This window comes from Oncorhynchus keta, chromosome 32 (assembly GCF_023373465.1).
Source record: "Oncorhynchus keta strain PuntledgeMale-10-30-2019 chromosome 32, Oket_V2, whole genome shotgun sequence".
Lineage (NCBI taxonomy): Eukaryota > Metazoa > Chordata > Actinopteri > Salmoniformes > Salmonidae > Oncorhynchus > Oncorhynchus keta.
Genome location: NC_068452.1, coordinates 15,778,460 through 15,903,164, shown reverse-complemented (window position 1 = coordinate 15,903,164; position 124,705 = coordinate 15,778,460). Strand labels below are relative to the sequence as shown.

The window sequence follows — 124,705 nt, the reverse complement described above, 5'->3', positions numbered from 1 at the left end:
TCTCTCTTACATGTTGTACTTTTATTCACTCATCTGGTTGCTTGCCAGCCACCAGCACATACAGTATTACATCAGAGATGCTCTGTCATACCACCACCACCCCACTCCCTCATGCATGCTCTCTTTCTCACACATATATGCGCGTGCGTGCACACACGGCTTTCTGAAGAGGCCAGCTGTTAAAACCGCAGGACTTTTCCAGGACAGCCCTCACGCTACCTCCTACATTTACATTACATTTAAGTCATTTAGCAGACGCTCTTATCCAGAGCGACTTACAAATTGGTGCATTCACCTTATGACATCCAGTGGAACAGCCACTTTACAATAGTGCATCTAAATCTAAATCTCCTCACATGCCTAATGCTGGATGGGGTTGCCTGTGGTGGGGAATACACAAACACATACACACACACCACAAGTGGAGTCAGGGCGGTGTACAGATCTTTCAGTGGGCAGGTGCTCAAACTGACATTGGAAAAAGAGGGAGGGCTATCAGCTGATCGTTGATGATTGATGTAAATTTGCTTGTTAACTAGCTGGATTTTTATGTTGCTGATTTGTGTTGCTGATTTGTGATTTAGCTATCTTAAATGCTCTTAAAGATAATTTCATAATATAATATTTATAATCTTCTAACTCTAGATATATGGTGTCTTGTGTGGATATTTTACTACAGGGTGGTTAGCTAGTCTAGACTACCTGGGTTGCTGCTGACGACTGAGGAAGGGATGGAGTTGGGTCGGAGCGAGGGTCATTGATGCAGCTGATCCTCTCCTGTCTTTCTGCCTTTCTCTGCTGCCTGTATCAGCCAACCAGACCAAACATTAATAATTATGTTAATCAAGTGTTAATTTAATGTTGTGCTGCTGAGGCAGCACTGTTGATATTTAAACTAGTCGACTTGCTACACACACTCGACCGGTAACATGTTTGGATATCGGGCGTGTGCAATCTCCGTACAGGGCAGACCATCGGGTGCAACCAACAGACGGGTTTGGCGAACTTGACAACGTCACAACGACTTGCGGGCAATGGGTTCAGAACAATAACGACAAAACCTTATACATAAAATAATAGTTATAGCACCACGCAAACGGGCACTTGTCGAATGGGAGTTCAAAGGGGCATATGCTGGGCCTGAGCGCAATAGATGCAGTAGTATACACAAGTCCCCTATCATCCCATTTCATCATCAACAAAACGAACATCAACCCTGGCCTGAACATGGATCAAAGCAGTTGAGATGTACTCCAGTATACGAGTCATTTTTCTAATGTATGTGAATTAGTAGAAGTTTTTAATGCTGCTATAATGCTAGATGGTTTTATGATGTAGTTACTGCCATTGGTGCAAGATGGGCCGGTTTTGACTTTGCTTACTGTTTCACATGATGTGTCATTAGGATCTTCCTTCATCTACACTTGTGTCAGATCAGGTACTGCCATACATGTATCTGAATGTCGACAACTGGGTGAAAATGGGACTGTGCATTTGTAGGTTCTGGATTAATTTTACCCCAAAGTGTGATGACATGATCATGTTGTGACTTCTCTGCATGACGTCATACATTACTACAGTGTATTCAGACCCCTTGACTTTATCCACATTTTGTTATGTTGCAGCCTTGTTCTAAAATTGATGAAATGAAATAAAAATAGTCAATCTACACACAATACCCTATAATGACAAAGAGAAAACAGAAATACCTTATTTACGTAAGTATTCAGACCCTTTGCTATGAGGCTTGAAATTGAGCATCCTGTTACCATTGATCATCCTTGAGATGTTTCTACAACTTGATTGGAGCCTACCTGTGGTAATTCAATTGATTGGACATTGTTTGGAAAGGCACACACCTCTCTATATAAGGTTCCACAGTTGACAGTGCATGTCAGAGCAAAAACCAAGACATGAGGTCAAAGGAATTATCCGGATTGTGTCGAGGCACAGATCTGGGGAAGGGTACCAAAAAATGTCTGCAGCATTGACGGTCCCCAAGAACACAGTGGCCTTCATTCTTAAATGGAAGAAGTTTGGAACTACTCTTCCTAGAGCTGACCGCCTGGACAAACTGAGTAATCGGGAGACAAGGGCTTTGGTCAGGGAGGTGACCTCTGAGGATATGAGGATATGGGAGAACTATCTCTGCAGCACTCTACCGATCAGGCCTTTATGGTAGAGTGTCCAGACGGAAGCCACTCCTCAGTAAAAGGCACGTGACTGCCTGATGGGAGTTTACCAAAAGGCATCTGAAAGGACTCTCAGATCATAAAAACAAGATTCTCTGGTCTGAAACCAATATTGAATTAATTTAGTCTGAATGCCAAGTGTCACATCTGCAGGAAACCTGGCACCATCCCTACGGTGAAGTATGGTGGTGGCAGCATCCTGCTGTGGGGAAGTTTTTCAGCGGCAGGGACTGGGAGACTAGTCAGGATCGAGGGAGAGCTGAACGGAGTAAAGTACAGAGATCCTTGATGAAAACCTGCTCCTGAGCGCTCAGGACCTCCGACTTGGGCGAAGGTTCACCTTCCAACAAGGCAACGACCCGAAGCACACAGCCAGACAATGCACGAGTGGTGTCGGGACAAGTTTCTGAATGTTCTTGAGTTGTCATTATGGGGTATTGTGTGTAAATTGATGAGGATTTTTTTGTTTACATTTTAGTACAAGACTGTAACGTAACAAAACATGGAAAAAGTCAAGGGGTCTGAATAATGTCATGACTTTCCCTCCTGGGTGAGGATCAAAGAGAGCTCCCCCTCTCTCTCTCCTACCAGATATTAAGTGGGGCTGGTTCTAGGACTTTGACGACTGGTCGTAAACTTCCTGTCTTGTGCACTGCAGTATGGAGAAGTCAAAAATTCTTTGTGTGTAGAGACTCTGCCCCAAAAAATTTTACATCAAAAGGTTGGACATTTAAAACAATATTTCTAATGCAAATAATGTGGGAAATGATTGTTAGGGCTCCAAACAATAATCATGTCAAATCAGTTGTTGTTTTGTGATTTCGGTGTAACAAAATAACAGTAACAGGTTGTAAAATGTTGTTAAACTTATGATTAAATATGAAACTGTTTGTGGGAAGATGAAATGTGATTTTAGCCTTCTAAATGATAATTTTTTTCCTACCTAAACTGTTGCCAGTCAATAACCACACCAACATGAGCACAGACATTATGCCAAAAGGATGGAACGGCCCTTTTTCCAGAGTACTTCTAAAGGACTCCGAATTAAATTTACATTAGACCAGACAGCGTGGAGCGGTGGCTACATAGCTACATTGCCTGGTTGCTACTGACATGTAAAATGGTTTAAAACTACTAGACCAGTATATGGGCAGCGCGAGCTGAATATGTGACAAATGGTCTAAAACTACAAGACCCTCCTGTGACTCGACGTGTGTGTTGTAGATCAGCAGTTGCCAACTGTCCTCCTGGAGCTACTGATTTTGCAGGCTTTTGCTCCTATGCATTTCTCCTTTTCTCCCTACTCTACCCTCTCTCCTCAATCAACTTCTTTCTCACACCCTCCCTCTCTTCTTCCCCCAGCTCTTCTCCATCGTGATCTTTGGCTGTATAGCCAACGAGGGCTATGTGAACCGGCCTGACGAGATTGAGGAGTTCTGCATCTTCAACAGGAACCAGAATGCCTGTAACTACGCAGTGGGGATGGGAACCCTGGCTTTCCTAAGCTGTGCTGCCTTCCTGGTCCTGGACGTCTACTTCCCCCAGATCAGCAGCGTCAAGGACCGCAAGAAGGCTGTGCTTGCTGACATTGGAGTGTCTGGTAAGCTCTGGGGTGTAGTTTCTCCTAGGCACCAGTCTAGGAACAGCTTTTCCTCCCCCAATTTGAACCTTAACCATTACTGGGGGAAATTCAAAACTGACCACTGATCAGCGTCTACGGACAACTTCACCCCAGGAAGGATGTTGTTTTGGCTTGTTGGTGTGAGTTTAACTGGGAGATGCGGGAGGTGATTGTGTTAACAGCAAAGAAAGGGGTTGTTTTTGTTGAGAAGTTGGTCATGCTATGAGTTTGGAGTGTGTTTGGAGGCACGGTTTATCTGGGTGCTCTGTGAAAATTCGGTTCAGGGGTGGGGAGGTGGATGTGGCCTTTGTCTTTAGCCTTTCTAAACTCTTAGGAAACACGGATCAATACATGGACATTGATAAAAGTCTTGTTTCTTCAATAGCCATTAGGGGTACTGGGCCCTGTCTGTATACTCTTAAAATGTATAATCCCTCCTTTCCTTGACGTAATCACTCCAACGTGACTGGATTGGCATAGAAGCAAGCTTTTCACTGCATTGCTCTCACCAATTATATTATATCAGATGGGTGATTACTTCAAGGAAATGATTAAAGAAGGATGCATATTAATAGTATTGGAACAGAGCTCTGGAATTTGAATCCCAGCTCTGGGACATTGCGGACTTGAGTACTGTAGGAGCCATTTTGTATGTGCACAGGTGCCCCCCTCTGGTTAGCTGTGGTGTGGCTGATAAACCCTAACATACTCGTTATGACCTTTGAGGCTCCGCTTTGATTACTGTGAGGCTATTGAGGCTTGTAAAAATGGTTGCAAAATATGTTGTGTATCAGTAGTTGATATGTTTTTTTTTATATTGTTGCATGACCTTTGTGGTTGCTCATAATGCACAGACATACTCATGTCAGTCTGTTATTGGCATGACCTTTGTAATGTGGTATTACGGAGTATGATATTACATTTCAAGAACAGATTTTTTCTTTAGTTTTACCACCCATAGTATTAATGGTTTCCTTTTATAATTCTCCCTCTCCCTTTTTTTTCTCTCTCCCCATCCTTCCTGTAGCATTCTGGTCGTTTGTCTGGTTTGTGGGGTTCTGTTTCCTGGCCAACCAGTGGCAGGTTGCCAAGGAGGAGGACAACCCTCTAAGGGAGGGCGCGGACGCAGCCCGAGCCGCCATTACCTTTGCTTTCTTCTCCATCTTCACCTGGGTACGTACAGTACAACAGCCCTCCATTTCATCAACCTTTCTGTCTGGCGTAATGGCCATTTGTGCATCTACAAAATAGAAATTATGTATCTTGCGCAAAATGTATTCATATCACATTTTTCCATCAGTGCCCCTTCAATTAAATTGATTTACATATCACCTCTGCCTTCTTCATCAGGCTCTAATTCTGCTCCGTCTGAAGCTGGATCATAACATTCTGCTTCTCTTTGTCAGTCTTTAACTTAGCTCTGTTTAACACTGCTTTTTCTTCATATTTAGAAGTGTCTTCTTTTTTTCTGCAGTTTTGTAACCTGGATCTGAGCTTTCTCTCCTAATTCTATCTTCTCTGGGTCTGTTTAGAGTCCTAATTTTCTCAATTTTAATCTTTGTCTATGCTGTATTTTTGTATACAATGATGCTTAATCTCTGTTTTAGTTAGTTCAGATCTAAGTTTCTACCTCTTCGCCAATTTAATCTTTGCTTCCGTCTCAACCTTAAGCTTTTTCTAGACTATGATACATAACTTTATGGAAGGATTGTATCTGGTGACCACCCTCACCACCCATACTCACCACCCTTTCTATCCCATAACTGTCCCTGACCTGTTTGTCTCTCTCTAGGGTGCTTTGACACTGCTGTCCCTGGAGAGGATAAAGAGAGTGTCGTTCGAAGAAGAGTACAACAAACTGTTCGTTCCGTAGCCCACACCACCACTAGCCTAATGATAGATATCCTAACCCTCACATTATTTCGCTCACACCAACTTCCCGTCCAGGCTGTCTCAATGATGTCCTCCTTAGATGGCCAAACATATTGAAGGAGTACCTTGTATTTGTTTACTATGATTGGCTAGTGTTTACAGCTAGGATCTGATTGCTAGATTCAGATTGCCCTTCCAAAGTGCCTTGATATCAAACCATTGCCAAAAATGAGTGTCTTTGTGGGGTTAAAACGGTGGTACTCTACTGTTGACATATCAGGTTCTCCATTGCCTGGCATAGTAATCCACCATTCTAGCTATGTTCACCTTTGCTGGTTGTCTCAATTCATTTTTATGTATTAAGTATTATTTTGCTAAAATAATTTGATTCCATGGTACCATTCAATTTAGATTGATCTCAACCATGCAAAGTGGCTCTACAGAAAATGTTCAATCAGGAAATTATTAGAAAGTGATAGAAATGTACAGAGTTCATACCAATTTGATCCCAAACCTTGTTAGATTGTATCTTAGATATGTAGTAATTGTTCACATTTTATTTCAATGCCAAAACTACAAATCGGTGAAGGAAAAGCTATGAGCTCTTTTCACCACCCCTAATCTAGCCTTATGCTTCCCCATACACACATGCCACAGCTGTAGCTAACTACTACAGCTTAATGACATGTGTTTAGTGTTACCAGGTCCAGCTGGCTGCAACCACTATGTGAATCTGTCTGTTATTTTGTATTATGAGTTTTCTTTTCATTTGGATATGTTTGCTTTGTATAGACTGGGATGATTTGAGAATGTTTATTATTCATGATAAATTGTTACTATTGTATTAAAAATAAATAAGTCAAAGACGGTGCCTGATCAGGTGAAAGGTTCCTCATGTCACTCCAGGACCACTGACTGTATCGGTTTTGACACTCCCCGCTTAAAACCGACTAACAGGCTTAATCCTCCTCCTTTCTCCCTCTCTCTTTTTCTCTTGTTGTCCCACCCTTGTTTAACTACCATACATCCTCCTAACCTTACTTCATACCTTTTTTTAATCACTGGCATGTTACCTGATATACCCCCCCCCCCGCCCCACTATCATTGGTTGCGTCTATCGTGTCATCTCATTCTGCCCATCTGTCATATTCAAATCCCACCCACACAACCCCATGTCTCCACTTCTCTTGTTTGTCCCCCTCGCCCACAACATGTTTTTTTGCTATTGCTTTCATGATGTTGCCCATCCCCTTTCCAATCGCTCGCTGACCCCTATGGTCTGGGGCTCCCTCTTCCCTTCTCCACGCATACATTGTTTTGCTATCGCCTCTATATTATTGCCCATTCCCTTTTCAATTGTTTGCCTGCCGCATAACACCCTCTCTACTCCGAAGGCGGTGCAGGCCTTCCTGGGCTTTCAGAAGTACAAGCTGGGGGCTGACTCGGCCCTCTTCTCCCAGGAGTACGTTGACCCCACCGCCGACCCCAACGCTGCGTCCCCCATGGGCACTGACTACACGAGCTATGCCACCGACATTGACACCGCGGCCAGCACAGAGCCAGCCTTTGATGGCTCTGCTGGCTACCAGGGCCAGGAGTACTGAGCCAGAGAGCCAACGGAGGAAGAGAAGGACCAGGAATGGGCTTACTCGGCATCAGGGGTGGTTTAAGGGGACATTTTTGTGGTTTATGGGGACATGGGGTGTCTTAAAGGTAGCCAAATCCCAGATCTGTTTGTGTTAGCTGTGATGATGAAATATACAGGGCCTTCAGAAAGTATTCAAACCCTTTGACTTTTTCCACATTTTGTTGTTACAGCCTGAATTTCAAATGGATTAAATGTAGATGTGTCACTGGCCTACACACAATAGCCCATAATGTCAAAGTGGAATTTTGTTTTTAGAAATGTTTACATATTTATAAAAAATGAAAAGCTGAAATGAGTATTCAACCCTATTTTCTTTTTATGGCAAGCCTAAATAAGTTCAGGAGTAAAAATGTGCTTAGTTTGAGCATGGTGAAGTTAATTGGGTGTATTGATACAACCTGCAAAGCCTAGTCACTACAAAGATGCAGGTATTCTAACTAACTCAAGGAAACCGCTCTGAGATTTCACCACGAGGCCAAAGGTGACTAAAACATTTACAGAGTTTAATGGCTGTGATGGGGAAAACTGAGAATGGATGAACAACATTATAGGCACTCCACAAGACTAACCTAAATGATAGAGTAAACAGAAGGAGGCCTGTACAGAATAAAATAATTCCTGTTTGCAATAAGGCATTAAAGTAAAACTGCAAAAAATGTGGCAAAGCAATTAACTATGTCCTGTATACAAAGTGTTATGTTTGGGCCAAATCCAACACAAAACCTCACTGACCACCACATTTTTCATATTTTCAAGCATGGTGGTGTCTGCATCATGTAATGGGTATGCTTGTCTTTGGCAAGACTAGGGACTTTTTTTTAGGATAAAAAGAAATGGAATAGAGCTAAACACAGGCAAAATATTAGAGAAGAACCTGGTTCAGACACTGGGTGACAAATTCACCTTTCAGCAGGACAATAACATAAATCACAAGGGCAAATACACACTGGAGTTGCTTACCAAGACGCCATTGAATGTTCCTGAATGGCCTAGATACAATTTTGACTTAAATCAACTTCGAAATCTATGGCAAGACTTAAATTCTGTCTAGCAATGATCAACAACCAGCTGGACAGAGCTTGAAGAATTTAAAAAAGAATAATGTGCAAATATTGTCCAATTCAGGCATGGTACCATTCAATTGATACAACATGTGGGCATTATCTTTTAATCTCCCTTATTATTTTTGTGTTAACGTGTGTATGTTGAAAGCCTTTGGTTTTGTCAGCCAATGTTGACCATGGTCTTAAATGTTGACACATCAAAGAAACACATCTTTCCCCAGAAAGAAACATAGCTGTAATCGCTGCCAAAGGAGATTCTAACATGTATTGACTCAGGGGTGTGAATACTTATGTAATTAAATATTTATGGATTTTATGTTCAATACATTTGCAAAAAAAATTTAAAACATGTTTTCACTTTGTCCTTATTAGGTATTGTGTGTAGATAAAATACATGTAATCCATTTTGAATTCAGGCCGTAACACAGCAACATGTGGAATAATTTGAGCGCTATGAATACATTCTGAAGGCACCTGTAGGAGTTGGCAAGATAGCACTAACAGATCTGAGACTTGAATACCTGACAGGGACTTTGGGTGGCTAACAGGGTGGGACTGGACCAAGGGTTGGCAATCACTGTGTGTGTGAGTCAGAGTGCTACAACATTGCTGGGAAGGTGGAGGCAGGGTATGAAAGAGAGCGAGAGTCTTCTCAGAGACCATGGTCGGTGTGTGTCGGTGTCCAGAAGCGGTTTGCCTTTAGTTGGTTGGCCACCTCCATGGGATCAGACAGAGTTCTATCCAGAAGAGGGTTATTTTCTGCAGCCTTAATTCACCTATGTGTCCCAGTTGTCCACCCTTATCCCAAAGTGTGCACTTGCATACTCCCCATCATGGATAAAATGGGATTGGTGTAAGCATTGGCTGGAAGGAGTTTCCACCAAACCTTGATGGAGAGTGTGCAAGTGCACACTTTGGGAGAGAGGTTGGGAGTCGGGATGCAGTCTTGGAACTCATACACACCTATACTAGCACATATATCAACACAAATTAAAGAAGGAACGTTAGGAATGCACTTAGTGTGCAAACCTACTTTCTGGCAAACATAAAGGGACGAGATAGTCACCTGATGATATAGGTGATGGGACCTGAACAACGCAAGTCCTACGAAACACCACTGTGTTTTGTGGGCCTCAACACTATAGCCTGGTCATTGCACAATGACCTAGGACCTGCTTGCCATCCCTTTTCAGCCAGTTTAGCGTTCTTTGTTTGGCAAATGTAAAATGACACTGTTTGGTGTCTACTCTTGGCCATATCTATGCCAAATTAACACCCAAGCCAAACCCACTGTTAACGGTGCTAAATCTGAAAGGTTATCCCATCATACAGGACAAAGGACAGGGTATGACATACAGGAACCGAACAACTAACAATAAAGCACAACTATAGACGCGCCACATTAACACAAATTGAGCTGTTGCAGATGTGCTGCGTCATCACCAGCGCAAACTCCGATATTGTCCTCAAACTGTTCATAGCAGAAAATTCTCAAACTAGATAAATCGGTAAACATTTAATCAAATTCTTAAGCATTCCATCAGCAGACACCAAATTCTATATTGATGACGTGTAAGCACTAATTAAGAAGACCAATGTACATAACCAACTTAAAAGCCAAGTCCTTTTCCGCCAATAACCAACCCCCATGCACCAACGTTGACTGCCAACCAAAATGTGACCAACACTGGCTTGACATTGTGTATGTCCTTAAAATCAAAGTGAGTGTCAATTGCATACTCCTGTCCTCTCTCCTCACGTACATATCAAAAGAATTGGAGGAGAAAGTCAGAGGGGCGGGATCTCTGTTTTTTTCATCCAACGGTTTAAAGAGAAGGGGGTGAGAAGAGAGGACGCGAGGAGTATGCCATTGAGATTCTCCCAAAGTGGGCTCAGAAGCCTCTCATTTGACTTAGCACTAGAATACCAGCAGTTGATTTCAGACTGACCGGTGCTTGTTATCTCTTCTTTCATGCCAACAGCTGAAGACTTTAGTGATTTCTGTTTCCAAATGTTTGTAATGATCCATGTATATGTAACTGAGTGGGGTTTTTTCCAAGGCAAAACGTGCTCAAGAATTGTATATATATTCTACTATTTTTTGTATATATACAGTACCAGTCTGTTTGGACACAGCTACTCATTCAATAGTTTTTCTTTAATTTTACTATTTTCTACATTGTAGAATAACAGCAAAGACATCAAAACTATGAAATAACGCATGGAATCACGTAGTAACCAAAAAAGTTTTAACAAATCAAAATATATTTTACATTGAGATTCTTCAAAGTAGCCACCCTTTGCCTTGATGACAGCTTTGCACACTCATGGTATTCGCTCAACCAGCTTCACGAGGTAGTCAACTGGAATGCTTTTCCAACAGTCTTGAAGGAGTTCCCACATATGCTGAGCACCTGTGGCTGCTTTTCCTTCACTCTGTGGTCCAACTCGTCCCAGACCATCTGACTTGGGTTGAGGTTGGGTGACTGTGGAGGCCAGGTCATCTGATGCAGCACTCCATCACTCTCCTTCTTGGTCAAATAGCCCTTACACAGGCTGGAGGTTTGTTGGGTCATTTTTCTCTTGAAAACAAATGATCGTCCCACTAAGCGGGATGGGGTATTGCTGCAGAAAGCTGTGGTAGCCATGCTGGTTAAGTGTGCCTTGAATTCTAAATATATCATTGACAGTGTCACCAGCAAAGCAACCCCTCACCAGCACACCTCCTCCTCAATGCTTCACGGTGGGAACCACACATGCAGAGATCATCCGTTCACCTACTATGCGTCTCACAAATACACGGCGGTTGGAACCAGAAATCTCAAATTTGAACTTATCAGAACTTATGGTCAGTCGATTTCCACAGGTCTAATGTCCATTGCTTGTGTTTCTTGGCCCAAGCAAGTCTCTTTTTATTGGTGTCCTTTAGATGTGGTTTCTTTGCAGCAAATCGACCATAAATGCCTGTTTCAAGCAGTCTCCTCTGAACAGTTGATGTTAAGATGTGTCTGTTACTTGAACCCTTTGAAGCATTTACTTGGGCTGCAAGTTCTGAGGCTGGTAACTCTAATAAACATATCTTCTGCAGCAGAGGTAACCCTGGGTCTTCCTTTCCTGTGGAGGCCTTCATGAGAGCCAGTTCATCATATCGCTTGACGGTTTTTACGACTGCACTTGAAGAAACTTTCAAAGTTCTTGAAATGTTCCTGAATTGACTGACCCTTATGTCTTAAAGTAATGATGGACTGTCGTTTCTCTTTGCTTATTTGAGCTGTACTTGCCATAATATGGACTATCTTCTGTATATCACCCCTACCTTGTCACAACACAACTGATTGGCTCAAAGAAATTCCCCAAATTAACTTTTAACAAGTCAAACCTGTTAATTTAAATGCATTCCAGGTGACTACGTCATGAAGCTGGTTGAGAGAATGCCAAGTGTGTGCAAAGCTGTCATCAAGACAAAGGTTGGCTACTTTTTAACACTTTTTTGGTTACTACAGGACTGTGTTATTTTGTAGTTTTGATGTCTTCATTATTATTCTACAATGTAAACAACAATAAAAAATAAAGAAAAACCCTTGAATGAGTAAGTGTGTCCAAACTTTTGACTGGTGCTGTATATACTACATATATTATTTTTTTTAAACAGGATGTTTAAATTGTGGCATACATAACAAATGTGTAATTATGAACAACATGTTCAACATACATGTATGAAATAAAAAATGTAATACATTATTATTAACCAGATATTACTATGTTAAAAACAAAGATAATATATTGTACCTATTATTAAAATAGCATATGTCTGTATGTATTAATGCATTTAAAGTGTGTGTGTTTCAAAATAACTGACATCTTCGGCTGTCATTATATGCGGTACGGCATTGTTTTCTGATCAGGAAACATTTACTTTGTCATGTTTTACTGTTGCAAAACCTTCTGGGGCGAAACATTTAGGTAACACTTTATTTGGACAGTCCCAAGAAGATGGGTTGTAGATGGTCAGTCGATGTTCAAAAACTAACAAAAACATTTCAACTAACTATCCACTAACCTTAACCCTTATCCTAACACTGAACTTAAACCTTAGCCTAGCCCTAACCTTAACCCTAACCCTTATTCTAAACCTAATCATAAACGTAACCTTAGCAGACATTTGCTTATCAACAGCTACTTAGTTGATACTATCACCATCTGTAGTTCATCTATATGGGACTATACAAATAAAGTGTGGCCAACAATTATAAAGAGAAACTGGGATAATGGGACAAAACTACCAATTATATAGATATTGTGTAAGAATTATTTGGTCTTTGTGTGCTACTACAGAGTTGAAAAAAAAATAGTTGTAATGCTTTTGATGTGATGATTTTTGATTAAATTAATCAGTTAGGTAATTAAGGATACATAATTATTACCTGTGTGTTGCTTGTTTGTGAAAGATCTGATGTAGATGTGGCGGACTTTGTCGGGAGACGGTCAATAAAGGAAAAGCTGTGGTATGGTTGAACTTGAGTGCAATTATGTTTGTTTATTTTTTTCATGTGGGTTTTACTATTTAAACCCAGTGTTGAAATATGTCTGGTGTTAACCTTTGTGGCTGATATTATTCTCTACTGTCTGATCTACCACAGCATCCAAAAAAGAACCTGGCGAAGGCAGAGGACAAGCGGGAGCCAAAGGAGTGCTTCTTGTCTTTCTCTGTAGCAGCTGAAACTACAGTACAGATCAACAAGAGATCAGTACTCTGACAGGCCTGTAATAGCTGCTGTCACCTGTATTTAAATGGTACACAGCTTAACACATTTCACCACAATGGATTTAACTGATTTCCACACAAAATTCAAAGGTAACCTGTGACGTGAGCATTTGTGATGTTAGGAAAAATTACCAGGCAGGGGTGCCACTGAATTATTGAAGTTCTTTCCTTTACGAGGATTGGAAGATTTCTTCTGGCTTTTGTTCTGAAAGCTCGCTGTCTTTGATAGAGTTGAAGGCACCTTACGCTGCTGTTAACCGCAGACATCCACTTGTTTGCGATAATGTATTTCTCTAATCAATTAATTGAAATAAAGATACTTAATTTTAATCTATTTGAATGTTTAATTGTCTGTTAAATATAGTGATAAGAGTTTTGCTCTCTCAATGGGAGTCCCCTCAGCAGTCTGGCAGCAGGGGACGCAGCGCCAGCCTTTGTGACCTGCGCTGAGTCACAGCAATGTTCTGACGGTCAGCTGTTAATGCAGCATTGTTAGCAGAGCTCAGTTTTACCACCATCTCCAATGAGACCAGTGAGGAAGCATCTGATGAGGCATCTGCCTTGAAGGAAGCCTGGCTGGGAAATGACTGCCAGAAGGATGAGGTGCTGTGCTCTGTCTCGACTGAGTCCACTGATTCAGCTCTGCACTCATCCAGTTACCCTGTCATCCAAAGGGTGTCGGAGTTCTTCTCACAGCCAGTGACATCGCTATTGGTGGCCTCAGTTTCAAGAGAAGACGAAGTCTCTGACATCATGTCCGGCATCATGTATTTTGTGTCCTTATGTCATGTTGATACCATCAATAATCTATACATTGACTTATCTTAAAGAAATGTGACAGCTCTAAGGTTGTGCATCGTACAAATACCATGTTGCTAAAGTCCAATTTTTTTTCCAATACAGCCAATCTGACTTACTAATCATCTTAGCTTTGTATGGACTCATTATGGACAGACCTATGTTGATCAAACCAAATATGCTTGTACAGATATCTTACCATTGATTGAAGTACGTTCAACATCATCATCATCACCTCTGGCAGCAGTCTGTTCAACCTCGCCCACATCACAACCCTCTTCGAGAAGTTCTCCAACTCTGTCAATGAACATGTCAGATAGAAGAGCATTGATGTTTTTCCTAGAGCTGGGCTTGACCATGCCCACTTCACCTGACTGTTGTGTGATTGTGGAGTCATTATCACTCAGGGTGGGAGAGGCCAGACATACACTACTGCCATGAGAGAGAGTTGGGAGAGACCACCCAGTTCCTTTCTTCCATGCAGCTGTAATCCTCCATGAAGGATTCCACAGGATGGTTGTGTGGAACACTCAAGAAGGTCTCCAGAAGGTTTTTGACCACACCCTCCACAAAGCTGTAGAGGAGCTCAGTACAGCACTCTTGTGGACAGGTCAAGGACTCCACTTAGGTTGGCCACTGTTGTGTATGAGAAACACCTTTTCATAGACGTGGTCTTCGCCATTTTGGACTCCAAGATCAGTCGTGCAACGTGCCAGATCAGTTGCTCAGAGAAGTGGCGGAGGTTTGGGCTGCGAAGGAACCCCTCTAGGGCCTTGGAGTCCAGGAAGGCATGCCTGGGGCATGGATACTGAGAGCCCCCCCTGGAAGAGGTGGACCTTCTGTCCATTTTGGGATTCACCAGATTCAGGTGGCGGTGATGCTGGCCTCATAAGCCATGCCCTCATCTTGGAGGGAGATGTGGTTCTTATCCAGAGCTATGTCTGAGGAACACTGTCACGTTCTGACCTTAGTTCTTGTGTGTTTTCCTTGTTTTAGTGTTGGTCAGGACGTGAGCTGGGTGGGCATTCTATGTTGTGTGTCTAGTTGGTCTATTTCTATGTTTGGCCTGATATGGTTCTCAATCAGAGGCAGGTGTTAGTCATTGTCTCTGATTGGGAACCATATTTAGGTAGCCTGTTTTGTGTTGGGATTTGTGGGTGATTGTTTCCTGTCTGTGTTTTCTGCACCAGTTAGGACTGTTGCGGTTTTCACGTTTATTGTTTTGTAGTCTGTTTGTGTTGAGTTACCTTATTAAAATAACATGAACTCTAACCACGCTGCATTTTGGTCTGCCTCTCCTTGCCAGGAAGAAAGCCGTTACAAACACCCTGGAGGCTCCATGGTTCTGTCTGGGATCAGCTCTGAGGTCTCTGTTAGGAATTTCATGAATAATGACTAAACAATATCTACATTTTAAATAGAGCTATAACTAATTAAACGTATACTGTTTTATTATATCTGATTAATAATATTAGTTCATAAGGGATTGTGGAGCATGAAACAGGGGGTAATTAAATTAAATAAATACCATTCCAGCCAGGTTGGAGGGGACTGGAATTGTGGGTTTTGAAGTAAGCAGAAAGGGTTGTTAACCTATGGTTGAACCGACTCAACTTAGCTCTGGGGTGTTTATGTGACAGGTTAAAGGAAATATTCATAGCCTGTTATACATTAAAAAGTATTAGTAAATTCATAGTATGTGAGGATCTTAAAACATCTAAAAACAAATGCATTCAGTATTAGTTGATAGAGATTGATAACATTCATATTGTGTTAAAGTTAAAATCTGTCAACGGGTACGAATTGTGAGAGTAATGTGTAAACGTTATATTGATTACTTTATCTTGTGGTGCCTAAAAGTGTTAATCTGTGATCTACGAAATGCTCTTAATCTATGAGCCAGAGATCGATTGCTCTGGTCTCCACCCATATTCCTGGGGAAAATCGCGGTCTTTTCTCATTGAACTAAACGTTGAATTGAGAATACAACACAGTATCACTCTCGTGATTATTTCTCCCCTGTTTTCAGGTACTTTATTGATGATAAAAATAGTAATTTAAATGTTATAACTCGCTAACATGTCAAGAGTGTTTAAGGTGTGTCTTAGTAATGTCTTGAGGAAGTTAGAGTTAAGTTTGAAGAGAGTAATATTAGCCCTGCTCGGTTGAAGTGAAGAATAGCATCGTACTGAGAGTAGCTGCCATTTTATGTCGATTGTGAATGAACATGTGCGTTAAGATATTTTGCTGTGTTATTTGTATAATGGTTTTTCTGTTGTTTTGTAATGTATTTTTGTGAAATGATTGAACTAAAAGTTGAATTGAGAATACAACACCGTATCACTCTCGTGATTATTTCTCCCCTGTTTTCAGGGGCGTAACATTTTGATAAGGCAGAGAGTGTTTTCCTGGGTTTTCCATTATCTGAAACTGTCTTAATTAATAGGAATTATGAAATTTCAGTGACAGTCTCCATGGTTACAGCTGGGATCAGCTCTGAAGTCTTCGTGGTTATAATTGGGATCAGCTCTGAGATCTCCATGGTTCCATGTGGGATCTACTCTGAGGTCTTCGGGGTGGAGTTGTCCCCCTGCACCACAGGAACCTGGGCAGCCAGCATCAGCAGACTTTTCAGGGTCACCATCACAGAGTTGACCAGGCTTTGGCTGATAGCCTTTTCCAACTCTGGCCTTGCGACCTCTTCAGACAGAAATGCACCAATGGTGTCCTTTAGGCTGTGCAGAACAACAGACAAAATGTTGCTGGCTGCCAGGCTGGTAGTGGGAGTGGAGCAAACGAGAGCCTGGTGACGCAGCTCAGTGGATCCAGAGGCTTCATGCTCACCGCCCTCTGTGATGTGTCTGTTACTTGACCTCTGCAAAACATTTATTTGGTCTGCAATTTCTGAGGCTGGTAACGCTAATGAACTTATCCTCTGCAGCAGAGGTAACTCTGGGTCTTCCTTTCCTGTGGTGGTCCTCATGAGAGCCAGTTCATCATAGAGCTTGATGGTTTTTGCGACTGCACTTGAAGAAACTTTAAAAATTCTAGAAATTGTGCAGATTGACTGACATTTGTGTCTTAAAGTAATGATGGACTGTCGTTTCTCTTTGCTTATTTGAGCTGTTCGTGCCATAATATGGAACTGTTTTTTTTGCCAAACAGGGTTATCTTCTGTATTCCACCCCTTCTTTGTCACAACACAACTGATTTGCTCAAACGCATTAAGGAAATAAACTTAACTTTTAACATGGCACACCTGTTTATTGAAATGCATTCCAGGTGACTACCTATTGAAGCTGGTTGAGAGAATGCCAAGAGTGTACAAAGCTGTCATCAAGGCAAAGGGTGGCTACTTTGAACAATCTTCAAGTATATTTTGATTTGTTTAACACTTTTTTGGTTACTACATTATTTCATATGTGTTATTTCATAGTGTATGTCTTCACTTTTATTCTACAATTAAGAAAATAGTACAAATAAAGAAAAACTGTTGAATGAGTAGGTGTGTCCAAACTTATGACTGGTAATGTAGATACACTGTAACTGAACTTACTCCGCAGACAGTTTCTGTAGTACACTGAAGCCCTGTTGGGAGCGCTGTTTGCTGGGTTTCTGAAGACGCTGCTCTCCACTAACTCTGGATCCCGATGTCACTGCAGCCTGACTTGTCTCCCTACAGCCAGAGGAACTGGAGGTGAACTGCATCATCACTCAGGGTTGCATCCCAAATGGTAACCTATTCACTATATAGTGCACTATCTTTGACCAAACCTGTTCAAAAGTAGTCAGGCCCTAGTCAAAAGCAGTGTACAACATTTTTAGACAAACTGTGTGACTTTTTGCAGGGTATATAAGTTACATTTCTCAGTCCAGTCAAGTAACCCAACACCTACATTAATGGGCAACGGGTCAGAAAACTGTCAGTTGTATTTGAGTAAAGTGATGAGAGAGATCAAGTGCTGTCAATTACCTGATAGATTACAAAACTATCTGCTATTACAGCAATCAAACATTGTGGGCTACTTAGTAAGGGTTTGTATCCATCATACATGCACCTGGATTTAGAAAAAGAAAAGTAATTTGTGAGAAAAGCTAAAAACAAGAGATCATTCATCCTAATCTCATAATTTATAATTATTACTCATAATTTATCATTATTACTCATGATCTCTTGAATGTCTTACTTGCTGATGCAAGCACTTAAAAAGATGCTTTAAAGTATACGAATCCACAACAGCCTACAGATAACAAGATCTGTGTACGTGAGAAAAGCGATTGATAAACCTATTTTGGAAATCACTTCATGTCACTAGAACTTGAGTTATATTTCTATGGCAATTGCCTTTGTGACGCCGCTGTTCAAAACCCAAGTGGCTGTACCGTGTGTTCACATTGATGTTGTGAGTAGCTTGCTGTCCATAAAACGAAAAATACATTTTTATTGGTGTGAACCCATTAGGGAAATCAGTCATCTATCTTCAAGTCACAAAATGTTCAGTTTCTCAGTTTAGTTTCTCATGATTCACTACGCAAATATTCCCTTATCTCCACTAGATGGCGGCAAAGCTTTGAAGTGAATTTTTCCGTGGCGCACAGACTAGGTTTATATCACATGTTCTGTCTGATAACTGAATAATTACAGAATTCAGCGTAAAAAAAACGACTAAATACCAATACGGTAACACTTGTTGCAGTGTTATTACATGTAACAAGCATTGTAGTTAACTGTATCAACTCATAGATGTGAGAATGCTGTTCATCGACTACAGCTCGGCATTTAACACCATAGTACCCTCCAAACCTCACACTCAACATCAACAAAAATAAGGAGATGATTGTGGACTTCAGGAAACAGCAGAGGGAACACCCCCCTATCCACATCGATGAAACAGTAGTGGAGAGGGTAGGGAGTTTTAAGTTCCTCGGCATACACATCACAGACAAACTGAATTGGTCCACCCACACAGACAGCATCGTGAAGAAGGCGCAGCAGCGCCTCTTCAACCTCAGGAGTCTGAAGAAATTTGGCTTGTCACCAAAAGCACTCACAAACTTCTACAGATGCACAATCGAGAGCATCCTGGCGGGCTGTGTCACCGCCTGGAACGGCAACTGCTCCGCCCACAACCGTAAGGCTCTCCAGAGGGTAGTGAGGTCTGCACAACGCATTACCGGGGGCAAACTACCTGCCCTCCAAGACACCTACAGCACCCGACGTCACAGGAAGGCCAAATAAATCATCAAGGACAGTAACTACCCGAGCCACTGCCTATTCACCCCGCTATCATCCAGAAGGCGAGGTCAGTACAGGTAGGACAAAGCTAGGACTGAGAGACTAAAAAACAGCTTCTATTTAAAGGCCATCAGGCTGTTAAACAGCCATCACTAACATAGAGTGGCTGCTGCCAACATACAGACTCAAATCTCTGGCCACTTTAATTAATGTAATAAATGGATTTAATAAAGGTATCACTAGTCAGTTTAAATAATGTCACTTTAATAATGTCTACATATCCTCCATTACTCATCTCATATGTATATACTGTATTCTATACCATATACTGAATCTTGCTTCTGCCGCACGGCTATCGTTCATCCATATATTTTTTTTATATGTGCATACTCTTATTTACCCCTTTACATTTGTGTGTATAAGGTAGTCGTTGTGAATTTGCTAGATTACTTGTTAGATATTACTGCACTGTCGAACTAGAAGCACAAGCATTTCGCTACACTCGCATTATAATCTGCTAACCATGTGTTTGTGACCAATAAAATTTGATTTGAAGGGGCCTAGCCCAAACAAGGACAAACAGCCCCAAACCATTATTCCTCCTCAACCAATCTTTACAGTTGGCACTATGCATTGGTGAAGGTAGTGTTCTCCTGGCATCCGCCAAACCCAGATTCGACTGCCGGACTTCCAGATGGTGAAGCGTGATTCATCACTCCAGAGAATCCATTTCCACAGCTCCAGAGTCCAATGGCGGCGAGCCCCCTCCAGCCGACACTTTTCATTGCCATTGGTAATCTTTTGTGCGACTTTCGTGAAGCTCCTGACGAACAGTTATTGTGCTGACATTGCTTCCAGAGGCAGTTTGTAACTGGTAGTGAGGGTTGCAGCTGAGGACAGATGATTTTTACGCGTTACGTGCTTCAGCACTCGGCGCACTCCCATTCTGTGAGCTTGTGTGGCCTACCACTTTGCGGCTGAACCGTTGTTGCTCCTAAAGGTCCCACTTCAAAATAACAGTTCACCCGGGCAGATCTAGCAGGGCATAAATATGAGGAACTGACTTGTTGGAAAGGTGGCATCCTATGACGATGCCACGTTGAAAGTCACTGAGCTCATCAGTAAGGCAATTTTACTGACAGTGTTTGTCTATAATCAGTACACCGAGATTAACTGGCGACAAAAGAGCTGAGCACAGAACTCTAGGATATGCAGCAGGTAACTTCGATTGTAAACTACATCATTACATGCCTGTTCGCAAAACTATGTGGAGATATGGGATCAAAGCATGACAATGTTCTATTTCACACCGAGTCTTGGTGGTTATCGAGGAGGAGTGTTGGAAAGATTTTTTGAATTGGAGAGGGACTGTTGTTATTCGCAATGGATGTAAAACACTTTGTTGACTTTCTGTGTGAAAATGTGTTTCCTTGCCTATGTAGACTGACATATTTGGGAAACTGAACGAACTGAACGCAAGCATGAAGGGGAAATACATAACATTTATACAGATGAGTGAACAAATCAGCAAAATCCGTTTGACTGTGACCCTGGCTCAGCTGACATGCCCTTAAATGAAATCGAACAGCTGATCGAGCTGTCATGCGGCAGATAAGGCAGGTCACTATATGGAGGAGATTTGGTCCATGACTCAAAGGGAATACTGTGCCGTCTCCCTCGGAGCATTAAAACTCATGGTACTCTGATTCAGTGCTCTCATCTGTATTAGAAAGAAAAAAAATATCGATCCAGGCTGGATGTGACAGGAGAGATGAGGTGCGCATTGTCGACCACACCCCCTGACTTTAAGAAGCTCCGATGCGACATGGATCAAGTACACCCATCTAATTAGTGGTGGTGAGATAAGAGACATTATGAGATAAGAGACTAATTTAAAATTGACTGTCATAGCCCCACATTAAAAGCATATGATGGTGATTTGAGAACACAATCAGAAATACTGTTAGAATGTTTTACAATTAACTGCCATAGCCCCAAATAACAAAGTAAACATTGGCTGTTAATTACATGCATTTTTTTCACATGGTTGGGGTCGCAATCATTTTCAGATATTAAAATGTAGTCGTGGGCCAAAAAAGTTTGCTATAGTGGTGTCACACCCTGACCTTAGTATTCTTTGTTTTCTTTGTTATTTTGGGTAGGTCAGGGTGTGACATGGGTGATGTATGTGTGACCTTGTTTAGGGGTTTTGTATGTTTATGGGGTTTTTACCTATCTAGGTGTTTTTGTAAGTCTATGGTTGCCTAGATTGGTTCTCAATTAGCTGTCTATTGTTGTCTCTGATTGGGAACCATATTTAGGCAGCCATATTCTTTGGGTATTTTGTGGGTGATTGTTCCTGTTTCCAGTGTTCACGTTACGGGGCTGTTTCGTCTTTGTTGATTTTTGTTGGTTTATTGTTTTGTTTGTTGTTTAAGTATCCCATTTAAAATATGGATTATCATCACGCTGCATTTTGGTCCTCCTCTCTTTCACCCGAAGACAGTCGTTACAAGTGGTTTAATGAATACCCACATGAATAAGATGGGGGGGGGGAAACATCATCTGAAATATATCAGAGTCTGCTTAGCAACTGAATTATTACGTGTGTTACGCTGTTCAAGGACAGTAGGAAAAAGAGTGATTTTGGAGCAAGAGAAAACATACAGTATATTTGCATAGATGGGAGCAGGGAAGGTTTAAGAATGATGAACATGAGCACTCAACACCATAGTGCCCTCAAAGCTCATCACTAAGCTAAGGATCCTGGGACTAAACACCTCCCTCTGCAACTGGATCCTGGACTTCCTGACGGGCCGCAGCCAGGTGGTGAGGGTAGGTAGCAACACATCTGCCACACTGATCCTCAACACTGGAGCTCCCCAGGGGTGCATGCTCCCTTTCCTGTACTTCCTGTTCACTCATGACTGCATGGCCAGGCACGTCTCCAGCACAATCATTAAGTTTGTAGACGACAAAACAGTAGTCGGCCTGATCACCGAAAACCAGGTCAGATACCTGCCCGGGTGGTGCCAGAATAACAACCTATCCCTCAACGTAATCAAGACAAAGGAGATGATTGTGGACTACAGGAAAAAGAGGACCGATCACACCCCCATTCTCATCGACGGGGCTGCAGCAGAGCAGGTTGAGAGCTTCCAAGTTCCTTGGTGTCCACATCCCCAACAAACTGGAATGGTCCAAACACACCAAGGCAGTCGTGAAGAGGGCACGACAAAACCTATTCCCCCTCGAGACTGAAAAGATTTGGCATGGGTCCTCAGATCCTCAAAAGGTTCTACAGCGGCAACATCGAGAGCACCCTGACTAGCTGCATCAGTGCCTGCCACCGCAAGGCACTACAGAGGCTAGTGCGTACGGCCCAGTACATCACTGGGGCTAAGCTGCCTGCCATCCAGGACCTCTACACCAAGCGGTGTCAGAGGAAGGCCCAATAAATTGTCAAAGACCCCAGCCACACCAGTCATATGTAGACTGTTCTCTCTGCTATCGCATGGCAAGCGGTACCAGAGTGCCAAGTCTAGGACCAAAAGGCTTCTCAACAGCTTTTACCCCCAAGCAATAAGACTCCAGAACAGGTAATCAAATGGCTACCCTGACTATTTGCATTGTGTCCCGCCAACCCCCCCAACCCATCTTTTACACTGCTGCTACTCTCTTTTTATCATCTATGCATAGTCAATTTAACTATATATATATTGACATTGACTTCTCATTATATATATATATATATATAATTTATATTACCTCAATTAGCCCGACTAACCGGTGCCCCCGCACATTGAATACCCGGACTATTTGCATTGTGTCCCGCCACCCACCACCTGCCTCTTTTACGTTGCTGCTACTCTCTGTTTATCATCTATGCCTAGTCACTTTAACTATACATTCACGTACATACTACCTAAATTAGCCTAACTGACCGGTGCCCCCGCACATTGACTCTGTACCAGTACCACCTGTATTTAGCCTCGCTACTGTTATTTTCAGTCATTTTACTGTTTAATTTTTTGTATTTCTTTACTCATCTATTGTTAACCTAGTACCCATTTTTTACTTAAAAATTGCACTGTTGGTTAGGGCTTGTAAGTAAGCATTTCACTGTAATAAACTTTGATTTCACTTTGATTTGAGCTAGCTATGAACTATCCATGAGACAGCAACCACTGTTGTTGTCTGGAGCTTTGGTTCAAACCATGACCATCATTGATCATTTTCTATGATGCCAGCCTTATAGTCTCAGACAGACAGTCCAACACAGCTGTTATACTAAGGTGCCATTTTAGATCCATAGCTCATTGCAGTGACAGAACATAGGGCCACGGGTCCAATGAAAATCCACAGAAGAAACACTAGTGTGGCTCTCATCAACAATCCAAAAGTATAGCAATGCTGTAGCTTCTTCCATAATGTCCCTGAAATAAATGGCCATGATCTGCAGACATCTGAGTGATCTTGGTCTTTTTTGGGGATTGTCAAATCAAATCAAAGTTGATTGTCATATGCACGGGATGCAGCATAGTACTCTGTACAATGAAATGCTTAATCGTTGCAAAAAAATGTAAACCATTTAAACTTGTGAAGTGTACTGAGGTACAGTATCTTGATTGTTTTTTTTATTGTACAGGCCAGAGGTGTGGACTCGATTCACATGACTTGGACTGGAGTCAGACTCGAGTCCCAAATATGATGACTTGCAACTCGACTTTGACACCAATGGCTCGTTGTCACGTTCGTCATATAGAGGAAACCAAAGCGCAGCATGATTAGAATACATTCTTCTTATAATGAACACTTAACAAACTATACAAAACAAACGTGATGCTATAAACATCAAGTGCTGACACAGGCAACTATACATAGACAATAACCCAACAAAACCAAAATGGAAAATGGCAACCTAAATAGGCTCCCCAATCAGAGACAAAGATAAACAGCTGCCTCTGATTGGGAACCAATTCAGGCCACCATATAGACCTACATTACCTAGACAAACCAAAACCCCATAGATGTACAAAAAACCCTAGACAAGACTCATCACACATACCACCCTCGTCACACCCTGACCTAACCAAAATAATAAAGAAAACAAAGATAACTAAGGTCAGGGCGTGACACTCCTGACTTGACTTGGACTTGAGCCTTATGACTCGACCTGACTTGATACCTTCCCCAAGGCCAAATATTAAAAATTATGCTATTTTAAAAAGTGTGCGGCCATAAACTCTTCATTTAACAGTTTGAATCGGACAGCAACCAATGAAATTGTGCCAGCTGAGAAAAAGTTGTGCATGGCAGTGCAGAGGAACGTCGGCGGGTGAATTCAGATGGAGCCCTTGGAATGATGATATCCATAATGATTCTTTTCGGAGAGAAAGATGATGCTGTATCAACAAAAAACGGATTGCAACTTGCAAAACATGCGGGAAGAAAATTACAGATGGAGGCGCAACAATTTCTAACTTTGTTCGACATTTGAAGCTGCACAAAGAACAGTAAGTCGTGGCTAATATAGCTGGCAGATATATATTTTATTACTTTACTAGTGTATTATGTAGGCTAACGTAACGTTAAATCAATGAGCCTCCACACAGTCAGTCAGTGTGGGAATGTGATCATTGTACTCAAGATTGAGCTACAACTTGCTAAGCAGTTGGTAGCTTAAATCCTGCCCGATGTTACTGCTGTTCCTAAAACAAAGTTGGCCGATTGTGGTTGGGCAGGGCGATTGTGTACAAGCCTACATCGCCCGATTGCGCCCCATAGCGATCCTCGATAGTCGATCACTATTGGGGGGTGGGTCTTTCTCATGGCTACCCATGTATTTCCATCAAAATATAACGTTTATTTGGAAAGTAAGAAATATATAGATATTTTTTTTAAGAATTCATGATTTGCGTAAATGTAATATACTATTACTCTTGTTAAAAAATGAAATGGTATTACATTTGGCGAAGAGCACATTATGACTTGTTTAAGACGCAAAACTCAAAGTTTAGGACTTGAGTTTAGGACTTGAGTTTAGGACTTGAGTTGATAGTTGTGCCACCCAGTTCAATTTTACAGTTTAGAAGATGGACATTTGGACGCCATCCCAAATGGCACGGTATACCCTACATAGTGCAGTACTTTAGGCCCTGGTGAAAAAAAGTTGTGCTCCATGGGAAAATGGTGCCATTTGGGATTCACACTGAGTAGATCTCTAGAGCAAACATAATACAAAGGCTGACTTTATGAATCAGGATTAAACTGATCCAGTACACATTGTTTGAGTTAACATCCATACACTACAGCAAAGCTGGCCTACAGTCCTAGTCCTAGGTGATGGTAACACAAGCATGGTTAATCAAGTTTGACTTTGGCGTGTAGTAGCAGTGACATGGTACAGTGTGGGTTTAAAGCTATATGATCTGGTGGTGTGCTAGACTAGAAAACATGCAAAGAAAGCCAGTGGGATGCTGCGATAGACTAATCTGCATTTGATAAATCAAGTACATTAGCATTTTGGCGCAAGCTGCCCCATACGGAAAAGTAATGTGGCCTTACATACACTACATTACCAAAAGCATGTGGACACCTGCTCGTCAAACTTCTCATTCTAAAATCATGGGCATTAAGTTAAGATTTCCCTTCACTGAAACTAAGGGGCCAAACTAAGGTGCCTATTCCTCCTCCACCAAACTTTACAGTTGGCACTATGCATTGGGTTAGGAAGCGTTTGGCTTCCACCAAAACCAGATTCGTCCGTCGAACAGCCAGATGGTGAAGCGTGATTCATCACTCCAGAAAACGTGTGTTCTTAGGCTTGTGTGAGGCTGCTTGGCCATGGAAACCCATTTAAATGAAGCTTCTGACGAACGCTATTGTGCTGATGTTGCTTCCAGAGGCAGTTTGGAACTCAGTAGCGAGTGTTACAACCGAGGACAGACATTTTAAAAGCGCTACACGCTTCAGCACTCGGTGGTTCCGTTCTGTGAGCTTGTGTGGTTTTCAACTTCACGGCTGAGCCATGGTTGCTCCTAGACGTCCTGTTTCACAACAACAGCACTTGCAGTTGATCGGGCAGCTCTAGCAAGACAGATTTTTGACGAACTGGCTTGTTGGAAAGGTGGCACCTTACGACGGTGTCACGTTGAAAGTCACTGAGCTATGAAGATTGCATGACAGGTTTCATTAACAGGTGTGGCTGAAATAGCCGAAACCATTCATTTGAAGGGGTGTCCACACACATATTTTTGTGTATATAGTGTATCTTATTTTCAGTAAATGTGGGTGTCACACGCACTTTCATTATGTGGCAGTTGCTCTACACTATACTTTCTTGTTTTGTCACATAAACTGAAATTATGCAAACTATTAGAATTTTTGCAAACAGGAACTGGAGATTTCTGCATAGTTCATTTTTAAAGGATCAGTGTAGCCAAAAAAAGTTCACACTATGATGTTGGAATAATACTGTGAAATTTTGTTTGTCACTCTCACTCAGATATCATATTAGCATGACATGAGTTGTTGGCAAAATATGTAGAATTGCATGGAATTAGCTTTAAAACTGCAACAATGTATCCCCACCCCATGTCAAAATGTGTAGAATTACAGGGAATTCGCTGTAAATGTCATGCTAATATGATATCTGAGTGAGAGTGAAAAACACGACTCCTGGTGCGGCGCTGTTAAGAAGCAGTGCGGCTAGGTTGGGTTGTGTATCAGAGGACGCATGACTTTCAACCTTCGTCTCTCCCGAGCCTGTACGGGAGTTGTAGCGATGAGACAAGATAGTAGTTACTAAAACAATCGGATACCACGAAATTGGGGAGAAAAAAGGGCTAAAATTAAAATATATATATATATATATATATATATATTTTAAAAGACAGTGAAAAACAAAATCATTTGTTTTCAGGCGACGCCCATCAGTGAGGCATTACGTTTAATGTAGTCAAATGAAAGATGCTGGACTGCGTGATACATGCACTCTTGGAATTGTGCAGAGGCTACCGCAGAATGACAGTTAATGTGATTGATAGTAAAGCAGGCTTTAACTTACCTCTTGTAGAAGTCTCTGCAAGTCGTGTCGATCAGCTGAGGAGAGAGAGGGGAGAGGGGAGGGGAAGGGAGGGGAGGGGAGAATCCTGAGTCAGCCTCTCTCTCTCTCTAAAATTCTAATTCAATGTTGACAAAGCAAAGTGATATGAAATGTTGCCAAAGCAAAACTATGAAAACAACATCGTCAACAATAAGAATAGCTAGAAATACTAAATAAAAAAACTGGTAAAAAATATCTTCATTTGAGGGACAGTAACACACACTTGCCCATGTGCAGGCACACAGGCAAGCACACACACGCGCGCACGCACACACAGGTCCACTTTTAGCAGAGACAATATATGTTTGACTATTTATTGGGCCCAATAGTTTTTGTTAATTAGAATAGACACAGACACAGCACAGCCATGGTGGCACAACCGTCTACCTGCAGCAAACAGTGAGATTGAACAGGCCTATTTTTATTTACCCTCTGCACGGTTTTGGATGAGCTCTTATTGCCATTGCTGTGAGAGCCGAGAGCGGAAGTTGATTTCAAATTGGTTAACACGTGTAACAAAAGCACATCTGGAGCGCGCTACCGCCTAGGGGTCCAGGATTGAAGGAGACTCCACAGACGGTTATGTAATTATGTCATGGGTGTTCTTCTTCTTCTTTCATCTCTACGCCATTAACAGGCACATCTGACCCATATTTTATTGACTCTAATACGTCAACACTGACTGTCCTCCCTTGAACTACCAGTGTCAATAGTACCGGTTTGTGTATATCTATGAAGGGAGGAAGGGAGGGAGGAAATAAGGAAGGAAGGCTCATGCTTCACATGCTGTCTGTCTGTCTGTCTGTCGTCTGCGTCTCTTTCTTTCCCTCTCTTTCAATTTTGAAGTGCCAAGAAAACACATTATTTGTCGCTCCGTATGCTTTCATTCAGACTATTGATTCCTCTTTCAACTGCAAGCTACTCAACCATTTTCTCTTCCTCTGTACCTTTCTTTTCCCCCGATTGAAACGCTACTCCTAATGTTAATAGAGGAAACTGCAAAACGTCCAGAAACATTCAGCAGTGGAAACATAACTGTCCCACAAATGTAATGTGTTGAAGGAAGGGGAACTGATAAATCACATATCAAACTGTGTTTTAAACTACGTCAATATGCTTTTTGTTTCATTGACTATCCTTCAATTTATTCCAGGCCTACGTGAACAAATAATACAAAAACACCAATGTACAATAAATTATTTATATTTGGGGATATATTAATGGTGAGATTCCAAAATGAAATTCTCCAGCATGAGCCTCCTCAATCATATCATTGACATGAGCTCTTGACCTGTGACCTTTCCTACAAGTGGTCACATGTTTATACAGTTTGTTCTGACACACCTAGGCCTTAATCACTGACCCCTCATTGACTTCTCATTTTCTCCTCTCATTAAAACCTCCATAACCCTCTCTAGACTCGCTCCTTGTCTCTATTCAACTTAATTGCCCACCAATAACCAGAAGGTAGAGGCCGCATCCCAAATGTAGTGCACTATATATGGAATAGGGTGTCATTTGGGACATAGCCAGTGTTCCACCAGGCAGAACTCATTCTTTTTTTATGAGGTGGCAAACATTATTTGACCTTGTGTCCGTGTGTTTGTTCTTTGGAGTGTCTACCGAAACATGGACATCAATGCAGTAGTTCATATGGTTGTGGCATTCAACAAACTTGGGTAGGATTTTTGCTGAGATATAAAGATTTGTTTCTGTTTCAGATCTAGGACAATGGATTATGAATGTATGTTTACCTACGAGTAGCATTCTCTTGTCCAAGGTCCCCTGATATCCCAAATCAATCATAAAATGATGTTCATGCAAAGAGCAAACAACAGGCTGCAGAAGATCTCACTACTGCAATGGTCCATGGTCCAAAGTGGCTCAGTGACTCGTGTTTTAATTTAAATGTGAAAAAAACAACAGTCAGTATGTTCTTCACAAAGAGGGAAACTGATGCTACTCAGCCAGATGTCTGTGTCAGGGGAGAAGCTCCAGGTGGTATCCGTTTTTAAGTACCTTGGCATTATACTTGATTCCTACCTCTCTTTCAGAAATCAGCGGAAAGGGCCTCCAGAATGGCACAGTGGTCTAAGGCACTACAGATCCGGGTTTGATCCCGGGCTATGTCGTAGCCGGCCGCGACCGGGAGACCAATGAGGCGGCGCACAATTGGCCCAGCGTCGTCCAGGTTAGGGGAGGGTTTGGCCGGCTGGGATGTCCCTGCCCCGCTCTAGCAACTCTTTGTGGCTGCCAGGCGCATGCACACTGACTGCGGTCGCCAGCTGTACGGTGTCTCCTCTGACACATTGGTGCTTCTGGGTTAAGTGAGCAGTGTGTCAAGAAGCAGTGCGACTTGGCGGGGTCGTGTTTCGGAGGACGCATGGCTCTCGACCTTTGCCTCTCCCGAGTCTGTACAGGAGTTGCAGCGATGGGACCAGTCTGTTACAACCATTTGGATATCACGAAATTAGGGAGAAAAAGTCAAAGTACCTCCAAAAAAATAAATGCAGGTGAAAAGGTGAATTCGGTTATCCAAATTGAACCTAGTTAATTTCCAATACATATGACATTGTTTGACAACAGAGGCAGCAAAACAGTACTTCAATTCTATGATATTCCACTTACTTAACATACTGCTTGACTAGATGGGCAACATTAAAACCCATTCAGTCTGTCTACAAACGGGCACTCAACGTGCTTGATATAAAGCCCAATAGCCATCATCACTGTTACATCCTCAGAAAGCATGGGCTGTTGAGTTCTGAAAATCTAGTGCAATAAACTGATGCATGTCTTGTATTCAAGATCCTTAATGGCCTGACCCCCCCAATTAGTCAAAGACAAATAAATACATTAAAAATCCTAGGATGTGATTTTCTGGATTTTTTTTCTCATTTTGTCTGTCATAGTTGAAGTGTACCTATGATGAAAATTACAGGCCTCTCTAATCTTTTTAAGTGGGAGAACTTGCACAATTGGTGCACAATTGGTGGCTGACTAAATACTTTTTTGCCCCACTGTATGTTATCTGTAGCTTGCGTGTTGCTTTTATATATTTTGTTCTGTTTCTTTTTGTGCTATTTTTGTGCTATTTCTCTATTTCTCTGTCTGTGTGCTATGTGTTGCTTGTCATATGTTGCTCTGCATGTTCTCACTGCTCTTTGTTTGTCTGTATTGTTATTATAATTGTTTTTAATAACCTGCCCAGGTACTGCGATTTGAAAATTTGCCAGCTTTAAAACCGGTACTTTTACTGAAATGCCAGTTATGAGAAAGTATATGAGAAACATCACATTTTGTATGGCTTTTATTTCAAAAGGTCCACCACACCATCTGGAATGAATGGTAAATAAAGTGGATCTTCAGAACACGATCCACATTAATTTGTCCCTGGTTATCCCTATTGCCTCAAATAGAAGTGCTTCCATATGCTCCCTCCCTCTAATTTAGGCTAGTCTGTATATTGGTTACGATTACAGTGTCGTTGACACTTTCCTCCGGGCTCTGTTTCTAATCCACACAAATAAAGAGGACAGACACACTCGACTTGGCCCGACATCCTCAGATTCCAGGGTGGAACCATTCCAAGACAATCTCTGATTTTGTAGATTTACTGTATGCTAGTCATGATTTTTTTTTATTTCCCTCCCTCTCCCTCTGTCTCTCTCTCTCTCATTGTAGCTTCATCACCCATCACATGCTGAGGAGGAGGGCAACAGACAAACAGGCAGGGGATCCTCAAACAGAGACTCACATGAGACTAAATCAAGCAGGCGCCCCATACTCTGTGTAGATGGAGGTACCAGAGTCTTATACAGGTGAATATGGTGTACAGTAGTCTTGTATCTCTATTCGTTTAATCACTTGATACCGCCTCTTGTCTTATCATTTCTGTTTGTATACACTCATTCATCTTAGTTATAGAGAAGTTGTCGCATAATAAACGGGAGTATAAAAACTCTTTGTGAGCAGTTGAAGAGGCCAGGGAATCCACTGTGGATTTACCAGCAGTGTGAACTCTTCGAAGATGTCATACCGTATAGACTCTGTGAAGTTGGCCTGTCATAACAGCCTTACTGTTATCGTTATAAAACTAAAGGGCTCCTCCCATTCTAGTCTTTGGAGTTTAAAGGGGCAATATGCAGATCAAACGATAGCAAAGCGGTACACCCTGACAGTGTTTATGTAAATAGCTGAGGGATGGAGAAGTGCAAGTGTAACCAATGTGAAATGGCTAGCTAGTTAGCGGTGGTGGGCGCTAATAGCGTTTCAATCGGTGATGTCACTTGCTCTGAGACCTTGAAGTAGTGGTTCCCCTTGCTCTGCAAGGGCCGTGGCTTTTGTGGAGCGATGAGTAACGATGCTTCGTGGGTGTCAGTTGTCTGTGTGTGCAGAGGGTCCCTGGTTCGTGGGCGGGTAGGGGCGAGGGGACGGACTATAAAGTTATACTGTTACACAACCACTATAACATTCATAGACAGAGTTATGGATGCAAGGACTGACAATCCATGAGATCAAAATTATGGTTTTAACCATGTTCTGAGGCATACTCAGTGTTTCTTTACAATTACATTGTTAACAAACATTGGAGTAGAACAAGCTTATATTTGGGGTTTTGGTGGGGTAAGACAGTTGAACTAAGCTCATAACATATTGATAAGTTATATTTTTCAAGAATAAATGGGTATATATCATTAATCTGAAAGTATAAAAACGTATGTAACAACTGCAGATTGCCCTTTTAAGATCTGTTTTTTAGGTCTGTTATGTTTTCTTGGCTGCACATTACAAGGTAGAAGATTTATTCTGTGGTATTTATTCTATTGCCACCTGGTGGTAAGAAGCTGACCCCACACTAAACTGTTTAAAGGCCCAGTGCAGACAAAACAGCTGACAAAACGAACACTGTAAAAGTGTGAAAAAAAATGTATTAGTGTTATTTCCTGATAGTTGCTGATTGAAAATACAATCCGCACAGAGCCTTCTAATCAGCAGGTGTGCATGGGTGGGAGTTTTGGCTTTCCATGGTGATATCACCATGCAGTAAATTGGTTTGTAGAACACTAACAAACAGAGTTCCAAATGTCTCTGCCATTAACAGCTAGTTTTAAGTTTTCCACCCCTTACTCAGGCCACTATCAGACAATGCTAGCAAAATTCTTGTCAGGAAATGCAGCTCTGACTCGGGTTCTGCTGTGGGGAAGTGGTTCGACAGCCTTTCCTCTACACGGAGCCTGGTTTTCCTGTGTCTAGCCTTCTCAATGGTAAGGCTGTGCTCACTGAGCCTATACATTGTTTTTGTAACCATGCTTAAATAAAATTAGATTTGAATAGATTTGATTTGAATGGTTTGCCATGGTGTACTGTCGATTTAGGGCCAGATAGCATTACAGTTTACTTTGTGCATCTGTTTGTGTTTCCCCATAGGTAATGTAGTTTAGTTTTGTCTGTGTTGTAATTTGCTTTATTCTGACTAATTTGATGTTCAGGTCCTGAGGATTCAGTGTGTTAGTAGAACAGGTTTGTGAACTCAGGGGACTTTTCACTGCCGTAAAGTGCAATTGGTTCAATGACAAATTCAATTAGATTTAGCCACATTTGAATAGGTATTTAAAATGTGGTATTAGGTATTTCAATTTGAATTAGTTATTTAATGGTGTAGAATGCCCTGCATGCTTTTCTCTCAGTTAATTCACTGACCCCCACCCCCCACCCCAAGCTCAAATGCATTTTTCTTTTCATAACAAGTAAAACAACTTTTTCAAGAGAGCGAAAGTCAGCGGTGGGGACGTGGTGTCACAGTCAAATGTCAGACCACATACTAATACATGAACTCATTCACACACCTGACAGGACATGTTTACACACACAAACAGACCTAATTTCGCATCCTATCTTTCATAAGCCACAACCACCCTTAGATCGGCTACACAATTACACTCTCAAATCAGAAACCCTCCCCCACACAACTCACAGGCACACACATGCACACACAAACACGCACACATACTGTACATACACACCAGTGGAGGCTCATCAGAGGAGGAAGGGGAGGATAAGGAAAAGGGGAAAGGGGGATACCTAGTCAGTTGAAGACAACTGAAAATTGTCTTTCAAATTGAACCCAACCCCTTTGAATCAGAGAGGACCCTCCTCCTCAGTGAATTTCATTTATTTTAAATTGGTAAAACAATTCAAAAGCATTTTTTTAAATATAAAACCATAATAAATATATTTATGTCACCAAATAATTAAAACACACTGTGTTGCAATGAAGGTCTACAATAGCCTCAACAGCACTCTGTAGGGTAGCACCATGGTGTAGCTGGAGGACAGCTAGCTTCCGTCCTCCTCTGGGTAACAGTAGCTAACTCTGTTCCGTACAGATTTTGTGTACTGCGGCATTCAAACAAGGCTGCGATGAAAACTAATAGGACTGTAGTGACTGTGTTGGCATCAAAATCCGGGGTGTAAACTACCCTTCTATTCCAGCATTGATTGACATGGTAATAGACCAATAGTAAGCAAGAAAAGTTGATAAAGCGCTGTACAAGCATTGTGACATATCGTGAAGTATCGTACAGCATGCATTATGCAACACATTGTGTGCCGTACAGAGTCTTTCCAACAGGGGTAGCGAGAGGGACGGGCATACCTAGTCATTTGTACAACTGAATGCATTCATTTTTCACGTCATCTCTGCACGCCATCATGATTCTTAAAAGCCGCGAGACAGACGCAGTTTAATTACTGAAAATAACTTTAGCTCCACACTTAAAACCCTAAAAAACCTGCCGCCCTAAAAATAATGATACATTATATAACCTCTTTATCGAGTTTTATTAACATTTTTGAGAAATCGGTTGAAAAAAGCAGTTTCCCCATGCGACATCTCTCCCCCTTTCACAATTACTCAGTAGCCTTCTCTTCCCCAACCACAATTTTTTAAAAGGCCAGGTGGAGCTCCATTGCATTCTTCAATCATGCAGAGACGGACAGAAGGTCTTAAGGTTGATTTTGCTGGAAAGCGGAGAAATTGTGCTTTACAATGGTATTCATATTACAGTTGACCTGGAAGTATACATTTTTGGGGGCACTAAAACACTCTCAAGTATGGACGTTTGTTAGTTATCGTTACATTGACTTACAATACAAAACTTAGGAGGCTCATGGTCCTCACCCCCTTCCATAGACTTACACAGTAATTATGACAACTTCCGAAGGATGTCCTCCAACCTGTCAGAGCTCTTGCAGCATGAACTGACATGTTGTCCACCCAATCAAAGGATCAGAGAATGAATTTAGTACTGAAAGCATAAGCTACAGCTAGCTAGCACTGCAGTGGATAAAATGTGGTGAATAGTTGACTTGAAGAGAGAGAAAGACAATAGCTGAACAGTTTTGAACATATTAATTTATTCCAAAAAAAGGAGAAGCAAGAGAGAAATATAGAGATAGTTATTGTTTTTTCACTTTCAGTTTCACTTACTTAGCTAGCAGATGCAGCTAGCTAGTTTAGCCTACTCAAACACCCTGCTCAAACAGAGGGATGCTAGCTATGACTATCCAACACAACATTCGAACACTTCCAATTCAAGGTAAGCTTTTGGTTTTACAAATGTATTGCCACCAGGGCAAGTTCTAAACTGCTTACTAACTGTACACTGTAACACTACTGCATGATTGTAGGGTTACTAACACGTTAGCTAGTTCTATTAGTTATTACGTTACTTTCGCTAACACGGTGACAATATGTAGGCTGTGTGTAGCGGTTATGATATTGTTTTGCTTGGAAATGTTTTTTCACATGGTCACATACAGCTAATGTGTTGTGCAAAAAAAGTCCAAAAGCAAAGGGAAAAGGTGAGAGGAGGAGAGCGCATGGATGCAATAAGGAATACAACGTGGCTGCTATGAACTGTGAACTGTGTTTTCATGTGATCAAGGGTGCTATTCCTTCTACCGATTCTGTTCAAATGTTTCTTAAACGGAAGCAAACGGAACGAAACTGGGATAAAAAATACCTGAATTTGTACAATAGAAACTCTTATTTGCAACTGTTGTACTAATGACTACACCCTAGATCAGCTAGATGCAGACAAGAGTGTGCAAGGCGGGATTGAATGTGTCACTGTCTATCAATGTGTCACTGTCTGTCATCTTTAATTTTTCTCTCGACCTGTGTGCACCTACGTTGTGAACTTCTTAGACTAGGTTGTAACAACCTCATGATGGGTATAGGGAAATTTTAGTATCATGTAGTAGCCTAAACCTATCGCTGTTACATTGAACTGGGTGAATGGAATATGAATGACAGTCATCCAACATGCTGTAATAGAAATAACGCAATACTCATAACATTTTTTTTTAAATGGTCCTCCCTCATCTTTAACAGAACCGACTGCCACTGATACACGCAGGCAAACACACCAACACACATACACATACAGCAGGAACACTTGCACACTCTTTGCCACTTTAACTGCCCTACCAAGCAAAAAAGCAGTAACTGCTCATAGCGTGGAACTGAGAAAAATGGCTTTTATTTACCTTGGTTTCACAGTAACTTTATGTAGTTACTGCTAACATGACCCCCATTTTCTCAAAAACACAATACATTAGAGAAAGGATACTTGTCCACATGATTAAGCATGTATTTAATGTAGCAAAAAATTACTAACTCGTTTTCGACCAAATTAGCAATTACTGCCTTTTTGCTTTGTACTGTAGGGCAGACTACCTAAGCCCACAAACATAGGAAGTTAAAGGCTGACCCACTTCTCTTCTGCCAGAGGTTTAATTCAGGTCTTCATACAAACAAGTTGTCAGTGAACACATTTAAAGACAAAAACAACTAGCAGCACTAACTATCTGAGATAAAGTAACAATGCATTGGCAAACCAGCTGCCCTAATAGTAATACAAGTAATATACCAAATTTATATTAAATACAAATAAACTACATGGTATTTTATCATGTAAAATACCATGCAAAAAAATAATTTTGTACCTGCATTATCTGAGCCTTGTGTCATAGTTTGCACGAAGAATAAGTTCAACAGCTCAACTAAAATGTAAATTGAGTGAAAAATGGATTGTTCAAATAGACTTGTTGCTGTAGGTATTCTGCAGCTCATTAATGGTCAAATAGCCGCTACAACTGGGTTCCACTGTCATTGAGGAGGATCTGCCTAGAGCAGCTTCTACTGGCCAGGCATTGTAACTGCTGCTAGGCGCCATGGCAGAGTTAGTCTCAGGATTATGAAGGGGGAGTTGAGGGAGACTCAGGGGATGGTGAGGGCCTGGAGGGATCCCAGCAGGCAGGGAGACTGGTAGGACAAGAGGAGTGGGTGAATGATGGTCAACTAGAGCCACTTCCCTTTCCTTCTTACCCTTTCCTTCCTCCTCCACCTGGTCCTTCCCCTCTACGCTCTCCATGCCGAGACCAGAGTCTGGGCTCTGGGGCTCCCTCTGCAGCCGACCAAGAAGTTCCAAGAGCTCATAGGAGGAGGATGTGGTGGTGGCGTAGAGAGAGCTGTGGTCCCCCTGGTAGGTGAAGTAGATGGGGCAAGACTCGATGCGGAGGCCGCTGGGGTAGAAGTAGCCGATGTTGGAGAAGCAGGAGGACTGGCCGCTGCTGTTCCAGCCATCAGAGGGGGTGTTGGGGTCAGAGTGTAGAAGGAATGCTGCGGTGGTGGAGCTGGTGGAGTCGGTGACGTCCCAGACTTCTGTTCCAGACACCTCCACAGGGGAGATGTCCTCGCCAGGCTGGGCGGTGATGAAGCACTCTGGAGCAAACAAGGGGCTCAGCCATTTCTGCATGGGGAGGGCCAGAGACACACATCAGTATATGGAGCACTGTACAGTGTCACGGTCATGGGTGAAATTTAAAGTTATGCTGATACTTAAGCAAAATGACAAAGGACAAATATTTTACTGCATCTACACTGGCAAGTATCAAGTTTTGAAAGTTGCTGCAAGATCAGTGTGTGTCTGTATCCTTGTTTGTAATACGAGGTGCATACGTGAGTTTATTGGTGTGTGCGTGTGGTAGAGAGAGTGTGTCTATGTCTGTTAATGCGAGGAATTCAAACCAACAGAGAAACCATATCAAGGGGACTATGCTCATGACTAATGTTTTCTTTGGGTTTTTACTGTGGCTGCGAACTTTACTTTTACTGGCAACGAAAGAGACTGTTCCCAACTGTAAGCATCCAATGTAAGTAAGTAGTAAGTAAAGTTCAATAGGGACACAAATGCAGACATTTCCACTCAACCAGGTTCAAGATTATTATATTAGGCTGTCCACTAGGTTTTCGTATCAAGAAAACATTCACGCTAGTGAATAAAGCCACATAGACAGAATTGTATTGGTTCAACAGGTTTCAAGTTTAGCAGGAAGTTGGAGTATTTTCCAGGTACCTGAAAGTTTCCACCGTGGACAGAGTTAAGTGGCTGGAAGTACTTGGCGGGGTCAGGCACATACTGGTGTTTCCTGTAGAGCACCAAAACAACATGGGTTGTAAAATAAACCATCTTGGGTCTGTTCCAGAATTTATCTTGATACTACATAGCCAACCATTATGCAACCAATGATAAAAATCAAGCCCCCGTCATCAACATGGCACAAGACCAAATTAACTCACTGAGCCAAAGGTTGTGGGTCTCACTCCTGATCTGAGCCAACAAGACGCATATAAATCCACCTTTACGCATTACTCACCTATTGTTAATATGTGTTTTGTAGAAGACTAGCAACATGACAATGATGAGAGTGAAAAGCGCACCACTCAACACCAGCCACAAAGCCAGGTCCGGGGACTGCACTGAAACACAGAACGGAAGCATGGGTGGAATATATGTCTCAGAAATGCATCTGGATGCATTTAACATGGGTCGTTAACACAATTTTGTAGACCAGAAAATTAGTTTTATTCCTGTATGGGCCGCATGAACTTCACTATGCACCGACTGTCAGTTTCTCTGGATAGGATAGAGTGTTCTGCATGACCGAACGTACCAAAGGTTGGTGAGACCTCGCCCTCTGATGTCCAGGAGGCAGTCGGGCTCCACTCACTCCAGTGGCTAGAGGCGGGCTGGGTCGGCTTGACTCTCACCCTGATGTGATGAATCCCACTCTCCACCACACCCAGCTCCATCCACGGTTCCTGCTTTGGTCTGGTAAAATTCTTGGCCTCCTGACAGAGACAGACAGGTAGACAAAAATAAGCATAATCACTGCAAAGCTACAAGACTGTCTCAAACTATTCAGGCTGAAATCCTGATTTGAGACGAGTGTGTGTAACTCATAATCGTACTACACCGGCTCTGACGCTCGTCGGATGTGGCAGGGCTTGCAAACCATTACAGACTACAAAGGGAAGCACGGCCGAGAGCTGCCCAGTGACACGAGCCTACCAGACGATGCTCGCTATGCTCGCTTCTATGCTCGCTTCAAGGCAAATAACACTGAAACATGCATGAGAGCACCAGCTGTTCTGGAAGAATGTGTGATCACACTCTCTGCAGCCGATGTCAGTAAGACCTTTAAACAGGTCAACATTCACAAGGCTGCAGGGCCAGACGAATTACCAGGATGTATACTACGAGCATGCGCTGACAAACTAGCAAGTGTCTTCACTGACATTTTCTACTTCTCCCTGTCTGAGTCTGTAATGCCAACATGTTTTAAGTAGACCACCATAGTGCCTGTGCACAAGAACACTGAGGTAACCTTTCTAAATGACTACTGACCCGTAGCACTCACGCCTGTAACCATGAAGTGCTTTGAAAGGCTGGTCATGGCTCACATCAACACCATCATCCCAGAAAACCTAGACCCACTCCAATTTGCATACTGCCCCAACAGATCCACAGATGACGCAATATCCATTGCACTCCACACTTCCCTTTCCCACCTGGACAAAAGGAACACCTATGTGAGAATGCTATTCATTGACTAAGGCTCAGTGTTCAACACCATAGTACCCTCAAAGCTCATCACTAAGCTAAGGACCCTGGGACTAAACAACTGGATTCTGGACTTCCTGACGGGCCGCTCCCAGGTGGTAAGGGTAGGTAACAACACATCCACCACGCTGATCCTCAATACAGAGGCCCCTCAGGGGTGCGTGCTCAGTCCCATCCGTGTACTCCCTGGTCACTCATGGCTACACGGCCAGGCACGACTCCAAAACCATCATTCAATTTGCAGATGAAACAACAGTGGTAGGCCTGTTCACCGACAGCGACGAGACAGACTATATAGGGTAGGAGGTCAGAGACATGGCCGTGTGGTGCCAGGACAACAACCTCTCCCTCAACGTGATCAAGACAAAGGAAATGACTACAGGAAAAAAAGGCAACTCTTTTTAAATGAGGACCAGCTTGTGAAAAGGGAAAAGATTTCATTGCATATTCCTTGGCTGCATGCCCCATCCGCGGAGTTCTCATCGACGGGGCTGCAGTGGAGCATGATTTGTATGGTTGAGAGCTTCAAGGGTTTGACAACCGACGGAGCACCTCCTTGGTGTCCACATCACCAACAAACTAACATGGTCTAAGCACACCAAGATAGTTTGCCTTATCACACAGAGGTGCGATGGCTAAGAGGGGTGCTTCATGACAAAACCAGCAAAGGGAAAGCCTCAGGAAATGACTGAAATCTGGATTTGGCATGGGTTCTCAGATCATCAAACCAGGTTCTACAGCTGCACCAACTCGAGTTGAGCATCCATACTGGTTGCATCACTCCCTGGTATTTGGGCTGGCAACTGCTCGACCTCCGATGAACCACATCACACAGGCACTACAGGCTCACTGTAGTGCGTGTTTGAAAAGAACAACTGGGACACCATCACACAGCACCCTCAACCTCAAGCCTTACAAGTACATTACTGGGTTTTTACTCAGCAAGTTTAAAAGTTAAAGTTTAATATTTGTTTCAAGCTTCCCTGCCATTTTATTGTATTTCCAGGACCTTTGAAGTAAATTTAGCTATACTACAGGCAGTGTCAGAGGAAGGCCTGTTGAAAATTAAAGATTACTGAAAAGCCATTGTCAAAGAATATATTTGTTAGGTTTTCTCTAGCCCCCTACTCATAGAAATTTTTCTGTTCTCCGGCCCTCTGCTACAGCACAGCAAGCAGTAACGGAGTGCCAAGTCTAGGTCCAAGAGGCTTCTAAACAGTTTCTACCCCCAAGCCATAAGACTCCTGAACATCTAGTCAAATGGCTACCCAGACTATTTGCACCACTGCTACTCTCTGTTGTCATCAATGCAGAGCCAGTTTAATAACTCTACCTACATGTACATACTACCTCATTTAAGTGGTGCCCTGGCACATTGACTCTGTATCGGTACTCCCCTGTATATAGTCTCGCTGTTGTTATTTTACTGCTGCTCTTTAATTACTTGTTACTTTTAGCTCTTATTCTTATCCATATTTTTTTGAAATGGCATTGTTGGTAAGTAAGCATTTCACTGTAAGGTTTACACCTGTTGTATTCGGCGCATGTGACTAATAACATTTGATTTGATTAGATTTTGATCATGCTTTGATGTCTATGGAAGTGAAGAATCAGCCAAAAATCACAGCTAAATACTCAGGCACCGGTATTATGCATGACTACCCACTAATCAGATTCACTCTAACTCATTCAGCAGGAATACTGCATATACCACACTTTCACACCCACCCACACAATGGTTTTGTCTCACTCACCCCCCATAGCTGGTCTTCCCTCTTCACCTTCACCTGGAATTCATATGCAAAGATCTTCTTAGACAGCGGACTACCAGCTCTCCAGGTGGCATTTGTCCCATTGATGATGAGCGGGATACCAGGAGGATGCATCTTAACTGTGAGGAAACAGAGGAAGATGTCACAGTCATCTAATGCCATGAAGTGGAAATATAGAGGAGGCGGTTTGGTGAACTAAGACCAGGTGATGAGTAACCATGTCTTGAGACCTGAATACTTAATAATATTGTCATTTAGCAGATGCTTTCCAAAGCAACGTTTACATTGATAGTGGTACATACATTCCGTATTGAATATGTGAATATGGCCCATGCAAGAATCAAACTCTCAAATGAACCAGTGAAGAAGAACAGCTATTTATAGTGAGAGGCTACTCTCGAAGGTACACTAGATAAAAGAGAGCACTGAAAAAGTGGACACTCACTGTGTTCGATAGGTGTGTATTTTATGAGGTTTGCCGCCTCAGACCCGTTACACTCCACCTTAATGCTGGGGAGGTTCTCGTTTGAACTGAAATACTGTAGAGAAACACAGTCAGGAAACAGATTGCATGTTTAATAAAGTAAGAACTCCTTGCATCTGTTCTACATTCATGGAGAATAATTCCAAGGATTCTAACTGTATGTCATTCTCATTTTCACAAGTAGTTACTATAAAATACATTTCACATGATATATTTAGTTCACGTTTGAAAGATACAATAGAAATCAATATACATTGAAAACAATGAAAATTATATGGAAAATAACATATATGTACAATAACATATTGATGGAGAATAACATACTGTATATAATTCTGATTCTGATATCAGGAAAAACTTACATGGCCCTTAAAGACAAAACTGCAGCCTCCAAAAGAATGACCTTCCAAGGGTTTGAGATCACAACCACTCTGGCTATACAAAACAAAATAAATAAAATATTTCACAAGGATGCATTTATACCTCAAAACACAATACAGTCATTTTCTGTATTGCAGTAATAATAAAGACAGACAAAAAAAATATTCCTTACAAAAAATTGTTTTCATAGTCTTCTCTTGTACCGAGGAGCTGGCAGGCCACATCTGGATCTATTCCCGAGCTGTTCCACACACAGGCGATGTTGTTGATGTAGTCATTCACACAAAACAGTCCTTGGAGGGAAAGACAGCAAAGGCAAACCAAAAGGATTATTACTGTATATTAACACTTATCATTTTAAACTCACCAACTTCACAAACTCACCAACTTCACAAATCTGACTTACATTTGTTTTGTTTGTTTTTTTGGGGGGGGGGTGTAAATTCAATCAATAAATCGTGTTTCTCCACAAGGTGCAGGTACTGTTTGCTTTTTATCTGAATGAGTAGGCTGAGAGTAACATGAAGTCACTAGTTACCTTGGAGGTTGTGAGTGAAGCCTGGTGGGACAGACAGCAGGAACAGCAGGTGAAGCATGGACCACATCATTACCGCCCCTGTCTAACTGGAAAACAACAGATGGCATAGATGAAGAAAAGAAGACAAAGAACAATCACTCACAGAGTCTTGGCCATTGCCTCCACTGTTTAAATGTAAAACAAAGATGATGAAAACGTAAGATGAAGAGGCTGTTATAACAAAGCACTGGAACACCAGCAACATTTAGACAGTAAAAATCCTGAGTAACAGTTGCATAGAACAGGAGCAGACACGGCACTGATAAGGGACATCCTGAATTGATTCAGCCCAATACCATTATGACCCACTGTCATCACCTTTGACTGTAGTACATGAAGAGTTTTGGTAGGCACTTAAAGGCAGCAGCAGAAACTCCTCTAGAATCGATATCTATACAGAATACACATTCATCTGACTGATTAATACTGCATGACTTAATGTTGAACTCTCAATGAGAAAACCTTTTGTACCCTTGTCTCCCCAGATGTTGTAGTTTGACAGGTAAAAAACTAGACAGTCTAAACACTATCCTCTTGAGTGCTTGTTGGACAGATTCACCAGATTCACCAGGTTGGCCTGCTTTTCTTCAGCAGGGACAGGGAAGATGGTTAAAATTGATGGGAAGATGGATGGAGCCAAATACAGGACCATTCTGGAAGAAAACCTGATGGAGTCTGCAAAAGACCTGAGACTGGGACGGAGATTTGTCTTCCAACAAGACAATGATCCAAAACATAAAGCAAAATCTACAATGGAATGGTTCAAAAATAAACATATCCAGGTGTTAGAATGGCCAAGTCAAAGTCCAGACCTGAATCCAATCGAGAATCTGTGGAAAGAACTGAAAACTGCTGTTCACAAATGCTCTCCAGCCAACCTCACTGAGCTCGAGCTGTTTTGCAAGGAGGAATGGGAAAAAAATCAGTCTCTCGACGTGCAAAACTGAGAGAGACATACCCCAAGCGACGTACAGCTGTAATCGCAGCAAAAGGTGGCGCTACAAAGTATCAACTTAAGGGGGCTGAATAATTTTGCACGCCCAATTTTTCAGTTTTTGATTTGTTAAAAAAGTTTGAAATATCCAATAAATGTCGTTCCACTTCATGATTGTGTCCCACTTGTTGTTGATTCTTCACAAAAAAACTGTTTTATATCTTTATGTTTGAAGCCTGAAATGTGGCAAAAGGTCGCAAAAGTTCAAGGGGGCCGAATACTTTCGCAAGGCAATGTATATACAGTATGATGAAATGTCACATACGCTGGATAGGTGCAGTGAAATGTATTGTTTTACAGAGTCAGCCATAGTAATTAGGGTTAAGTATCTTGCACAATGGCACGTCAACAGATTTTGCACCTTGTTGGCTTGAGTATTCAAACCAGCGACCTTCATTGTGGCTCAACACTCTAACCGCTAGGCTACCTGCCGTCCTAAGGATTAGTTTTAAATTACTACATTCGGTGATGCGGATGACACCTTGATGATAACAAGAACGATACGGGGATAGACACTCAATGATAATTTGGCTTTATATATATATATATATATATATATATATATATATATATATATATATATATATATATATATATAAAAAAAAAAATTAGTCTAAGTTGAATCTTAGAGAGTAAGTGCTAATGCACATGTAAACAAATAGGTATTCAACCTCTTCAGACTTACCCTCTTAGTCAGGGTCGACGTGTCAGCACAGTCCTCATTCTGTTCTCCTACTTTCTTTGCTCTGTTTTGACTATTTGACTTGTGCAGATGCTCTCTCCTCTCTGTCTCCTTAGCCTCAGGTCTCTGTCTGTCTGTCTCTCCCTTTGTGACTGTCTCTCTTTGTGCCTCTAGCGCTCTCTCTCTGACTTTCTGTCTCTATCATTCTCTCCTGCTCCTTAACGCTTATCGCTCTCTTACTCTCTCTCTCCCTCCCTCTCGATTGAAGTGCCCAATGACATTTCATGGTGACACACGTAACCACAACCTCTCGCTAAGGCTGACATTTGCCTGTGTCTTGCAGGAAGCCACACAAAACACTGAAGATAAAAAAAAGTATAATTACCATTCTCTACAACAGTGTTTATCAACCTTGGTCCTGGGGACTCAAAGGCTTGCCCATTTTTGTTTTTGCCCTAGCACTCGCACACCTGTTTCAAATTAAAGGCATGAAGACGGGTTGATTACTTAAATTAAGTGCAATAGTGCTTAGTCCAAAACAAAGATGTGGTAGCCCTTCCTAGGACCAGGATTGAGAAACACTTCTCTACAACACATACTCTACAAGCAAAGCCATTAGGGCCCTGAGCCCCGTTATGTGTTAAGGTATAAATAGTGAATACACCGCATCCTGTTTCAGTCGAGCACCAGTAAAGTAGGCTAGAACAGAGACGCACGTTTACACTGACATTGCGTTGGAGAGGCAGTTGCAGCGCGTTCTGTGTGGTGCATACGTTGGATTGCACTTCTCGAGCGTATGCCTCAAACTGTATGCGTAGACAGCTTGACAGAAATGGTAGCATAAGGTGAATGTTGAACTTTTGTTGCACACATAACCAGATGATGTAACATCCGGGGTGTAGTGGGTGAGAAGTCAGGCGCAGGAAGCAGAGAGTTCAGCGTAGTGCTATACTTTTTAATGCACAAAAACGGTGACCGTAAGCCAACCCCACGAAACACAGGCCGCACACCAAAACAAATGCCCCAAACACGGGGGACTTAAACAGTCCAGCAAAACCCACGAAAATGGGAAAACCGTAACTCACAGACGTGCACACAAGTACACCAAACAATTCCAAACCAGGCCTGCTGGTAAATAAAGCCCGACTAATCTGCCTAAAACACAAACAGTTGAAACAAATAAACAGAAAGGGGAAAAGGGATCAGTGGCAGCTAGTAGGCCGGTGACGACGACCGCCGAGCGCCACCCGAACAGTAAGGGGAGCCACCTTCGGTAGGAGTCGTGACAGTACCCCCCCTGACGCGCGGCTCCTGCAGCGCGCTGACACTGGCCTCGAGGGCGACCCGGAGGGCGAGGTGCAGGTCGATCCGGATGGAGGTGATGGAAATCCCTCAACAGTAACGGGTCCAAGATGTCCCCCACCGGTACCCAGCACCTCTCTTCCGGACAATACCCCTCCCAGTCCACGAGGTACTGCAGACCCCTCACCCGGCGTCTCGAGTCCAGAATGGCCCGTATAGTGTACGCCGGGGACCCCTCGATGTCCAGACGGGGTGGAGGGACCTCCGGCACCTCACCGTCCTGCAGGGGACCAGCTACCACCGGCCTGAGGAGAGACACATGAAACGAGGGGTTAATATGATAATTGATAGGGAGTTGTAATCTATAAACACACCTCGTTTATCCTCCTCAGGACTTTGAAGGGCCCCACACACTGCGGTCCCAGCTTCCGGCAGCGCAAGCTGTGGGGTAGGTTTCGGGTCGAGAGCCAGACCCTGTCCCCCGGTACAAACACGGGGGCCTCACTGCGGTGGCGGTCAGCACTCCTCTTCTGCCATCCACTGGCTTGTTTGAGGGATTCCTGGACGGCTCTCCAGGTCTCATTGGAGAGCTGCACCCACTCCTCCACCGCAGGTGCCTCGGTCTGACTCGGATGCCAAGCTGCCAGGACCGGCTGGTAGTCCAACACACATTGAAATGGTGATAGGTTCGTTGAGGAGTGACGGAGTGAGTTCTGGGCCAACTCCACCCATGGGACGTACCTAGACCACTCCCCTGGCCGGTCCTGGCAATACGACCGCAGAAACCTACCCACCTCCTGGTTCACTCTCTCCACCTGCCCATTACTCTCGGGGTGATAACCGGAGGTCAGGCTGACCGAGACCCCCAGACGCTCCATAAACGCCCTCCATACCCGGGATGTGAACTGGGGACCCCGATCAGAGATGATGTCGTCCGGCACCCCCTAGTGCCGGAAGACGTGGGTAAATAGTGCCTCCGCAGTCTGTAGGGCTGTAGGGAGACGGCAGGACTTAGAAAACCGATCCACAACAACCAAGACCGTAGTGTTCCCCTGAGAAGGGGGGAGATCGGTCAGGAAATCCACTGATAAGTGAGATCATGGCCGTTGTGGAACGGGGAGGGGTTGTAACTTCCCTCTAGGAAGGTGCACACCGAACAGGAAGAGACATAAAACCTAACGTCCCTAGCCAAGGTGGACCACCAATACTTCCCCCTGAGGCCCCGCACTGTCCTCGCCACATCAGGATGACCCAAAGAGGGTAGTGTGTGAGCCCACCAAATCAGTTGGTCACGAACACCAAGCGGCACGTACTTACGACCAGCCGGACACTGAGGAGGTGCAGGTTCCGCCCGTAACGCCCGCTCGATGTCCGAGTCCACCTCCCATACCACTGGTGCCACCAGCCTTGACGCTGGAAGGATGGGAGTAGGCTCGCTGGACCGATCCTCTGTGTCATAGAGACGGGACAGCGTGTCGGCCTTCATGTTCAAGGAGCCTGGTCTATAAGCCAGAGTGAACCTGAATTGGGTGAAGAACATGGCCCACCTTGCCTGACGCGGATTCAGTCTCTTAGCTGCCCGGATATACTCCAGATTCTGGTGGTCGGTCCAGATGAGAAAAGGGTGCTTAGCCTCCTCAAGCCAGTGTCTCCACACCCTCAGGCCCTTTACCACTGCTAACAACTCCCGGTCCCCCACATCATAGTTACGCTCTGCCGGACTGAGCTTCCTCGAAAAGAAAGTGCAAGGGCGGAGTTTTGGTGGCGTACCCGAGCGGACACGTCCACCTCCACTATGAAAGCTAGAGAGGGGTTCGGGTGCGCCAACACGAGTGCATCTGTGAACAGCGCCTTCAACCTAATTGAAGGCTCTGTCAGCCTCTGCCGACCACCGCAAACGCACCGGCCAGTGAGGTAATGGGGGCCGCTACCTGGCCAAAACCCCGGATAAACCTCTGGTAGTAATTGGCAAGCCCTAAGAACCGCTGCACCTCCTTCACCGTGGTTGGAGTCGGCCAATTACGCACGGCCTTAATGCGGTCACATTCCATCACCACCCCCGAGGTGGAAATGCGATAACCCAGGAAGGAGACGGCTCGTTTGGAGAACACACACTTCTCAGCCTTGACGTATAGGTCATGCTCCAGCAGTCTACCAAGCACCTAGCGCACCAAAGACACATGCGCAGCGCGGGTGGAGGAATAGATCAGAATATCGTCGATATAGACAACCACGCCCTGCTCGTGCAGGTCCCTGAGAATCTCGTCTACAAAGGATTGAAATATGGCTGGAGCATTATTTAACCCATACGGCATGACGAGGTCCTCATAGTGGCCCGATATGGTACTAAACGCGGTTTTCCACTCATCTCCATCCCGAATACGCACCAGACTATACGCGCTCCTGAGGTCCAGTTTTGTGAAAAACTGTGCTCCGTGAAATGATTCCACTGCCGTAGCGATGAGAGGTATTGTCGATGAGGTGGTAATTTAGTCGCCCTCTTCTTACTGAAAGCGATAGCCAAATCAGCATATTCAGGGGGAATGCGCACAGTGGAAACCTGGTCTGGACTCTCCGCCGAAGTGGCACCGATGGAACCTCCCATACACCTCCTTGAACACTCCTCTGACCACCCCTGGAGAACCCCCCTGTCTCCATGAAATCCTAGGATTGTGACTAGCCAGCCAGGGAACCCCCAGCACCACTGGAAACGCAGGTGAATCGATAAGGAAGAGACTAATCCGCTCCTTATGATTCCCCTGCATCACCATGTCCAGTGGAACCGTGGCCTCCCTGACCAACCCTGACCCTAATGGCCGGCTATCTAGGGAGTGCACGGGGAAGGGTGAATCTATCGGCACTAGCGGAACACCCAGCTTGATGGCGAGTCCACGATCCATAAAATTCCCAGCTGTGCCTGAATCGACTAGTGCCTTATGCTGGGAAGAGGGAGAAAGGTTAAGAAACAAAATCAAGACAAACATGTGACAAATTCTGGGTGAGTTTGGTGCTGACCTGGGGTGACCGAGAAGTGTTCCGCCTGCACTCTCGACTCCCAGACGGGCCACCCCAGCACCGATCGGCCGTGTGTCCTCTCCGACCATTGCTGGTGCAGAAGGAGCCTCCTCCTCCAGTACCCCTCGGCACGGCCCCCCTAACTCCATAGGAATGAGAGCGGGAGTGCTAGGTGGTGGAACGGACAGGACCCTCTCCGAACGCCTGCGGGCAGCCAGCAGATTGTCCAGCCAGATAGACATGTCTATTAGTTCGTCAGGGGAGAGAGCGGCATCCCCGACGTGCTAGCTCCCTCGGGACTTCCTCCCGGAGACTACACAGGTAGTGGTCTATCAGGGCCCTGTCGTTCCACCCAGCCCCAGCGGCCAAGGTCCGGAAACCCAACAGCGAAATCCTGCGCGCTCCTCTTCTCCTGCCTAAGATGGAACAGTCGCTCATCTGGGTAGTGCTCCTTCGCAGAGTCTGGGCCATTCCAGACCGCGTTGGCCCACTCCAGAGCACGACCCGTCAGGCAGGAGACGAGGACACTCACACTCTCCTCCCCCGAGGGAGTTGGCCTCACGGTCGCCAGATACAGTTCAAGTTGGAGCAAAAACCCCTGACACCAGCAGCCGCTCCATCATAATCCCTCGGGAGCGCAAGACGGAGAGCGCCGGAGCCGGATGCGGAGGGAGGAGAAGGTGGATCCATCGACCAGAGGTGCAGAGAGGAGACCACTCCTCTCCCATCGGTCCATTCTCTCCATCATCTGATCCATCGCCGATCCTATCCGATGGAGGACGGTGGTATGATGGAGGACAAGTTCCTCCATCGATGGAAGGGGGTTGGCAGCTGCTCCTGCTGACTCCATCAGGTGGTGCGGCATTCTGTAACACCTGGGGTGTAGTGGGGGAGAAGTCAGACTCAGGAAGCAGAGTTCAGGGTAGTGCTATACTTTTTAATGCACAAAAACGGTGAACATAAGCCAAGCCCACGAAACACAGGGCGCACACCAAAACAAATGCCCCAAACATGGGGGACTTAAACAGTCCAGCAAAACCCACGAAAATGGGAAAACCGTAACTTACAGACGTGCACACAAGTACTCCAAACAATCCCAAACCAGGCCTGCTGGTAAATAAAGCCCGACTAATCAGCCTAAAACACAAACAGGTGAAACGAATAAACAGAAAGCGGAAAAGGGAATACACTACATTTAGACGTGTTAAAATAAATAATGGTTTTCCAATATACTGTATATCACTCATGAATGCAAGTCAGGTCACAAAAATGTTTCAATCAAGTAGTAAATGGATAATGGAGTCAAAAGATCCTTGTGAAAGTCAATAAAATGCAGAAGTAGAAATGGCAATAGAAAGATGAAGAAGATGAGTTAGTATTTTATGATGAGTTAGTATGACAAAGCAAAGGTCATTTTGTAGCCATAGAAAGACAGGCCTTTTCCTCATAGAAGGAGTATTTGTTTGTCTATGGTGTCATGCAGAAGGTCTTGGCAGGCACCTGTGACAGTGTCAGATCTCCAGCATGATACCCATTTCCTCCATTGTTGGATTTCTTTCACATACTTACATGTTATGCGACCTACAAAACAACATAAGCAATAGGTAGATAGCTATTTTATGTCACACGGTTACATGAAATGCTTTGTATCAATCAATGTAGTGGATTGAATTTGTTATGAAAATGAAAATCATCCATTCATCATAGTAACCGATGGAAACCTCTACTTGTTACAACATTACAAAAAGCATGCTGTAGTAGATGCTTAGCACATTGAGATGAACAGGTCCTGTGAAGTGTATCTGCACATCTCAACTCATGCTTTATCTTTTGGTACAGGAGTGCATTGTGAAACACTCTTTATGTGAACGGTGAGGAACAAAGCATTCAATAAACAAAGTGAAGTTCAGGCTTGTGTCGCAACAACTGCCTGTTTGTTCACAGAATGCAAGTTAATGCGTTGGTTTGGCCATGATGGCACTTTGACACCATCAGATATATGGGCTCTAGCTGAGTACTTTTCACTCTGCAGCATGGGTTAGGGAGGCTTGCAGAAGAGTGGTGGGGGGTGGGGTAGGTGACACACATGACGCTTGTTGAAAGGTCAGAGTCCGCTTTGTGACGGGAAGTTGGTGCGAGGCCTCAGTGTTATGTGCAGTTTGTGTAGAAGCAATAAGAAAAACAATCTCCATCTGTAGACCACAGGAGGGACAGGGGTACAGGGGCTGTGGTGTGTAAAGGGAGAAGGTGAGAATAATGTTTTGTAAAGTGAAGGTGTACCATCACAACACCTCTGACACTTTACTTACTTTTGATTTATTTTTCGACTATGTGTTTGTCCATGTATGTATCTGTTAATCAATGCATTTCTATGGGCTAATAGCAGTAAAGCCAAATTCAATGTTTGATCAAAAAAAAAAAAATTAATTGATAACTAGATACATAAAATTCGAAATCAAATAGCTAAATGATCATTGGTAAGACCATCTTAAAACAATTCCATGTTAGCTTAGTGGAACGTTTTTTGTAATTACTCTAAATGGGGCCTATCATTCTAATCAGATTGAAATCATATCCTAAGCTCCAAAATGAGTAATTTGGTGTTCAAACATTTCATTTTAGAAATGATATAATTGTATGACTAATTGGTTTCTATTCTTAGAATTGAGTGAAAAGTCACAGCTGGGCTTAAGCTTTTAATTCAAGGCCACATAATGAAAGTGTTTGTGACACCCATGCCCACAATTGCTGAAAATAAGATACACTATATATACACACAAAAGTATGTAGACACCTTTCAAATGAGTGGATATTTCAGCCACAGGTGTATAAAATCAAGCACACAGCCATGCAATCTCCATAGACAAACATTGGCAGTAGAATGGCCTTACTGAAGAGCTCAGTAACGTTCAACGTTGCACCGTCATAGGATGCCACCTCTCCAACAAGTCAGTTTGTAAAATGTCTGCCCTGCTCCGGTCAACTGTAAGTGTTGTTATTGTGAAGTGGGGCCCTGTCGTTCCACCCAGCCCCAGCGGCCAAGGTCCGGAAACCCAACGCGAAATCCTGCACGCTCCTCTTCTCCTGCCTAAGATGGAACAGTCGCTCATCTGGGTAGTGCTCCTACGGCTCAGCCGCGAAGTGGTAGTCTTACGTGGAGTGGAACAGGGGAACCCAAGAGCAGACTCAGACATGGAAACTGGGATGAAGTAACCAATGCGGGTTGCTGGAAAACTAGGGTTGCTGGAAACCATGTGCTGTTACGACAGATGAGTGAGGAGGTGTGGAGTCAGGCGCAGAGAGCAAAAAATGTGGGGGGAAAAACACGCTTTAATGTCTCGGATAAATAACATGAACAAAAGTAGGAAAACAAATGAACAGAAATATAAAACGGACAGCGTGAAACCCAAAATACACTCAAACAAAGAACAGATGAACAAGCCTGCACGAAACAGAAGCGGGCTGAACAAACTATATATAACCCTACCCTAACAACCAAACAAGAAACAGGTGCTACCAATCAGACAAAACCAAAGGAACACAGAACAACGGATCGGTGATAGCTAGTAGACCGGCGACGACGACCGCCGAGCGCCACCCGAACAAGAAGGGGAGTCACCTTCGGTAATATTTGTGACAGGTGCAGAGACCGAGACTGGAGCAAGAGGGGTTGAGACAGGGTAAGCAGGTCTGGAGGGGAATCCAAGGGAGTAGTAGAGTGGGGAATCCAGGACAGAGTAGCAGGATGATGAGACGTGGGTCTGGAGACAAGGACCAGAGTCAGAGCAGGCAGAACTGTAGCGGAGAGGAAAACAGCGTCAGGCAAGGAAAACAGGCACAACGGGATAACAGGATCTGAATAGTAACAAACGGCTAGAAAAGTAGACTGACTGAGCAGAGATTACTATCTGGCAGCGTGGAAATGGCAGGGCTGAGTATTTGTAGAGGTCTTGATTATGGAACAGGTTGCAGCTGGAGGGGATCTGCTCTGACTCTAGCACACCTGCCTCCGCCCACACAATCACACACACACACACAGAGAGGGAGAGGGAGAGAGTACCAGGGGAGTGGCGGCAGGTCAAGGAGACACAGGATGAGAGCAGTTGAGGGCGTTGCAGGAGCAGATGTGACAGGTAGGCCACACAAGCTCACAGAATGGGACCGCCGAGTGAGGAAGCACGTAAAAATAATTTGTTCTCAGTTGCCACACTCACTACCGAGTTCCAAACTACCTCTGGAAGCAACATCAGCACAATAACTGCTCATTGTGAGCTTCATGAAATTAGTTTACATAACCGAGCAGCCGCGCAGGCTAAGCCCCTTAGTTCCAGTGAAGGGAAATCTTAATGCTACAGCATACAATTACATTCTAGACAATTCTGTGATTCCAACTTTCCCCCAGTTTGGGGGAAGGCCCTTTCCTGTTTCAGCATGACAATGCCCCCGCCCACAAGCAAGGTCCTTACAGAAATGGTTTGTCGAGATCGGTGTGGAAGAAATTGACAGGCCTGCACAGAGCCTTGACCTCAACTCCATCGAACACCTTTGGGATGAATTGGAACACAGACTGTGAGCTAGGCCTAATCACCCAACATCAGTGCCCAACCTCACTAATGCTCTTGTGGCTGAATGGAAGCAAGTCCCTGCAGCAATGTTCCTACATCTAGTGGAAAGCCTTCCCAGAAGAGTGGAGTCTGTTATAGCAGCAAAGGGGGGACCAACTTCATATTAATGCCCATGAATTTGGAATGAGATGTTCAACGAGCAGGTGTCCACATACTTTTGGTCATGTAGTGTACTTTAAAAAAATATATTGTAAAGATTGTAGAGTGGTTTTGAACCAGCAACCTTGCCAGATATTGCATTTAGATTAATAAAAAATATGAATTATAATTTAATTATAATAGATATACAGTTCATCAAAAGCTAATTTCCCTAATTTGACACCACAGTCAAGAAATATGTAAGAGTAACATGACGCACAACCCCCCCCCCACACTAAATGTCAGAAGCAGAAAGGGGAACATGATCTGTTGAGATGTATTACTGACAATTACTGACATCTCAGGATTCCTTCCACTGGGCTCGGTATGACAGCTTATTTACTGTTGTTGAGTGAGTGAGGTGAGTCAGTATAAAAAAAAAACGCTTATCCTCTAAAGCCCCAGTATGAATCATCTCTATAGTCTCTAGACTGAACACAACAAATATAGAGATATGGTTGTGACAAAAAGACAGTTTCTGTGTTTTTTGTTGTTGAAACCACGTTAGTGATGCTGCCACTTTGCATTAGTCTGCTACTTGTTCACTGTAAAAAGACAGCCGAGACAAAAATCCCCTGCAACCATTATCATCTTTTGAGCTTTTTAATTTTTTTCCTGTTTCGTTCATTCCATCAGTTTCTTATTCTTATTCTTATTCGTAGTGGGTTCGATTCCCGGGACCACCCATACGTAGAATGTATGCACACATGACTGTAAGTCGCTTTGGATAAAAGTGTCTGCTAAATGGCATATCATTTAAGCAACTTCATTGATAATATGGTCAGGTGGATTATAGCTACTTGCATGTACATTTGAGACTTGAGCACAGATTAAGTAAAAATGTACTTCAATATTACTTCCAAATGTACTTGAAGAATACTACAAAGCCGCTACTACAACTTTCCAACCTTAAACAAAACCTTGGTTGATGTGGTAACCACCTAATTGTGGTTTATGTCATATTCTTTTGTTGGTAAAATTGAATTTCCATTTTACAGTTTTATCTGAATATTGATAGATGCTGGTTTAACCGACAATCACATTCAGTGGGTTTCAGTACTATGAGTAGATTTTTTGATGACAGCTATGAATCCCCTCAGAAGTGAGTTCTACAATACACAGAACATCAGGTAACTAAGTTGAGGGATGCTGTTCTACTTTTATTGCGGTAAAAGAGAGATCATGAACTCGTGTCTACATACAAATGTGTTGGAATGTGTTTAGAGGTCAGGAGATGGGTTGCTTTTGTAGTTTTGAGAGTTTGTGACAATGTTTGTGTGTGTATGCTTGTGCGTGTGTGTGTATGCTTGTGCATTGTGTGTGAATGTGAGACGGAACATACCAGAAAGGGTTTGTAAAGGCTTGCATGTAGATATATGAGTAAAAAGATATTTGAATAATGTGGAGGGTGCATGGGCGCTGCGGTGAGGGTGTGAAATGGCCACTGCACCCTGGCCTCATTTAGACCACTTGTTCTCTATTGCCTTTAGCGCCTTGTTCAACTTCTGGTTCACAATGTTTCTTTCTGTCCATTTCACTATGAAAGAACAAATAAAAGGAGGAAGAATGAAAACGGGGTTTGAGTATAAGTGGATGTAGCAAGGATAGAGCTATTTGTCATATCATTGGCAGTAGTTATCAAACGAGTGGTATTTATTATTAGCCTATTAGCTTATTATCAAGCTATTATCTAGCTTATTATCAAAGCATATTATGAATAATGTAGCACTATTTGTAGTACTACTAGGAGTGGTGGTAGTAGTAGTGGTAGTAATAGTTGCTGATATAGCAATAAGTGGCATTAGCAGCAGGTCACCCACCACTGTCATCAGTCCTGCGGCCGTACCAACGCTGGGCGTCTATAGGAGGGGCGGGCAAGGGGTGACCGATGTAGGAGTCTTTTATCAGGGACGTCCACACCGGAGGAGCTCCTGGGAAGAATAGAATAGAAACATGGACAGGAAAAGAAAAGAACATGAGCATTAGACAGAGGAACCGTAATCCTTGACTGTATATGTGCTCATAATTCACTTTGCAACACTGACCTGGAAAGATGTTGGTGCGCAGACAGTGTCCCAGGCTGTGGTAGGAGCAATGGGGAGGGACGAAGGCTGACCCTTTGTCAGTATAGTGAGGCAGCACGAGAAGAGGAACCTCCGGGCATGCTAAAACTCTCACCTCCAACACACACACAGTTGCAAAAACATAATTCAGAGCTCTGTAGTGCATAGGTTATGGTGGAATACCAAGTTTTGGGATAGAAACTGAATTATACCATCCCTCTCCAACGCTACTGACCTGCGGCTTGTCTCCAACTGTTGTCTCCGGCTGGCCAGTGGAGGTCATTGCCTTGACTAACAAACAAGAGGTGTCGAGGATTCTTGGTCATGTAAGCAGAGAACAGAACTAAAGAATGCACTGCCTGACCACAAGTATTCTTGTTGTTGGTACAGTCCTGTAGGTTTCCCATGTCAACATTCACTGCCCAGTGTTCCATCAAAAGATGCAGCATTATAAGCTCCTTCATAAAACATCTAAAACACAAACATTTGGGCAACCATGAGCCATAAACAAATCAACATATGCTAATGCTTAAATAGAGATAATACACTTTTCTCGACGTATAGTAATTGTTTGGCAGAGTATTGGCTTTCAATGGGACTATTAGGCACTGAAAAGGTTTAGTGTGAACTCAGAGAATTATACTGTGCTGCCCTCCCGCGAATAAGATTACTTTTGCAGTTGACAAGTGCGTCTACTTTCAAAATCGTCCATTTACAGAACACTGGGACGCTGAAGGTCTAGTCCTATTTATTATTTTACACAAGTGTCCGCATTAGCGTTCAAATTTCATCTTATTTTTCAAATGTCGTCTTACCCTCATTGGGATATAGCCTAAACCAAAACTCGAGCTGAACCAAACCAGAAAAATGTGACAACCTTATTTTCCTGGCATGAATTCGTTGTAGCTGGGTCAGGTGGGCTACAATAACCATCGTTGGCAAATTTAATTATCACATGTCAGGCGCATTGCATAGAATGTCTGTAAGTGCGAAATTATATTTTGGGAAAAGTACAGCCTAAATATACTTGCATCTCTGCTTCGATTCAGAGCCTCAGTCACTGTGTAGTTTTGCGATCCTGCGGCTAACCTTACCTCAATAAATTCGATTTTTCTGAACCCCACGCATCGTCCAATCAGGGTGAAGAGTAACACGTTATCTGGATAATGTTCTAATTATCCTTAGAAGGTAGTCACGTGAAGGGGGCTCCGATACAGCTTAGAGCGCATTACCTGACATTTGAACTCCATACTCAAGAGCTAAAGGTCACTCGGTTATCAAATATAACACCACCACAGGAAGTTTAAACCACAATCCCTCATAAAAGGTCAAATAAAACCTCCCCTACTAAATACTCATACCCTGTACATTTACCACACAGACAATAACAAATTCAACTATCAGCAAAGAAAGTAAAAAAGGAACAAGGGACACCTTTAGTATTTTACATTCAATTAACTTTATTTCACAATTCTTACATTATGTGTTTATTACTTTTAATACCACAGACAAATATCAACTTGCTAAAACAATAGAAAAGAACATAAGATCCATATGGACCTACATATTTATATTATATACATACACTCAAGTCTTTGGAGGTAAACCTCTTCAGCTCTCTATGCAGCACACTCTCAGCTCTGACATCCATCTTATTAAAGGGGCATCCCAATAAAAAATCTACAATTAAAATCAATGTGACCAGACATACAGAAAAATAAGGCTCACTTAACTTACGGGGGTAATTTATTTAAGTACAGATTCAGTTACAAAATGATGTATCAGACACTGCAATTTGAAATTATTTGTTATTAAACCTTATGAATATTTGATAAGACTAAATATAAGGCAAAGTAGCTTCCTGATTTATAGATCACAAATCCAAATGGAATCTTACTAAATTATAAGAAAGTGTTTTAGAAGTGAAAATGGCAACAAAAATTGTGGACAAATGATTTTCTTGTTTTGTTTTAAAATGGCTCTCATGTAGGCTACATGACACTTTTCTCATGTAAAGAAGAACATATCAAATTGTAGATTGATCATTGGATTGGTCCTCTAAGTGCTGCTTGCTGTTCAGTACCCAGGTGTTGTATCAGGCTTCTCAGGCAGATGTTCAGCTGAGCTTTATGTGGGGGCAAACTTCTTGGCCTGCGCCCTCACTCTCTTCTCATAGTCCATTCTGTTCTGACTAAAAGAGACAACAAAGGGAGATTAGTCCATTATGAAATTGAGTATCAGCCAACAAGGCTATTATTTTCAGTTTAACGAAGTGAGATTGTGTATGTTTGAAGTGTCTTAAAGCACACTAAGAGCCCCTTTAACTGTATCAATTATACAGTAGAACATTCTAAAATATTTTAAAAAGTATATCTCAACTGAAACTCACCAGTAAATTGTGTAGGCTTCTGCTTGTGCTGGGTCTTGGATGTTGGGTTCATTGAGAAGCTCTTGGATACCCAACAGGATCTGTGAACACAAAACAGATGAAGTCAGCTTTTAGAATGGATTGAAATACAAAACAATGCAGATCAGAAGACAATCACTTGACCAGAGAGTACCATGCTTTGATCCACATAAAAAAATACAGTAATTTGATACCCGTTGAGCCAATGTCGTGCATTCCTCCAAACCGGTGAAAGCACTGATGCCTCTCCCATTCTTTTTGTGTGTGTGTGTGTGTGTGTGTGTGTGTGTGTGTGTGTGCCTGTTTTATGGTGATGGCTGGCCTCCAGTCCTTCTCCTCCTCCAGGATGGAAAGACACACCGTGCCAGATGGGTAGACATTGGGGTGGAAAATGGGTGGCTCAAACTTGCCTGAGAGGACATAGAAGAGATGATTAACAAGCATTTCTGTCGACTTCCTTACCATCGATATCAAAAATGACTAGGAACAAAACACTGCACATCAGGGGTGTTAAAATGTCAAAATTAATTTGGGATTGTTAAAGTTAAGAAAAAATCCTTAATTGTTTTGTTTTTCACAAAATTAAAATCAAAGTGCAGCAATCACAAAACTACCAATTATAGGCCCTGATCGTCCTCATATAGGGGATTAAAGAAATATTATAGAAATACCTAATGCAACAATGCTGTAACAATTTACGCTACTTTATTAACTGGAGCTGTAATCAATGACTGTATATACAGTATGAGAGTAGCAACTCAAGCAGGCAGAGGCGAGGGGTCATGCGGTGTGAGTGAGTGATGAAGGGAACAGGAAGGGGAGAGATAGCAACCAAGTCGACTCGCGCTGGTAAACTAACTTATTGCTAGTTATTGCTCGTTATTGCTCATCTCATCTGATTACATAGTACCTGACTTGAGCTAATGTTAGCTTGGCTAATTGAGACTACATAACTGTGTATTCTCCTCTTCAACTTAAGAAGCAGCCTACCTGTTGGCTCTTGATGATGTAGCCTGTCCTTCTCATTTAACTTAAGTTCTGTCATTTTAATTCCATCTTACTTGATTAGCCTAGATATCTCCTAATAACTTGCCACATGGAGGCTCTAGCTTTGTTACTATAGCCTAATGCCGGTTTGATGACTTGTGAATGGTCGATAGCAACAAGCTGCAGGTTTACTCACATTTTGGCGGCGAGGAAGGATAATCATCCTTGAAAAGCATTCGGAGTTTGTATTGGCCTCCCTCCCACAGCGTCTAGAGAATTGAAGAACATAGTTATTACATCCATTAATTGTTCCAGCACACGAGGGTGTGCCCACACACTATAAAAAATAATTTTAAATGAGAACACATCAGTTCATATTTGTACTTGTGTTGGCCATTTTTTATGTACTATAAGAAACACTATGATATCTGTTTACTCATTCTGACAGACTGGTAGTGGTTGTTGGGTCTTGTTAGAGTAAAAACTACAGAAAGTAAAAGTTGACATACCCCCTTTTTCCCCGGAATGGCACATTCCCAGTTCATGAGGTTCATAGTGCCATCAGGATTTTTGGTAGGCACAGCGACAAAACCCTGAGAGAGAGGGAGGGAATAAAGTTTGAGGAACAAGCTTGCCTTCTGCAATTCATCAGAACAAGTTTATTTTCACTGTTTGTATGGTAGCTCCTCACAAATGGGTGGTCTTTCCTCCATGCTTTGCGCTCCTGTGACAGTCTGCTAAGAGCGATACCAGACATGTCTACTCATTAACACAGTCCTGTGGGAAGACATAAAAACACTCAATTAACATGGCTAGATAGCAAAACCATGAGAGAACAAGGATGTGTAGATAACTAACATTTTTATTAGAAATGTCCACGATATACTATAGTTGGATTGAGGGTTGGAGAGATAACTGATAACATGTAATCAGTTACATGTAAAATGATTACCAAAAAACCTCACTGTAATCAACTACATTACAAGCCAAAAATATTGTAATCAGATTACAGATACATTGAAAAACTATGGATTAGATGGATTACTTTTAAATTCAGAAAGGATGTTTGTGAAAAAAATATATTACAACTCCTTTGTTGTCTTAATGACATTCAAGTCAGTTCAAGTTTGTTCAACCTGAACGAGTCTGACCACATGTCAGAGACCACTATGATGACACACCAAATGTGTTTGATGGATCCTTTGTCTTCTTCTCATGCCTCTTAAGGGGAGCGTAATCCAAAAGAAACAAAGTAATCTGATTACATTACTGAGTCTGGGTAATCCAAAAGTTACATTACTGATTGCAATTTGGGACAGGAAACTAGTGCCCTGCTCAGCAGGTAGCCTAGTGGTTAAGAGCCTTGGAACAGTAACCAAAAGGTCGCTGGTTCTAATCCCTGAGCCGTGCTGCCCTTGAGCAAGGCACTTAACACCATTTGCCTGTGTAAATATCTCTGGATAAGAGCATCTGAAAATGACAAAAATCGAAGTGTAAAATGTTGACTTGCCATATTACTCATGAAAAATTCTTATGACATGAAGTTAACTTGAAAGCTAATTAACCTCTTCACTAGCTAGCTATAAAGATTTCCCCTCATTAATTGTGGATAGCAATGATGTGGATATTGCATTGGTCATATACCACAAACCCCCGAGGTGCCTTGTTGCTATTATAAACTGGTTACCAACGTAATTAGACCACTAAATAGTACTTTTTCATACCTATGGTATACAGTCTGATACATCACGTCTTTCTGCCAATCAACATTCAGGGCTTGAACCACCCAGTTTATAACTACATTTATATAATGGCGTTGTTGAATACTCGTTTCTGATTGGCTTGAATGGTATTCTAGAGCGTGCAATATTTCCCTAAATTGCATGGTAGAATTAAATGGCTATTTGAGCTACTTTTTGAAAGCAAAAGTCAAATTGAAAACATTATTGGCATTATGGAATTCGATATTCATATTAGCAAGCTAGGACTTATGGTTAGGTTAGCTAAACTACACATCTGTGATTACCATGGCAACTACTGTAGCTATGTAGTACATTTACATTTACATTTAAGTCATTTAGCAGACGCTCTTATCCAGAGCGACTTACAAATTGGTGCATTCACCTTATGACATCCAGTGGAACAGCCACTTTACAATAGTGCATCTAAATCTTTTAAGGGGGGGGGGGGGTGAGAAGGATTACTTTATCCTATCCTAGGTATTAGTAGACTTGTTATTTACTTCAGTGGTGTTGAACACATTTCTAGCAGCTAATGCTAATGTGTTCATTTATAGCCATGGTATAAAAACGGTTACAACTAGGTGCTCTATGTGGTTTCTGTAAAATAATGCAACTCCGTGGAAGGTTACTTCCACTCCGCAACACACATTCCACGTTGTTCATTATTTTCCATAGTACACATAACGTTAGCCCCTAGTGATTATCCCTTACATATGGCTCTGGTTATTGATATTGCCAGTAACAAGCTGGTTAACTACCCAGCTAGCAGTCTAATTAGCAACAAACCATCAAACTAGCCAACCAACATACATGCACCCACCCACCTGTAAGCCTAATTAGATAATATATTAAAGTTCGTTTACAGGTCATTGGTTACTGGTAGTTGCTTACCTTATAATTCAATTGATACTGGCTAGATAGAGTTCGCTTGTTGGTGTTTGTCAAAGCTAACGTTAGCTAGCTAAAAACAATGAGCTGGGTCGCCTATTTTTTTTACTATCAAAACTAGCTAAAGCTGCTTAGTAATGACGATACTTTCGTGCTAGTAATTCGACCAAGTTAGTTCCCCTGACATAAATAAACTGATTGAGAGATTTCCTTATCTGTTACCGCATATGTGAATACCTGAACGATAGCATTCGGCTCGTTAGCTCGCTAAAGTCAAGAAAGAGGACCTAAATTTGTTTATCTCGACATATCCTACAGGCACTTCGCAGGCCACCTTTCATGGTCTTTCTTTTCGGCCATCTTTGGTGTGGCGTCGTGTTGGCTTCATCTGGTGTTTGACTATTTTTTGGAGATATATTATATATCGAAGCTTTTTATCAATTAAAGATCACTTTGAGTCAAAATGCAAGCCGAGATCTTACAGCGCAGATTTTAAAAAAACTAAAAAACAACAACATTACTTTAACGTAAGCCAATTAACCAATTAAAAACAGTTCTGTAGCAATGACATTTGTGCAGTAGGCTATATTTTATATTTTATTTTATTTCACCTTTATTTAACCATGTAGGCAAGTTACAATTGTGACCTGGCCAAGATAAAGCAAAGCAGTTCGACACATACAACAACACAGAGTTACACATGGAGTAAAACAAACATACAGTCAATAATACAGTAGAAAAATAAGTCTATATACAATGTGAGCAGATGAGGTGAGATAAGGGAGGTAAAGGCAAAAAAAGGCCATGGTGGTGAAGTAAATACAATATAGCAAGTAAAACACTGGAATGGTAGATTTGCAGTGGAATAATGTGCAAAAATAAAAATAATGGGGTGCAAAGGAGCAAAATAAAGGACCCAGGTGGGTGCTACAGGTGGGTGCTGCTATGGTGACCAGCGTGCTGAGATAAGGGGGGACTTTACCTAGCAGGGTCTTGTAGATGACCTGGAGCCAGTGGGTTTGGCGACGAGTATGAAGCGAGGGCCAGCCAACGAGAGCGTACAGGTCGCAGTGGTGGGTAGTATATGGGGCTTTGGTGACAAAACGGATGGCACTGTGATAGACTGCATCCAATTTATTGAGTAGGGTATTGGAGGCTATTTTGTCAATTACATCGGTAGGATGGTCAGTTTTAAGAGGGTATGTTTGGCAGCATGGGTGAAGAGTGCTTTGTTGCAAAATAGGAAGCCAATTCTAGATTTAACTTTGGATTGGAGATGTTTGATATGAGGCTGGAAGGAGAGTTTACAGTCTAACAAGACACCTAGGTATTTGTAGTTGTCCACATATTCTAAGTCAGAACCGTCCAGAGTAGTGATGCTGGATGGGCGGGCAGGTGTAGGCAGCGATCGGTTGAAGAGCATGCATTTAGTTTTACTTGTATTTAAGAGCAGTTGGAGGCCAGAGGAAAGTTGTATGGCTTTGAAGCTCGTCTGGAGGGTTGTTAACACAGTGTCCAAAGAAGGGCCAGAAGTATACAGAATGGTGTCTTCTGCGTAGAGGTGGATCAGAGACTCACCAGCAGCAAGAGCAACATCATTGATGTATACAGAGAAGAAAGTCGGCCCAAGAATTGAACCCTGTGGCACCCCCATAGAGACTGCCAGAGGCCTAATACATTATCACTGCGTATTGACTATGCTTGATTTGCCCTGCCAATGTTGTTCTTATCAGACCATTTAAAAATTTGATATTTTTTTAAAGTATGATCACACTGGTAATTCATAATTTGTTGTATTACATGTGAGGCACTAAGTGCCTAAGTGAGCATAACAATTGGCTTTTTTTCTGTACTGATGGCCTGCAAGGAGGGAGCAACGGTCTGCTGAGAAAAGGCGACATTCTACAGCTGATGGCGAAACACAAGTCACGTTATTTTTGCCTCATTCACCAATTAAGTTTGTTACTCCGATGACCAGAGAAAGTGAAATATTCCTATATATTAAAAAAGACACCTCATAGGACACATCACTGCACTCTATACTCTTCTGTAAACCGGTAATCTCTGTATACCCCTCGCAAGATTATTTATAAAACCCTCTTAGGCCTCACTCCCTCCTGTCTGATATCTCTCCTGAGGCCTTCATCCTCCACATACAACACCCGTTTTTCCAGTCACATTCTGTCAAAGGTCTCCAAAGCATACACATCCCTGGGGCACTTATCATTTTAGTTCGCTGCAGCTAGCGACTCGAACTAGCTGCAACAAAGACTCAAACTGGACAGTTTTATCTCAATCTCTTCATTCAAAGACTCAATCATGGACACTCTTACTGCCAGTTGTAGCTGCTTTGCGTGATGTGTTGTTGTCTCTATCTTCTTGCCCTTTGTGCTGTTGTCTGTGCCCAATAATGTTTGTACCCTGTTTTGTGCTGCTACCATGTTGTGCTGCTACCATGTTGTGCTGCTGCCATTTTGTGTTGCTGCCATGTTATGTTGTTGCCTTAGGTCTCTCTTTATGTAGTGTTATGTTGTCTCTCTTGTCGTGACGTGTGTTTTGTCCTGTATTTTTTATTTAATTTATTTGTATATTTAATCCCAGCCCCCGTCTCTGCAGGAAGACCGCCATTTGAAAGGCCGCCATTGTAAGTAAGAACTTGTTCTTAACTGACTTGTCTAGTTAAATGGAAATAATGTCCATTGCTTGTGTTTCTTGGCCCTATCAAGTGTCTTCTTCTTATTGTGTCCTTTAGTAGTGATTTCTTTGCAGCGATTCGACCATGAAGGCCTGATTCACGCAGTCTCCTCTGAACAGTTGATGTTGAGATGTGTCTGTTACTTGAACCCTGTGAATAATTTATTTGGGCTGCAATTTCTGAGGCTGGTAACTCTAATTAACTTATCCTCTATGGCAGAGGTAACTCTGGGCTTCCTTTCTTGTGGTGGCCCTCATAAGAGCCAGTTTCATCATAGTGCTTGATGGTTTTTGCGACTGCACTTTAAGAAACTTGACTGACCTTCATGTCTTAAAGTAATGATGGTCTGTCATTTCTCTTTGCTTATTTGAGCTGTTCTTGCCATAATATGGACTTGGTCTTTTACCAAATAGGGCTATCTTCTTCACCCCTACCTTGTCACAACACACCTGATTGGCACAAAAACGCATTAAAGAAAATAATGCTACAAATGAACCTTTAATAAGGCACACCTGTTAATTGAAATGCATTCCAGGTGGCTACCTCGTGAAGGTGGTTGACAGAATGCCAATAGTGTGCAAAGCTGTCATCAAGGCAATAGGTGGCTACTTTAAAGAATATTAAATATATTTTGATTTGTTTAACACTTTTTTGGTTACTACAAGAGTCTATATGTTTTAATTCATAGTTTTAATGTCTTCACTATTATTCTACAATGTAGAAAATAAAGGGCAGAATGTAGACAATTAGAATGGCAAAATGTACTCCAAGTAGTAACCCTTCCAGAAGACCAGTCAATCTGTGGGTTGTGTAGCTTTAACCATGAGACGCCCAGAACCAGAGGTGGGTGAGAACAGTCAATTTTATGGAAACGGATCTTTTCCTGGTGATTACCAGAGAAACTTGACTGGGCTTGTAAGTAAGCATTTCACTGTAAGGTTCTGTTGTACTGTTGACAAGATTAGCAAACTGAGGTATGACAAGCAAACAGCAAATGCTGAGCCTTCATATTCATGCATAATGGCCCAAATAATGAAATACAAGCATTGTAGTTTTGAGGTCCACAAAATGGGTGTGGAAGAGGTTACATTTTTTTTTGCTATCTATAAATAAAGACAAAACCACCTGTTACCGACAACGTGGATGGTAAATTGCTGAGGTTGGTAGTGGAGTACATTGTGACTCCTGTTTGCCACATCTTGGACCATGTTAGTTTGTTGGTGATGTGGACACCAAGGAACTTAATTAAAGATCTCAACCTGCTCCACTAAAGCTCCATCGATGAGAATGTGGGCATGATCGATCCTCCCTTTCCTGTATTCCACAATCATCTCCTTTGTCTTAATCACGTTGAGGGAGAGGTTGTTGTCCTGGCACCACACGGCCAGGTCTCTGACCTCCTCCCTATAAGCTGTCTCATCGTTGTCGGTGATCATCGGCAAACTTAATGATGGTGTTGGAGTCGTGCCTGGCCATGCAGTCATGAGTGAACAGGGGGTACTGAGCATGTCAGCATGTCAGCCCTGCTGCCTCTGATCTGGAGGACTCACTAAACACAAAGGCTTTGTTTGTAAATTATGTCTGTGTGTTGTAGTGTGCCCCTGACAATCTGTAAAAAATCTGACTGATGTGCTTATTATAAGTTATTTGAAGAAAAAAAAACTTTTACTTTTGATACTTACTTAATTTATATTTTTCTGGGTGTCTTTCGCTTTTACTTGAGTCATTTTCTGTTTAGGTACCTTACTTTTACTCAAGTATGATAATTGGGTACCTTTTCCACCACGACCTACTACAACTCTGGTTCAATTGTACAGTATGGAGTTAGACCAGGAATGTGTTGGATATGTGCCATTGAGCATGATCATGCCATCATCCGATGTACCCATGTGAGAGATAGATACACTGTGTCCTGTTCTCTCTGTGTGTTTCCTTGTGCCCATCCTGCCTCGATCAAAGTCTGCAGAGAGGCGATGTTGTGCTGCCTGCCCTGTGAGAGATGGTTTCAGCTGTGGGAACGTGTGCTTTGTCATGGGGCTCTGATTACATTCTCAATGTCTGGCTTTTGCGTTGCTCATCGACTCGACAATTGAAGGAAATGACAAACCTGATCCCTGGCCTGCCTCTATTTGTTCAATTCTAGGCTATTTGATAAACTTCTGCTTATTTGACAACTTGAGGAATTTGAGTGATTTGCTGATTTCCGAGGCCTTTACCTCGACTAACCCTTTGATTAGCAATTAACTTAAATGTTATCTCAGTGTTTAAGTTCATTAAGTCTACAAACCTGCACACAGTCTTTCAAAAGTGCAAGACTACTCTCTCTGTGTTTCTCGGGTGTCACGAGAAACTTCTGTGTTGTTGTGAAGTTGTTGCTTCGCTTGTGATCTTGTGGAATTTCAGGCAAAAATATTTTGCCTCAAAGTTTAAGGTTCTGCATTTATTTTCTTAGTCAACCTTGTGTTCTGTTTTGTTGTGTTCTGGAACATAGCCCTGTTTCTTTGTGTTTTTGAACATAACCCTGTCTTTCATTTTTGTTCATTGATTTCACCTGTGTTAGTTACTCACCTTGTCTCATAAGCTCCTTATTTAGTTCAGTTCATTGTTTTTTGTGCCTTTGTGAGGTATTGTTCATTTTGACTCTACTAAGCGTTTTCCTAGCTTGTTTGGGGAGAACCAGTTATAGCCTTCAGTCCTAGTTTTGATTCACCTGCCTGTTTGTCTAAATGTGTATGACCGTTGCCTGCCTGTGACCACGATTCCTGCCTTCTGCAATGGCGAAATAAACACCTGCCGCGCTCTGCGTGTGAATCTACACCTTTTTTCTCCCTGAGTATTCATTCCACAGAGATACTCTTGGTAATGGAAGAGATTTAGGAGAGTGTTGTTTTGGGAGATCCGCTTGTTACAAACCATTTCTACTGCTGTTTTTCTATTTAGGCCCTACTCAAAGTGTTCCAGGAGTAAGAATAAGGCAAAAAAATATGACCCAGCAACAATGTCATTTGAATGATAAAAATACCACAAAGTACAAGATATTGACATTGTTTGATGGCTGACGAAGACAGTGTTTATTAACGCCTTGGTAATAGAGGAAACAATTGAAAGGATCATACATATAAAACAAACAACAATTCACCTCATAATAATCAATATTTGAAAATTCACACAAGTATGGTATTCTCAAGTGTTTTTATAAGCATACACAAAACCTCCATTTTCTTAAATAGGGCAGAGAAGTGTCCACCCTGACCGATGTGTTATGTTAACAAATATCTTCTCTCACTTGTTTAGACAGTTGAAATGCCTGTGAACAATAATTATTTTGTGTGAATTGAACAAAGTTATTTCTCATTTAACCAGATATTTTGTAACATGGATAGAGAATGATTAAGAGTTTTACATATAAGGATTTACAGACAGATACTTTAAGGAATTACAGACAGACTGATGTTTCTACATGTAACAAAATCTTGCTTTAGAAAAAAAATGTTATTTGGTACAATTGGATTGTCTATACAGTACCAGACATCATAGAATAATGGTGACGACAAACTATGTAATAACCAAAAAAGTGTTAAACAAATCAAAATATATTTTGATTTCAAAGTAGCCACCTTTTGCCTTGAAGACAGCGTTGCACACTTTTGGAATTCTCTCAACCAACTTCACCTGGAATGCTTTACTAAACATTCTTGAAGGAGTTCCCACATGTGCTGAGCACTTGTTGGCTGCTTTTCCTTCACTCTGCAGTCCAACTGATCCCAAACCATTGTTGAGGCCAGGTCATCTGATGCAGCATTCCATCACTCTCCTTCTTGCTCAAATAGCCCTTACACAGCCTGGAGGTGTGTTGGGTCATTGTCCTGTTGAAAAACAAATTATCGTCCCACTAAGCGCAAACCAGATGGCATGGTGCATAATGCTGTGATAGCCATGCTGGTTAAGTGTGCCTTTCTAAATACATCACAGACAGTGCTACCAGCAAAGCACCCCCACACCTCATCTATGCTTCTTGATGGGAACCACACATGCAGAGATCATCCGTTCACCAACTATGTGTCTCACAAAGATACGGTGATTGGAACCAAAAATCTTTAATATTTCCACCGATCTAATGTCCATTGCTCATGTTTCTTGGCCCAAGCAAGTCTCTTCTTATTATTGGTGTCCTTTAAGAATATATTTCAAGGCAAAGGGTGGCTACTTTGAAGAATCTCAAATATAAATTATATTTGGATTTGTTTAACACTTTTGGTTACTACAATATTCCATATGTGTTATTTCATATTTTTAATGTCTTCACTATTATTCTACAATGTCGAAAGTAGTAAAAATAAAGAAAAACCGTTGAATGAGTTGGTGTGTCCAAACTTTTGACTGGTCCTGTATATGAAAATATACAAAGGTATATGATAGGAAATACCTCCTATTTGTTGCCCTTCCTCATCTACACAATCAGCACATTTTCAACACACAATCACTGCTCTCTCATAACTGCAACTCATCTCGTTCCTAGTGTTATAGTATACTTTCAGAGTTTTATAGATATGTTGTCTCGCTTTCTATGCATCCCTTAGGACGTTCAATGAAAGAGCTGACAGTTAGGGGAACCTTTTCATCAGTCTTTGAGTAACTAATGGGTTAGGGATATTTCAAGGCATGTATTTCCTAGCCTTCAAACGGGGTATAATATGTATGTCTCTGATGTCATTATGCTGAAGCAGCCAACACAAATAGCGCTCTGTGCCCATGCCCCACCCACTGGTGAGTAGAGGAATGACCTGCCGCATGTTGATGTACCACTTGTAGGATTCCTCTGGGACAGCGTGATGTCTCAGGGCTTCTTGCACCATCTCGGGGTTGGGGTGACGCTCCCCAAGACCCAGAGTCTCTCCCAATCCCAAGAGGAGGTCCGATGCTTTTGCCTTGCGTCTGCCAGAGCCCTCCACATAAGCTTGATAGAAAGCCACTCCCAGGTGGTCCATCTCTGTCAGCCAAACAGCGCCTCCGTACTTCTCAATCAAAACCTTTTCTCCTTTGCGGGTTAACTTCCTGCCAAACTGGGGCTGGTCGTCCTGTACCCACTCCAAGCAGTCTGGGGAGGGCATCATAGGGATGGCCTTGTCCAAAGTGACTCTTGGAAGAGCGGCTCCTCCTTCCAACTTCTCCAGTAAGTCCTGTACATGTGAAAGGGTTCCAGCAGAGTTCAGGATGACGTTGGAGTGTTTTTTCAGCATCGCATTGGTGAGATGAGCCAAGTATCCCTCAGCTATGTGCATGGCAGTATCCATGTCACCCAGGAGCTCACACTCAACATGGTAGAACTGGTTAAGATGTGTGGCATCTGGATCTTCTCCCCGAAAACTTGGCGATATATAGTATGCCCCCGGCAAGTTCTCTTGGAATCGCAAGAAATACTCCAACACAAATTGCATGGAGTCAGCCAAGTACACATCCTGCCCCAGCAAGTTGACGTAAACGGGCTCGGAGTCTGATCCCAGGCCCATCGGAGAGGAGATTGTGTCAGTGGTGAGAGGAGTCAGGGCGTACGCGTACTGACAGGTGTTGTTGAAGTACTCCACTGTGCTGTGGAAGAGGGTATTTTGAATTTGAAAGAGATTGCGGTACCACTGGCTCTTGATGGCTAACATGGAGTGGCTCTGTGGGTCCTCCCAGGAACGAGGAGGCCTGCAATGTGTGATTTTGATGTGGATTTCTTTTAGAGATTCAGGGCTGGCGGGAGGGCCATCGGCAGATGAGACATACCCGGGGTAGCTTTGGAAGTACTCTGGGAACACCTCAGCAGGCTTGTCACCACGTGGAGGAACCAGAGGTATCAGCTTGACATGGGCATAATCAATCTCAAAGCCCTCAAAGATGAGTGCAACACCTCGAGCATGCATTCCTTCCTCCAGCAGCCCAGCTACTTTACGAGTGGCCAGGATCAGTGATGTGTAATCAGTCTCTTCCAGACAGAAAATATTGCTTGGCAGTGGTTTACGTGGCACTAGAACTGTGAGTCCAGGTGTGTTAGGGTAGGGAGTGAGGAAAGCCACATGATCACTGTCTTCCCACACCCGCCACTGTTGCTCCTCGCCACGGACGATACGGCAGAACAGTCCATTGTGGGAGGGATTTCCTAAGAAATCATAACACAATGGTGCGTTAGGCGTTGGCAGCTTGTCCCGAATCTTGGCCTGAACCCGGTCCAGATCTGCGTCTTCCCAGCGTGGGCCACTCTTTGAGCTGCAGTAACCTGGGTCACAGGGCTGAAAGTCCTCCTCCCCGGTCAGATGGGGGCACCAGTTGGTTTCCAGGCCATGAAGTGGTAGCACTCGGATATGGGCCGGGGTCTCGGGATGTGGGTTAAATACTAGGGCGCAACGCTGTACCCCCAGTCGTTCGCATAGCAGGTTTGAAACAGCCCGTGCTCCTTGCAACAGTTCTAAGAAATCTGGTACAGCCAACTGAAAGATGCTGCTCGGTCCACTCAGAGTCTTTTGGGTAAGGATGGTGGCACCTGGTGTCCAAGGGTTTGAGTGTAGGTGAGCAACTAATATGTCAGTCTCCCAGATCACATTGGAATAACTCTTCATGGGTCTTAGGACTTCGACACGTGCAATGCCACCAACCATGGATGCTACAAACAACACCCCAGCATTGGTTTCAACAACAGCATCGCCTTTGGCGTCTACAGCAATGATTCCAGCACAGCTGCCCTTCAAGTTCTCAGACATGACTTCTCGACATGCTGCCCGAAGGCTGTAGCCTTTATGATGGTAGAGACTGGCTACTTTTTGAGCAACTGTGTGCCTTAGAAACACATCTCCATCACCAGAGCAGGTTACTGCAAGCTTGTCATCAGCAAATATACCTGCTCCCACTACTGCTGTGTCCCCAACTCGACCCTTCCATTTTCCCACCAACCCACCAGTGGACGTTGCAGCAGCTAACCTACACCACCGATCCAAAGCAACAGCTCCCACTGTCTGTGGATGGTTGTTCTTGGAGGCATTGCCAGCACTGAGTTTTGCTATCAGCTCTCTGCGACGGATATCAGTTTGGAAGTACTCCGCCCTCATAGGCTTCTCACTCTCTTCTAAGCCTTGCAAAAACTCTTCTGCACCTTCCCCTACTAAGAGTGAGTGTGCACTCTTCTCCATGACCTGTCTTGCTGCTTTCACTGGGTTCTTCACACTCTGCACACAAGCCACCGACCCAGAGTTCATCCCATTTCCATCTACTATGGTCGCCTCCATCTCATTTTTCCCATCTTTGTTGAAAACCGATCCCTTCCCGGCGTTGAACAGAAAGCAGTCCTCAAGAGCTTGCACACTCCGCTGCACTGCATCAAGACTACTGCCTCCTTGTTGTAGCACTTGTGCTCCGAGGGTCAGGGCTGTCTGCAGAGCAAATTCAATGACCTCTACCACCTTTGTATTTAGCATCATCTCCTCCCCAGCTCCACCATGGATCACCAGAGTAAAGTCTGGACTCATGTTGGAGGCAGAGTCAGAGGGAAGTGTTGACTTGGACATTGTCTTGCCTTGTTTTTGGCCTGCTGGATAAATACTTTTGTGAATTTCCCCTTGGGTGGATCCATTCCTTCTTCCTACTTGTCCTTCTTGCAGCAGACACTCCATTGCTCCCATTTGCCCGGCTACGGCATATCTGACAGCGAGAAGCATCACCAGCTTCAGATTTACTTTCAGGCTATCTTGAAGCTTCTCCAACACTGTGGCAAAGGTGCCTTTCCCATTGAGCACCATACGGACCCGGTCTCTCCTCCCCAGGTAGGTTACAGCCAGTTGGTCTTTAGCGTACACATTCCCTACAGCAAGCTCCACTCCCTCCATCAAATCCTTGCCAGTAAGATAAACGGAGGGGCACCCAAAGGGGTCAAGAAACTTCTTGAGAGGGTTGTCTGGAGACATGGACCAGCGTAGGGCTGCGAGGTGAGGGCCCACACCATGTCCACTTTTAGTGGCTTTGATCAGGTTCTTGTGTTCCAGGAAAGCCACATGGAACAGACGGAGCAGTTCGTTCGTGTATCGAGGATTGTTATCTGGTCCGATGCAGGATTCCAAAGCACTAATGAGCTGGCAGGATTGCATGGTGAGGGAGTATGTCGGATCGCAGCGGCCGTGCTTGTAGTGACGCATATGGGTAGGGGTTACAAGAATGTGGCTGGCAGCAGATTCCCCAAGAGTCTGCCTTAGGGAGAGCTGCAAGGAAAAGTTGATCCAGGCATCGTACAGGCCCCTGTGACCCCGGAGGGTAGCAAAGACATCTGGGTAAGAGGCAACCTCAAATGTGATTATGGGATGAATTGCTTTAGGGGAGGACTTTGGGGGGTCTGTTTTAGTTATACCCTTTAGTGGGAATGCTAGGGGTCTTGGGGAGGAGGAATCAGCCTTGTTAAGATAGGCTGACCCATTGCTTTCTGTGTTGGCCTGGACTAGGTCCACATTAAGAGACTCAGAGAGATACCACACAGTCTCAGCCACTAACCCAGCCACCATTCCATCCAGTGCACTGTGCTCAAACACCATCCCTGCTGTGCTGTCTTTGAATACCACCAGGTTCACCACCTGTAGAAAAAGTATAGAAAAATTGTTTTTATTTTACGTGAGATACTTGTGATGTTTGTTTGTGATGTTGAGCTAAAGAGGAACCAATGTTTTCAAGTCTTGTGTCAGTGAGTTAATAAACTCAAGTTTGTTGGGTGCAATTATGTATGGCTGATTTACATTAAAGATCCACTTACAATTTGATTCAATATAGAAAAATTGATTTAACTCCATTATCTAGCGTATATTTTTGTCAACACATAAAATCATGTTCCAGGCTTTAAATGAGATGCATAATTTAAGACCATATCCTCATCCGGTAACCCGATGAATCCAGTTGATTCACTACAACACCACTGTACTGTACTGTATTGTAAGGACAGACGCTGGGAGACAAGAAGCAAGTACAAGGAGCGAATACTTAATGAATAAACAGACAGGAAACAAAACACGAACAGCATCTGGACAAGGCACACATAACAACATTAATACTGATTCTGGAAAGAAACAGAGGAAATTATAGATATAGGGGAGGTAATTAATAATGTGATGGAGTCCAGGTGAGTCCGATGAAGCGCAGATGCGCATAACGATGGTGACAGGTGTGTGTAATGATGAGCAGCCAGAGAGGGGGAGCGGAAACAGACGTGACACTGTATTGTAGTAGTTGTCATCCACAATTACAGTACCACAAACATCCCATACTGTACCTTGTCATAGTATCTCAGACAGGGCCCATCTCCTCCTCCCAGTCTGACAGCGTTGAGGGTGTCTGCCAGATCAGCTGGTGGATTGCAGTCTTCCAGGGAGAGAGCCACCACAGCACTCTCCATCAACCCCAGTGAGGCGGCCGCTTCCCCACCTGCTCTAAGGATCTCCTCCCTCACTGCACTCCAGGCTTGCCGCTGCAGGGCAGAGAGGCCGCAGATGGCAGAGGGCTCATTGTTCTTGGCAGCTCTATGTTGGCTCATCACATGAGCTACTTGGCTGTAGATGTCAGGGAACGGTAAAGGGGACATAATAGGACCACCTGGGCTGAGACGCTGCAGTATGTTGACTGAAAATACCTCTCCAGCACAGATTACGATGGCATGGAGGCAGTCTGGGTATACCTGTAATACAAATAGCACATTAAGAAGTAGGAGATAATCACATTAGATGAAAATAAGACAAGGGAGTATGGTGAACTGTTATCATTATAATCAGAGATGGTGTATGAAAACACAAAACAACATTGAGTCAAAGTACTCTATTTTTTCCCCCAAAGCTTACTTTAATCTCATCTTGGGTCTTCCCAGGAATGCGGCTGGCAGCAAACACCTCTGATTGCTGTGTGCGCTCAGTTTGCCCCTCTCCCTCTACCAGCGAAGGCTCACTATACATCTTGGCTACAGCCCAGAGCAGAGTGGCAGCCCTCTCAAGTTGGGCACACTCCTTCTTGGCTCTGGAGGGGGACAGGACAGCGGGGATGGCTGTCGAGGTGGGCAGTGGGTCGGTGCATGAGAGCAGCCGGCTCTTGAATTGCTCTGTCACCCAGTTCTCTCGGCCAGAGGCGGCAGCCGCCAAGCAGTTTTGGGACTCCTGCAGGACCTCCCTCTGTTGGCTAAGGGTGTTTTTGAATTGAGGGTAGAGCTCGGGGCTCAGGGTGAGCTGGAGCACACGGCTTGCCTCTTGTAAGGTGACATCTAGCTCTGGAATAGGGTAATCGAGAAGTGCCATCCTGTCCTGTTGATAGGGGGAACCTAATGCAATGAGAGAGCGAGGATGCACAATCAATTGAGTTACTGTAAAGACACTCATGAAATTTGCCCCAATATTCCCTCTCAACCATAGTATGCAAAAACGAGACATATTAACCTGTATGAGTAGTAAAGGATGGATTCAATCAGGCTATTCATATTATCTAGGAGAAGAGCTCATGAGATACACAGAGGACTCTTTATGGATTCATTTGGCTGGGGTGAATACAATACCTCCTCTCCTGTAAGGTCAATGTGTCCTTCGAAGACATATTGTGAATTCTCCTTTATCACACTGTGTGTGAGAGTGGCTGCTCTACATTACCCTCATCCCTTAATAATAAGAATAGCATAGTGTGTGTATTGCCAGTTGTCATGGGAATATGTCTCATGCTGCATGACCCTGTTGGGGTAATTAGATTCATGCTGATTCGCCTAGTCAGTCTCTCTTTACAATGCTGCCTGTTTTTCATTCTTCTAAGGCCAATTCAGCTATGCCTCTGACCTTGTGATTACCAGGAAGTTACTAATTATTATAACTAAATTAAGTTACAATCGATAGGTTTCATGTAAACGGTATAGGTAATATATACGTTCCGAAATAAACTTTAGGATTAAACTGTAGGATTTAAGTACCATATTGTAATATTTACCATAAAAATAAACTAATAACACAGTTTGTGTCACTTTTGTCAAAAGTTTCATTAAAACCAGTTATCAGCAAACTAAACCAGCTTATTAGATGTCAAAATCATGTCACAGAATACATTTTTGTTTATTTTGAATTTTCTCTCTTGTACTTTGGAAATTAAATGTTTACAATTCACTTTTGAATGTGGTAGCAGCTCTCTTCAAGAGAAGAGCTCTCGACAATCTCAGGGCAACACAACCGCAACACAACCAAAATATGCTGTGTGTAAGGGTTACAATGTGTAAGTTCCTCAAATGTGATTGTGACAACCAATGCAATTATATTTTGCATGCCTAAAATATATGTAAAATAACACAGCTATTATATTAAAAACATTTTCCCTCTGCCTAAGGCAACTTTTTTTCATCAAAGTTGCTAAGACCAATTACAATGATTTAGACTATAAATAGGAGAGTAAATCATTTAAGTTGACATACATTATCAGGGGTATGTCCTGAAGTCCATACACCTCTCAACAGTATTAGCAAGGAGGCTGCCCTCTACTAAATAATGTATCATACCACTATGACTCATTCAAGCGTGACTAACATTAAAACATGCATTTCAAGATAGACCAGCATACACATCTGGCTCAGCTTCGTAAGTGAAAAATAATGCAAATTGTAGGTACACAAAATACCACTATGATCAACAACACAAGCATTCACAGATACATGGCTCTTATATTACACTCTGTAATTAGGCTAGACATAAGTAGATAAAGTTGTGTTATTCCTACAGCCATTGTTTGTATGTGTATAAGCTCATAAAATGTCATTTATAAAAGTAGAAACTAGTTTACCTCAATACCGAATACACTTCAAGATATGCCCGCTCCGTAAGATGCAGCGATAGTCAGTGAACAGCAAGTTTTGTTGTACCACACAAATAAGGGTTGGCTATAATATGTACCTAGTGATTCCAATTAAGGAATTACATTTCCTGTCTCTCAATATACACTGGGTGAATCTGAGGCAGCCTCTCACTGCAAATACTCTCCCGAATGGCCAATGTCAATGTTCAACGAACGTTGGATCTCTTTTTAAAGGTTTTTCAGGTGCATAATTAGTTTCACGCTCTATGCTATATTTCACCCAAACAGTCATTGACAGACAGTTTTCCACATGACCTTTTAACCCATGTGACTGAACATTACACGCACAAACTGGTTTTGAAAATTTCTCCTGGTACATGACTCCTGGTCTCCATAATTAGATTTGTAACTACAGTAGAATTAGAGGCATGAGGCTGAATTAGTAATGACTGTCTCTCGCAATGGCTTATGGCGCCAGTTACAATAGGCTTAACGATTTAACACAATTTAGACCATATTCGAAAACACTTTTACAAATATCACTGCTGCCAGGGACTTGGTTCCTTGTGAAGTTCAGTTAGGTAGACTAACATTATCTGACTCACAAACATCATCCTGATTGCCATAGGAAAAAAAATCTGTGGTTTATTTTTTAATACATTCAATCATGTGACGTAACTATACAAGTATTTCCTTGGTATTCTTGATTATGATCAATAGTATCCAGTTCTGAAATATTGGAATAGCTCAGGGTTCCCTTGGACTGGCGCAGCGGTCTAAGGCACTGCATCTCAGTGCTAGAGGCGTCACTACAGACCCTGGTTTGATTCCAGGCTGTTCCACAACTGACTGTGATTGGGAGTCCCATTGGGCGGCACACAATTGACGTCGTTAGGGTTTGGCCAGGGTAGGCTTTCATTGTAAGTAAGAATTTGTTCTTAATTGACTTGCCTAGTTAAATAGAAATCCCTATTTCAATAAATTAGCAAATTGCCAAAAAATGTCCATACCTCCAGTCAAAGTGTCAAAGATGTGTGATGAGCCTCCTAAGGTTTCACACCTATATTTATACTCTGATGCATGCTTTTTCTTATTGTGTACATAGTAAAATCCATACCTTGTTTCCCTTTCCTCCCTTAGTGGAAACTGTTCTTAACATATGGGTCTGGCCAATGTAGTTTCACTTTCAAAATTGGTGCTTTTCACAAAACTCACCGACCACAACTACCCGAAACCCCCTGAACTCAGGTGCCCGAAACCCCCCTGACCTCTGACCACAGTTGCCTGAGACTCCCTGACCGAAGTATGCCTCACCAGCCTTAGACAGGCACACCATAGACAGAACTGTGCTGTACATTTTTATTGTAAATCAAATACAATTCTTACCCATTTTTTAAACCTTTTTTTTAACTTTAGACATATAGTATTCAACATTACTCCTTTTGTCAGTCTTTCTATTTGGAGTTGTGCTCTTCACAAAGGCACGTAGCCAAAACGTGGGGCATTGTTTCTGTTTGTTTAAGATTATGATTTTTGAGAGAATATAATTAATTGTAAGCCTTTGGATAAGATTGCTGAAAATGCAGATTATTGTGCCTCATTTTCACTAAGGGTAATTTAGCAGACAAAGTACTCAGACATTCTTAATGGGGACAAACAGTATGTGATTGTTTGCGAGCTGCTTAGGTAAGCTAGTTGTGAGATTTCACCACTTAATGGCGTTTGGTTCCCCAATCTCAGAAACAACTTTGATTAGTTATGTGTAATTCCTAAGTAGATGTTTCTTCAATTACACAACAATAAGAATGTAGATATTAATGATAACAACGTTTTTATATTTTGTTATTAGTTATATTATTTGATATTGAACACTGCACTGTTGGGGAGGGCAAGGGCAAGTTAAGCATTTCAGTGTACTTAGGCATGTGACAAATAAAACTTGAAACCACCAGCAACATGGTGCCCAGCCCGTATAGGCATATAAGACAAGATATCAAGTGTCACCTATGTGTGTACAAAACACAAAACAAAATGTTACATTAAACAAATTGAATGCAATTAACACTTAAATGCATAATTAGCAATCATAACAAAGTACAGTTTTCACCTTGTCTCTCTACACAAACAATACAATTCTCCTTCTCTACCCCAGGAAAATAAATTGTGCAATTTGTGAAAAAGAACTTCAGCCTGTGTTCATCCTGTAGTCAAACACTTCATGAGTGAGCACCAACAATTTTACCAAATAGAACATGTCTCAAATCATCATACAGAGGGCAATTAAACACAAAATGGGCTTCACTTTCTATTAACCCAAGATCACATAATACACACATTTTTCTTCTTCGGGGACTTGTTGAATCTACCCATCTCTGGTGCCAGAGGGATTGTGCCATATCTTAGCAGCTCACAAACTGACCAATACATATTAATATGAGTGTTTTATTATACGTGTTACATTTATCCTAGTCATGTCCTTGTAATCAGTGATAATGCTACAGGTGATAAAACAATTCCTCAACAATAAAGTAATACTCCACTCTCCTGTAGCCTACTCTGGTCTACTCATTTAGTCCTAATATTACTTTGGCTTATGATCTTATTCACATATGTTTCTTATACAACTTCTTTCTAAAAATGCTTTATTCCATCATAGAAATGTGTAAGTTTGTAGGCTAAATAAGATTGAGTGCTGTAATGTCACATTTCTCAACCATAAAAATACTTCAAACCGGATGTATTAACTCCAGTGCAAATAAGTAGCCAATACCTTCCTGTTTGTCATTCTAACCCCGGCGTGAGGGGGAACTGTGTCTGTTGTACTTTTAAGGATACATCTTTGAAATAGTTTCTCGAACGTAAGTTCAGCGTTCTCTCTTGACAATGTAAAAATGTTGTTCTGTCAATATCCTATATTTTTATTCAATTGATTGTGAGTATCAGTTCCTCAATGTGTAAGGTCAGCCTCGTTCAGCTTTGCTCTCTTTAATTGGCTAGTAGCTAATAGTATTTTTTTTTAATCAGTTAAGGTTAGTTAGCTTTTTACAGTAGTACTAACGTGATTTTTGTATTTTATTTTTACTGCTAGCCAATTAAAGGGAACAATGCTCATGCTACTGGTTTTGCTATTCTCGTAACGTTATCTAGCTAATTGTTAGCTCACTTATCGTACTGTCTATACGGACAACGGGGCAGAAGCAACTAAAAAAAGTTTGCCAGCTAACATTAAATTGTTAGCGTGTTCTGCTGGGCTAGTGCTATCGTAAACTATATAGCTAGCTAATGTCAGATGAAAGGGGTTAGCTAGCTAGTTCAGTATCTTTGGTGTATTTTATGTGTTGCTCTGGTCTGACACGGCTGCATAGCTGACTAAACTCAACTCACGATTTCAAGTTGAGTTTAATCGGCTAGGCTTCCTGCAGACTAGACCGGCGTAACATAGCTAATGTTAGCTCTTTTTTAAATTAACTTGATGACTTGCTGCTAGCTAGTAGTACCAACAATCGGTATAACGACCACCGAATCTACAGCAGCAAATGACCAGTTTAATCTCTTATCTCATCATTCACAATTGTTATCTAGCTAAATTTGCCCTATCAAATTGTATTGGTCTCACACACAGCAGATGTTATTGCGAGTGTAGCGAAATGCTTATGATTCTATCTAACAATTCCACAACAAAACCTAATGCACACAATCGAGTAAAGGAATGGGATGATTATATATATGGATGAGCAGTGACAGAGCGGCTAAGATGCAATAGATAGTAAAGTATAGATGGTGAAGGATATAGTATATACATATGAGATGACTAATGCGAGATATGTAAACATTCTTAAAGTGGCATTATTAAAGTGACTAGTGTTCCATTTATTAAAGTGGCCAATGATATCAAGTCTGTAGGTAGGCAGCCGCCTCTGTGCTAGTGGTGGCTGTTTATCAATCTGATGGCCTTGAGATAGAAGCTGTTTTTCAATCTCTGTTTTGATGCACCTGTACTGACCTTGCCTTCTGGATGGAAGCAGGGTGAACAGGTAATGGCTCGGGTGGTTATTTTCCTTGATTATCTTTTTTGCCTTCCTGTGACATTGGGTGTTGTACATGTCCTGGAGGGCAAGTAGTTTGCCCCGTGATGCAAACTACTTGCCCTCCAGACCGCACCATCCTATGGAGAGCCCTGCAGTTGTGGGCGGTGCAGTTGCCGTACCAGACGGTGATACAGCCCGACAGGATGCTCTCAATTGTGCACCTGTAAAAGTGGGTTTTCGGTGACGAGCCACTTTTTTTTCAGCCTCCTGAGGTTGAAGAGGCGTTGTTGCCTTCTTCACCACACTGTCTGTGTGCATGGACCATTTCAGTTTGTCGGTTATATGTACACCGAGGAACTTAAAACTTTCCACCTTAATGATGAGTTTGGAGGGTACTGTGGTGTTGAATGCTGAGCTGTATTCAATTAACAGCATTCTTACATGGGTATTTCTCTTGTCCAGATGGGATAGTGCAGTGTGATGGCGATTGCATTGTCTGTGGACCTATTGGGGCAGTAAGCAAATTTGAGTGGGTCTTGGGTAATAGGTAGGGTGGAGGTGATATGATCCTTGACTAGTCTCTCAAAGCACTTCATGATGACAGAAGTGAGTGCTATGGGGCAAAAGTCATTTCAGTTACCTTAGCTTTCTTGGGAACAGGAACTATGGTGGCCATCTTGAAGCATGTGGGAACAGCAGACTGGGGTAGGGATGGATTGAATATGTCCGTAAACAAACCAGCCGGTCTGCGCATACTTTGAGGACCTTGCTAGGGATGCCGTCTGGCGAGGGTTTTACTCACGTTGACCACGGAGGAGGAGAGCCCACAGTCTTTGGTAGCGGTTGTGTCGGTGGCACTGTATTGTCCTCAAAGCTTGCAAAGAAGTTGTTTTAATTTGTCTGTGAGCAAGGCGTCGATGTCTGCGACGGGGATGGTTTTCTTTTTGTAATCAGTGATCATCTTTAGACCCTGCCACATACGTCTCATGTTTGAGCCACTTTGTCTCTACTTACGCTTTGCTTGTTTGATTGCCTCACGGGGGGAATAACTACACTGTTTGTATTCGGTCATATTTCCCGTCGCCTTGCCATGATTAAATGCAGTGGTATGCGCTTTCAGTTTTGTGAGAATGCTGCCATCAATCCACGGTTCCTGGTTAGGGAAGGTTTTAATAGTCAGTGGGTACAACATCTCCTATACACTTCCTTATAAACTTGCTCACCGTGTCAGCGTATACGTCATTGTCTGAGGCTACCCGGAACATATCCCAGTCCACGTGATTGAAGCAATCTTGAAGCGTGGAATCCAATTGGTCAGACCAGCAAGGGCGCTTCCTGTTTTAGTTTTTGCCTTTGAGCAGTTGAGTGTGTTACTTGTTTGTGTACTGCAATCGATATGCTGATAGAATTTAGGTAGCCTTCTTCTCTGATTAGCTTTGTTTAAATCCCCAGCTACAATAAATGCAACCTCTGCATACATGGTTTTCAGTTTGTGTGGAGTTCCTTGATGGACGTCTTGGTATCCGCTTTCGGGGGATATGCATGGCTGTGACGATAACCGAGGAGCGTTCCCTTGGGAGATAATACGGTCTGCATTTGATTGAAAGGAATTCTAGGCTAGGTGAAAAAAGGACTGAGTTCTTGTATGTTGTTACAATTACACCGTGAGTCGTTAATCATGAAACATACACCCCGCCCTTCTTACCAGAGAGATGTTTGCTTCTGTTGGCGCGATGCACTGAAAATCCCGTTGGCTGTACGGACTCTGACAGCAAGTCCCCAACTAGCCATGTCTCTGTGAAACAGAGTATGTTACAATCCCTGATATCTCTTTGGAAAACAACTATTGCCCTAATTTCATTTACTTTGTTAACTAGGGACTGGACATTAGCGAGTAATATACTCCGAAGCGGTGGGTGGTGGGCACGCATCCGAAGCCTCACTAGAAGACATCTCTGGCACCCTCTCCTCCTACGGCATTGTTTTGGGTTGGCCTCTGGAATCAGTTGAAATGCCTTGGGAGGTGCAGACAAAGGATCCACTTTGGGAAAGTTGTATTCCTAGTCGTATTGCTGGTAAGTCTGATATTCAATAGTTCTTCCCAGCTGTATGTAGTAACACTTAAGGTTTTCTGGGCTAACAATGTAAGAAATAATAGATTAAAAAAACAAAATACTGCACAGTTTCCTAAGGACTTGAAGCAAAGCTGTCATCTTTATCGGTGCCATCCTTGCCACCAAGTAGTTGAAGTTACTGTTCAGGATTAGTATAGCCTAACTTGGTCCATGTTGTCCCTCTGCTTCACCAATGGCAGATGCCTAGGCGACAGTGTTCGAAAATAAGAGAATACTACCCTTGCATATAATGATGAAGACCTATTCTATTGAAATAAATAAACGTCCTACTGTCTCTCTCCTCACAGGAGTCCTCCCCTCTCCATGTGCATCCCTAATGGGCGGCTGGTCTCGTATTGCGGTGCTGGAGCTGTACCGAGCACTGCTCCGTGCAGGGCGCAACCTTCACTACACAGACCGCAACTGCTACCAGCGTGCCGTGGCCGGGGAGTTCCGCCGCTGCCAGGCCCTGACCCCGTGCCAAGCGACAAGGAGGGCGCACTGAAGAGGGGCCAGTTCTTCCTCAGCAGTAGACTGGGGTGGCTGATGTAGGTGGTGGTCAGCCATCCAACCACACCTTTAGCAAGACGTGCTTGTATCAGACCACTAACAGGTAAACTATTCAGATATTTAACTGACCACCTATCCTATCGCTCTCATAAGATGATAATACATATTTTAATAATGAAAGTTACAGTCCTTGAGTTATGGTAATAGAACGCAAGACTCTTCACATCTGCATAAGTTCTTTCTTTGTTCTTCTCTCATAGTTTTTCCCTTCTAACTCTACATTCACAAAGACAGAATGGCGGGAGTGAACAGTGACCGTAAAGGAAAGAAGGATGACAACGGAATGGGCACGGCCGTTGACTTTTTGCTCTCTAATGCCAAGCTTGTGCTTGGGGTCGGAGGAGCTGCCATGCTTGGCATTGCAACACTAGCAGTCAAAAGAGTAAGTGGGACATTCTCTAAGCAATTATTTTCTTGTAAATGTTATCATGTACGTAATTCTGCCTTGTGCCAGTTCAGTTGTAGGCTAAATGTGATCACCTCTCACTATTTGGCTTCTGATCTCCACATCAGTAATTTCACTGTTTTTAACCACGAGTGGAAGACATGTCCATTTCATGAAACATTCTAATGGACAATAAAGCTTTTCAATTCAATCTCCTTTCAGATGTATGACCGTGCCATAAGTGCTCCGACCAGCCCTACTAAGATGGAACCATTAGGGAAAAGGAGCTGGGAGGAGCCCAGCTGGATGGGCTCGTCACAACTGGTACTTAACCATGACATGAAGTCAACAGTGAGCAGGTCACTGCAGACTCTACCCACCACCTCCAACTCCTTTGAACCAGGTAAGGTACGCTAATGTATTTAGGGTGTCACACACAATGTTATTCCGCATTACAACTATCAACATTGCTCATATAACAGTTACAATCGTGTCGTTAGCTCACCCCACAGTGTGAAACGTTGCCAATGGCGCTACCAAACTGGTACTTTTTCAGTGGTGCGACTGGTTAGTACATTGTCAAGCAGGATGGTTATGCGTGTTGGCACGGTAGAGGATGTGAGATCAAGTACCGGTAAGGATTGGTGAGCGAGGAATCTATACTGCTAAGCACCACAGGGACACCTGTTAGACTCACACTTGCACACATTGCCTATCTGTGTTCAGAGTGAGGCCTGAACGGTAACACTTGGGATTGATGTAGTAGCAGGTGGTCACAGTGGGTTAGTAGTGTGTTTCAGATGGTTTGACCTCATCTCTGTGCAGTGTTTTCTAATCATTGGCTTTGTCTATTGACGACAGGATGGCTGATGGCAGGATGGCTGTCCTTCCTGTATTGTGGGTGATGCTACTGACTCTCAGTGCTTGCTGTATGAAGTTATAGGGTTGTTCCATTTGATTTCAATCAGTTTTTGACTGCACCTCTTTTGATTTGAACTAAACTTTTCATGCATATTTGCCCATGGTTGAAGTGATCAGAATTACTTTTTGGACCTGAATACTAAAACATGCAGGAGATAGATGTGCTCAAAGTTGACCCATTTTTGCATACCATACCATGAGACAACCATGTACTCATCACTTGAAAAGATTAACGGTTAAGTTTGATATCATTTAAAAGCTTAAACAGGGTTGTCAAACTATATTATAAATTGCATTAAAAAAATATTTAATTGATCTAAGAACATGTAAACTCAGATTTATTTTCATTTTTACATATGTTGATGCTTAGACCCTGATGTATATCATCTGAGGTGTACTGTATGTGTTGTGCCTGCCATTGGTTGAGACACCGCACACTCTTGAATACTGGGTGGGTGTCATTTTAATCATAGAAATATAATTCATAGAATGGACCCATCCCTTCAGACCGCTGCAATTTAGCTGGTACACCTTTGAAATTGAATTGAAATTTGACATTCCAATTACTACTGCAAAGATGGCCACCGGTCCACCCACCGTCGAATGTCAATTTAAATGGAATGTCTATCTATATTTATATGATTTCAATAGGTTTCTTATGAAAGATTGACATTGTAGTTTTAAAACAACTGATATTCCCATTCAAGTCAATATTTTCTGTGTGGACCTCTGTTAGCAGTTGATGTTACTCTTCAATAACACAGACCCCAAAGCAAATCAGGGGGAGGAAAATTGGTTTATTCTTCTTCAAAGAGGACGGATCATGCATGGAGGTAGATGTTCATGCTCCCCTGCCCTCAGTGATTGTCCCCAATGATTCATTACACAGAACAAAGGGACAGGATGTTATTTTTTTGTAACCCAGCCCAAGCCAGCCCAAACCAATTAGAATTCCTTGTGATAAAACTGGGCCAATGGCCAAATAACAAGTATCCTATCTCAGGTTGGACCAATAAGAACGTGCCACATGTAGCTAGCTATAAGTTCAGGACTGACATTCCTAGCAGATGTTGAACTGAAAACCAACTATTTCAATTGATAATTCCCTATTGACTTTCAGTACTTTTGACCTCACGTCCTCTGCGTCGTGTATTTATCTTCGACATATTCATACACCTCCAATCATCTTTGTGGTCCAATTGGAAAGTTGAAATGTCGATGTCATTCCCATTTTAGTGCATTCATCAGCCAAAACATTACACCCACTCTGTATTCAAGTGCATGCTGTGTCTCAACCGATGGCGGTCGCAACATAAACCTCAGATGTAAAATAGGATCCAAGCTACAACATTTGTGAATCTGTGTTCACACATTTTTATATCATTGACGTTAAAGGTTAAGAGAGAATATTTTTAAAAAGGCTTTCCTTTTTTGTTTTAAAGAAATTACCAAATAGTTTGACAATCCTGTTTGTAAGCTTTTAAATTATATCAAACTGAGCCATTTTATATTTTCAAGAGATAAAGACATGCAGTGGATGTCCCATGGTATGGTGGGGTATGCAACATGAATCACATTTTGGGCACCTCTCTCCTGAATGTTCTGGCATTCAGGTCCAAAAATGCCCTTTCTGACCACTTCTACCATGGGCAAACATGTATGGAAAGTTTTGTTCAAATTTAAAGGGGTGCTGCCAAAGCTATTGAAATCGAATGGAACGCCCCTATAGTTTTGTTAGTAGAAGCCCCACTAAATAGACTGATGCAGTGGCGTGCCTGGGGACTGGGCCTTCAGTGAGGTCCTACACAGTCCCACCCGAATTAATCCACCTCTTATTACCATCATTATGATGCCATGGCTCTGGACACTATACATTTAGACAGAAACGCAGTATAACCAGGCGTCGCGTCGCCCCCAAAGCAGTTTCACCGTGATGATAAAGACGCATAACTATTCACTGAAAATAAAAAACATTTAATAAAAAATAAAATGCATTGTATGCCTACTCACCAAAGACTGATTATTTGAACACAAAATCCATCCTCCTTTCTTTAGCTCAAGAAGACTTCAATGACTCAGACTACAACAATCTGTGCGTTTTTAGTTCCACCAATAAGTCATTTTCTATCGACAAGGAGGCTAATGCTGAAAGCCGAGTCTGTCCAGTAGCATTTCTGGAATACGTTTTGATTCGCTTTAAGGCCGAGAATGACCGCTCGACAGAAGCCGTGGACACTGGGATAGTCACTGTCACACATGCCAATGTGTAAAGTTGCCCCATGTCCCATTCAGATTTTTCTGATTAAGGAAATCAAGGAGATCAGAGGGACTTTTTTTTTGACTGAACCTGCGGCTCTCTCGCTCAATTGTAATAATAGGCATTCCCAGCAGTACAGTTTGCAGTGCTTCTCGGAGCCTGTTAGCCATTGATAGCGCTCGTAGTTGGAACTTTGAAAGTGGCGAACGAACCCCTTTCCCGCCTGTGACAGGCTAGCGTCGGCGTCGGGCGACCTCTCCTTACAATGTCTAACTTTTCTTGAAAAGTTTGTCTTGAGAATGGCGTTATAATTATATCCTCGACCAAATTGATATCTTCTCCTCCTCCGCCATTGTGGGTTGAAAAAACAGCTTAGTAGTACGCAAATGAATTTGTTTATCAAATTCAGATTCCTAGTTCTGAGGTTCTGCATAGACCTGCCCATAGGACCTGCCTCTCAATATTGGTAATCCAATCAAAAGACGTGCACGCACTACGCCTGCTAGCTGGCTCCTGTGTAACACTGGAGCCAGCCAGCAGGCGTACAATAGCCAACTCTAAAGCTGATTGGTTGACACTAAATTTTCATTTCCATTCTCTTTAAGCTACAAGCGCCCGCACTGTTGATTGTGAAGACCTGGGAGCAGATTTTAGACCCCTGGCAACACATGATGGCTAAATATGATTCAAAAAAAGATCTAACATAAAGACCAGCCCAGTCCAAATCTCAACCTGGGGCTGGAAGCAGTGCAACCAAGAGGAAAGTTATGAAATGAAGAGTACTCTGGGGAATAATTTAATATGTATTTGTGGGAAAATATATTTTAAATATATATATTCTGATGATGTTTAGCCCAGCAGAGAAGGCCTTGCTGGCCCTGATGGCCCACCACTGCTCAGATGGCTAGTTTCTATTGAGCTCCATTAGATATTTTATAAAGTAAAGAAATACCTCAATCTGTGGTATTTTGGATGGTTCTATTATGCCAGGTGTACACTACACAACTTTCAATATCCTAACATTGCTGAGCCTCTCACGTTTAACGACTGTCTTTTGTGTCGTTTGTTTGTCTTACCAACATATTGGTGCTCACGCTAAACAATGTGGCTCAAACCAGGGGGGGGTCACACTACAAGAATCTCCACTTGGTCGTGAGGATTCTCAATACGGTCTGATCTCAACTTAAGAAATGGTGTAGCTTATGCCCGGCTTTAGTAGTAGGTTACTCTCTGTAGGAGAGGATCGTTTGTTTAGCACCCTCTCTCGTGGTACTTGTTCCCATTAGTTTGGTTTGATTTCCTGTCGTCACCCAATATCCTTTCTTTGGTTCTTATTTACCTCCCATGCCCTTTCAACATATTTTATTTATTTATTAAAGTGTCTGGCATTATCAGAATGTCCAGCCCAGATGGGCTTATATGCATTGTATATGCTGATTTTAACCATTTAAAAAAATATATATATATTTTTTTATTTTACCCATACCTGCACATTACTAACCTCTGCCTTTTCGTGACTGTATCCCCCTCAGACTGCGTGCGGAGGGCGACGGGGCGGGGACGTAGCGTTGCAGGAGAGACCGACCTCCTCCGTGCCAGGATGCGCCTCTCCTTACAGGAGAAACTGTGGGAATTCTACCAGGAGCGGGTGACCATTCCGGCTGAGGAGCAGGCCACCGCCCGCCGGGCCGCCCTGGACATCTGCGCTGAGCTGAGGATCTTCCTGCACGGCAAGCTGCCCGACATGCCCCTCCGAGAGATGTACCTCAGCGGCAGCCTCTACGATGACCTGCAGGTAATAGGAGGGTAGTAGTAGGACAATTGTATTATCCCTCCGGGGGAAGGGGATAAAGGATAGATATCACTTCACAGGCTTAGGAGTGTTGTGACCACAAACAATGCTTTTTTTTATCTCTGTGCTCATCTCTGGGTTTGAAATGTTGTGGTTTACAAGAATAACACTATTTGCTCTCTCACTCTTTCTCAGGTGGTGATGGCGGATCACGCTCAGCTCATGGTCCCTCTGACCCTGGAGAAGAACCTGTGGTCGTCAGTGCCCGGTGAGGACACCATTATGAATGTTCCGGGCTTCTGGCTGATTCGCAGGGAGAACCTGGAATACTTCCCCCGAGGCAGCAGCTACTGGGACCGCTGCATGGTAGGAGGCTACCTCTCCCCCAAGTCTGTCTTGGAGGTGTTTGAGAAGCTGGTGGCGGGCTCCATCAACTGGCCGGCCATCGGCAGTGTTCTGGACTACGTGATCCGGCCGGTGGTTCCCTCTGAGACTCTCACCCTGGAGGTCCAGTACAAGACAGACCGCCATCTTTATGTGGACTTCCTGCCTCTGCTGGTGATGGACAACGGCGCCTCGCTAATCGCCAAACCACACAGGCTGGCTGCTGAGCGCCACGAAAACCTTTGGCGGCAAAGCTTCCGCGTGGCGGAGACTGTGCGCCTGCGGGCGCTGGACCAGGAGGACGGGGGCTGCCGCTGCATCTGCCTCAAGGTGACTAAAGCTGTGTGCAAGCTGAACCCCGCCCTGGCGCGCTTATCGGCCAGTCAGCTCACCAGCGCCATGCTGCTGCTGAGCGAGAAGGAGGGCGACTGGACCCAGGAGGCGCTAGCTGACCGCTTTCTGCAGTTGCTCCGCTCGCTCGTGGGACACCTAGAGGCTGGGAGGCTCCCCTGTGCCCTGATCCCAAAGGTCAACCTGTTCTGTGAGCTGACGCCAGTGGAGGTGGATGAGCTAGGATATACCCTCTACTGTTCTCTCTCTGACCCAGAGGGACTCCTAAGGACTCCTTATTCTGACTGAGTCTGGTCATGGGTTCTAGGGTTTAGGACAGATGGTATATAATTCTAAGGTTCCATAGATTCCATACTGCAGAAGAGGATATGATAGGTAATTCATATGTGCTTCAGACATGGACCATGTCCCCTGTGACCACATTGCTGTGTGATTGAGTCAACATCACGTGTCTGGAGTTGCTGTTTCCTCAATCAATGTTTCTCTTGTACTTTTTTTTATTTGTGTAATTATGTTTGATTAAGTAGAAATGCAAAATCAACCACTTTGGTAGGATATGTTTAAAAACATATTTTTGACATGCAAGCCGTATCTGCTAAATTCAAATACCGGATCATCCAAATACCAGTTAAACCTCAGATGATGAAACCAGTCTCTTCATAATGGTGCACGTAAGCCGTTTTATAAATAGTACTGTACAGAGGGGTATACTAAAAGGCATGATCAAGGAGTTAGCCAGCTAACTTGCCTAGATATCCTAAAAATTACTTTTTTTTAATGTAGAAAGATCATCTTCAAATGGGCTTGGTCTAAATTAAGCTTTCTTGATGAACCAAAATGATCTACAGTTATTTCTGGTTGTTTATCAAAGTTGAACCTGCTTCGTAGTATATCCCTTGGTTTAGGGCTCAGTGTTTGTTGAATTGGGGATTGCTTCATTGGCTAATATTATGTTACCGTAATATTATGTAACCAATTTGGAATGAATGATGTTGGAAAAATATTATATTTATTAATTATAATTTATGTGGGAATGGAAATTGGTCTATTTGAAAGATATTTTGTTAGCTCCCTTCTCAGATGTCTGGTCTTTCAAACTGAGAGTATGATGGGTAACATTAGTCGCATAGTTAATATCATGTCTTAACAGGGGCATGGAAGAGATCTTTCAGTCAAGTGAACAAGCCTCAATAATCGGCTCTAGCATTATTGGTCTCTACATACATTACCGGTCAAAAGTTTTAGAACACCTACTCATTCAAGGGTTTCTCTTTTTTTATTTTTACTATTTTCTACATTTTAGAATATTAGTTATGTTCTCAAAACTATGAAATAACACGCATGGAATCATGTAACAAATTGTTAAACAAATCCAAATGCATTTTGTATTTGAGATTCTTCATATAGTTACGCTTTGCCTTGATGACAGCTTTGCACACTCTTGGCATTCTCTCAACCAGCTTCACCTGGAATGCTTTTCCAACAGTCTTGGAGTTCCCACATATGCTGAGCACTTGTTGGCTGCTTTTCCTTCACTCTGCGGTCCGACTCATCCCAAACCATCTCAGTTGAGGTGAGAGGATTGTGGAGGCCAGGTCATCTGATGCAGCACTCCATCACTCTCATTATTGATAAAATAGCCCTTACACACCCTGGAGGTGTGTTGGGTCATTGCTCTGTTGAAAAACGAATGATAGTCCCACTAAGCCCAAATCAGATGGGGTGGCGTATCGCTGTGGTAGCCACACTGGTTAAGTGTGCCTTGATTTTGAAATAAAACACAGACATTGTCAACAGCAAAGTACCCCCACACCATAACACCTACATGCTTTACGGTGGGAAATACACATGCGGAGATCATCCGTTCACCCACACCCCGTCTCACAAAGACACGGTGGTTGGAACCAAAAATCTCCAATTTGGACTCAAGACCAAACGACAAATTTCCACCGGTCTAATGTCCATTGCTTATGTTTCTTGGCCCAAACCGGTCTCCTCTTCTTATTGGTGTCATTTAGCAGTGGATTCTTTGCAGCAATTTGACCATGAAGGCCTGATTCCCTCAGTCCTCTGAACAGTTGATGTTGATGTGCCTGTTAATTGAACTATGACGCATTTATTTGGGCTGCAATTTCTGAGGCTGGTAAACTCTAATGAACTTGTCCTCTTCAGCAGAGTTAACACTGGGTCTTCCATTCCTCTGGCGGTCCTCATGAGAGCCAGTTTCATAGCGCTTTATGGTTTTTGCGACTGCACTTGGAAGAAACTTTTTAAAAGTTCTTGGAATTTTCTTTATTGACTGACCATGTCTTGAAGTAACGATGGACTGTAATTTCTCTTTGCTTATTTGAGCTATTCTTGCCATTTATATGGATTGGTCTTTTACCAAGTAGGGCTATCTTCTGTATACCACCTCTACCTTGTCACAACACAACTGATTGGCTCAAACACATTAAGAAATAAATCTATTCCACAAATGAACTTTTAACCAAAGCTGTCATCAAGGCAAATGGTGGCTATTTGAAGAATCGGAAATATATCAAATATATTTTGATTTGGTGTAACACTTTCTTTTGGTTGCTAAATTATTCCTAGTGGTTAGAGCATTGGACTAGTAACCGGAAGGTTGCAAGTTCAAACCCCCGAGCTGACAAGGTACAAATCTGTCATTCTGCCCCTGAACAGGCAGTTAACCCACTGTTCCTAGGCCGTCATTGAAAATAAGAATTTGTTCTTAACTGACTTGCCTAGTTAAATAAAGGTAAAATAAAAATATCCATATTTTTTTCATAGTTTTGATGTCTTCACTAATATTCTACAATGTAGAAAATGGCAAAAAATAAAGAACCCCTTGAATGAGTTGGTGTTATAAAACTTTTGACCGTTAGTGTATATAGCTTACTATTTAGCTGAGACTTTGAGGCAGGGTGCTTATTACACTCTGACATGAGATGCCAGTTCAAATGGACCGATAGTTTGGTGACACCGTCAGTACTGCCACCCCTAACAAGGTAAATTGTCTTAAGCACTGTTATGGTCCACAAGGAAACAAGACCAGTGAGTGTGACATGGCAGGGGTTGTTCTTCTACTGCAGGGCACTTCTGGTACTGTAGAATGGTATCGTACAGTTTGTGCTGTAGCCAACTCTTCTCGTCATGTATGGCATGGCTAGAAGAGTTGCTTACACACTCCATACAGTATGGGACCAGGTCACACTTAGCCTATTCTACCACTGTGTAAATGGATAGAATGTAATATTGACCATGTGAGCTGCCCCTAAAGCAAATAAATGCTTGTGGTACGACTGAAATCTTGACATTCTTGAGTTTAAAAAGAACATGTTGCCCCACTTTTTTTTTTTTTTTTTTTTCCCGTTCTTGAAGCGAGTGTTTTTGATTTTGGTTTCAACTTAGCTCAACTTGCAGTTATTTCTGAAATTGAAGCAAACTTTGCAAAGGTAGAAACCAGTGGAGGCTGCTGAGGGGAGGACGGCTCAATAATGGCCGGAATGGAGTGAATGTTATCAAACACATTCATGTGTTTTGATTCCATTCACTGCATTCTAACCATTATTGTCCTCTCCTCAGCAGCCTCCACTGGTGGAAGCACCCACTATAAGGCCTATTGTATAAATCACATAGAAACCTATCTTCATGGGATTTAAGTTACGGATGATTTGTGTTTCCTAGTACTCCTCCCAAAGTTGTTGAATGAAAGCGGGTTGAGAAATAAGAATATATACTTTCATCTTAGGTAGGTTTGCCGTTTGCATGAGTAAGAATACCAATGTAGAAAGTTAATCATACATAGAGTTGTTATACACCATCTTTGTACTGTCTATGATGTCAAATGTCTTGTGACATTAAGATGAAATGCTTGACCTATATGTTCATTCATAGATCTTTGTTAGGTAGAACTGGTTGTTGCATACCTTTTGTATGAAAAATCTGCCATAACTTTCTCCTACTCATAACACAAAATGGTTGGTGTGCATTTGCAAATGAAACGTTGATAGTTGGGATGTTAAGCTGAGAGCAAAATTACCAAAAACAGAACACATCTTTGTCAGTCACTGTGGGAAAAAAATATTGTTTCCAGTTGCACATAGTGTTTGCCTTTTGGGTCTGATCTTGCTTCAGTGGTCCCTACTGGTATAAGGTAACTCTTGCTCAGTCATGATACAGTGTCTTCAGAAAGCAATCATACCTCTTGACTTCTTACACATTTTGTTGTGTTATAGCCTCAATTCAAAATGTATTAAATATATATTCCTCACCCATCTACAGACAATACCTCATAAATGACAAAGTGAAAACATGTTTTAGAATGTTTTTGCAAATGTATTACATTAAATACAGATATGTAATTTACGTAAGTATTCACACCCCTTTAGTCAATACATGTTAGAATCACTTTGCAGCGATTACAGCTGTCTTTCTAGGTAAGTCTAAGTGCTTTGCACACCAGGATTGAACATTTTATCTGTACTTTTGTTTTTTATTCTTCAAGCTCTGTCAAGTTGGTTGTTGCTAGACAGCCATTTTCAAGTCTTGTCATAGATCTTCAAGCCAACTTTAAGTCAACTGTAACTAGGCCACTCAGGAATATTCAATGTTGTTTTTGGCCTTGTTTTTTAGGTTATTGTTCTGCTGAAAGGTGAATGTGTCTCCCAGTGTCTGTTGGAAAGCAGACTGAACCAGGTTTTCCTCTAGGATTTTGCCTTTGCTTAGCTTTGTTTTTTTTTTTTTTTTTTTTTAATCCAAAAAAACTCCCAGGCGTTGCCAATGACAAGCAGACCCATAACATGATGCAGCCACCGCCATGCTTGAATATATGAAGTGGTACTCTGATGTGCTGTTTGATTTGCCTCAAATATAACGCTTTGTATTCAGGACATAAAGTTGATTTCTTTGCCAAAGTTCTTGCAGTTTTTATTCAGTGCCTTATTGCAAACAGGATGCATGTCCTGGAATATTTTTATTCTGTACAGGCTTTCTTCTTTTCACTCTGTCATTTAGGTTAGTATTGTGGAGTAACTACGATGTTGTTGATCCATCCTCAGTTTTCTATCACAGCCTTTAAACTCTGGTTTATCAATGGTGTATTTAAAACAATGTAATTAATAACTTCACCATGCTCAAAGGAATATTCAATGTCTGCTTTTCTTTTTTTTACCCATCTGCCAATAGATGCCTTTCTTTGCGAGGCATTGGAAAACCTCCCTGGTCTTTGGGGTTGAATCTGTTTTGAAATTCACGTCTTGACTGGGGGACCTTGCAGATAGTTGTGTGTGGGTTACAGAGATGAGGTAGTCGTTCAAAAAAATCGTGTTAAACACTATTCTGCATAGAGTCCATGCAATGTATGTGACTTGTTAAGCACATTTTACTCTTGAACATATTTAGGCTTTCCATAACTAAGGAGTTGACTACTTATTGACTCAAGACATTTCAGCTTTTCATTTGTGGAACAAGTCTGGGGTTGTGAATACTTCCTGAAGGCAATGGACGTGGCTTATTTCTCAAAGAGCTACTTTGGCCGAGGACACGTGGGCTATATTCCCATGTCCACTTCATCATACCACTTATTTGGAATGCATGCCCAACCCTATACATTGCTTCATTCTTGGTATGTTAGTGTGGATATTGGAACAAAGGAGTGTTCAGTTCAGACATTTCCCTTATTTATAGTTCCATTAACTTTACACTGTGTGCATTTAAGGGCTCTGGTAAACCCACATTGAAAGACTGCCAGGGTTAATCTGGTGTTGACCGAGTTGATGTCCAGCAGACCAGGATTTAAACCAGGTCAGGTGGCAGCTATAACCATCCCATGCCAAGATGTCCAGTGTTAAAACACAAGCCTTCAAGATTGTTATGCATATTTGCATAACAATTCCTAAATTATCACTTTGCACATCTGATTTTTTTTTTTTTCCATCTTCCCAATTACCACAATTCTCACACAGGTAGTATTCCACTAGGAGTGGAGGGTGTGCTTTGGTACAGTAGTGCAATATACAACTAAATCTTTGTGTAGAGTTTACCATTTATTGTACATTTGTAACCAGAAAGCGTTTGGTAATGCTACAACCACAGTAGTGTTCTGAAGAAGTGCTTCACTTCAGATGTACTGAATTCATGGGACTTTCTATAAAATAGAGGATGTGTGTGCAGATTTGTCTTCAACTATAATTTCTGTGCTGTTGGTAATTTTGCCACGCAAGCTTGTTACATCTTATGAAGCCTAAAATAGACTACATCTACCTTGTGGATTTCAGCCTAGCGACGATATGCTTCCATGCAATGTATGTTTTTATGGCGGTTTTCTATTTAACTTTAGCTCTGGAACTGAAATGGTACACAGCACTTTGTATACTCTGATAAATGTTGCAGATGTTTGTGGTTTTTCTGTGAAATTTTAAATGAGTAAATCATTTCAAATCATGAGGCTTGTAGGGAAAATAATCTTTGGGTGGGATACAGCAGGTGAAGCAACGGGTAGCTGGCTGCCGGCAAAGATGGAAATTAAGCTAGCCCACAAGGCTAGTACTCTTCAGACCAAGCTAGTAGTGAATGTTCAACTATTCGGCTAGTCAAAAATGGCATGGCATAGATTTTGAAACCAGCTAGTAAAATCAGGCCTACTAACTCCGTTGACCAGTGCATAAAATTCTTAATTTTAATCCCTACACCTGCAATAGGGAAAAGGGTGGGGTTGTGACAGTTGGGTCAATTTCCTTCCCTGTACTTAACACACAAGTATAGCTTCTTTAAGGGCACTTAAACTCCAAGGGTGTCTGCCGAAGCATACAACCATTAGCTAACAGTTCATTCTGGAAAAGGCTTGATTTTTATTTAATAAAATACACTTATTTCAATGGGTTAGAATCACTTTATGCTGTAATGCATACCTTTTTAGGCTATAAACAGAAGCATTGTGGTCTTGGTCGACATACGTGTACACATGACGACATTGTTTCACAACCCTTGAAGGTATTACTGGACCCTGGTACATAGTTAAATTCACTGGACATCAGTTTTGTTAAATCAACAATGATATGCATGCAGTCTTCTGCTTCATCTGCAAAGGAAATGTATTTTGAGTAAAGACATGCATTCAGTAATCTGCTTTCCAAAAACAAAGTGGTTGCGTTGTCAGAGGAGATAGTGTATCTTTTCTGCCTAGTTGCGTCACTTTGTCTTTATACAAAACACCAAGCTGAACTGCCTACAGCAGCTCATATCAGTCTCATTCTGCAACTATTTGTTAATCATTCACCGAACTCATGAACACTTATTGGTCTTAAAAGAACATTTTAAACCCCCCAAAAAAAAGGGCCCACAAGAAGCAAAAGGTACCCCTTTGGAGTTTGTTCATTTTGGTGGTGTGCTTTTCCTCCTAATTCAGCATGATCTGTGGGGATTTAATAGGTACTAGTTCCACCTTGCACACCTTGGTTTCATAAACCCACCGTATTTCTTATACTCAAATCCTTTCAAATCTCCACAACTGGCTAGGGGCTGTTTTTTCTCCCTTCTACTTTGCAGGGGCGAACCCCATGCGGTCTGCGTCCCTGTCAAACACGCTGTAGTAGCGTCCAATGAACACATCTCCCAGGATCCACAGTGGTCCAGCCGGAGGAGGGATGTCCATTGCCATGAATCCTGACAGACAGATTTTTAGACCCATCTGGGACTCCTGCAGCACATAGGGGAGAAGCTTTGAATGATTTGTCACACTTCAACCTCTACAGGCATGTCCACAGAATGAAATAGATATATTTTCTAGACATAATAAAACGCATCTCTATGCATGCGAACTTTGATTAACCGTTTAATTCATGCTGATTGATGTCAAATTTCACAGACTATTTTCTACTGGCAGGCAGGCAGGCCACAGTGAACACTGGTCAGAAGGCGTAATTTACCTTCAGGATATAGTCATCTCCAGTCAAGTTGAACATCTTCCCTCCTAGGTTGAATGCGATGACGGGGAGAGATGGAACCTTCTTACAGTCAATCCAATACTGAGAGGAAGTGAAAGTTAAAAATAATTGCATGTACTTCACAAATCAAAACTTTGTCAGTACAATACAAATAAACAACTGGGGTTACAAGAAAATAGAGCCTTGCCAAGCATGATTGAGATCTTTTGTTGACCATTCAGGAGAACTAAAACAAAGGTTGGAACTGACAGAACAACAGGTAGACATTTAACCTACCTCTCCCATCAGTAGAGGCATGGCTCCGATGGCCTTGTGCAGCGCCCTGACCTCCTCTACAGGCCCGGTGATGAGGGATGTTCCCGTGTCAACAATCGCCTGGCAACCGGCCTTGCACAGCGTCAGCTGGTTGCCCACTTCCACACTGCAGAGCACCAATTAGCTGTGATCACTCAAGACATAACTTCTGTGTGCGATTTTATAAAATCGGTTGAAGGACATGCATCTGGTGTAATAGAAGCAATTATTGTTACCATGATTGTCTTTGATTATTTAAATTTACATGAAGATTGCCATTTTTCCATTCACTATAATGTGGACCCTGCTTTCTGGAAACAGCATACAGTACCCCATCAGCCTTGAACTTCATGGCTTCGACAAGGGGGCAGTTCTCTTGTATGGATATAATAGAGCCTCTGTGTAGATGAGAACCAAGTTGCTTACTTGTTCATCTCGATCTGCCAATAGGCCTTGCGTGTGACGTTGACATAGTGCAGGTCTCCGGTGTAGTACAGTGGGTCCGTGCCTCCCAGCATCAGCTCTCCTCCTACAGCAGCCGATGGATCTCTAAGGAACAGGATATCAAAGGGGTTACAAGTTATTCGTTCATTGGATAAATCTACTAGTGCACTGGAAGAGGGTCTTGATCGTCAATCTAATATCAGATCAGAATATGTATTGCCTCAACCCCATTGAAGCTAGTGGCGACAAGAATAGAAAGTTGTACATGTTATGAAAATGAATTGAATTAACCTGTGGTTTATGTTCAAAGACTTTACCCATAAAAGGAAGCCATTTTAAAGCTGCAATATGTAACTTTTTGGGTGACCAAACTAAATTCACATAGAAATGTGAGTTATAGATGTCATTCTCATTGCAAGCAAGTCTAAGCAGTAGATATGTTATGTGCACTATTTCTAGCTTCCATTAAGTTGTTGTTGCATCTTACTTTCAGTTTTGTACACCATCAAACAGCTGAAAATACAATATTTTTGGAAAAGTGGAAAATATAGTTCGACAGCAGTTTAGATGGTTCTCTACACAATAACGTGCTTGTTGTCACAAACTGAAATTAGGTTAACTATTTCACTTCCTTGTTTGAGGAAATATGACAGCAAATTTAGTTGAAGAATTTCAGGGTAACAGGAGCTCAAAATATCCCAGTTCAAATACAAGAAACTCCTTTCAGTTGACCTCCACCAACAATGAACAGGACAAAAGTTTCAAAAACAAATCACAGTCACCAAACCACACATTGACCTAGGGCCCTCAGTAAAAATGTATTCAAAAAGGTAAAACCCCTAAAACCAACCAACCTGCTAATATAGAAGGAAAATATGTTCTGAGGCAACAGCTTGGCAGCCATGGCGGTGTCAAACACAGGGGTTATATTTCTGACAGATATGGTAGGGTAGCCCATGCCCAGCACCCCGTCAAAGCGTGCCACTGCAAACGTGATGCCAGGTTGCTTTACGGCCTCACCAAACTGTTGACCAGTGACCTGCATGCCGGCCAACTGAGAAAGGGATGGAATGAAGAACAGGAAGTGTGATGTACAAAGCAGACTAAAACAGTGAAGTTTACAGACAATACACAGTAAGAAATGGTATGCAGACTATGCTCCACATTCAATCACTTAAAATGGACAGCGTTAAAATGTCACAAAAATGCTGTGGATTTGCCCACTTAAATGAGAGGAATGCAAAGGAACAATGGACAACACAGAACAGTCCACTTACAGAGACGGTGTCCCCACTGATGAACCCAGACAAGCTGCCTCTGCCATACTGGATGGAGAACTTGGTGCCATTCTGAACGTAGGTGCTCGACTTCTTGGAGTTATAACGATGGTGGAGCCCTAAGCAAGAGGTGCAATATGAAGTTCACACCTTTCTCAGGCTGGATAAATGGCATTAATTTTCATACAGAACAAACACGTCCCTTCATGATGCCTTAAACATATGAATATGATGTCCAATGCCAAAACATGGCTGAGCAAACAAGGTATTTGCAACTTTAGCTTTTGCACCCATCTCATGACTATATGATAGGAGATTCAGCAGGTAGTAAAACCATAATGTTATGAGTGAAGTGCATAGCCACAGGAAGTAGTTTGGGGGTGGGGGTGCTGCAGCGACAGGATGCAAAAAAGAAAAAAAAATCTGCACTGTAGACATCTATATTGTCCGCTAATACAGGACTAGTGAAGGCCCAGTGCACTAGTGTGAACATTTTTTCAACTAAATGCATTTCTATTTCAGTGTTCACAAGCATTTGTAACGAGTCCAATAATTATCTGTACAAAACAGTCAATCTGATGGCGCTGACGGAGACTGCAGCATAGCGGCTAGCTCTTAGGAAACTTTGAAGTACTTTTTATTTATGTAAAAAAAAAAATACATTATTAGCTCAGGAAATGCGTGTCATTACATACAGCTATTGGATATTAGAGCAGCGGTAAACTCACCAGAACTACCTGCATTACGACCAGGAATACGACTTCCCTGGATTAGATCCTTTGTTCACTCTCCCCAGAGAAATTTAACTCACTCCACAGGCTGACCCAAAACGTCGCTGGCGGAGGAGAGGTACGAGGCGGCCTGCTGGTTCAACTTAGGAGGTGCGCACACCACCCGCCGCTTCCAAATATATTACTCCCTAATATTTCAGTCTTTGGATAACAAAGTTGAGTTGAGAACAAGGATTTTTTTCCCAGAGAGACGTCAGGGCCTGTATCATACTTTCTCGGGATACTCCGTCAGAGTCGGTAAAGCCGGCAGGATTCTTACTACATCGCGCAGACAGGAATAAATGATTAACGACTCATGGTGTAATTCTAGGAACATACAGGAACTCAAGTCCTTTTGTTCACCTGATCTAGAGTACCTCAATTAAATGGAGACCATAATATCTCCTAAGAGAATTATCCTCCGTCATTGCCACGGCTGTTTACATCCCATCCCAAGCCATTACCTCAACAGTCATCAAATAACTTCTCTGGACTTTATGCAAACCACATATCCTGAAGCTGCATTTATTGTAGCTGGGGATTTTAACCAAGTAAATCTGAGGACGAGGCTGCCGAAGTTCTATCAACATATCGACTGTACTACTCGCGCTGCTAAGACTCTCAACCATTGCTATTCAAACTTCCGGAATTCTTACAAGGCCCTCCCCCGCCCTCTTTTATGCAAATCTGACCACAACTTCATCTTGCTCCTCCCATCCTATAGGCAGAAACTCAAAACAGGAAGTATTCGTGCGTCAAACTATTCAATGCTGGTCTGACTAATCCTCGCTTCAGGATTGTTTTGGCTGACATGTTTTACTCATGTCGGCCACGGATAAGGAGAGCCCTAAGTCCTCGGTAGCGAGCCGCGTCGGTTGCACTGTGTTATCCTCAAAGCGTGCGAAGAATGTGTTTACCCTGTCCGGAAGCAAGACGTCGGTTTCTCGCGATGTGGCTGGTTTTCCTTTTGTAGTCCTTGCCACATGTTTGAACCGTTGAATTGCAACTCCACTTTCTCTCTATACTGACGTTTAGCTTGTTTGATTGCTTTGCGGAGTGAAAAACTACACTGTTTATATTCTGCCATATTCCCAGTCACCTTGCCATGGTTAAATGCAGTGGTTTGAGTGCACATACATGCATGCATACATAATGAACAAAAATATAAACGCAACATGTAGTATTGGTCCCATGTTTCATGAGGTGAAATAAAAATATCCCATACTCTCAAAAAACAAAATTGGGTACCAATTTGTTTACATCCCTGTTCGTGAGTATCTCTCCATTGCCAAGATAATCCATCCACCTGACAGGTGTGGCACATAAAGCTGATTAAACAGCATGATCATTACATATGTGCACCTTGTGCTGGGGACAAAATGTGACTCAAATGTGCAGTTATGTCAAGTTGAGGGAGCGTACAATTGCCATGCTGGCTGCAGGAATGAATGTTAATTTTCTCTACCATAAGCCACCTTCAACATCTTTTTAGAGAATTTGACAGACCGTCCAACCAGCTTCACAACCACACCAGCCCAGGACCTCCACATCCAGCTTCTTCACCTGTAGGACCGTCTGAGACCAACCACCATCTGAGAACAGCCACCAGGATTTTCTGATGAAACTATGGGTTTGCACAAAGAATTCCTGCAAATTGTCAGAAACCATCTCAGGGAAGCTCATCTGAATGCTCACGGTAATCACCAGGGCCTTGACCTGACTGCAGTTCAGCATCGTAACCGACTTTAGTGGTCAAATGTTCATTGGCATGCTGGAGAAGTGTGCTCTACACAGATGAATCCCAGTTCCAACTGTAGCGGGCAGATGGCAGATAGCGTGTATGGCATTGTGTGGGTGAGCGGTTTGCTGATGTCAACATTGTGAACAGAGTGCCCCATGGTGGCGGTGAGGTTATGGTCTGGGCAGGCATAAGCTACGGACAATGAACACAATTGCATTTTATCGATGGCAGTTTGAATACACAGCGATAGCGTGACGAGATCCTGAGGCCCATTGTCGTGCCATTCATCCACCACCATGTTTCAGCATAATGCATGGCCCCATGTCGAAAGCATCTGTACACAATTCCTGGAAGCTGAACATTTCGCAGTTCTTTCATGGCCTGCATTGAGCATGTTTGGGATGCTCTGGAACGACTGTGTATAAAAGTGTGTTCCAATTCCCACCAACATCTTCACACAGCCATTGAAGAGGAGTGGGACAACATGCCACAGGCCACAATCAACAGCCTGGTCAACTCGATTTGAAGGAGATGCTGCATGAGGCAAATTGTGGTAGCACCAAATACTAACTCGTTTTCTGATCCACATCCCTACCTTTAAGGCATCTGTGACCAACAGACGCATATCTGTATTCCCAGCGATGTGAAATCCATAGATTAGGGACCAATTTGTTAATTTAAATGGACTGATTTCCTTATATGAACTGTAACTCAGTAACATCGTTAATTTTTCCCCCCAGCACCCCTACTTCCTGCGGCTATGGTGAAGTGCAGTGAATGCAATAATAGACTGACTCACAGCATGCGACATCCAGGAAGGAGCAGTGAATGGAGGGCACCCACAGGTTGGAGGAGCCAGTGTCAAACAGCACAGTAAAATCCTGGGGTGGTGTGCCTATGCTGATCACCCCATAGTACTGAGCCTGTAGAGAGATTTGATACAAACAACATTCATATGATAAATACATATGCCTAAGTCTAATACTACAGTTCTCTTCTCCTCGCTCCTAGGGAGAGATTCTGGATGTGCAAGCTTTTAATTCAACCATATATTACATGACCTTCAATCTGGCCCATAATTAGAAGATTGGCCATGTTATGAAGGGTTGGAACAAAAGCCTGCACACCCAACTCCTGGAGAACCCTGGCTTTACTTATAATTGCTTTAGTCAGCCTAGAACAAGCTAGAGTTAACCCAGGCCTAGTGACAATATCCACTTACATCCATGAAGTTGGTGAGTCTCTCAACTGGCACTTTCGGGCTCGGAGTGTTTATTGGTACGTTAGCTCCTGCACCACCAACGGTCTTGGCCATGTCCTGGAGTTGTTCAAAACTCCTCCCATTGTCACTCATCAGGCGGCGCATACTGCGCGTCTTGTGGAGGGGAATTCTAAGGGCAAATATGTATGATAAGGAAAATAGAGACCGTTTTTGTCGTAATTTGTTTAACGAATCATGCAGAACTCGTGCGCTCTACTTCCTGTTTTATACAAGTGTTCTACTGATGGCCCCATTCATTTAAGAGCAGCTTGGTTATTTTTTAATGTACAATCTATGTTAACCTCAATGCAAACTAGATGTCTTGGACATGCCAGCGTTATGGAAACGTTCTACGTGTGCACCAAAATCTGAAATACATGTGCCTAAACAAACATGCATGTAATAACAATTGCATAATGTCAGGAAATTAAACTACCCCAGAGATAGCCTATTCTCACAGGATGGCGTAAGAGTAATTATTATTTAGTTATTCAAAAGTTTCCCAAACAGTAGACAAATATTTTACCTTATAATAGCAGAGCTGTGCGCGATCAACAGCGCGATGATTATATACAATATTTTAAGACACTTCATATTTTGTCTTTGATAGACCAACTGGATGGTAAGTTCTTTCACTTTAAGCACGAATTTTGGACGTCCAACCCGTCTGTCCACAGAAGACCCGAGCACTATCAAATCTACGCACGAAACCAAGTTATATCCGTATGTCTTTCGGTGATTTCCGTACACACTCGGTTTTCTTCACTCGGCCGAACCCTGATTGGAGAGAGAACACACATTAGACGGTCTTATTGGCTAGTAAAGTGTCCATCATTTTAAATTGGTCTGCAATCGGGGATCCTTTGGACGTCCGGATTGGACGTTTTTTTATATACTGCGCAGTTGATTCAAATTATAAAAGCTTGGGGGGGATCCCGGATAGCACCGACCATTCTAAATCAGCCACCATCCTGCGCACTTGACAAGTCGTTGTCTCAGGATCACAAGATACACGGGGAAGGGTCTGACTGCGGTCCGCAATTCAGGGCGTTGCTGCATCTGCAAGAACCCCTCTTAAAGACCGACTGCCTTTAAAAAGCAACGCATCACTTTTAAAACAGGCTATCATCGATATGAGTCGTAAAAAAGTTATTATAGTGTCAAAATTTACTACAAAGTGTAAATATAATAATTTTGGTCATAAAGTCTCGTCTAAAACGGAGTTCGAACATCCGTTTGTCACAACGGGTACGTCCCTTGAAAGCTTTTCTGAAAAGCAAGGTCTTGAGCTGTGCCTTTAAAGGAGGACAGAGATTCTTCAGCCCTAATAGTGTCTGTAAGTGCGTGTCACAGCCGTGGAGCAGCGCAACTGAAAACCATCTCCCATAGTTTTTAGTCTGCTGCAGGGAGACGAACCTGGAGTAGCGAAGGGTGCGTCTGGAGCAGGATGGCAGATTGAGGTCAGACAGGTACTTGGGTTCAGAGTTGTGGATAGCTTGGTAGGTGTGAAACAGGATTTTGTAGTCCATGCGGGGGAGCATATGGGGAGCCAGTGGAGGTTGAGCAGCACTGTAATGATGTGCTAGTGGTGGAGCTGTGGGTGAGGACACGTGGAGCAAAGTTTTGGACATATTGTAGCCAGTTCAGGGACTTGGCAGATGTGCCAACCAAAAGGGCATTACAATAGTCCAGACTGGATGAAATAAAGTCGTGGATGAGTTGCTCAGCAGGTTTTTTATTTATTTCACCTTTATTTAACCAGGTAGGCCAGTTGAGAATCAGTTCTCATTTATAACTGCAACCTGGGGTAGAGACAGTTTCAGGTTGGATATTCCACAGATATATGTCTGTAGTCTTCCTTACGTCCACCAACAGCAGTTCGGGACCGTCAACATAGTGACAAATCCAATTTCAATAGCTATTTAACCATTACTCCTAAAACGTTCAAAACTGGTTCCAGCTAACCCGATGGTAACCCAGCTAACCCGATATCGATTTACATCTCGCACTATTTTAAATGATTTATTTACATTTTTGAATTTCAATAGCTCATTCATTGGTCATTTGACCAACTGGACTCAAACAAGGTTCAGAATGTTCACTGACTACCCTTCTATATTGCACACCCTTTTTCCATTTTCATCTCACAAGATCTTACATGAATTTGTCTAAATTTAACATTTCAATAGCTCCTTGGTCATGTGACTTACCAACCTCAAACAAGGTTCAGAATGTCAACTGACTATACCTTCATATTGCACGCTCTGATGTTTGTTTACTTTCATATCATGCTATTAGACTTACATCTGTAAGTGTTGCAGGCCTCCATTTCACATGGGTGTTAAAAACATGTTTTGAAGTTAACAAATGTTCCAGCCTCGCAATAACCATCTTTCACTGAAAAGATCTGCAAATGGCTGTATGTGGTATGGATCAAGGACAGGAGAGGTGTTCAAAGCAGAGATGCTTTCATGAAAACAATGTTCCACATGCTCTTTTTAATCACAGTAATAGGCAGTGATTTGTCAGTCAGAGTGAGCTTGATAAGGTGAAAGAATCATTTTCATAGCATCACTTTCATACACTGTACATTAAGACAAATCCTTCTACGTTGAGAATTAGAACATAGTTTACATAACCTGATAATGACCTGATATTTGAGTGCATTCACAACAAGCCACCTGCAGACAACTTACAAAATGCAATAGTGCATTTGAGGGTTCGTTTTTCTGATGAAAATAGTTATTTGATGCATGGCCTACTATTTCTAACTGAAAAAAAATAAATTCCTACGTCTTTTGTGAGTAAAATCCTTTTTCCAAAATTGATTTAGGTACATTTTTGGGAAGAGGTATGAGGGTTGTGATATGGGTCATTTAATAGTAAAATCATTTAAGGGATCAATACATTTCTATATTGCTTCCCCAGTGCACAGTCTAGCAGTCTGACTAAAGTGCCTGAGGTATGAGGAGAGACATCCTCCTTTGTATTTATGGGAACAAATATTTCCTAGCACTTTGGATCCTATTCTTGGACAGTTTGAAGACACAATGCATTAATACAAAAAAAGACATTACTGACCATGAGTAACCTCAACCTTGTGGGTCTGTGGATGTTTGGGCCAATAAAGTGCCAACTCAATTCTACCAGTGACGAGTCTTTCATGCCCCTATGAACGGGGACACATGGCAATAGGTTTTTACTGGAGTACACTAAACCCTAATTGGGGCTCTTTTCTTGACACATAGTATCAGTTTACTAGATAAGAAGTCAAGAAGATCGAAAAGTAGATTGTTGTAAGGGTGTATTACGTCCTGTGCTGACCACATTGTCATATCCATTCTGGATTCTGAGTGGTAAAATCATAGCTGAAAAATGCCTCTATGTCTGTGTATACATTTTCCCCCAAGTCAGAACTGCCAAAGTTGCAATCTTGCTGCAGAGTTCTGTCATGCTATCCAGGTCTGTGCCCAAACAGTTTGAGCTTCTCCTTTTAAAAATCCACCTTTCCAGAAATAAGTCTCTCACTGTTGCCGCTTGTTACAGACCCCAGCTGTACCCTGGACCCCATATGTGACTGAATTGCCCCCCATTCATCTTCAGAGTTTGTACTGTTAGGTGACCTAAACTGGGATATGGTTAACACTCCGGCCGTCCAACAATCTAAGCTAGATGCCCTTAATCTCACCCAAATTTTCATGGAACCTACCAGGTACAACCCCAAATCCGTAAACACGGCACTCTCATAGATATCATCCTGACCAACCTGTCCTCTAAATACACCTCTGCTGTCTTCAACCAGGATCTCAGCGATCACTGCCTCTGCCTGCGCCCGTAATCGGTCCGCGGTCAAACGACCACCCCTCATCATAGTCAAACGCTCCCTAAAACTCTTCAGCGAGTAGGCCTTTCTAATCGACCTGGCCTGTGTATCCTGGAAAGATATTGACCTCATTCCGTCAGTAGAGGATGCCTGGTTATTCTTTAAGTGCTTTCCTCACCATCTTAAATAAGCATGCCCCATTCAAAAAATGTATAACTAAGAACAGATATAGCTCTTGGATCACCCCAGACCTGCCTGGCTTTGACCAGCACAAAAACATCCTGTGACATACTGCATTAGCATCGAATAGCCCCCGCGATATGCAACTTTTCAGGGAAACTAGGAACTTATTGGCAGACTCAACAGCCTTGGTTTCTCAAATGACTGCCTCGCCTGGTTCACCAACTACTTCTCATATAGAGTTCAGAGTGTCAAATTGGAGGGCCTGTTGTCCGGACCTCTGGCAGTCTCTATGGGGGTGTCACAGGGTTCAATTCTCGGGTCGACTCTTTTCTCTGTATACATCAATAATGTTGCTCTTGCGGCTGGTGATTCTCTGATCCACCTCTACGCAGACTAAATTATTCTGTATATTTTTGGCCCTTCTTTGGACACTGTATTAACTAACCATACAACTCTCCTTCCATGGCCTCCAACTGCTCTTAAGTGCAAGTAAAACTAAATGCATGCTCTTCAACCGATCGCTGCCCACAACTGCCCGCCCGCCTAGCATCACTACTCTGGACGGTTCTGACTTAGAATATGTGGACAACTACAACAAATACCTAGGTGTCTGGCTAGACTGTAAACTCTCCTTCCAGACTCATATTAAGCATCTCCAATCCAAAATTAAATCTATAATTGGCTTCCTATTTCACAAAAAAAGCATCCTTCACTCATGCTGCCAAACATACCCTCGTAAAACTGACTATCCTACCCGTCCTTGACAAAATAGCCTCCAACACTCTAGTCAGCAAATTGGATGCGTCACCAAAGCCCCATATACTACCCAACACTGCGACATGTATGCTCTCGTTGGCTGGCCCTCGCTTCATATTCGTCGCCAAACCCACTGGCTCCAGGTCATCTGTAAGTACTTGCTAGGTAAAGCCCCACCTTATCTCAGCTCACTGGTCACCATAGCAGCACCCACCCGTATCACGCGCTCCAGCAGGTATATTTCACGGGTCACCCCTAAAGCCAATTCCTCACTTGTCTGCCTTTCCTTCCAGTTCTCTGCTGCCAATGACTGGAACGAACTGCAAAAAATCACTGAAGCTGGAGACTCATATCTCCCTCACTATCTTTAAGCATCAGCTATCAGAGCAGCTTACAGATCATTGCATCTGTAAATAGCCCATCTGTAAATAGCCCATCCAACTACCGCATCCCCATATTGTTATTTTATTTATATATTTTTTATTTTTTGCATCCCAGGATCTCTACTTGCACATTCATCTTCTGCACATCTATCACTCCAGTGTTTATTTGCTGTCACTGTTTTCTAATGGTGAAGGAGAGTCAGACCAAACTGCAGTGTGTATATTGTGATCCATGTTTAATAAAACAAACGTAACACGAATCCAAAACACAACCTCTACAAAACAATAAACGTAATGAAAGCCTAAACTGGTGCAAACTAACACAGAATAAGGACATCAAAACACTCATGACAATCACCCACAATACAACCAAAGAATATGGCTGCCTAAATATGGCTCCCAATCAGAGACAACGATAAACACCTGCCTCTGATTGAGAACCACTTCAGACAGCCATAGACTCTCCTAGAACACCCCACTAAGCTACAATCCCACTAAACTACACACCACATACAAAAACCCATGTCACACCCTGGCCTGACCAAATACATAAAGAAAAACACAAAATACTTCGACCAGGGCGTGACATTTGCGAAATTGTAATTATTTTGCCACTACAGCCTATTTATTGCCTTATACCTCCCTAATCTTATTTCAATTGCACACAATTGTATATAGACTTTTCTATTGTGTAGGTCACATGACCAATGAGCTATTGAAATTCGAATGTAAAAAAAGTTTGTATTTTGTTTACTAATTCAACTAGGAATACAAAATGCTGCTCACATATCCACATGTTTATTAGCTTTGGAAAGATAATTAATGTCCAAATCATGAAAATTAGACCTGTGCAATGTTGTGCGCAACTTATCCAACATAATGACACTTATTTGGAGTCTGTGGCTCAAGTAGTTTGAAAGCTATTGAGGTTTGAAAGCACGAATATCCATCGAATATCCATCTTGAAACTGTCTTTACCTCGGTGCGACCTGGCCAAGATAAAGCAAAGCAATGCGACAAAAACAACATCACAGAGATACACATAAACAAATGTACAGTCAATAACACAAAAGAAAAGGAAAATATAAAAATATATGTACAGTGTGTGCAAATGTAGAAAAGTATGGAGGTTGGCAATAAATAGGCCTTAGAGGCTAAAATAAATACAATTTAACATTAATACTGGAGTGATAGATGTGCAGATGATGATTTGCAAGTAGAGATACTAGGGTGCAAAAGATTGCCTGTGTACAGGTACAGTAAGCTGCTCAGACAGCTTATGCTTAAAGATAGAGAGGGAGATATAAGACTCCAGCTTCAGAGATTTGTGCAATTCGTTCCAGTCATTGGAAGCAGAGAACTGGAAGGAAAGGCGGCCAAAGGAAGTGTTGGCTTTGGGGATGACCAGTGAAATATATCTGCTGGATTGCGTGCTTCGGGTGGGTGTTGCTATGGTGACCAGTGAGCTGAGATAAGGCGGGGCTTTACCTAGCAAAGACTTATAGATGACCTGGAGCCAGTGAGTTTGGCGACGGATATGTAGTGAGGGCCAGCCAACGAGAGCATACCAGTCGCAGTGGTGGGTAGTATATGAGGCTTTAGTGACAAAACGAATGGCACTGTAATAGACTAAATCCAGTTTGCTGAGTAGAGTGTTTGGGGCTATTTTGTAAATGGCATCGCCGATGTCAAGGATCAGTAGGATAGTCAGTTTTACGAGGGTATGTTTGGCAGCATAAGTGAAGGATGCTTTGTTGCGAAATAGGAAGCCAATTCTAGATTTAATTTTGGATTGGAGATGCTTAAGGTGAGTCTGGAAGGAGAGTTTACAGTCTAGCCAGACATCTAGGTATTTGTAGTTATCCACATATTCTCGGTCAGAACCGTCCAAAGAGGTGATGCTAGTCGGACAGGAGGGTGCGAGCAGCAAGCGGTTGAAGAGCATGCATTTAGTTTTACTAGCATTTAAACGCAGTTGGACGCCATGGAAGGAGTGTTGTATGGCGTTGAAGCTCGTTTGGAGGTTTGTTAGCACAGTGTCCAAAGAAGGGCCAGATGTACACAGAATGGTGTCATCTGCGTAGAGATGGATCAGAGAATCACCAGCAGAAAGAGCGACGTCATTGATAAATACAGAGAAAAGAGTCGGCCCGAGAATTGAACCCTGTGGCACACCCATAGAGACTGCCAGAGGTCCGGACAACAGGCCCTTCAATGTGACACGCTGAACTATATCCGAAAAGTAGTTGGTGAACCAGGCAAGGCAGTCATTTGATAAGAATGCTGTGATTGACAGAGTGGCCACAGTACTGTCGAAAGCCACAGTACTGTCCTTTATCGATGGCGGTTATGTTATCGTTTAGGACCTTGAGCGTGGCTGAGGTGCACCCATGACCAGCTCGTAAACCAGATTGCATAGTGGAGAAGGTACGGTGGGATTCGAAATGGTCGGTGATCTGTTTATTAACTTGGTTGTGATAGCATAGGTCGTAACCAGGGTAACATGGGGGAGCAATTGTGGTGATTGCTCTCTATAGGCTCTATGCATTATTCCGCCTCCAACGTTCTAATTGACTTCCTACCGGGTTCATGACTTCCGGAACGATTTCTGCTATTGTTTTTATTATTAGCTCACTTGCGACTAACTGTTGTCAATGCATTTTTTGACTGAAATAGTTCCCAATGACTACGTTTAAATTACAACCCCGTGAAGGAGGTGCTAATGAACATTGTCCAGTGCCTCTGAGTTCAGTTTCTTCCAAATGTAATGGTTTTGTGAGCTTCCATAGTTTCCCGGTCGATGTAGAGCTCAGAAAAAGGTGGCTGGTGGCAGTACGTCGTGACAACTTTACTGTCACCAAACACACAAAGGTGTGTAGTACACATTCCGTTGAGAGTTACTTTGTTGTGGGGAAAATTGGGGGGCGACAATACCTAAAAAGAAGTATTGTTCCTACAGTCTTGGTTCTTAGTCCACTTCCCAGGTTAAATAACGGAACATTTAAAACAAATTCACTGCTGCTGTGAATTAAAGTATGAATTGCAGTAACAAGAGAGGAACCAGGCTATGAGGGGTGGCCAGTCCTCTTCTGGCTTTGCCGGGTGGAGATTATAAACAGAACATGGCCAAGATGTTCAAATGTTCATAAATGACCAGCATAATAATAGGTCTGGGACAGGTAGCACGTCCGGTGAACATGTAAGGATTCCATAGCCGCAGGCAGAACAGTTGAAACTGGAGCAGCAACACGGCCAGGTGGACTGGGGACAGCAAGGAGTCATCATGCCAGGTAGTCCTGAGGCATGGTCCAAGGGCTCAGGTCCTCCGAGAGAGAGAAAGAAAGAGAGAAAGAGAGAATTAGAGAGAGCATGCTTAACTTCACACAGGACACCGGATAAGACAGGATAAGTACTCCAGATATAACAAACTGACCCTAGCCCCCTGACACATAAACTACTGCAGCATAAATACTGGAGGCTGAGACAGGAGGGGTCAGGAGACATTGTGGCCCCATCCAATGATATCCCCGGACAGGGCCAAACAGGAAGGATATAACCCCACACCACTAGAGGGATATCTTCAACCACCAACTTACCATCCTGAGACATGCCGAGTATAGCCCACAAAGATCTCCGCCACGGCACAACCCAAGGAGGGGCGCCAACCCAGACAGGAAGATCACATCAGTGACTCAACCCACTCAAGTGACGCACCCCTCCTAGATACGGCATGAAAGAGCACCAGTAAGCCAGTGACTCAGCCCCTGTAATAGTGTTAGAGGCAGAGAATCCCAGAGGGGAACCAGCCAGGCAGAGACAGCAAGGGCGGTTCGTTGCTCCAGAGCCTTTCCGTTCACCTTCACACTCCTGGGCCAGACTACACTCAATCATATGACCCACTGAGATGAGTCTTCAGTAAAGACTTAAAGGTTGAGACCGAGTTTGCGTCTCTCACATGGGTAGGCAGACCATTCCATAAAAAATGGAGCTCTATAGGAGAAAGCCCTGCCTCCAGCTGTTTGCTTAGAAATTCTAGGGACAATTAGGAGGCCTGCATCTTGTGACCGTAGCGTACATGTAGGTATGTACGGCAGGACCAAATCAGAGAGATAGGTAGGAGCAAGCCCATGTAATGCTTTGTAGGTTAGCAGTAAAACCTTGAAATCAGCCGTTGCCTTGACAGGAAGCCAGTGTAGGGAGGCTAGCACTGGAGTAATATGATCAAATGTTTTGGTTCTAGTCAGGATTCTAGCAGCCGTATTTAGCACTGAAGTTTATTTAGTGCTTCCTCCGGGTAGCCGGAAAGTAGAGCATTGCAGTAGTCTAACCTAGAAGTAACAAAAGCATGTATACATTTTTCTGCATCATTTTTGGACAGAAAGTTTCTGATTTTTGCAATGTTACGTAGATGGAAAAAAGCTGTCCTTGAAACAGTCTTGATATGTTCGTCAAAAGAGAGATCAGGGTCCAGAGTAACGCCGAGGTCCTTCACAGTTTTATTTGAGACGACTGTACAGCCATTAAGAGTAATTGTCAGATTCAACAGAAGATCTCTTTGTTTCTTGGGACCTAGAACAAGCATCTCTGTTTTGTCCGAGTTTAAAAGTAGAAAGTTTGCAGCCATCCACTTCCTTATGTCTGAAACACAGGCTTCTAGCAAGGGCAATTTTTGGGCTTCACCATGTTTCATTGAAATGTACAGCTGTGTGTCATCTGCATAGCAGTGAAAGTTAACATTATGTTTTTGAATGACATCCCCAAGAGGTAAAATATATAGTGAAAACAATAGTGGTCCTAAAACGGAACCTTGAGGAACACCGAAATTTACAGTTGATTTGTCAGAGGACAAACCATTCACAGAGACAAACTGATCTTCCTTGAATTGTATATGTGTAAGTAACTGGGGGTGGGGAGAGGATTGTACTGCAGATGTTTGTGGTGGCCTGGCTGGTCATTTGTTTGTAGGCTGTAGCCTCAGGCCTTTGCCTCTTAAATATTTAACATATATCTGTTGCAGTAATTCTGAAAAACTTTTTTATTTTATAACAGAGTGAACAAATGGGAACATTTGTGCAATCAAAGGGGAATATTCAGACCACACCATCAACTGTATATGTGAGTGACAGACTGGGCTCAACATTAACTACTTTGCACGTCACATGTGTATGGATCACAATAGGTCATATCTAGTATCCATTAAAGTGACATTCACAATGCAAATTCAGTGAATTTCATAAATTTTGACATTTGCTCAGTACTTGAAGGGATGTGGCCAGTAGTGAATAGATGTGTAAAGACAAAGTAATATCATGAAATCAAATATTGTCTTAGCTTGTAACTTATAAAATATTCAATTTGATTTGGGTTCACAGATAAAATGTAGAAATGAAAATCAGCCATTCCAGCTAGAAGTCATTTACAACATTAACCATGTCTACACTGTATTTCTGATCAATTTTAATGGGCAAAAACATATTTTTCTTTAAAAAACAAGGACATTTCTAAGTGACCCCAAACTTTTGAACGGTAGTGTATATCGCCCTACCATTTCCAAAAGGGAACGTTGTGAAAATGGTTGGATATCCTTTTCATTGGTTGGTTGTTGTGTTATCATTAAAACAGTGCCCACTTTCAGTGTGACACTAAAGCCTTAACCCACATTATAGCTAAACGTATTTGTCATCGCTCATAGTTAGATGTGTCTTGTATTTCTGAGTCTTGGATCTTCCTCACACAAGTAGACTTGACATCAGGGGGAAGTGCAACATTTCAAAACAAAGCTCTCACTGTAGATTTGCCATGTACAGAGACAAGCGAGAGTTTGCAGTGATTTGATGTAGTGGTTTCCCATCATTCTGCCCCTAGCCTCCTATACCCCCCAGGAAGTCATTCTTGGTGAAGTCGTCCACTGCCATCGGGTCCTATGACCTCCCATCCTTACAGGTGGATTCAGACAGCCAAGAGGAAAACGCATCAACGGTAAGGATGATGCCAGAAGGAAAATGGCCAATTTTTCAAATCCTTCTTTGACAGTGTTAAAGATTTTTGCATTGCATTTGATAGAATTATAGGGACAATGGAAGCCCATGGAATAGCCAGACACCAGGGTCTGCCAGGTCAAGGAGCCGGTCCCACTTTCGGCCAAACTTTGTGACTGCTGGTGACCTACGGCCTCAGATGTCAGAGCCCCAGGTGAGTAGAAGCCAAGTGAGTTCAAATGCAGGACAGCACTAACCTCTTCCCCATACTCAATTGCTATGACAGCACTAAAAATGTATGATTTAAAGACATGAAGAAATGCACCTTATACTGTCGTATGGAGGAGACCTGGGTTTCAAAACTCTGGTTGGTCACAATAGCTACATTATCATTTAATTCATCCTAATGGGCTGTAACAGTAAGTACTTATTATTCATATTATAATAATAATACTAATTTGGGAAGGTGCTTGTATTTGTCTTGATACACAAAAGTGTGTAATGGAAATGTATTTATTATTTTTGGCATATCCCAACTTCCCCTGAGACACACCCGCAGGGAGTAGAGTCACCATTGTACAGCGCGCCTGGAGCAATTAGGGTTAAGTGCCTTGCTCAAGGGCATGGTGGCAGATTTCTTAAATGTTTTGTTTTACCTTGTCATCTCAGGTATTCAAACCAGCAACCTTTCCATTACTGGCCTAAAGCTCTATGACACCACAACAGTCTATATACCGTTTAACTGCACATAATCGTGACTTTGTGATTTGTGTCTCAGGTAAGTCTAACAGGAAGAAGTCAATCTGTGTACCAAATCTAGACTCAGCCAGCATTACCCCAGTATATGTCCCACTCAGAGCCCCTGGACAAGAGACAGAACCCAGGCTTCCCAGGCCTCTCCTGAAGCTACAGCAATGTGATGGATACCCAGGTGAGTCAACAACACTCTTCTCGTGTTTCATTACATCTCGGTTCTTCTAATCAGTTTTCCTGTCAGAACCAGCATAGAAGATGCTGCTGTGCAGAGGCCGGGGCCTCTTCCTCTTTTTCCCCTCTCATTCTTCCCTTTCTAGTCTGGCTCACTTTGTTTTGCAGTTAATGTTCCCATTTGATTGATGAACTGTTTTGACAGACCTCCAATCAGACTGGCTCCCTAACAGACTATCAGAGCCCGCGTTTGAACCCCCGTCCTGTTCGCCGCCCTCCAGTTCCTCCCAAGAACTATGGCACTCTTCTGAGGCCCTCTCCATCTGCAGGTGGGGACTATGACAATGTTGATAGATCTAAACTTGGAATGACTGAGAAGGTAAACCAAGAGAACCACTGAATAAGCCAGTGTATACAGTAAGATCGCTTGAATAAAACATATCAACCCACTACTCTTCGCTGTGGTTTAACACAGGCCTTCGACGGGTTTAGCAAAAAAATAAGCCTTCCCCTCCTCCTCTCCCATGGCCTGTGAGACCCCCTCGGTCCCCCATGATGTCCCGCTCCTCTTCAGCCTCTTCAGAGTATGAGAGGACGCTACCAGAAATGCACCTACTACAGCCTCAGGTGAGAGAGAGTACTTCATATTCATTGCAAAGAAGAAAAGACATCAATGTTCACTGTTTTATCAGTGTAACTTTACTTTCTGTCAATCAGATATCTTTGCTTTCTTTGTATTGGTATAGGATTCCATAGAACGAAAGCACCGTCAGTCCCCTCGCCCTGTTCGACCACCAGCTCTACCCAAATCTGAACCCCTGTCCTTGTATGACGTCAATAGATCCCAGAGTCCGACGGTAAGCATCACTCAAGTTACTTTTTATGCCCTCATATCAATTCGCAACTAACATCGCTTCTGGGATCGTACATGTTCAATAGCCCTCAAACACAGACAATGAAGGTTGACTCACCCCTCACGGCCCCCACCATGGTCGGGAGGGCCCCCCTCCCACACCCGGTCTCATTCCCCCTCAGGGATTGGCCACACAACTCCAACCCCTGCTGCAGGAGAAAGCCGTACATGCCCCTGTCTCCAACTGGTGCTGACAGAAGCACAAACGCAGCTCACAACTATAGATACATACATGGTGCCATTCAAAGGATATAGTACACCATTTATTTATTGTGATATGCTTTCATCTGAGGTGAAACAGATACTGCATGTGTGTGACAAAGACAGGGAAGTGTTCACAGTGAAATATAACTACCTCTATTTATGTTCCTTCCTTCCTGAAACTCAAAAAGTCCCCTTATGGTTATTAAATGTACTTGTGTCTTGTTGATTTGTTGTTCACATGTGAAAATGTGTTCTTGGGACACTTCACATGTGTAAGTGAAATTTCACGTGAAATCATTTGCAAACATGTTTTTGGAACATTTCACACCATGTTTTCACTATACTTAACTATACTTCACCATGATTTTATTGAGACCTCGATAATCAATGCACGGGCGCAAACCTCCCTTCTTCTTTACAAAAAATAAACTTGAAGAGACGGGAGAAATGGAGGGCTGAATGTACCCCTGATGCAGGGATTCAGAGACATATGTCTCCATAGCCACCGTCTCCGCTTGTGACAGGGGACTTTCCACTGTAGTAGCACCAACGGAAACCCCTAAACACCTACATGAACACTCTCGCAACCACCCCGTGAGAGCCCTCTGTGGCCACGAAACAGTAGGGTTATGACAAGCTAACCAGGGTAGGCCCAGCACCACAGAATACGCAGGAGAATCAATAAGAAAAAGACTAACATTTTCCCTGCGACCTTACCATACTCAAATGAGCGGTGGCCTCCCTGATAAACCCTGACCCTAATGGTCGACTATCTAAGGCATGAACGGGGAAAGGCATATTTACAGGAACAGGTCCTATTCTCAGTGCCTAAGCCAAAACCAGGCTTCATATGAGGTTTCCCCTCTTTCTGTTGCTGTTCACCTGCATTATTAGATGATCCATAATTTCAATTTGATCTAAAAACCTGTGTGTACCTATTTTATTTTTTCAGCAGGAATTTGAAAGTCTAATGAGACGGATGAAGACAGTGGGATGTGGGTTAAACATTATTACCACAGATGTACAGTACCAGTCAAAAGTTAGGACACACTTACTCATTTCACGGTTTTTCTTTACTTTTACTATTTTCTACATTGTAGAATAATAGTGAAGACATCATAACTATGAAATGACACATATGGAATCATGTAGTAACCAAAAAAAGTGTTAAACAAATCAAAATATATTATATTTTAGATTCTTCAAAGTAGCCACCCTTTGCCTTGATGACAGCTTTGCACACTCTTGGCATTCTCTCAACCAGCTTCATGAGGTAGTCACCTGGAATGCATTTCACTTAACAGGTGCGCCTTGAAAAAGTTCATTTGTTGAATTTCTTTCTTTCTTAATGCGTTTGAGCCAATCAGTTGTGTTGTGACAAGGTAGGGATGGTATACAGAAGATAGCCCTATTTTATAAAAGACCAAGTCCATATTATGGCAAGAACATCTCAAATAAGCGAAGAGAAATTACAATCCATCATTACTTTAAAACATAAAGGTCAAGTTTCTTCAAGTGCAGTTGCAAAAACCATCAAGCGCTATGATGAAACTGGCTCTCATGAGGACCGCCACAGGAAGGGAAGACCCAGAGTTACCTCTGCTGCAGAGGATAACTTCGTTACAGTTACCACCCTCAGAAATTGCAGCCCAAATAAATGCTTTACAGAGTTCAAGTAACAGACAACATCAACTGTTCAGAGGAGAATGCGTGAGTCAGGCCTTCATGGTCAAATTGCTGCAAAGAAACCATTGCTAAAGGACACCGATAAGAAAAAGAGACGCCATCCCATCTGGTTTGCACTTAGTGGGACTGTCATTTGTTTTTCAACAGGACAATGACCCAACACACCTCCAGGCTGTGTAAGGGCTATTTGAGCAAAAATGAGAGTGATGGAGTGCTGCATCAGATGAGTTGGCCTGCACAATCACCCGACCTCAACCCAAATGAGATGGTTTGGGATGAGTTGAACCGCAGAGTGAAGGAAAAGCAGACAAAAAGTGCTCAGTATATGTGGGAACTTCAATCAATGAAATCAAATTTGTTTATGAAGACATTTTTACATCAGCAGATGTCACAAAGTGCTATACAGAAACCCAGCCTAAAACCAGAAACAGCAAGCAACGCAGATGTAGAAGCATGGTGGCTAGGAAAAGGCTCATGGGAAAATATTCCAGGTGAAGCTGGTTGAGAGAATGCCAAGAGTGTGCAAAGCTGTCAAAGGCAAAGGGTGGCTACTTTGAAGAATCTAAAATCTAAAATATATTTTGATTTAACATCTTTTAGTTACTACATGATTCTGTATGTGTTATTACATAGTCTTCACCATATGTGTTATGTCAATGTCTTCACTGTTATTTTACAATGTAGAAAATAGTAAAAATAAAGAAACCTTAAAATGACTAGGTGTGTCCAAAGTAATGACTGGTACTGTATATTGCATTATTTGACACTACATTACATTGTATTTAATTCATTTTTGAGGATGAAAGAACGTGCAACTGTTCTTCTGTAAAAAAAAAAAAAAAAAAAAAACTGTTCTCAGCTGTTAGGATGCAATATGTGACCATAGATTACTGAGGGAAAATACATTTGGTTTGTAATTGTGTATGTGTCTCTTTCAGGCTGGGAAAACATGCCTCCTTCATTTTATGGCCTCAGTCTAGAGGATGAAACCAGGTGAGACCTGACTAACCTCTTACTGTAGACATGTGGTTAATACACCATTTCAAGGATAGAGCTTTGATCTTACATCCAATACAGGCAAGCATACCATTTAATCAGCCCTCTGTCTTTCATTAAATCGGTCTTTCCATCCCACCAGGGAGTTCAACCAGAGGTGCCTCTATGTGAAAAATGACCTCTGTCTGTTCAACTGCCTGCTAATGAAGCGTAACGATACCCTGCGAGGCCTTTTCACAGAGCTCAACGACCTCGCCGAGAAGCCGGACAAAGTGCAAAAAACCAAAACCATGGCTATCGTAGGGGGCACCACGGACGCCATGAGAGGGACGGTGGCCGTTGTGGGCATCGTCCTCACCCACATGACCATGGGTTCCTCCCTCATAGCCACAGCAATTGGGCGGGCATGGTGGCGTTGGGTAGTGGGATAGGCATCAAAGCGGCCATGGGCAACAACAAAATCAACTCTGTGGACCGGAAGATGCTGGAGGAGGTGGGTGCAGAAGTACAAAGCAGAGATAGCAGACTTGGAGTTGTGTTTTTGTTTCATCCACAGTGGGATGGCTGAGCTGAGGCGGTACAACTTCCACAGGCTGCATCATGCTGATCCTGAGGCCCTGCAGATAGCCAGGGTGCTGGAGGCAGCGCATCCTGGGTGTAATAAGTCCCAACAGTTGGGCATGAAGTCTGATCCTAAAGGGTTTGCCAGAGACATGGACCTGTATTATACTGACAAGGACAGCCAGAGGCTGAAAAGGGCTCTGAGACTAAGTTTGCAACCAGGATTCGTGGTGTGACCCAAGAGCTACAGGCGGAGCTCAATGAACTGCACCAAGTGTGGCAGACGTTCTCTCTAGCAGCCAGTAGATTTTGAGGTGTGTGTGTCCTGTCGTTAATGCAGTAAAGGTCTGGCAATGTTTTGGACACATACAAGATATTGTTTTTTGGGGGGAGGCCCGGAGGGAGGTGTTCATTTTTGAAGTGGATTGCCCTATTGAAGCTTACATGAAGCCAGCCTTTGCTGACAAGTTACTGAAATGTCAGCCCCCGTGAACAGCCTCGGTTATCAGTGCAAACTTGCAGTGCTAGTATTTGGGAGTCTCAGCTAGGTACATAGGCTGACAGTACGTGGCTTTCAGATTGCAGGCCTGAATAGGACAAAGGCAAAGCAGCGGTACTGCTCTGTGTCCGCTGTTTGGGCAGCCATGGTGCTTTCTGTATCCATAAGTCTCCATATATCCATGAACTTTGAAATGTTTGAATCCTCTCGACTGTAATGTGATATGTAGATTCAAATAAAGTATTTAAAATGTACGAGTATGAATGTGAAATGTTTTACTATGCAGTGTGTCCTGCTCAGAATATCCACAGGACATTTGATCTATATCCGATTTGTGAATTATCTGAATACTAAAAAGGATGTGCAATAAACTTTATTAAAAAGTTGTTGACTCACATAAATTATGTGATTAGTATAAGACATCCCAGGATGATTTCTAAAACTGGCCCCTGTTAACCCCCAATGTGCGGAATGATACAGTTTCCACTAGCTTCTATAGCCACAAAGTCAGATTCCACCGAAAAAAAATTGCTTTGGTCTTAATTTAAATTGAGGGATAAGGTATAAGGTTAGGAAGAGAATTTAAGAAGAATTTGTAGAAATGGGTGCGGTTTATGACTTTGTGGCTATAGAAGCTAGTGAGGACCTGTGGAAGGATATCCTAGGTCTGCATCAGCGATGTATATAAACCCTTGATTGCTAGGTTTTGGCCATTTAGAGTCTTTGAAGCCACTGGTCGGACATACTGGCTCTCCCCAGTAGGCGCAGTCCGCCATAGGAATGCATGGAATTCTATTTCACTTTAATGTTTCAAGGACAAAATTACATGTATTTAAGTATTTGTTACTGTAGTGGGGACAGTAACATCAGTAACCTCAAAGAATCGGACTAAGGAAAGTGTTTTTTATTTTTTCACTTTAAATGTTTATCTCACATAATATAATTTCAAAGTATGCATTAAGGTGTCTGTAATAGTATAAACGTGACAGAAATGAATGTAGACATTAATAAATGCTTTTCTTTAACTTCCAAAATATGTTTTACAATGGGGGAGCAAGATGGATACAGGGTGGCTTCAACACAAACCCTCCTATAAGTATTCTAGTGTGTATATATACATCATTGGTCTTTTTGAGAGTTGTATATTAGGCTGCGCCCTCAGCATGCGCCATTTTTCAACCAGCACCCAACAACATTCAAGTGACACCGCTTTTTTGGGCGAAATGGCAGTTTAACGGTTCGTGGCGGTCCTAGCAGCAGCAAATTCAACAGTGCATCAATCCAGTGCACTGCTTCAACTTCATATTTGTCAAAATGACGTAAGTATATATTTGTATGCAAGTGGCTGGCTAACGTGAATCTGTGACAGGTCAATGACGACAATGCGCTCTAACCTCAATTTGTGAAACTATTACCCTGCTTATGTTGTGTAGCGAAGTATTTTTATAAATGCATATAGTATATCTTGCCGTAAGGTTGCCATTCTCCAGACACATCCTTGGAATGACATTGGATACAGACGTCACGAGTCAGATCAGAGAATGTTACATTGTATCTCTTTCTGGTAAAATGGCCTATGAGCTGTTAACATAACAACCCGCGACATTGTCACCAAATTGGTAAAAAATATAGATTTTTAAAAATACAATGGGTGATACGATTTTATTCCAGGAATGCCAACGTGGAACAATGGTTCGTGTTCTTTTTCTAACAAAATAGCCATATAATCAATGTTTAAGGCGGGAGGGTGAACACAAGAGTGGCTGTTAGGGAGGCGGAAGCAGCAATCTCATTCGCTAGACACACTTCCATCACAGATAGAACCATGTTTAGTTATACAAATCTTTGCTTCTGTTCTGACGATGGTTGCTGTGGAAACTGACTGACCTCATTTGGCGCGTGTGCGAGTCACAAGACAAAGGCAGTGAGGGTATTCAGTGCCAGTGCAAGGAGGTGCGCTGTAAAATGGTAGGGGCATTGTTGTTCACTAAACATAAGTTCAGACTTACATGTTTTTTTTGCCACCCAATTAAAAATGTGCGCAGACAAATATTACATTACTCAATCACAACACATGACTGACCATGCATGACATAATATAGAATCAACATAAAGGAGAAAAGGCAATTTCTTTAGCCCACATTATGAGCTTCGGTTTACATTATTACATGAACTCACCATGTCATCTCCTATCTCTTTCCCAGGTCCATTGTGGAAACCCTTAGCACTGCTGTAGTTGACAGCATAAAAGAACCGCTCGACCTCCGACTGCAGTACCTACCGTCTCAGATCCTAGTGACTGTACTACAACAACAGAGCTATGACCATGATGAGCTCACAGTTTGGCCTGGACGATATGGAGGCCATACTCTGGGGGCCTTCCTCTCTCATGGCTGACCCCATGGGGTCGCTGCTCCACCATGATGAAGTTACATTGATAGAGGAGGGGGCTTCACTCCTCTCGTCATCTTCTCCAATTGTCCTTCTATCCCCTCCTCCCTCTCCGCCTTCGCTGGAAGAGAAGGCTGAGGTAGACTTGCTGGGCTTCCCTTGGCAATCTGCTGATGAGCTTGGCCACACCCATCACATTGGTGCAGATAATGGGAAAGGTGAGGACCACCACGTCCTAAGTCCTAAGTCCTCCACACGTATGTTCATACTGGTCGACAGTGTGTAGAAATCCATAGCAATTTATATTTTATTCCCATGATCTGTTTTTTTTTGCAGTATAGAAAAGGTAATAGGTTTTCAAATCATATTTTATTTGTCACATGCGCCGAATACAACGGGTGTAGTAGACCTTACAGTGAAATGCTTTTATCACAAATATGAAAACTTAAGACTTCCACTTTGACATTTATGATCACCACTTGTAATGCGAATATTCATATTTTCATATTTCTTTGGCTATTGAGCAGTTGAATAACCCGCTTTCTTTGTCCTCCACAGAAGATGTATTTTCTGGCATGGACTGGATGGCTAAGAGGGTCGACCTGAGTGAGTTTGACCTGGACTCCCTTATATGTTCCCCCAGCTCCCCTAAAGACCTCATTACTTCCTTTGAGTGTCCCATGGAGCTGGACTCACTCCCCCTCCCAACTCTCCCTACTCCCACGGACCTTCCCACCACCACCACTGATCCACTCCTCCCCCTGACCGTCTCACAGCCCCAAGAAGACCCTCAGGAGGTCCATTCACCTCCCCCCTGCGTCCCCGATGCCCAGGAGGAGCTGGAGATCAAATCGGAGCCCCAGTCCCCAGCCCCCTCTCTTCTTCCATCTCCCACCTTCACCTTAGAGTTGGGCAGTGAGGTGGATGCCTCGGCGAGTGTCCGCGAGAAGCTGCTTCACCTGGAGTTACCCCAGCCGGTTCCCAGCATCGTGTTGTCTCTCTCCCCAACCCGCATCGTTGTCCTCCTGGCCCCTAAACACGAGGTTGGCGTGACAACCGTCACCATCCCAGAGATCCTCTCCTCTGACAGTGACAGCAGCTTAAGCTCCTCCGGGCAGCTCAACTGGCCCTCCATCGCCACAACTCGGTCAAGGTCCCAAAATAGGAGAAAACCGTACTCAACAACCCCCAAGTCTAGGCCACAACATCCAGACCAGCCATCTCCCACCACCACATCCACTGGAGGACCCCCGAAGGAGAAGAAGCTCAAGAAGATGGTGCAGAACAAGACGGCGGCCACACGCTACCGCCAGAAGAAGAAGACTGAGCAGGAGGCCCTGACCGCAGAGTGCGACAAGCTGGAGCAAAGGAACCACAAGCTGGCGGAGAAAGCAGACTCCATCGCCAATGGGATCCAGTATCTCAAAGACCTCATGGAGGAGGTGCGAAGAGCAAGGGACTCGGTGACCTCTAACTGTACTGTGTAACCCACCAAGTATCCTACTATCTATAATGCTTTTTAAATGCATGTATTGAGACTCCCAAAGCCCAAGTTCTATTGACCTTCCTGCCTGTCTCTGCCTTTGAGTAAAGAGACTGTTCTTGTAGCTTGAGTTTGATGTAGTCCCTGATCTCTTGTATTAAAACCTTAAGTATTTTCCTGACAGTATATTGACTTGTGTAATTAGTCTGAGCTTCTGTCGTCTCTGTCATTGTTTATTCTTATCAAGACGCGTCTATATTTCTGTAGAAGCATGTAGTCTTAAATAGGTTTTGAATCCTATTATACATGTGTATTTTTACTGTAGTCTGAATCCTATCTAATTGTATTCCTTTCCTTATCTATTAAAAAGTCAAATCCATTTGGTCTTGTGCAATTCATTTTGCAAACTCTGGGAAAATACAGTATGATAATAATACAGTGACGACAAAGTATATTATTAGGACCAATCTTGCCATTTTACTGCGTCTCAAATAAGTATTGAGATTTCAAATTAGGGTCCTCTGCCTCATTTAGCTAATACCGGTGTGAATGTGTTCAGAAGTGCGGAGGCCAGTTGTTTAAATATAGCCCAGATATGATCTGATCCAGTGCCCTCCTGAGCCATACAAAAACTGGTTCAATGGAGGAATATTATCAGTATGTTCTGGCTCAACATAACCATTTACCCAGATAAGGGTCAGGTTTAACAATTGCACCACATCCCATATATAGTTAATTTACTTTTAGTTCATTCTGGGATACATCCAAGTTCCAACAAATTTAGTATTTTCTGATCATCTTGTGTTGGACACCTCACTGACCTGTTCTCTACAGTATATTGTGTGTGATCGACAGTGTGTTTGTGTGCTGACCTAAGCACTGCTTAAATAATGGAGGTTGACCACAGTGACGCGACATTGTATTCAACCTAAAACTGGGACTAGGGTTCTCGCACTTTTTTTTGTTGCTCTGGGGCTTTTGTCCAGATAGCTTGGGGGAAATGCTCTATTTGGGATTGTGCCAAACCTCTCTGGGGTAGGTGGGACGCTTGTCTACATGGCCAATAGCCAGGGAAAATGCAGAGTGCCAAATTCAAATACATTTCTATAAAAATCTATCTTTCATTAAATTACACATGCAAGATAGCAAGTTAGAGCTAAACTTGTGAATCCAGCCAACATGTCAGATTTTAAAAAGGCTTTTCGGGGAAAGCATAAGATGCTATTATCTGATGATCGCACAACAGTAAACAATGAGGCATGACACAAAACACAGAAATAAAATATAAATCATGCCTTTGACGAGCTTCTTTTGTTGGCACTCCTATATGTCCCATAAACATCACAAATGGTCCTTCTGTCTATATATCCAAAATGTCCATTTATTTGGCACGTTTGATCCAAAGAAACACCGCTTCCAACTTCCAAAATATCTCAAAAGTTACCTGTAAACGTTGCCAAAACATTTCAAACTACTTTTGTAATACAGGTATTTCTTAACGTATATAATCAATTAAATTGAAGACGGGATGATCTGTGTT

The 124,705-nt window shown here is 42.7% G+C and overlaps 8 protein-coding genes across 14 annotated transcripts in view; 3 read left to right on the top strand and 5 right to left on the bottom strand.

The window, feature by feature from the left end:
* The window catches only part of LOC118365163 (synaptogyrin-1-like), a 28,029-nt gene extending 14,533 nt beyond the window's left edge, over positions 1-13,496 (top strand). Inside the window, exons 2-4 of one of the 2 annotated variants that reach the window (XM_035747132.2) lie at positions 3,555-3,792; positions 4,841-4,986; positions 7,080-13,496. In XM_035747132.2, coding sequence (XP_035603025.1) covers positions 3,555-3,792; positions 4,841-4,986; positions 7,080-7,289 — 594 coding nt within the window. In that variant the 3' untranslated portion in view covers positions 7,290-13,496. Of the gene's footprint in view, positions 1-3,554; positions 3,793-4,840; positions 4,987-5,605; positions 6,555-7,079 lie in introns of those variants that run through there. The other variant, XM_035747133.2, reaches the window with a different exon arrangement.
* Positions 13,497-35,934: 22,438 nt separating this feature from the next.
* On the bottom strand, positions 35,935-44,461 carry LOC118365162 (interleukin-2 receptor subunit beta-like). Of its 2 annotated transcripts, none has more exons than XM_035747130.2 (10): positions 44,169-44,461; positions 42,451-42,532; positions 42,085-42,205; positions 41,894-41,966; positions 41,493-41,586; positions 41,030-41,166; positions 38,326-38,503; positions 38,029-38,131; positions 37,728-37,800; positions 35,935-37,121 (listed from the first exon to the last, which is right to left on the bottom strand). In XM_035747130.2, the coding sequence occupies exons 2-10, from the start codon at positions 42,518-42,520 to the stop codon at positions 36,405-36,407; spliced, it is 1,566 nt and encodes a 521-aa protein (XP_035603023.1). In that variant the 5' UTR covers positions 42,521-42,532; positions 44,169-44,461; the 3' UTR covers positions 35,935-36,404. The 2 variants fall into 2 exon arrangements, with proteins under 2 accessions (XP_035603023.1, XP_035603022.1); XM_035747129.2 differs by having other exon boundaries at positions 42,451-42,536; positions 44,169-44,459.
* A 9,031-nt stretch (positions 44,462-53,492) lies between these two features.
* On the bottom strand, positions 53,493-56,572 carry LOC118364721 (testis-expressed protein 33-like). Of its 3 annotated transcripts, none has more exons than XM_035746417.2 (5): positions 56,403-56,572; positions 55,544-55,779; positions 55,291-55,423; positions 55,066-55,176; positions 53,493-54,782 (listed from the first exon to the last, which is right to left on the bottom strand). In XM_035746417.2, the coding sequence occupies exons 2-5, from the start codon at positions 55,589-55,591 to the stop codon at positions 54,703-54,705; spliced, it is 372 nt and encodes a 123-aa protein (XP_035602310.1). In that variant the 5' UTR covers positions 55,592-55,779; positions 56,403-56,572; the 3' UTR covers positions 53,493-54,702. The 3 variants fall into 3 exon arrangements, with proteins under 3 accessions (XP_035602310.1, XP_035602312.1, XP_035602311.1); XM_035746419.2 differs by having other exon boundaries at positions 55,544-55,599; XM_035746418.2 differs by lacking the exon at positions 56,403-56,572 and adding an exon at positions 56,124-56,359.
* A 171-nt stretch (positions 56,573-56,743) lies between these two features.
* On the bottom strand, positions 56,744-61,635 carry LOC118365161 (SUMO-conjugating enzyme UBC9-like). The gene is made up of 7 exons (XM_035747128.2): positions 61,336-61,635; positions 59,394-59,479; positions 59,212-59,295; positions 58,899-58,971; positions 58,016-58,125; positions 57,698-57,777; positions 56,744-57,499 (listed from the first exon to the last, which is right to left on the bottom strand). The coding sequence occupies exons 2-7, from the start codon at positions 59,457-59,459 to the stop codon at positions 57,436-57,438; spliced, it is 477 nt and encodes a 158-aa protein (XP_035603021.1). The 5' UTR covers positions 59,460-59,479; positions 61,336-61,635; the 3' UTR covers positions 56,744-57,435.
* A 5,430-nt stretch (positions 61,636-67,065) lies between these two features.
* Positions 67,066-76,026, bottom strand: LOC118365159 (uncharacterized). Its single transcript, XM_035747123.2, has 4 exons — positions 75,833-76,026; positions 73,873-74,342; positions 73,311-73,712; positions 67,066-72,621 (listed from the first exon to the last, which is right to left on the bottom strand). The coding sequence occupies exons 2-4, from the start codon at positions 74,317-74,319 to the stop codon at positions 68,683-68,685; spliced, it is 4,788 nt and encodes a 1,595-aa protein (XP_035603016.1). The 5' UTR covers positions 74,320-74,342; positions 75,833-76,026; the 3' UTR covers positions 67,066-68,682.
* Positions 76,027-78,606: 2,580 nt separating this feature from the next.
* LOC118365160 (mitochondrial dynamics protein MID51-like) lies at positions 78,607-91,957 on the top strand. 3 transcript variants are annotated; one of them, XM_035747127.2, is made up of 7 exons: positions 78,607-78,702; positions 81,750-81,947; positions 82,295-82,599; positions 82,791-82,938; positions 83,164-83,344; positions 87,652-87,914; positions 88,107-91,957. In XM_035747127.2, the coding sequence occupies exons 4-7, from the start codon at positions 82,792-82,794 to the stop codon at positions 88,932-88,934; spliced, it is 1,419 nt and encodes a 472-aa protein (XP_035603020.1). In that variant the 5' UTR covers positions 78,607-78,702; positions 81,750-81,947; positions 82,295-82,599; position 82,791; the 3' UTR covers positions 88,935-91,957. The 3 variants fall into 3 exon arrangements, with proteins under 3 accessions (XP_035603020.1, XP_035603019.1, XP_035603018.1); XM_035747126.2 differs by having other exon boundaries at positions 82,787-82,938; XM_035747125.2 differs by having other exon boundaries at positions 82,757-82,938.
* Positions 91,958-95,480: 3,523 nt separating this feature from the next.
* LOC118365157 (cathepsin D-like) lies at positions 95,481-103,106 on the bottom strand. The gene is made up of 9 exons (XM_035747121.2): positions 102,909-103,106; positions 102,344-102,512; positions 101,921-102,044; positions 98,611-98,729; positions 98,188-98,387; positions 97,316-97,438; positions 96,872-97,016; positions 96,578-96,676; positions 95,481-96,348 (listed from the first exon to the last, which is right to left on the bottom strand). Exons 1-9 carry the CDS (start codon positions 102,974-102,976, stop codon positions 96,187-96,189), a joined length of 1,209 nt encoding a protein of 402 aa, XP_035603014.1. The 5' UTR covers positions 102,977-103,106; the 3' UTR covers positions 95,481-96,186.
* A 16,954-nt stretch (positions 103,107-120,060) lies between these two features.
* LOC118365155 (cyclic AMP-dependent transcription factor ATF-4-like) lies at positions 120,061-123,351 on the top strand. Its single transcript, XM_035747120.2, has 3 exons — positions 120,061-120,610; positions 121,496-121,900; positions 122,241-123,351. Exons 2-3 carry the CDS (start codon positions 121,612-121,614, stop codon positions 123,167-123,169), a joined length of 1,218 nt encoding a protein of 405 aa, XP_035603013.1. The 5' UTR covers positions 120,061-120,610; positions 121,496-121,611; the 3' UTR covers positions 123,170-123,351.
* Positions 123,352-124,705: the final 1,354 nt, after the last annotated feature.

Bases quoted from the DNA above. Each gene is read 5' to 3' on its own strand.
- LOC118365162 (XM_035747130.2), bottom strand. From the start codon at position 42,520: ATGATGTGGTCCATGCTTCACCTGCTGTTCCTGCTGTCTGTCCCACCA. The intron at 38,132-38,325 runs GTACGTTCGGTC...TCTGTGTTTCAG, and splicing joins CGAGGTCTCACCAACCTTTG to TGCAGTCCCCGGACCTGGCT. The intron at 37,801-38,028 runs GTGAGTAATGCG...GGTGCTCTACAG, and splicing joins AAAACACATATTAACAATAG to GAAACACCAGTATGTGCCTG.
- LOC118364721 (XM_035746417.2), bottom strand. From the start codon at position 55,591: ATGACCTCCACTGGCCAGCCGGAGACAACAGTTGGAGACAAGCCGCAG. The intron at 55,177-55,290 runs GTCAGTGTTGCA...TATTCTTCCCAG, and splicing joins GCGCACCAACATCTTTCCAG to GAGCTCCTCCGGTGTGGACG. The intron at 54,783-55,065 runs GTGGGTGACCTG...GTTCTTTCATAG, and splicing joins CCGCAGGACTGATGACAGTG to TGAAATGGACAGAAAGAAAC.
- LOC118365161 (XM_035747128.2), bottom strand. From the start codon at position 59,459: ATGTCTGGTATCGCTCTTAGCAGACTGTCACAGGAGCGCAAAGCATGG. The intron at 57,778-58,015 runs GCACACACACAC...TTGTGTTCACAG, and splicing joins CAGCCATCACCATAAAACAG to ATCCTGTTGGGTATCCAAGA. The intron at 57,500-57,697 runs GTGAGTTTCAGT...TGTCTCTTTTAG, and splicing joins GAAGCCTACACAATTTACTG to TCAGAACAGAATGGACTATG.
- LOC118365159 (XM_035747123.2), bottom strand. From the start codon at position 74,319: ATGGCACTTCTCGATTACCCTATTCCAGAGCTAGATGTCACCTTACAA. The intron at 73,713-73,872 runs GTAAGCTTTGGG...TTTGTATTACAG, and splicing joins AGACCCAAGATGAGATTAAA to GTATACCCAGACTGCCTCCA. The intron at 72,622-73,310 runs GTACAGTATGGG...CTTTTTCTACAG, and splicing joins GTCTGAGATACTATGACAAG to GTGGTGAACCTGGTGGTATT.
- LOC118365160 (XM_035747127.2), top strand. From the start codon at position 82,792: ATGGCGGGAGTGAACAGTGACCGTAAAGGAAAGAAGGATGACAACGGA. The intron at 82,939-83,163 runs GTAAGTGGGACA...ATCTCCTTTCAG, and splicing joins CAACACTAGCAGTCAAAAGA to ATGTATGACCGTGCCATAAG. The intron at 87,915-88,106 runs GTAATAGGAGGG...ACTCTTTCTCAG, and splicing joins GCCTCTACGATGACCTGCAG to GTGGTGATGGCGGATCACGC.
- LOC118365157 (XM_035747121.2), bottom strand. From the start codon at position 102,976: ATGAAGTGTCTTAAAATATTGTATATAATCATCGCGCTGTTGATCGCG. The intron at 98,730-101,920 runs GTGAGTCAGTCT...CCTCTTGCTTAG, and splicing joins CTTCCTGGATGTCGCATGCT to GGCTCCACCATCGTTATAAC. The intron at 98,388-98,610 runs GTAAGTGGACTG...TCCCTTTCTCAG, and splicing joins TCAGTGGGGACACCGTCTCT to TTGGCCGGCATGCAGGTCAC.
- LOC118365155 (XM_035747120.2), top strand. From the start codon at position 121,612: ATGACCATGATGAGCTCACAGTTTGGCCTGGACGATATGGAGGCCATA. The intron at 121,901-122,240 runs GTGAGGACCACC...TGTCCTCCACAG, and splicing joins TGGTGCAGATAATGGGAAAG to AAGATGTATTTTCTGGCATG.